At 31.7% G+C, this 135,186-nt stretch overlaps 4 protein-coding genes across 14 annotated transcripts in view; 1 reads left to right on the top strand and 3 right to left on the bottom strand.

The window, feature by feature from the left end:
* Positions 1-20,701: 20,701 nt before the first annotated feature.
* On the bottom strand, positions 20,702-24,657 carry LOC148612736 (uncharacterized). Of its 2 annotated transcripts, XM_088594419.1 has the most exons (3): positions 24,525-24,634; positions 23,187-23,289; positions 20,702-22,526 (listed from the first exon to the last, which is right to left on the bottom strand). In XM_088594419.1, the coding sequence occupies exon 3, from the start codon at positions 22,507-22,509 to the stop codon at positions 20,836-20,838; it is 1,674 nt and encodes a 557-aa protein (XP_088450545.1). In that variant the 5' UTR covers positions 22,510-22,526; positions 23,187-23,289; positions 24,525-24,634; the 3' UTR covers positions 20,702-20,835. The 2 variants fall into 2 exon arrangements, with proteins under 2 accessions (XP_088450545.1, XP_088450546.1); XM_088594420.1 differs by lacking the exon at positions 23,187-23,289 and having other exon boundaries at positions 24,525-24,657.
* On the bottom strand, positions 24,007-28,134 carry LOC148612735 (uncharacterized). The gene is made up of 2 exons (XM_088594417.1): positions 27,981-28,134; positions 24,007-27,732 (listed from the first exon to the last, which is right to left on the bottom strand). The coding sequence occupies exon 2, from the start codon at positions 27,709-27,711 to the stop codon at positions 26,038-26,040; it is 1,674 nt and encodes a 557-aa protein (XP_088450543.1). The 5' UTR covers positions 27,712-27,732; positions 27,981-28,134; the 3' UTR covers positions 24,007-26,037.
* An 8,452-nt stretch (positions 28,135-36,586) lies between these two features.
* On the bottom strand, positions 36,587-119,873 carry LOC148612734 (uncharacterized). 9 transcript variants are annotated; one of them, XM_088594411.1, is made up of 45 exons: positions 119,738-119,873; positions 106,935-107,005; positions 106,354-106,421; positions 104,542-104,646; positions 103,789-103,865; positions 102,636-102,759; positions 100,556-100,681; positions 99,728-99,759; positions 98,980-99,115; positions 97,278-97,349; positions 96,200-96,295; positions 95,506-95,547; positions 92,530-92,649; positions 91,383-91,475; positions 81,970-82,062; positions 79,223-79,327; positions 71,882-71,941; positions 70,042-70,167; positions 69,587-69,664; positions 64,250-64,387; positions 63,229-63,312; positions 62,521-62,616; positions 61,928-62,020; positions 60,447-60,638; positions 59,614-59,709; positions 58,991-59,135; positions 58,517-58,677; positions 58,048-58,158; positions 57,769-57,863; positions 55,900-56,033; positions 54,306-55,615; positions 53,278-53,746; positions 52,789-52,876; positions 51,384-52,414; positions 50,209-50,959; positions 49,327-49,536; positions 48,396-48,502; positions 47,749-47,943; positions 47,118-47,267; positions 45,846-46,019; positions 45,004-45,182; positions 43,307-43,453; positions 42,176-42,314; positions 41,737-41,794; positions 36,587-40,402 (listed from the first exon to the last, which is right to left on the bottom strand). In XM_088594411.1, exons 1-45 carry the CDS (start codon positions 119,788-119,790, stop codon positions 40,375-40,377), a joined length of 8,058 nt encoding a protein of 2,685 aa, XP_088450537.1. In that variant the 5' UTR covers positions 119,791-119,873; the 3' UTR covers positions 36,587-40,374. The 9 variants fall into 9 exon arrangements, with proteins under 9 accessions (XP_088450537.1, XP_088450534.1, XP_088450535.1 ...); XM_088594408.1 differs by lacking the exon at positions 41,737-41,794; XM_088594409.1 differs by lacking the exons at positions 41,737-41,794; positions 119,738-119,873 and adding an exon at positions 112,580-112,697.
* Positions 119,874-124,611: 4,738 nt separating this feature from the next.
* Positions 124,612-135,186, top strand: part of LOC148612733 (pre-mRNA-splicing factor 38B-like) — a 10,678-nt gene continuing 103 nt past the window's right edge. Inside the window, exons 1-7 of one of the 2 annotated variants that reach the window (XM_088594406.1) lie at positions 124,612-124,740; positions 126,162-126,338; positions 126,825-126,893; positions 127,853-128,004; positions 128,859-128,919; positions 131,100-131,362; positions 132,649-135,186. The exon at positions 132,649-135,186 is cut by the window's right edge and continues 103 nt beyond it. In XM_088594406.1, the coding sequence (XP_088450532.1) occupies positions 126,183-126,338; positions 126,825-126,893; positions 127,853-128,004; positions 128,859-128,919; positions 131,100-131,362; positions 132,649-133,045 (1,098 nt within the window). In that variant the 5' untranslated portion in view covers positions 124,612-124,740; positions 126,162-126,182 and the 3' untranslated portion in view covers positions 133,046-135,186. The remainder of the gene's footprint in view (positions 124,741-126,161; positions 126,339-126,824; positions 126,894-127,852; positions 128,005-128,858; positions 128,920-131,099; positions 131,363-132,648) is intronic. The other variant, XM_088594407.1, reaches the window with a different exon arrangement.

Below are 135,186 nucleotides of genomic sequence, written 5' to 3'. Positions count from 1 at the left end.
CGATGGGTTTTCTGGAAAAGTAGAGGACGCTAAGGACCTTTTTTTGAAAAAAAATGCTTTAAAGTGTCTTGGATATATTTGTGAAATTCTTTTTTTTGTCGTTTTTTGTTTCTAGTTTTGTCGATATTAACATATTTTGTTATATAAAATTGCTAAATACCAAACATTTGTAATAATACTGAAATATATGTGATTGATAGTTAATCACATGGTATTTTTTCATATCGGCCTGCTACCAGACTCCAACATAACACCCATCGACTACGTCTTTTCGCGGTCGCGATATGGAAGTCTTGGGCTGAAACCGAGGGTGATATAGAAAATGCAATGTAACAACCCACGATAACTTTGGTACATTCTTCTAGATATTTACATCTAGGAAAGTAAAATCAAGTAAAACAGACAGCCTCTAATGATACACTCGCATACTATTATCGTTGAAAGGTAAAGCACGCATACTTTAATGCATTAATGTAGCTTGATGAAAGGGTCTGGCTCCTTCTGTAAGAAGTTGATCAAAGCAACCGACTTCGAATATTTTTATAAAAACTCGAGTCAAAATTCATATGATGCTACATTTATTAAAATACGACATGTCTTGTTTTTAGTTCCCCCGCATCGTGCAGATCAATTAGAAGTTGAGTATAAACCGATTGTTTTTTTTATTATTTCATTGTGTATGTAATATTCAAATCAGACAGGAACTATACCCGGCGTCACATAAATAAGATACTGTTAAAATTTCAATAAAAATATTTTCTACGACTTTATTGACACCCAACGTCGTTTAAATTGCCGTAAATGACTTGCTCATTTGTTAAGCCAAACGGTTTCTATCTAAACATTGAATCGTTAAATTCCGTTGAGATTTGAATTCTCGGTCCCAATATTTACATTGTCAAAAGTCGGCCATGTTTACAGTGATCGGGTTGCTAGGAGGTGTTGTTTACATTTAAATGGTTTGTCCAAAAACCGAAGAAGCCAGAATGCATTTCGGTGCTAATTCGGATATTCTACGCGAACATCGTACAACACCGAGAAGTTGATTAAGCAGACGATTGTCACCGGAGTTCGACGGGAACTTACGACCTTCGTTTGTAAACAAATCGTCCCGTAGAAACCAACATGGCGGATATTAGGATTTTTCCGTAAGGATTTGTTACGCACGATTTCAGCCAATAAACGAATCGTTGGAACTATCACATCATGCATATATGCGAACTATCTTCAGATTAAATAAAAGAGAGACAACTCTAGCGGTAAGTCCCGACAGTTTAAAAAATAGAGCTTCAAATCGAAAATGTGCTGTATGTGACGTCGAGTATACGTCTCTTCGATGTCGAATGCTGCTAAAAAAAATACAAACAAATTAAAAACAAAACAAAGAGCAAAACAAAACAAAAGATAACATCATCAATTCATTAAAGTTTATAACAATTACACCGACTTATCTGAAAGTAAAAATATCATGTGTGTAATTTAAGTGTCATTTTCGCAAATAATATACACATAAAAGAAAGATGTCCTTTTTTATATTATTTTATATTATTCATTTCAGCAGTAACAATAACAGATATTGATGACCAAAAAACATCAAATGTATTTGTTGAAACTAAGCCTTACTCGGAAGCAAAAAAACATTAAATTACAGCAGAGTTGTGATATTGAAAGGAGGTTATGGGACTGGAAAAACATTTCTTGGGACCCAACTTTTAACACATTTTTCAAATGGTGGTGACCATAAGCCTAAGACCCCGATTTCACTAAAATCCGCTAGTGAATGGGGGATGGTTGTCAAGCCGGTAGACGACTTAATAGTTCTTGTTGATGATTTATTCGGAACTGCAGTCATTGACAAACAAAAAAATAAAGAAATGGGAAAGTTTTTTTGATGATATGCACAATGCATGTAGTGATATTTCCAAAGAAGGTACAGTTTATTTAATTATCACTGTTAGAGATACGATATTCAGTAGCTTGGCAGTACAAGCAACTATGGCTAAATTCAAGTTATTCGATGAGTTTGAAAAGAAAACCATCAATATCGCGAAACTTGGATACTCAGAAAAGAAACAAATACTGAAATCTCATATGATGTCTGCTGATACATTGTCAGAAGATGCATTAGATTGTATATGCAAAAGAACATTTGCCTTTCCTCTTTGCTGTGAAGAATTTGCTAAGAATTCTAAATAGGCACGTCTGGGAAAAGACTTTTTTCATCATTCCAACGATGTGCTACTTAAGGATATGAAATATTTGATGGAGAGAGACAAATATTTGTCTTTCCTTTTAGTCTTGATATTATTTTCGAACTCACAAATGCTCCGTATAGATTTTATTTTACAAAAGACGATCATGAAGAACGAAATATTTTAAAGAGTATCGCGCAAATAAGTGGCTTGAAGGAGAATATTGATCATTACTCCTTGATTCTTTTAGATTCCATAAATGAGGTTAAGAATATCTATATTGTTTACACAGATTCGTCATATATATTTATTGATGACATACTGAAGGAGCTGTTGGTAACGATATTTGGTGCAAAGGATCTTAATTTTCTAATTTCTTGCGTTGATTTAGGGATCATCAAACAAATATTTGACTCTTGAAAATATCACACAAAGTTATAAACTATTCGTTAATGTTGACAACTATGGCTTACTGGTAAACAAGTGTATAAAAGAAATAAAATCTGGAAACATCAAAGAGTTTGCTCAAAGTCCATTCCTTTCATGCAATGGATTCGCAAATATACTTGTAAAAACTCTTAGAAAAATGAATTGTGCCGCATCTTTACTAATTGAAAAGTGTCACCCAGGAACGGTCTTGTACCACTGCCTCAAAATATCTGATCCACCCATCCCTTTTATAGAAACAGTCGCCAAAGAAATTGTCAAAGAGAAACACACATCACACGTAGAACTTTATCTTGCGCGTTGTTGTGAATTTAAACACACACAGGCCTTCAGGCCACTCCACAAATCCATTAAACCTGTGAGTAAAAAACTACTGTTTCTAGCTAGAAATGAAGGAGCTGCTGATATTCTTCAATACCTACTGAAGAACAAAATTGGTCAGAAAAGCGTATTCGCTCCACTGAAATTTCGAAATTTCATACTCAACTGTAAAAGTCCTATTGCAAAACTGGCATTCCATGTTCGTGCCATATTATTCTTCTAGAAATGAAATCTGAAATTTCATTTTAAGTTCTTACGGACTAGTGATAATACTTTAGTTACGAACAATTCATAGTTTTTGTTCGTAAAACAATCACTTTTATTTCCACTATGTGCAAATAAATCGTTTACTGAAATTTAAGTAAAACCACCAAAATAGTCGTCTTGTTTCCTTTTATCAGCTGGAAAAATATGGTAGGAATGTAGATATATTATTCTATCATTGGCCTGGGTGAAATCCTTTGTTTTCATTTTTTTCAATATCACATATACATCAAGTATAAGGATGTTTTATTTATTTTAAAGTATTTGGAGTAATTAATCGTTTTTTTTTGTTTGTTTTTTGTTTTTGTTTAATTTATTTGATTACCATTTTTTCAAGCATTTTCCCTGAGGTTGAAAAGATATATCGTTAATATGGTTATTACACCATAGTGCTCACATTTCAAATTGTAATTTGAATGTAACTGGATAACTTCAAAAATTCTAGATACGTACGTATATTACATGATTAACGTTTTTTTTTTTGTTTTTTTTTTCATGCAATTTCCTATGCACGCACGGTTATTCATACGATTCTAAAAAGCAAAATCTTTGGCTTCTCGTGGACGTACAATATTCATGATTGGCCTACATTTTTATTTTGTAACTAATCGTATGTCTTTAAAATCACAGCAGGATTCAAAGTCGCCATCTTTAAGAAAACATGATATGCGGATTGTATTTCTTCATACTCACTACCCCATTAAAATGATAATTAATGATAATTTCAGTCGTTAGCATTTAGAAACGTAAAATTAAATACAAGGGGACGTAGACGCATAGCTATCAGACCCCTTTTTCTCTTACATTTCTTATAAATCTATATGTTGAATAGTTCCATGACAGGGAAGTATTATCAAGTATGAATGATATCAAACGGAATAAATTCGAAAAAATTATAAAAGATTAAATATGCTTTGGTTACTATTCTTGATAAACTTCAGGCATTACAAAATTAAAAAAAAATAGTCAAAAGTCCAACGAATAAAAGTCCTTATAACAACCGACAATATCATGGAATAAACCGGAATGCAGGTAATAACCTCAATGATCCTAGCTTTGAACAGACTAACTGGCCAAACCATTATAGCGCAAAAACATCCCACATTTATAAAAGTTAATTGCAATTTAAAAAAGCAGCACAATATTGCCACTAAGCAAATTAGGTAAAATCAGAAGCTATATAGTCAATATTATTAGTTACGTTGTCATTAATTGACCATGAACGAAATGTACTCCGGTCGGTGGGTTTTATTTCCGGTCACTAAATGACTAAAGAATTTACCCAATGTATGACCTATGCATGCTTACCGTAAAAAAGTAAAAAAAATGGTCATAAGTTATGGAATAAATCCTCTTTTAAATCTCACATGCTCTTGAGGCAGCAAACCGATTTCTTTTGAGTTGAAACCGGGAAGAACGATAGCTCAAGCATTGACCATGTATTGCTAAAACATGGGGATTAAAATACTTTGCATTTTATTAAATTAGAATTTTAGCACCATATATAGTGGCCTAGTTTCAAAATTGAAAAAAAAAACTGATTTTATGGAATTTTAATTGTTTGTATGACATTATTTGTCTTCGTGAAACAAAACATTAAAATTATGTTTATTTGGTGGTTTATATGTTTTGTGAAAATGAATGTTCTGTTACTGATGCAGATTTACAAATCGGCCTACTTGGTGACGTCAATGCTAATATCAGATTTTTAAATAAATATGTTGCCATTGATTATATTGTACTCGATTTTTTGCAATTTGAATATATCAGACGAATGTGGTTTATCTATTAAAAGAAAATCACAGGATGAGTGTAAAATTAGCGTATGTGGAAACAATTTGGAATAGCTTTATAGAAGCTTATCACTTTTCTTTGTGAATGAGAGCGCACGTAGTGATAAAATAATAAGTCCTTTTTCATCATGTTATTGATTATGCAATTGCGTCCTTACTTTATTAACAGCATGCACTGACTTTAATGTGTTGATATTTTATTCCTAGTTACGTTCACAAGCCTATATGTTTGCAATTATGAACAAATTTAAGAAGTGTTAATAATTTAAATATATATATATATTACAAATAACTGAACATGTAATCACTTGTGAGGGTGAAATTATTGTATTGTAAAACAAAGATGAGTCGTGACCATGTACCAGCGGTTACGGAAAATTGTGATCATAACAGCATTGATGAACTCTAAAATTAACTTGATGATGTTGATCCAAAGAACACAAATATCGTAATTATCAATAATACTGTAGGTTATTGTATCAGTAGTATAAATAAATGACATGCTGATATTTTTGTTAAAATGTGTGTTAACATTAAAAAATGCAAATTTTAAACGTCAGATTTAAGTTATAATTTTTTTTTAAATAATTGTAATGAAGAGTGCTATTCTATGAATATTCGTAAAAACGTACTTCTATAAAGTTCTTTCAATAATCAAATATAATGATTTCATATATGAAAAATATTAAAAAAAACATTTGTTAGAATCAAAAGACATGTATTAACAACCCATGTGGTCTGCTAAATAAAGGTTGTAATACAGATAAACATACTACTCAGAAGGATATTCTTGGTACTTTTATAATCACTTAAAGGATATAAATACTGTTGAAAATGTAGAAACTGATGTTGATATGATGTTTCTGCAAAAGTTACTGAGAACGATACTGTTATTAATACAATGTTATTGTATTATTATACAATGTGAACAGTATATAATTAATGTCATTAAATCATTGAAATATAACGGAACTTCCAATACCACATGTTTGTTTGATTATTTTATTACCCATAGAACAAAAATCGACATGTTTGCTATATGGCAATTACTACAAAGTATTAAGTAGCACTCCAGATAAAAATCATGCAAAATGTGATTCATGGGTAAAAAGCCTACTTATTTTTATTTTTGAAATTTTGTTTGAATTTCCGTAGTAAACAGAAATTCACATTCAGTTTTTCATATATCCTGTGTTCTTAGGAGATAAAAATTATATAGAATGCACTGCAGATTCTAAAATTAGGGAAGATAAATCTGTAAATGCCACTCAAATACAATAGAATCTATTGTATTTTCAATGTTGATTATTTCCTAAGAGCAGGCTGATTTGAATGAATAATTATAAATTTCAAAATATAGACCCATAAAACAACTTAATTACAACAATAAAAATATGTAGCCTTTTTTGGGGTGTATCACATTTTGAATGATTCTTACCAAGACTGCTACTTGAAAATTACAATTCAAAATATACAACTGTTGTATTCAAATTACATTATTCAACTTACTAATTACTAAAATTATATCTTAAAACATCTATCGACGCTGGATTTTGGCTTTCTTTTTCTTATTGCATATACGAAAGTTTTCTTTTTACACCTACCTATTTATTTGGTTATATTTCTGATGATAGGAGTTTACTTTCAAAGCAAGAGTGCATCATATCGAATTTGCAATATTTAAATAAGGGGAAAGCAAAACAAACAAAAACAAAAAAAACTTTATGTTAGAAAACCGATGGTCACATTTAACTACGGTGAGTCTCATTATACATTGATAATTTATCCCAATCAAAAACATTGATAGACGTCTTAACTTAACTCTCTTACTCTTGTTTGTTAGTTAGTTAGTTTGTTTTATTTTTGTGTTTTTTGTTTTGTTACAAACAAAACATTTAAGTAGAATTACTTAAATCTCATTTCTGATTTCATTATACAAATACGAATGTTATATTGTCACAAGCTTGATACTTTTTTTATCTCAAGAAGAGATTTTCCGATATTTAATTGAATATACATCTTACTCGATACTTTTACAATAAAATGCACATCTATAAATGGTATAATTTCTTTAAGAAGATTGGTAGCTATTATGAAAATCATTCCTAACCTGTGCGTACTGCCCAGCCAGTATTATAAATCGTGTGACCAAGATAACATTTCATGAAAAAGATTATCTTTACTCAATTGAAAAAAATTCTAAAAATTCAATTTTGAATTATGCTTTCATCATTGTTATCGATGTCGAAGCTAATCTCAAACCAAGAAGTCCGAATTATCTTAACAGAAACTTCATATATCATATATTATTTTATGAATTTGCCGTAGCACAAAAGGCGAAACCCCTTGAATACTGAGGTATCATTCCTTGAATTAAACAAAGGGCTTAAATAATGCCACCTCTTTGCCCTTATTGCTAGTTCAGTTTCCTATTTTGAAATATTTTTGCATGAATGAGATCTTCTCGTAAAAACTTAATTTTGATTTCTGAACTTCTTTGGGGTTACTAATTTGTTTTGTACTTTGTGTCCATTAAAATGATAAAATGGCGATTTAACCAAGCCAATAATGTGCAAATGCCTATATAATGTTTTTTAAATTGCTATCCCGAGGGTCTGAATTCGGTCTGCTAGAAGATTAGATATGCCAAAAGGGGAACCATACCCTCATTGCACTCAAAAGTAAAAATCCTGGTTACAAATAAATCGAGAACGAGAATTACAAGTCCAATTACAAACACTGGTGATTTTCTATGTCCGTCTTAATTATTATTTTCAATTTAGTCAATACCCTTTGTATAAGCTCTGACTTCACTTTTGATTTCTGTTTCTCGATAGCCAACCTGACATGACATCTACATTAAAAACAGTGCAGTCAGAATACGACCAGTGTTAGTAAGTGGTTTGAGATAACCCCCGTGCGTGCATCACCTCTCATCAACCAAAATATATTTTCCAGGTACCTTTATACATCCCATTTACGAATCTATTTGTCGCTAAAAAACAAACTAACTGAAGCATTTTGTATTTTTTTGGCTACTTTTTATACTTCGTTGCGGCAAAAATCCATTTTTTACGTTTTATTTTTATTTTTCTAACTTTTTTCTACAAAACGAATCAAACTAATATATATGCATTATCATGGATCCCAATGTCTCAGGTTTACAATGGAACATAGAAAGATGCGGTAACGCTTACGGTTGAGGGGTTAAATAAAAGAAAATTATTCCTTCCCCACAAAAAAAAAAAAAAACATCGCTTAAATTTACATAGTGTTCCATGTCAAAACCCTAAGAGTATATATGCTTCAGTCAAAATAGCTTATTTGGTATTTTCGTTGTACTTTTACCACAGTTAATACTTCTGGGGTTCTTTTGGTGAATTGGCGATTTTCTTAGTCAGTATTTTTCAAAAAATGTAAAACATGAAATTTTCGATTTCACATAAATCTGACTCTACAAGCTATAGCTCAAGTAAAACGTCTGAAATTTGGTTTCATTCGATAGATAACTTAATTCTATACACAAATCACGAAAAATAATTTTCAAGAAACAATTTCAAAAAATGTAAAAAAAATATTACTCCTTCCTAAAGAAAACTGGTCTTAGTATTAAACAGAATTCTCATTCACAGCACACATATACCATAAAACTCATATAATGCTTCACCCCCAGCATTGAAAACCAAAGACAGATTTGTATTTGGTTTGCTACTTCCGAATGTACCAAAATGATGCATAATAAGAATTTTCTATTTTGTATTAAATATAAATTTATTTAACCGTGTAGAAATAGCTTAGCGTCATAATTTTATCATTGTAGTTTTCGGTTATTCGATAGAAATCTTTACGCTGTAGATAACCACCTCATAAAGAATGGAACATATTTAGTCATGTGATGAGAGTTACAACCCCTCTAGTAGCTTTCATTTTCGTACATAGAAGCTTAAGTTACACATATATTTGCTTGAAACTCCGTTTGGTCGACTGTTACATGCTCCGCCTGAAGACATGTGGTTAGTTTCACTAAGTGTACAAGTAGTTTAATGTTAAGACATCATAGTAGAAAATAGTATTGTGATGTTATTATTTACGATCAATTAACAATCATGACGTTTTTTTTCTAAAAATCGACCACTGATTCTTGCCTATCAAAACAATATGAAAACAACACAAGAAATGTGTCATTGTGTTTATCTTAATTTTCTTGATTTGGATGATGATATATTTTAATGGTGAATAATTTTAGTAATTAAGTTTGGCTTAGCGGTTATGCTTTATAAAAATAAATTGTTAGCCGGGATTTCAGATTACTGTTGTTTGAAAATAATTAATCGAATATAATCAACTAGCAGAATGAATTCAGACCCTCACGGATTCAGTGACCAAAGGTTAAATTCATACTTGGCCGTTATGAAGACTAAGTATTCTGCGCTTATTGGAATACTAGAATATAAAAGAAGTATACATAATTCATACTATTTCAAGAAATATATCTAGCTAACGAACTTACTAGTTCTGTATGTTTGTTTTATTTCATAGCAGTTTCATTAAAGAGTAGTGACGTGAACCAAGATTCTAATTGAAGTTACATGTTGAAGTCACACATAACTTACTGTAGCGAATGCAAACAAACAAAATATTCAATATCACACCATCAAACTCAATTCAAAAGAGATATTTACATACCACAAACTGAAACCGCACGAAACCTAATAAATACCGGAGCAACTATGACTCTACTAATAAAAGAGACCAAGCGATTTCGTGGGGTAAAGATCTTTTCTTTTCTTGATCCCGGGAGGAGTTATTTCTATAACATTATTATATGAAAATGTCTAGTATCAATATTCATTTTTCCATCATTTTTCTGATTAATTGGTTTGATTTACATCGGTTTCAGTTTGTGTGGAATATTCGAAAAAAAGAGTGACAAAATATCAAAGAATGGAAAAACAGAGGGAGCTTAGACATCGTTCATTTGTAGTGCGAGTAAGTGAAACACTATTCTGTTGTGGTGTATCTATTACCGTGTTTTTATGTTTCGTTGTTTTTGTTTTTGTTTTTGTTTTCGTTTGTTTGTTTATTTATTTATTTATTTTTTTGTTTGTCGATGTTTTGTCAAATGACGTTTGTGAAGTGGAATACAATTACACCTATATACTGTTTTTAATTTGTATTAGATTAAATAAAGACAGAACACTACTGAAAATAAAACATATCCTTTTTCAAGAATGTTGCACATGTAAACTGATTTTTTAGTGATAACTTTATTTTCTTGAAGAAAAAAGTTTTTGTGATATTCTAAACAGATTATATTTGGGGTTAGCGTTACCCTATCCTCTAACAGAATCACAAAATGTTTATGAAATGGTTTGCAAACAAACATACAGCAATTTTTATAAGGAAAAGTCTTGAGTGAAAAGAGTATATCAGTACAATATAAAAAAACAACAAATCTCTAATTAAGTATGCTTAAAAACTAATTTAAAGACATCTAATATTATAATATATTATAACAACAAGTGAAAATTTGTCTATATTTTTTGTCAAATTATCAAAGGTGGCACCAAACGGAAAAAAAATAGAACTTCGTATTTAACATCTAATTCGTCATAAATATTTTCGGCATTGTATTTCAGAACTTTCACGATATCGTCACTAAAGTCTACCCAGATATTGTGCGATTTATCCATGCTGCAACATACTACATTTCTTCTCTCCTTTTTTTTTTTATCAAAGACGACTAACCAGGGTTTTTTTTATTCTGGGTGTATTGCATCTATTTTTTCCGTCTGTTTACGATAATTTTTTTCAAATAGTACAGATGCATCCTTCTCTGAGTCTGTGAGGGCATCGGTCAATTCCTTTTCTAAATCATCGAAAACCGAATTTATCATTTCCCTATTTGACTGAATTTCTTTTATTACCTTTTGCATGGAGTGTTGAAAAGCATCAGTACTCGGTTCAGCCGTTTTAACCGCCGTTTGCATTTCTGGAATTTTTTTGCCTGTGCTTTAGACATTAAATCGTTAAGTTCATCTCGCAATATTGCACCATACTCTTTAATCTTGATATTTTGTGAGATTTGTGGGCACAAGTGATGCAGTCATCGCAAATAAGGATCTGACAATCTTCTCAATAAAACCGATACTCTTCCGAAGGATGTTGTTCACATTTCGACTCTATGTTTGACGACATAGTAGTTCTTTTTAGACCTAAAATTGAATTGAACTAAAGTTCTGGCGTATTTATCAATCTCATGTACAAATTAAGGGTTTCATAATGAGGAAAAGTTGAACATCGCAAAATATCAACTCAAGTTCATTAATTTCAACATCTGAACAAACGAGTCTTGAAGAGTTTGTTAAGACGTAGAAATTAAAAAAAGGCGAGTTTATATATTTAATTTTCACGAAATATAAAACCTCTTACTGTATGATTTCTTCGAAATATTTTAGCCGCTTCACATTTGGCATCTGTCATGGCGGAAATTCCAGCCATTGCACCTCAATGAAGTCACCAATAGTATCGGACAAAAAAACGCAAGAAACGTTACGACACCACTTAAGGCCAATCAGGTTTTTTTTTTATAGAAAGTAAAACACAATCACACAACAACCAATCGCAACATTTTTTCTTCATAGTTTATATTATATTATTTATAGTGAAATATTGCAAATATCTAGCTGTCTAACAAGTAGATAAAATGATTAAACCATAGAGAATACATGGTACAAATCTAAAAAGCATGTCATTAGCATTATTGTGTGAGGTTTTTCATATTGGCTTTGTTATTTGTCCGAGGCTAGACTTATTGGATTGAGGCGTAGTCGTATTAGATGGCTTAATCCCGTGTTGGCGCGTATTTTTATTATGTATTGTATTGACAGTTATTAATCATAGGGTAATGTTCGGACACTAGTCAATAAATCTAATTTTTTACTGAAGATTGTTAAAAACGGTTTTAGTTATTTTTTTTTCAGTGATTAATTACGTTCAATCGAAAAAAAAAAACTTGAATGTACTGATAATATTTTTAGAGTAGTTTTTGTTAAGTTTTTATTTTGATAAAAATATAAATAATTAGTTTAAATATATTCGCCTTTAAAAAAAATGTAAATGACATTGTTTTTTAATCGTCACTTCATTCAACCAGGTCAGTTTTTTTATCGTCACGAAACGACAAAGTATGACCCATGACGTATATCTCAGATCACTTTAAATTTATGTAAGCAATGAAATGTTGACGAAAAAAGCGTGCAGGCTAGCATTTATATAAATGACAAGAATGTCGAACAGCACAAAAGCAATTTATTACATGGCAGCTAAGAGAATAAAATACAATCTCACAAAATGTGAAAAATAAATCCCCTGTCGTTAAACTGCTTTCAAATGTATAAGTACTTATGAGAACAAGGCATAATTAATAATTTTGTTTACATACAATTTAAACACCCACCAATCTGACATGACCTCCATAGAACAAACTATCATAATCTTACCTAGAATAAAAGATATTGGAACTTTGAAAAAATAATGATGATAATAATAGTATTCTTAATATATATCGACTACTGCTTGATTCGTACAAGAACTGGCACTTAACTGCACTTTAGCAATACATGCATATACAAAATATACTTAATAGTACATGTTTATAATGCGTGTCGTAAAGATTAGTCAATAAAGCATAAAGAAAAACAAAGCAACCGACGTTTTTGGTAAATGGCGGTCCTATCATTTTACTCAGTTGAGTGCTAGTAAAAATGTATGGGGTCACGTTTTATTTTTGTTCATGGAAAAGGGGTTTACTTTTTTGAATAAGAAAAGGGGGTCATTTTTGCATATATGTAGGAAATAGCCGATAAATCATAGATTCCTAGTTCAGTAGTCAACTGCAAGATTTTTATTATCATCGAGCGATAATTTTGTTCTCATGAGTAAGTAACATTAATGAAAATCAATGAATGAAGGATAGAAATAAACATAGTCCATTAAAACAGCAAGACAACTTGATGTTAATTGATATATCATTATACATAAATATGCCGTATTAGTTTAAAATTAAGGTGATTGATATATATTTTTATCATCTAATGAGGGCAAAAGTTGTACAGGAGTATATGTCGTAAAACTTATGCAAATTTTCCAGATGAGACACCAGATGATAATTATCAGACAATGTCAATAGTAAAGTGATTCATTGTAAAAAAAAAAGTCAAGTCCGGGGTAGACAAATATTGAAAGGAAACTATGACTCGTTGAATAAATCAGTTTTCATGGTGCAGATGGATACACCATAACGATCCACGCTCGTGCACCGTAGAAATGAATGAAAGCAAATGTATTGTACTATGTTAACTATTGGAAAAAATATAGAAATTCGAGGACAAACAATATTCAAAAACTGAAAAAAAAAACACTAGAAGAAATGTAACACAACATGAAGGTGTAGTATGAACACTAATATTAAAACATGCTGGAGCTACGGATCTCCAAAACTAGGTTTTTAATTAAAGGTATACAAAACTAGAATGAAACTAAGGGTATTCAAACCAATGATTGAACAAAGGATGTCTTTAAATGGGATAGAACATAGAGTTTACAAGAGAAGAGGTAGGATTCAACGAACGGTCTAAAAAAAAGGTTTGAACTGGGAATGAACTCAGGGTCTTCAAAACCAGGATTAAACTTGATATGAACAATTGGTCTCCAAAGCCAGAATTGAACAACGAATAAACTATGGATCTGCAAAACCAGGATTGAACTGAGGATCTTCAAAACGGGTTAAACTGGGATTGAACTAAAGGTCTCAAAAACTATTATTAAACTAGGAATGAACTAAGAGTCTTCAAAACCAGGATTAAATTAGAAATGAACTAAGGGTATCCAAAACCAGGATGGAACGAAAAATAAACTATGTATCTGCAAGACCAGGATTGAACCTAGGATCTCCAAAAGGGGATTTAACAAGGATTAAACGAAGTGTTTCCAAAACTAAGATTAACATAGGAATGAACTAAGGGTCTTCAAAATGAGGATTGAACTAGAAATGATCTAGGGGTCTCCAAAACCAGGGTTGAACTAGGTCTGAACTAAGGGTATCCAAAACCTGGATTGAACCAGAAATAAACTATGGATATGCAAAACCAGGATTGAACTAGGAATAAACTATGGATATGCAAAACCAGGGTTGAACTGAGGATCTTCAAAACAAGGTTGAACAAGGATTGAACTAAGTGTTTCCAAAACCAGGATTAAACTAGGAATGAACTAAGAGTCTTCAAACCATGATTGGACTAGGAATGAACAAAGGGTCTCCAAAACCAGCATAGATATACGTATAAATTAAGGGTATCTAAAACCAGGATTAAACTAAGGGTCTCATGCACAATATGGTTTTGACCATAAAGCGTTTTAACTTATGGAAATCAAAATTTTGTTTACGTCGGTTAACTGTTAACCATTTACATCCGTAAACAAAGTCGGTGTAAAAGCCTTAATTGTCTGCAAAGAGATCCATTGCTAGTACATATCTCAGGTATTAAAGAAAACAAAATAAATGTTCATTTCACAAAGTACTAGGAAACACTGAAAAAAATTGAGTAGTGTGAAAATCCCGAAACAAGAAAAAAAATACGCACAATTTATTTGTAATCTCTAGTAGTACTGAAGAATGAATATTGTAAATCATAAACAAACGTGTAAGCACCAAAAAGATAGTTGATATAAATATACGATGGGAATTGATAGAAATGAAATACAAATTTTCAAAATCAATTTTGATGAATGTTAAACCACGAATATTACGTGGAATGTGCAATATGAAATGAAAGCATGTAAAATTACACTTCCGACAAAGAAGTAATAAATTTGAGTGATTAAAGTTTTCTGTAAGTGGGATCGTTATAATATTAATGAACAGAATTGGGAATTCGAGATATTAGCTCAACATACAAAAACTTATATTTTATTTCCGCATGTTTGTCACAATTTCATGGATATCCTATTCTTCGTTTATAGCCATGGACTCTTTTTTATTTTCTTTTGTTTGTTAACTTGCAATGCACTCTTTCTATATTCATGTAAACAAAGATCTAGTCCATTATCTATGTTTAATGAAACAGCAGCTTTAATACTATTTTAAAGGTATACTAAAAAAATAAATTTTAATAGTTTATAAACAATCATGCATTTTGTTTACGTAGGTATCAGTTAAATGGACATTTTATAACGTAAGATCAGATGTGATATCAATTTGTCGACCATTTGAATACATTTGATCATAAGCCGTCCGTTTGATTTTTGTTGGATAACCTCCGTTACATAACTCACTGGCGAAAAAGTATGACTGATTACATTATGCCCGATTGATGTGCAAAGAACTATCAATTATTCAGAAACCGGTGTCACATAATTTATGTTCCAGTCCATTTTTCAGTTCCCCTGGCACATTACAGTATAATTTACTTTCACATTTACTTCCTTTCCTACAGAAAAAAAGGTTCTTCAATTATATCGTGATCATCAGGGTTCAACAGGCGTAAGATCGGGAAACATTGGAATGGAAAGGGTGGGACGAAAACTTGATTCGGTTACTAAAAATGTATTTGAATGATACAAGTATTATAGAAGCATTGCGGATATTTCATGGTTTATATACGTATTCATACATAGTTATTAGTGTTATTTTAGCCATTAAATCCGATATTCTTTCTGGCATTGTCAAAGAAATTGACACAAAAATATTGAATTGTTGGGTGCAGGGACATGTTGATGGCAGAATAATTTGTTTTTAAAAACACTGACACATTTGGTTATTTTTTAACATTTAGATGTTTTTATTACGAAACATTACGAAACTTGTGAATGCAACTAAAAAAACACGTGATTTTTGTCTTTATATAACTTGGAAATAAGTAACCACACGGGCACGCGGATACAAGTGAATTTGTCAAACATGTGTGTATTGCTTTTTAGTTGAATCTTTTCATTATGCAAACTATAAAATTCCCATTTGTGGCAGTACGCTGTGGATTTAGATTATATTGGTTTTTTTTTATAACTTTGTGGGCAGAGATGGATATCAACTCATTGTTCCATGTGTATTAAAAAAGTTTCAAAATAATGTGTTGGTTTTAAAAGTGAATGTTTTTTTTTTCATTCTTTTTCAAAGATGGCTTTTTTTTACTTTTAAAGTATAAATAAATGTCAGAATGTGACGACTCTATTTGCAACATTGCTCCATTGGATCAAATTGATACATGAAAGATAACATGAGCATAAAAGGGTCTGAAAAATTCTCAACAATATTAGAACTTTGATCGTTCCCTCCGTATGTTAACTAGATATTTTATGCCTATGTCAGTATACCATGTACACGTTTAATATTTTAGCGTGACTTTAGATATCGTAACCAGAAACGTATATATGTTCGCGCGTAACAAATGCTTCATTGCTGCGAATAAGTGAAAATGCGGAGATGATCTCATCCAACAAAATATTCGAGAAGCGCTTTTCTCCTAAAAGATGATTATATTAAATAGCAGAAAAATTATGTCATCATAAGGTTAAAGGACACTTTTGCTTGTTTGCTTTCCCAACAAAAGCAATATCTTAATACTAAGGTAAGAAGTTAATTTATTTTTTATCGTTAGCATCCTCCATTGTTTTAGTCTGTTATTAAGCATTGTGTCCATTCCCATATACTATAAAATGTAAAAAACCAGGGGAAAAAGAGCGCCGGGTAAAAAAGTCATAATGACTTGCGACTCTCCATATGAGCGGATCTGGTGATGATGACGACCACCTTGATATTGTTTGTGCAAGTCGTTGAATTCAATTTAAACAATATGGATTTTTGTTGCAATTTCTGGTTAAATATATGAGTTGAGAGACAAATGTTTGACAAATGGGAAAACAAAGTCGACTCTTTTTTTTTTAGTTCGATTGAAAGCGTTTCTTTTTGTCAATTGTGAGATGGAGATAAGGATATGTGGCCTTAAATTCTAATCTCATGCTAAATGAGAAATAAATAGTTAACAAATCCAGGATTATTTAGTCTACATGAACATTACGTCAACTGAAAATAAAGAACTATACCTACAATATAATTTTCTGAAACTTTGATATCTTTTTGTTTAATTATCTTAGGTCTAATAGAACGTTAGTAAGACGATTCATTTCTTTAAATAAGGTTGGTGTTCATTTTAAATGTTGCGACTCGAACCATCTATGAATCAGAGACCAGAAAAAGGCCACTTTGATTTCTTTTAAATCTTGTCGTGCGTCAAAATCGCCATCAAATCAATCAAATGTTCAAGTTGTATCAAGTTTAGTATGACTATACTTGCCCATACTGTTCAGGGTTCAATCTCTGCGATCGTTTTAAGCTGCGGCATGCAAAAATTGTATTTGAATTGACAAACTATGCATACTGCTTCTTTGTTTTATCTTATATAAGATGGAAACAGAAGATTGCTTTTTTGCCCGTTCAGAAGAAATAAAGCACAGACTATGCCTTTATGTTGGTTAGAGCTTTACCCACTAGGTAAAAGTAAATGAATGAAAGTCAGCCAAATTCTTGAGAAAGAACATTGCTAAGAATATCGGTATTTGTATTTAGTATGTATCTGTTTTTTTTCAGCATTTTTTTGATAAGTAGACGTTTGAATGCTAAAGTCAAAATCCGTAATCAAAATCAATCAGAATCCTTTTAGAAAGGTACACTTTTAAAACCAGCATTTTCCTTTTTCAATGTATTTGATTTATATAAAATAATGAAAGTAAATTTAAAGTTAGAAACACAACCAATTATTCTCCAAATTTTGAAGCACATTTCTGATCACGACTCTGTTATTGAAAACCTCTGTCTTGGGAACGCATGACTTCAATTTCTTAACTTAAGTAATGAAACACTGAATTTTAAAGGGTAATAACACAATTACTGAACTGAATAACTCTAGAAAAATGTCAAATGGAGAATGCCAATTTGTAGTACAAAACTTGAGATCATTCACTTTACCTCAAGTTAGTATCCAGGAATCAAAGAAAGGCTTCTTTCTGGCGACTTTACGGCCTTTTATTCACACATTGGCTCAAGTGACAACTCCTCAAATCAATCACAGAATTATGTTTATAGTATGGCACGTAGTAAAATTTATTCACAGTAAAGTGATTGTCATGGCATCAGGAACATTCTTGTTCAAGTCACTTTTTCGTCCTACTGTCTCCAAACTCTTTTAACCTAAACACCAATGATAAATATCCGTCTATCCTTTTTGTATAGCAAACTGAGAAATAATATCAAAACCAATATCTAAATATTGTTACTAGAGTTATATTGTAAAATTATATGCAATTTCTGTTTTCCAATTTTTTGTCTCCTGACTGACAATGCTAATCAGACTAATATTTTTTTTTTGCACGCAAAAAAAATGTCCACAAACAACAAAGCGCCTGCCAACAGCACGTAACCATTTTACGACCAGAAACATTGCAATCGTGTAAAAATCATGTACAAATGTTTGGATTGATAATATCTTTACGCAAAATTTTAAAATGATGTATGAACGCCAACAAGTTACCATTATACCAGCTAAAACATAGCTTGAAATACTCAAAATATACTTTATGATAGGTAAAATAATTTAATACTTATCTTCCCTTATGATGATTTAGGATACAAATGTTCTGTTTAGTACAAGATCCTAGTGCATATCAAAAGAATTTAATCGAGGGACAAAGACCAGACATGGAAAAGAAAATAACTAAAAAAAAAAACAATACATACAAAGTTACAAAAGAAAATGAGCAACTCCGACTCCACTAACAATAGTCTAGTTGCACCGGTATAGTAAGTGTTCTCTGTTTTTCTAAAAACTCCACCCGAATTGTTCATAAAAAGTGAAGTATAGGATATACGAAAGAGGAATGAAAAACTTTGACACGTTGGACAAGCAGTTAACATGGTGCAGATGGATACACCGTAACGATCCACGTGTCTATGTTGAAAACAGTAAAACTTTTGTAGTTGTGACTTCAATCTTGTAGCAACATAACTCTGTTCCAAACGCTTACCCTAACAATGCACCTGGTTCTTGCTCCAGTGTTTAGTGGAGTCCGAGTTGCTCATTTGCTTTTGTTACTTTGTATGTATGATTTTAGTTACTTTATGTTCTTTGTTGTGTATGTCTGTTTCCCATGTGTGGTCTTTGTCTCTGGATTACATTCTTTTGATTACCACTATAACATTGGTTCCTTTGATCACTCTCTCACATCAGGACCATTGCTCTACCAGCTATTAAGGTCATGTATGATTTCTTTAGGACATGACTTGAAAATGGATCGGATTAGTGTTCGTTTACTTTGTTGTTACCCTTATTGGGATGTTATTATTTACAGTCACGAATTGTGTGTCCTTAATCGATCACTGATTTCTGTATACCAAAACGAGACGAAAACAAAACAAGAAATGTTTCATTTTGTTCATCTAAATTTTTGTGATTGGGATGATATTTTTAATTGTGATCAATCTCAGTAATTTAGCTGAGCTTAACCGTCATAGTTTATGGAAAGTAAAGTGTCAGCAGGGATTCCAGATTACTGTTCATGTTCAATCATGTTAAAACAATTAGTTAATCAGACTGAATTTAGACCCTAAGGGATTCAGTGAATAAAGGTTAAATTCATTTTCGGCCATTATGAAGACTTAGTTTTCTATGCTTATTGGAATATATAAAAGTAATAACAAAACAACCGGTTTGATTTTCTCCGGCTTCATCTTGTTTGTAATATTTGAAATAAAGAGTGACAAGCTATCAAAGAACGTAACAACGGACGGAGTTTCGAAATTTTTCATATATATCTATTTATATTAGAAGTGCAAGTGGAAGAAACATGGTTTAGTTATGGTGTATATGTACAACCGAGTTTTAATGTTTTGGGTTTTTTTTTGGTTATTTTTAGGGTTTTTGATAGATACACCGTAACGATCCACGTGTCTATGTTGAAAACAGTAAAACTTTTGTAGCAACATAACTCTGTTCCAAACGCCTACCCTACCGGTGCACCTGGTCGTATGCTCCCAGTTTTTAGTGGAGTCCGAGTTGCTCATGTGCTTTTGTTACTTTGTATGTATGATTTTAGTTACTTTGTGTTCTTTGTTGTGTATGTCTGTTTTCCATGTATGGTCTCTGTCCCTGGATTGCATTCGTTTGATTGCCGCTATAACCCTGGTTCTGTTGATTACTCTTTCACATGAAATATGTAAGAAAACTCGAAATGTAAAATGGCAGGAAAAACTCCTGTAGAAATTTAATCATCCCCGCTGGTGAAAAAAGTAACGTGCATTTGTAATCTCTAGCTTCGAATGAAAGAAGTAGTTCTGCTTATTCTTCCAAAGAATAAAATGGAATATGGCTTTCTAATGAAAATGAAATGGAGGTTGATATCATACATTAATTACTCAAAACCTATTGAAAATGAAAACTGGCCGTTTTCATATATACCAAGTACGATGTGCTATCTTCTAGAAAAAACGGATTTTAATATGTAGGAATATGGCGTACGGAAGTACAAATTTTAAACTGCACAAATGTTTATGGAAGCAAAGAATATTTTGTCTACAATCTAAATCCAGCTTTTCAGTTATCACTTTTTCTATTAGTTAAAAACAATACAATATTTAAAAACAAATCTCTAATTAAATATGCTTATAAACTAATTTAAATACATCTAATATTATAACATATAATAACAGCAATTAAAAATTTGTCTATTATTTGTCAATTATTAAAGGTGGCACCAAACGGAAACAATCAAAACTTCGTATCATTACCTTTAGTGTTGTCTTTAACATCTAATTCGTCGTAAATATTTTCGGCATTGTATTTCAGAACTTTCACTATATCGTCACTAAAGCCTACCCAAATATTGTATGATTTGTCCATGCTGCAACATACTGGCTTACGGTCGACTGGTATTTCTGAAAGACATGTACCGCCGTCCATGTTGATCAATTTCATTTTAAAAGATGTTTGGTCCATGACAATAATAGTTTTATCTTTCATGAAGCCAAAGCCAACATATTTTTGCGTTATATTGTCATCTGCCTCTTTTGGGTACTTAAATTTCTTTTCTCCATTTTTATCAAAGACGACTATCCAGGAATTATTTGATTCTGGACGACATAAAATGCACACGTTTGACTCTTGATCATCATTTATTTGGATAGGATTATCAATGTCTGTCAATGGTATATCCTGGCATGAAGATTTCCCACCTGTATATCGCCGAAGGACAAACTGCGATGCCGTCTCTATACAGGCCACATGTTCAGTTTGACTGACGACAGACCTACAAATGCACGCCAGATTTTCATTTCCAGAACAAACTTTGAAGCTGCCAACCAATTTTTTATTTTTTGTTCCAATTTCCAGTTTTGTTAGATTTGTTTGTCCTTTCCGACCGAGAAGTAGCTTGTCATTTTTAGCGAGACATGTTGTGACGACAGTATTTGTTAAAGGCAACATTTGTGTTTGACGTGGATCCTCTTCGCCACTACAGTCTATATCCACAATTTGCCCCCCTATTATCCACGCTTGGCGGTCCCTGGCTTTAGGAACTATGTGCCATATCGGAATTGTGCTTTTAAACATGGAAATGATACTAAATGGGGAGCTTCCCTTCTCATAAATGTCAGAGGAATTTTCAGGTGAGATGTACCCTTCCAAATCATTATTTGATACATCCTCCGTCTTTTGTTGACTGGTTTCAATGTGTGTCTCGGTTGGGACAACTAGTTGTGTTTTTGGTCGAGATGGAATCACAGGAGGTACGTCTACGATGGAATAGTCGTCAGACTGGACAAATCCGATGACATCCTGAAGTTTTTCCTTTCTTGAAAATTCCAGATTAAAAATGTGATATAGCTTTGGAGGTGATGGGACGGAATCGGTGAAGGGATCTCTTTCTAACATCCTCTTGAATGCTATATTGTATTTCGCTACCTCATCGTCGGAGATATTTGTCTCCCTTGATTTAACATCTGCTATTGCTTTCTGTATCGAATCTATCTTTTCTGTCTGATTTTTAACAAATTTTTCAAATAGTACAGATGCATCCTTTTCCGATTCTGTTAGGGCATCAGTCAGTTCCTTTTCTAGTTCGTCGAAAACCAAATTTATCATTTCCCTCTTTGACTGAACTTTTTTTATTTCCTCCTGCACGGACTGTCGAAAAGCATCAGTACTCTGTTTAGCCTTTTCAACTGCCGTTTGCATTTCTGGAATTTTTTCTGCCTGTGCTTTAGCCGTTAAATCGTTAAGTTCATTTCGTGTTCTGGCTCCATATTCTTTTATTTTGATATTTTTGTGAGTTTTGTGGGCACTAGTTATGCAGTCATCACATATAAGGATCTGACAATCTTCACAATAAAACCGATACTCTTCTGATCGATGTTGGTCGCATTTCGATTCTACGTTCGATGACATGTTAGTTCTTCTTGTATCTAAATTCAATTGAACCGAAGCAAATTATTCAAAGTAAAAGACAATGTAGTCTCCATATTTTAAGTAGAAATAACAGTATAAAATTTTGTTAGAAAATAAATTCTGATATTTCTGTTACGCTCGTGTACAATTACATGGTACCAAGCGTAAATTATAAATTAGGTTTTTTTAATATTGACTTAACAATACTTTTTTGATTCGGTAATAATAACATTTTTGAATGTTTAAATCACCATTTCAGACTGATTTTTGTTAAGTTTTCATTTTGATTTACAAATAAGAAATAATTGTAAGTAGATATACCATGAAGAAATATCAAATAGTTTTCCAGAGATATAAATTTTATCTTACTTTTTCACTGAAATTCAGCCAGGTAAATTTTGTTGTTGATACAAGAAAAAACAAAAAAAGAAAATCGGGTCCTTGACTTAAATTTTAGAACACTTGATAGTCTAATAAGGAATAAAATTCGTACGAAAAAAGCCTTTATGCTATCATTCATATGAATGACAGGAATGTATAACACATCCAAAAGGGATTTATTGCATCGCAGATAAGAAATTTAAATCTCTTTGGGAAAAATACCCTTGTCGCTAAACTGATATCGAAAGTAAAAATGTTTGTAAGAATCAGGCATAATTTATAAATATGTAACATACCATTTAAATACCTATCAATCTGACATATTTTCTATAGATCAAAACAAATGTTTGCAAAAAATACATTTTGCATTTTGAGAAAGTTTCCGTCCCTGAATCGTTTCTGAAAAAAAATATAATAGTAATGATAGGTATAGTAAATATAATAATAGCAACAATAATAAATAGTAATAAATCTAATCTTTGTATGTTTCCATCACTGCCTGATTTTTGCAAGAACAGGTACTTAAATGTCCCTTAGCACTACATGCATATTTTAATAACTAAATAGTCATATGTGCATGTTTATGAGGCGTATTATAAGAATTAGTAAACAGAATGATTTTTTACATAATAAAATATTAAGTAATACAAAATACAAAGCAACTGAATTCGACATATTTGGCGAATGGCCTTAATAAAAACTGGGAGCATGGACAATGTATACTGGATGAGATGGCCTTTTTTATCTTGAACACCCTTTAAGTTGCTCTTTAAATGTCACTTACAGAGTAAATGCAAGAGGAAAACAATGACGCACTTAACTAATCGGTTATTATGCTGCTCATGGATATACCATAATACATGACCATGACGTATTAGTTTTCCATAAAAAGGAGGTTATCGATACTTTTCTTATTTATCTTAAAGGGAGCAAACGTTGTACAGGATTTTCAATATCTGGTTAAAAGAATATACATTTTCAAGATGAGAAACCCATCTCAGATATAAAATGATGAGTCCACAATAACTCTGCAAATATCAGTCCATATGAAATTCAGGACAAAGTCAATGGTTAATTGAGTCATGGTGTAAAAAACCGACACCAAACAAACGATGCTTTTTAATTCTACATATGCTTTATTTTACATAACACTATTTTTTTTCTTTATTCAGGTGTGTAATAAAATAAATGCAAATTATTTAGGTTTTAGAATGATTTAATCAGCTCCTGATATTTACAAAGAGTGTTACTCAGATAGTGCAATGGTGTACGTATCTGGCTGTGAAAAGTAGTGATAAAAGTCATTTTATGTTTCTTTGTATTCTGCCAATATACCGGTAAACTATTTTCTAAGCACGTGTCAAAATATAGACTTACGTTTTTCTTTCTTTCTTTTTTTTGTTTTTTTGTTTTTGTTTTTGCTTTATCTTTTTGTTTGAATTGATTAAATCGACAGACATTCCATTGACACTCCGTAAATTATATTATATTCCCGATCTTTTGTTGCAAAAAAATATAAGTAAGAGTAATCTACACAATATACAATAAAGCATTAAAGCAAAACCCAAAATAGAAAATGTATTTTACGTTTTTAAACCCATTCAAAACCTCTTCATAATGAATTCAATTCTTACCTTCAAAAGCTGTTTATACTTAACAGGAAGTTCTCCTTTTGAAATATTTCACGTATGGTAAGCAAATAAAATAATTTATGTGTAGTTTATATGTAGTAGAAGCGCACTGTATACATATAAACCGTTATCATTCGATATATATTTAAATACAATGACATTTCATAATTCGAAAAATACTTGTAAGACATTTAAAGTCCTCCAAACGCTTTGTTAAAGTTCGTGCACAATAGACATGAATGGAAGCAAATATATTATACAATGTTCACTATTGCAACAACAAAAATCATGGATAGATTTGTTTTCGATAAGGGCATTTAAATTTAAACATTCTTGAGAAAAAGGTGGGTAAAGAAAGTGCAACAAAAAAATTGCGAAAACGGACGGTAAGAATTCATTTTACAATAGAGCTCTTGACTCCGTACAAATGTATGTTACTAAGTATTGTTTCCACTGAAAGGTACAAAATATTGAATGCTTTGTTCTTTGGAAAAAAAACGAAATAAATTTTGATTACTCATGATTCACAAGATAATCAGCAATGAGGTACTAGGTAATCATTTTTGTCTTAAAGACAATATAGGGTTATAGAATTATCGAATGAATGGAAAGTCGTGGACAAAAAAATCAGAAACATTATAAAAAAGGCAACCGGGAGAAAAATAATAAAAATTCAACACAAAGCAGTATAAAACTCCAGTTAGACCAAGATTAAACTAGGGGTCTGTTAGAATTACCATTGAATTAAGAGTCTTTAAAACAAAGGTTGAATCAGGATTGAACAAAGGGTCTCCAAAACCAGGATTGAACTAATTGTATGTATCCAAATGCATGATTGAACTGAAGGTATACTTAAGAACCAGTTCATATAAAATTCAAACCCTGCCCATATTAAAGTAATTCATGATGAAGAAAACCCCACTGAACAAAAATTCTTTTCCAATCTAAATTTGATATATTTTCACATAACAATTGTCCTTTCTACATTCAGATCTGTACTTGTAAGAAATTCATACATATATTTCCAACTACGATATCAAATAAAATCAAGAACTCTTGCAGAGTGTTAATTTCAAATAGAAATCGTTTGTCAAATTAGAATCTCATACTTAAGTTAGAGACTACGGGATCATTTCTTTGTCAAATTAGCTAAAGTTTTGACATGTAGACAAAGTCATTGTAAATGCCAAAATTTTCAGCAAAACACATGAATTGTGCGTTAATAACTCAGTAATTAATGGCAACAATACATAAATGTCTTTTTCACTTAAAACTGTAAATATTGGATAGAAATGTGCAATATTAAAATACCGAAACAAAAAACATACGTGTTTTAATCTCGAGTAGTACTGAAGAAGGGATATTATTAAGCATTAACAAACGTGTAAGCATTAGAAAGACAGTTGTTATGAATTAATGTTGTGAAATGCATGTTTTTTTGTATTGGTAGTGCTTTTGAAAAATAAATATAAATATACAAATCAAGGCACCTTCTTTTTTTCAGACGAAGTTCGATTTAAAGATTTGTATCGTCATTCAAAACTTCGTAGACATTGTCTGTATTGCATTTAAATAATTTTACTTCATTGTTTTCGAATGCAACCCATGTATTGTATAATTTGTCTATGTTACTACACAATGGTTTGCTCTCTAGAGGATATTCTACAACACAGTTTCCATCGAAGTTGATCTGTTTTATGCTTGGATTTTTTTGATCGACAAGGAGTAAACTACCGTCTTTCTTGAAACCAGCGCCAACGTATGTTTGTATATTTCCTTCCCCTTGTTCTTCGGGCGGAAATCTCAGTATCTTCTTCCCATCTTTGTCAAGAACAACAACCCATGAACTCTTTTCTCGTGGTTGGCATAAAATGCATACACTTTTGAATGAGTTTTCTGCAATTTGTACCGGATTATCGATTTCAGTAAGACCTATATCTTTGTTCAAAGCCTTTCCATTTGAATATCGACGTAGGACAAATTGTGTTTTGGTTTCTATGCAAGCTATATGGTCCGTAGTATTGACTGTCGATCTACATATACAAGCAATTTTTTCTTTCCCAGAGCAAACTTTGAAGCCGCGTACCAATTTACTAGAACCCAATCCGACATCAAGCTTCCAAAGATGTTGAACATTTTGAAGTCCAATTAGAAGTTTATCGTTCTTTGCGAGGCAAGCTGTCACGACAGCAGTTGTTAAAGGTTGTATTTGTTTCTGAACTGATTCAGTTTTACTACAGTCTACATCAGTAATGTGTGAACCTAAAACCCAGCCTTGTCGTACAGTTGCTTTTGGTACAATGAACGATAAAGCACTCTCAGTCTGAAATTTTGTTATTGTGGTAAACGCTGCGTCCAAATCCTCGTAGCTTTCAGCTGACTTTTCTGGTGTAAGGTAATCATATTTATCATTTGGTGGTGCTATTTCCGTTTTTGGTCCACACGGAATTTCAGGTGTTTCTGTGTTTGGATATAAATGAGAATACAGCCGACGAGGAACAACAGGTGGTAATTCCGACGTTAACTCTTCAAGAGTAGAATAGTCATCTGATTCCAAAATTCCAATGATTTGTTGCAACTTTTCCTCTTTTGAAAATTCTGCATTAAATATATATTTTAATTTTGGAGGAGTCGGGATGAAATCTTTGAAGGGATCTTTCTTCAAAAGCTTTTCGAAAGTAATTTGATATTTTGCTGCTTCGTCGTTGGTTATGTTTGTCTCTTTTGATTTAAGTTCCTCTATCATTTTCTTGATTTTGTTGGCCTTTTCTTCCTGTCTCTTGATAAAGAGATCAAAAATTTGTGTTGCATCTATTTCTGATTGCTTGAAACTATCAACTAATTCCTTTTCTAGTTTATCAAATATTGAGTTTATTTTTTCCTTCTGTATTCGAATTTTATCGATTCCCTCTTGCACAGACTTACAAAACGCATCTTTTCCATTTACAGCTTTCTCTACAGAATCTTGTATTTCTGGAAGTCTTGTAGTTTCTGCTTTGGTTGGCATTTTTTGAAGTTCTTCTCTTATTTTAGCCCCAAATTCCTTGATTTTTATGTTTTTGTGGTTCTTATGGGCACCTGTAATACAGTCGTCGCATATCAAAATTTCGCAATCTTCACAATAAAATCGAAATTCCTCGGATGGATGTTGCTTGCATTTTGACTCGACATACGATGACATCGCGGACATTCTCTTACAATCCTTGGTTTTCTGTAAATGTTCAGAACATAAGGATCATAATAATCAAATGCAATGAAACTTGGCATTACATTTACATAAGCGTCATGCTGTGGACGATATTCAAATAAATACTGAAGATATACAAATACTTATATCTAAAGTATTGATTTAAAAATATATTTGTTAACATTATGTGATTTAGGTTTTTTGAAATAATGTGTTTTGGAATTATAAAACAAGAGAACATAAAAAAAATTCTCAAATTCTGTCCATCTTACCTTATTGCTATTTTTCAGCAGCTCAAACAAGGAAGTCTCCCTTCTAGAAACGGATAAATTTTTCTACGTAATATTGATATTAGTCCATATCGTGAATTGTAATTCAAAAGCAAATTTTTCGTATTTAATACATTTAAATGCTAAGTACAGTATTGAAATTTGACACAACAGGTAAGGTGTTGTATAATTTATCCATGTTATTCATATATTATTTACGTAAGAAATTGTATGCAAAAAAAACGGCCTATTCATCCTAAGTACGTCTTATTGATAAGTTTGTATGAGCTATATTGTATCTAGTTCTTTGAAATTGCCGAAAAGCTTTTTTTTATAAACACAAAGATGATACACAAAAACGAAGTGTGTTGCAACACGATTTTAACTACAGAGATATTATGGTCGTCATTATGATCCTGTGTCATCTTGTGGGTCGTTATGGTATATCCATCTCCACCACGAGACCGATTAGTTTACCGTGTCATAGCTTTCTTTTTATCTCTCGTCTACTCAGGAAATCACATTACATATGAGGAACGGAAGTTTCTAGAAAAGCAGACATCACTTACCTTAATTTAATAGCCCCTTCAATGCTTTTGTTTTTATTTTTGTTAACGCAGTCCAGGTTGATTATTTACCTCTTTGTGTGTGTAATTTTGATTAATTCATGTTCTTTGTTCTTTTGTAGCTGTTTTTGTTATTCCGTCGTTATTCTTGGAAATACGTTATTTTGATTTCCGCTCGGAACTTGGTTCAATTATTACATTCTCGCAATTACTAATTTTAATTACAAAGAAAAAACATTTTTTTATCGACGTTGCTATTCGTTTTTCGTCTTTTTCTTTAGATTAGATCGATTTCCTTCTTTTATGAAGAATTTCACTTCATGTATTTTAGAACCTTTTACAGCTTGGTTTACGGTATGGGTTTTGACCATCATTGAAGACCGTAACGTGACCTATAGAAGTTTATTCGTTCATTGCTTGGCCTTTGCTTTGATGACCTTGTCAGTAGCAATTCTGCCACATCCTCTTTATATTTTATATATGTTTAAATATGATAAACTACATAATAAAGAATATATACACTTAATATAAAGTTGTTTCTCGGGCGTGGAAACAATTTATTCGTTGCAAACAATATAACAAGAATTTAACCATAGAGTACAATATTGACAGGATATCTGAATTTTGGTAAACTTCGAGCGATCTTTTTGTCCTTTTAATACAATGATCATCAGAAGTATTTATGTTTCTTTTTATAAATTGATTCAAATCTTCAAATTCACGATAAAACCGTTTGGCTAATGAGAACCTATATCGCCTCTTTTACTTTTCGGCCTCTTTGTTTTCCCTTACACCTAATGTGCTTTCAAATCCAACCCCTCTTGCTGTAACCTGATAACCCCGGGATGCATCTACCAATTGACCAATCAGATGAATGCATGTACATGATCACGCATATATCATGCATGCACAAGAGATAAATCGATCTTACACTAATGACCCAAAGAAACCCGATACAATCATTAATAAATTGACCAATTTATTATGTAATGTAATTTTACGGACAAAAATTCTTTTATTTTCCTATAAATGTTCTTTTTGTTATTAAATTTGGATGTTGATAAATACCCTGAAAGATATGCATTTTAACTTTTTTTATATGTTTAGCAAGCGTGAGAGCTGCCATTTTGATTGAATATATCAAAGCGTGGAGATTCGGGAGCCATTTGCTGGATAATTCTTATAACCTTGAATCGATGAACATTCTTTTGACGTGACAAAATAAAAATTGATAAAAACAAAAATAAATTCAAGGGTTTCAAATCGATTACATCACAGTTACGCCCTTTTCGGAATAAATACATATTCATTGAACTAATTAAAACATTCAGCGAAAAATAAAAAAAAAAAAACAGGTACAAATTTAAATGTGCAAAAAGTTATTGTGAATCAAGAAAGTGTTCAATTGGTAATTGTTGTAAAGTATAAGCTATGACATTTTTGCATTGGTATTATTTGTTAACGTTTAAATTTTCTATTTACATAAATTAACTTACTTAGCTTAGTTCTTCTCCGGACTCATTCTTACGTAATCATATTCATGAATGTAAGTTATTACATATTTAAACATGTTCAATGAAGATTGAATATAGCAAAGCAGCTTAGCAACCACAATTAACCACAATTAACAATCATAATTTGATATAGTGTCGGTCAGTTTCATTTTCTTTAAGTAAAAAACTAAATTCTTATTGTAGACGGGGGGAAATAATACATGAAATCCAATTCATATGCATAAGCATTAGTAAAAAAATGTAATGAGTACCAGGAAAGCTTACACTCATAGAGTATCTATTTATAATGCACGGTCTTTATGAAAGACTATTTGGGTAATCTTTATATAGGGCATTTTCAGTCCTGCTTGATATACTATCATGTCAAACAGCTTTTTTTATGCAGAAGGTTAAACATACTATCAGTACTAGTGAAAAAAAAACATATATTAATCTTTTATAGAAAATTTGTTTAAACCAATTAGTACCTTTTGGGGTTTTAAAGAATCGGTTTTCTTTCTGATTGTGAATAAAATCCAATGAATGTTATTTGTAAAAAATGTATTGTTCTTAATTTAACATACGTAAGAACTCCTACCCCTGACCGATTGTAGCTTAAACAACACAAATACATAATATTTGTGATTGAATTCAGTATGTAAAAAAACAAACACTAAGCATATACTAATGAAAAAATGGCTAAGTTCAACATGCTAAAAATAAAAGGGGGGGTGGGCTCCAAATTTCTCCATAATAACAGGTGCACATCTGTAATACGTATGTAATCACTATGCAAAGTTTTAATGATATTGGTTTCGTACGTTTTGGGTTACATATATGACACAAAGTAGATACTGTTCACAAAATAAAGTGACAAAATTGGCTAATATGCTAGAAATATATATATATATATAGGAAAAATAAACCAAACTTGATAATACGAGGTGTATATCTTCAATACGTATAAGATCACTGTGCAGAGTTTGAAAAATATCAGCTAATCGCAGCAAATACATTGATGAAATTTAAGTTATAGATTGGTGTTGTTACTGTGTAAACATTTTGAATAGGAACATATTTTATCATAATGTTTATATATATATATAAATCTATCATCTATCAATCTTTATAACTTTGAATTAGTTAAATAAATAAGTTTATGTAAAGTCGGCATGAATTACATAATAATAAACCTTAGCTCTATTGGGCTTTTGTTTGTTGTTTAATACTGAGATGAATTGAATTTATTCAAATTTTTTTTTCAGGAACACGCATTTTGTCTGACCCCGAATAATATAATAATTGATAAAAATTCGCAGTGTTACAAATTTGAAAATACTTTTTAACACTAGGTATTGCATTTAGCAAAACCTATTGGAGATGGATTTGGCCTCTTATTTCTATTGTTTTGGTCTCACTCTGAATACTTTTATTACAATTAATTTTTGGATTAAGAACTTCCTGTGTATTTAATTGTAATGTTCCTGATGAGGTTATTTTTTGGAACACATGTACAGCATATTAAAATTTACAATGCAGTAGAACTCGCTCGAACTCGGATGGCTTGAACACCCGGGATTTCTCGAACACAATTCAAAGCGCCAAAATTTTCTCCTATATAATCAATATAAATAACCTTGGATTTCTCGAACTTCGATTTTTCGAACACTCGAACTGACTAGTCGGTCTGTTTGGTAATAAATCTTAGAGAATAACTCCCACTAACTCGAATTCGTCAGCATTTTTGTCGGCTCGCGTAATAAAAGGTGTGAAAACTGAAACCCTATCATTAATCAGTGTCTAGTATCCTTAATCTCAAGTTCTTTGGTGTAGATTCGATGTATCAAATCCCCGAAATGAGGATTGTTTAAAGGCTAGAAACCACTAATTTCACTTCCCATAGGCTTCTATGCAAATTTCACAATATTCAATGGCTTCTCTGGACTTTACCTTAACTTTAACCTGCAGAGGACTATATATCAGCATGATTCGACATATGTCAGCTCACAATCCTCAGAATGGCATGTGGGGTTAGCAGACTTGCAGCGCAGTACTGATCACCAGAAGTGAAGTGTCTATAAATAGCATGGGAAATCCCAGTGTTTTCACAAGATAGGGGTATATTTAGAAATCATTATGGAGATTAGGCTTCACATCACAAGAAGCAAATTCACCTATAAAATGTACAGAAATGTTTTTCCTTTCAAAAACTGTCTAAATTTTTTAAATAAGATGAGAACTTTTTTCACAGCACTATGAGGAACAGGGGTAATTTCTGCGTAGGACTATTTTTGCTTACGTTCCAAATGCTCATTGGTTGAATTGGTGGTCTGTAACCTAAAGTTAATACGTCATCTGTTTAGCGGAACTGAGGTTAAGGGTATAGTTAAACGATAATCTGTCTTTCGGATCAGATCAGCTATAAAGTCAGCCTTTTAAAAGTAAAGGAAAAGGTTAACAAGTAAAGGAGTACGTACAATTTATTCCCATTGGAATGCCGACTGTTTGTTGAAAATGCGTCCACCACATTTGAAGTAAGAAATTTATATCGATGAACTCGGACCGGCAACGAAAAAAAATCCGGAAATATACGAACTTCAATTTCTCGAACTCCCGATAAGTCCCTTAGAGTTCGAGCTACCGAGGTTTATATTGTTCTTATATATGATTTGTAATTTTGTATTCAAATAGATACATAACTTAAGAAAAATCACAAACATGTTATACATGTAAAATCTCATGAAAATAAATCTTTTACCTAATTTCTTATTTATTTAACCTGAGTGAGTGTATTTTATCTGTGTTATCAATGTTTGAAGTAGGGTTGACTCCGTCCACCTTGCTAATAGTGTTTCTACTTTTTGTGATATGTAACTCAAAACGTATATAACCAGTATTACTCAAACGTACTCAAACTTTACTTGGTTTTGATAAATACATTTATCCTGCAGGTAAGCCTTCTACTATACAAATGAAGGGTGTCGAATAACGCACTGCATAATAACGTCTCCTGGTTACCTTTTTTCAGTTATGAGCAATGTTAACGACATGTAAGAGGTAAAAGTTTAAAGGTGCACGCGCCGACAGCTGAGCTAAAAAATTAACTATTTGGGCAATTTCGCGTATTTCATTTAGAAAATGATGATGCAGGATAAAAACAATACATGGGCATTGCTGAAATAATCGATGTATATATTTGTACTCGCTCCGAAACAATCAGATTAGCTCCAGGAATCCTCACGATCTAACTGTTCCTAATCCTTGTCAAATAATTAAATTGGTAATTCCGACTATAAACATATATATATATAGAAGATGTAGACCTTTTGTAGATTTAAAAATAAAGTGAGGAAAAAAATGGAATTATATTTAACAAAATAATTTCATGGTTGCGGTTGCGAATTCACTATATCTGTTAGCCTATTTTCAGATTTTCTTAGAGGCAGATTTAATGTGGCGACCTTTTTGAAGAAAAAAAAAAAGAATAATTACAAACACATAAAATCTATGATAATCTCGTTAATCTACTAAAGGTTAATATTGAACAAATGGATGAATTATTTGTTGATTGTTTCTCAATGATTATGTTGTATTTATATCGATTCAATAATATATAAAGCCATTTAGGACACAATTTGTGCAATAATTCTGCTAAGAGGGAGATATTTGGGGAAGAAATTTGTGAAAGAGTAAGATTTGTGTATCCCAGGTGAGAGGTTGGTAAAAAAGAGGGAGATATGATATAAGAACTACTGTAATTGGAATTTGGGCACTCACGGAGCATTCTTTTCGGTCGTTTGACAAAATCATACAGGTCTATATATATGTGACAGAGAGGTTTTAGAGCATAGTTCACTTTTGGGACTGTAATCGTTTCTTTATCTGGTAGGTATTCTACTTTACTTGAGGTGTGTGAATGACGTATGCAGTGCATGCTATTGTTTTCTTTCCTCTATAGGTGAGTATATCCCTTGGTTTGTATGTTACGTTAGGAGAGAGATAGTTTTTGATTCTGTGGATATATGATAGTAAACATCTGTAGTTTGTATGTAGAATGATATGTTTTAGAGTAGTTCTGATAGTGTCCTTGACCTTTACAGTTATGGGTCTATTTATATGTTAAAAGCACATAATCATAGTCAATTGCATTTATATTCTAATTTGCATACTCAATATGTAATTCATATTGTCGAGTTATATTTTATCCATATACGACATTTATAAATAATAATTATGGGATCATATTTGTCTGTATCCCTTTTATTATAGTTATTACATGATTTTCATGTTATGTTATGTTGCTACAAGACTGAAATCATCACTACAGAAGTTTTATGGTCGTCATCATGAACTCGTGGATCGTTATGGTGTATCCATCTGCACCATGAATACTGATTTATTTAACGTGTCATAGTTTTCCTTTCCTCGTTTGTCTACCCCGGATTTAACTTTTTATGAGCAACTCGGTGGGTGGGTGTTTCTAGAAAAGCAGAGGACGTTTACTCTACCGGTGCACCTGGTCCATGCTCCCAGTTTTTAGTGGAGTCCGAGTTGCTCATTTGCTTTTGTTATTTTGTATGTATGATTTTAGTTACTTTATGTTCTTTGTTGTGTATGTCTGTTTTCCATGTCTTGTCTTTGTCCCTGGATTACATTCTTTGGATTACCGCTATAACCTTGGTTCCCTTGATTACTCCTTCAGAGTACCTTTATACCAGTCTGGTCTGATGGAATGAGTGGATGTTTTCTGTAAACCTAATTCCACAAATTGGTAAGAATAGTATAGAATATGCATTACTTATAGTGTTATTTATTATCTATGGAAATTAATGGATGTAATTATTCATACTGATTGAATATTGGGTGAGCACAATTAAAAGTTACATACTGTATCTTGTTTATTTGATCTTGTGCACTGTCTATTCTGACTAGTGTTTATTCCATTACTTGTATTAAATGTATTTTAAATATGACTATGAATTCTGCGATATTTATGATATGCTGTATTTTGTAGGGTTTATTTGTAAGAACCTGAATAAATTATGAAACCAAATGGTATTAGTTCTATCAATCTACCCCTGAGCTAGACGGTTGCATATAGACAATAACGGTGCATTGACTTGAAATAAAAACAATATACGGATGAGGCTTAGAAACAGTGTAAAGCGCGAAGCTCGCCGCCCATTTTTGTCCCCGATTCGTGTGAATTCATATATCGCTTTTATTTCTAGTCATTTTACTGTAATTGTCTTTATACTGATCTCTTAATATTTTTTGTAATAAAGTTGTATTTTTATACGACGTGTTATGTACATTTCTTCCCTACTTATAGCACCGATATTGACGTTTCAATAAACAGGTACTTCATGCAAAGGAAACTATTTCGCTGTTGTTTTTCGGGCCTACCCTGAGGTGTTAGGGTTTCCTCTTCGTTCATGAAAGACCCATGGGTGGCCTTGAGTTGACAATCTTCATCCCAGTGGGTATTGTTGTCTCTTTAACATATTTATCATATCCAATACCGTTATTTTGGAAAGAGAACATTGAATGGAAAATGTTTTACAGAATGTAAATGGAGTTTTTCTAATATTAAAATAATAAAAAAGATTTGGGTGACCCCCCCCCCAATTTTTTTTCTGGAAATATTAATGAATGTCGGTTAATTGTTCTTCATATAAATTCCAATTACCTTAGTCAAAGCTCAATTATCTCGAAATCAAGTTTGGTGACTTTTTTTATTTTGAAGTATGTTTATTCAAGGTCCTCTTTGAGAAAAACAAGGAAAATGTACTTGATATCTTAGGTATGTTCTACCTTAAATAACATCAGTTTACAAAGAATTATTAGCGAAGAAGTGTATATTCTTGTCGACAGCATTACGTTCAATACTATTTTTCCTTAATGATTTAAAACACCCTGTGCAATATCTGCCTCAGAAATCTAACTGCGACCAGTTTACAGAACGAAATACTTCAAGGGCCAATCACCTAAACTTGCACAGTACTAATTGTTGTTTTGTTTAAATTCGAATGTACTTTCCAATATAAGGGCTAAGAAAATCGAGTGTTACAAGTTTATGGACCTGCAAAGGCTAAAGATATTTAGATGTTTTAATAGGATATGAGCAAGGAATTATTTTTGTATGTTGTGTATCGGATTGTTCAATCAAGAGCCAAAATCTCTTACTTTCTATTATACTTTGATTCGAATCATTTATAGGGTAATAATAGTAAACTTAACCAATATTTAAAATTTCTTCGAGTTGCCTCATGGAAACATTACTTCTAACGAAATCTGGAGTACATTTTGTATAGAAGCAAAACCCTTTAACATCATGTCAGCAGCACCAGGTCTGTCTGGAATATTTCTGTATGATCTAACAAACAAGCTCCTTTTATTTGATCATTACTTTTTTTATCAGACGATACACTACTAGTTATTTTTTGTCTTTAAACTTAGGTCTATTTATTTTGTACAATTTTGATAAACCAGTGTCCAACATTCTTATTATGAAGCCTTTATTGTGGTTAAGTAATAAAAGCTTTTCATATATGCATAATGTTTTTATTATTTGCATCTTGTGCAAATATTTTGACAAGTTATGACATTAGCAATATGAAATAAATATTAGAAATGAAAAATATGATACAAAAGCACATGTAACATACAAAATCATCAAGATAAATAAGTATGAGAACTACCCTAAGAGCACAGTTTTAAGCACATAATAATAGCACAATAATACAATATAATACTTGCCATGTTGTCATAACACTGTGTGCTTAAAAAAAAGCATATACAGAAAAAACATATGAAAAAATGTGTGCCCAGGAAACATAAGAGTATGAATAATAATTAATTCTGTGGGAAAAACCGGTATTTACCAATACTTAAACTAACTAGAACCCTGTATTGGGTAGACATAACGTGAGTCCATAAATAGCAACAACTAATAGATTAATTACTTTGGACCAATCATCATCAAATAAAGACCTCAAATGGTCCAGACAATACAGACATGTACAAAATAATATTCTAAACATCAGAACTGTACAACTCAATACTACATCAAATCATATATCATGTAACAACTAAAATCAATAAAGCAAAAAAATCACGAACTGAAAGACTGTTACAACAAATAATGCTAACTGTACAAAAGAGAACTTAAAATAAATACAGTGTGACAGTTTGAGATATTATGATTAGTGTAAAGTACAGTGGAAAATGTGAAGGGGGTTCAGGCAAACATACAAAAATATGTATGTAGAATGACTATAATAAAAGCTATCAAGAATTCAACAAAGCACAAAATTATTTGAATTATGCAATATGTTGTATCAAAATTTTGAATACTGGTCCCATTTTGATTTGAAAACATTTACAAACAGCTGCAGAATGATAAAATAGGATTTGGCACACCTATTCATTTTTTTTTCAAATGTTGATGATGAAGCTATTAAAATGAAAATGTACTAAAAAATGGTTAATTGATTATGCAGTTGGCACAAATTTATTTGCATTATAAAAAAACAGCTATTAATACTGCTTAAATTTTGAGAACTTAAACTGAAATGTAAATGTTTCTGTACTGTTGCAAATACAATAACAGCTTCACAATGGTAAATTGAATGCTGAAATTTGAATGTTCATATTTTTTCTTTATTCCCATATACAAATCCTTGGAGGAGTGGGGGTGTCGTGGGGCTCCTCTTATCCAATGCAAAAATAAAAAGATAATAGTGTATTATGTGTGAATTGGCACATTAAAATGTTTTTATCAAGGACTTTTTGGGGCCCCCTGGTGCCCCCTTTTAGGTAATTCTCTAGATCTGCCACTTATTTCCCTTCTGATGGTTCAGACATATTTCTTCTTTTACACATAAATGATATCGAAACAACAAAATACATCAAGACCTAGCTGATACTGTTGACACACAATATAAGATCGTTAGAGATGGGGAGTTTTAAATTTTAAATGAAAAATCTGTAAGCAATGCCTCACTAGTGGTACCCCTACTGAATCATGATATAAGGGAATGTCCTTGGTAAACAGGAAGTTGTTGTCATTTTTTCCCCTTCCATATGGCATATCTATAGGAAAATGTGCTCAAATTTCAAGTTGCTGTAATGAGTGGTAGCTGAGAAAACTGTGTCAAAACTGAATTGTAATGGACACACAAAAACAAGGACAAAGGTGAAACAGTACACTTCCTCTACTTCTGAGCAGGGGGATAACTAGAACACACACTTTTAGAATGCTTATCTATATGGAAAAGCAACAAGAAAAAAAAAAGTTTTTTAATATAACAGAGTTATAATGATCTATGGTATTAAATGAGCTATATTGTGAAGAATTTGCAGGTAGATACCTTGAAATGTGTAGATACAAAAATAAGATACAGAATAACACAATTTTTCAACATAACTTAAAAAATTACTGTTATTCTATATCTAGTATAATCAGAGTGAGCCAGATATGATATGATATGATGTTCTGTCCTGACTTTCAAAACAGATGTTGATCTTCTTATAGGTAACTACATAGTCAATTTTATGATACATTGTCATATTTTGTTTCATGGAAGTAGCCTGAGAATAAAAATATAAGGCTGTGGGAACTAGAAAAGGATCAAGTAGACAATAGACAAAATATTGAACACAAGTAACTATAACCTGAAGAGAAATACATCAGTAAAAGGTGTTAACAGTATCAGAGGTTTTTATCACAAAAATAGCAAGTCTGTCCAAAGCAGTGATAACAAAAAAATACATCACAGCTGAATACAAATCTGAACTACTTTTGTGAAATCCACCTACAAGGTATACAAAAACAAAAGAAGAAATATAAACAAGGGAAATAACTCAAGAAAACAAACAAGTTACAAGAATATTAGAAAAAACAAGTTTAACTTTAGAAAGTTGAAACTATTGACATTTAAGCAAAGAAACCAAAAAAAAAAATTAATAAAAATGCTTTCTGCATTTATTTACCTTATTAATTAACCTTAATTCAGATATTACAAAATAGCAATATCACTATATTATTACTATACATCACCCATTAAAATGGTGGTGCATGTATATAAACAGAGGTATGCAATTTAACGATATAAAAGCTCTGAAAGCATTATGAATATATTTCGAGCTTTCTGAAATTCGTTGAGCATTTCATTAACTAATGAAATTACATGTATAACAGTAACCATGGCTCAACAGACTTTTTGACATTTGCACCATTTTTACTTAAATATTCATTCTTTCACTTGTGCCAATTTTATTATTTTTTATGAGCCTCAATTTATACATAAAACTGGATATTACACATATTATTATGTAGTTCAAAAATAAGCACAAGTGAAGAAGGAATTTGGCCTAAGTGAAAGGAAAATCGGTGAGAAAAAAATTGGTGCAAATGCAAAATGCTGGGCTTAACAAGAATTGTGGGAAGACTTCAATGATTGATACCATTTTTGTCATGGCTCAGCTATTAACAAAACAAATATTTACAAAAATATCGCAATGCAATGCAATGTCTGTAACAACTTTGGCACAATATATAAACATGTGTTGATATCAAAATCTTAAACAAAATATAAAATGCTTTGATTTGAATTTTTAACATTTGTTGTGACACAGTAAGCATTTGATCTGATTAAATGAAGAACATGAATGTATCATTAAAAATGAAAATAGCACTCAATGAAACCTTCTACAATGTCATTTACTGCCAGATTCTCTCTGAAAAACAGTGAACTTGTAAAATATTCTTAATTTTGAACATAAATTCTTAAACATTTCAACAATTTAGATTAAAAAAAACACGATTTCTCAGGTCTACTTAAGTAAAAACTGGGAATACTAGTTGTCAATTCTTTGTATGTTATCATAGAACACATAGCATTTACAACTATGTCATGACATTCTTGTATTACTATATATCAATGCATGTATATTTCAAGTCTCCATTTTCATTGCCACATTTGTCAATGTCAATTTCACTGAAATCTACAACACTCACATGTTCTTTGGATGATTGACATCAGTTAATAATATGAACACTCTAAGTTTTGATTGGTTGCAAAATGTTTGAATATTTATGTAATGATGCCAACTAATCACATAGTTGGTAATATAGTGACTTATTGTTCACTAAAAATCATATAAATGAACACATGTCATTGCATAACCAAATCAAATATAGTTCAAACAAACATTCTGATTGGCTATGAGTAATTATGACTGTCGATACTTGACTCAATATCTTCTGCTTCAAAATGAACATTCTCCTTGTTCTGTTGTGCAATTTGTGGATTTTTCTCAAAATTTGTCCTGGCCTTAGCCATCACTTTTGTTGTCCTTTTCACTAAAAGAAAACAAAAAAAAACCATAAATATTTTACTATCAACACCGAGAATAACCATCAATAAAATCAATACAAGTCTGTTAATGTCGATAGGTCAAAGTTCATTTTTAACATGCTTCTTGAATAACATAACAAATACCATTGATATTCAATGTAACATTGAACTATATTAGCTTTTCGATATAAAAAAATGGATATAATAAAAACCATGTCCACACACTTTTGTAGTCAATAATACAAGTTTCTTTTATTATAAGCACACAAGTTAAATAATCAATACTAATATAATAATAGCAATTTGTTTTGCACAAAATGATCAACTTAATATTGAAAACATTTTTCGCATTCATATTATTGCCAGTAAATTGAGAAGAACTTTTTTTTTCATGACAGTGTTTTTAATCCTTAATGTCAAAAATTATAATTTCTTAAGAACTAAATTTAAGTTTGTAGCTGAGATCAAAATGTAAACTAAAGTTTACAACATTTTGTAACTAAAAAAAATTGAAGTGATATTGATGGCTGCTAGAACGGTTGGTATATAAAAGCTAAAAGGTTAGGTACTAAACATAACTAAAATATTTTCATATGGTTTGTAAAAAGCAAATTATCACAGCAAAAGTTAGAAAGACTCCATGACTTACTTTGTGACAAACTGTAAGAAAGAGGAGTGTTTTGTTAAAACTGACATGTAAAAATTGTGCACTTAAAGATGGTTCTTTTGGTCATAGTATTTTTAAAATCAATTTAAAAAAAAAAATAATCAACTCAATGTTGAGACCCTCTATTTAAAAGCACTTATGCAATCTCTGTTGGTCTTTTAATAAAAAAAAATGGGAGCTGAAAACATAACTGCCTCTGAAAATGTCTGGTGTCACATAATTTTCCTATACACAGTCCCACCCAGGGTTAAATTCAGCTTTTTTCTTAGTGAGGCATCTATCCCAGAACATCAATATTGCATAAATTATGATATAGCTATTCCATTCTAATTTTCAACATCAATTTATTTATGCAAGGATACCATCATCTACAACTTTCCTCTAAAGAAATGCATTGACAAATAATTCTCTGTGAACAGTTATAATTAGGATCACACACTTGAAAGGAATAAGGGAAATTTAATATTTCAAATAAATTACTGATTCTGTTCTAGGTAAAAGCAGAAGTTTGATACAGAGATTATGTAATAAGAAAAAAGGGGGTGCCTTTCTTATAAAACACAAGAGTGATAGATCAGTAAGTAGCTCAGAGAATGAAAAGAAATTTCCTGTTATATTTGACAAAGATGAAGGCAGAGTGACATTTCTAATCAGTTCTTAGGTTCAACCAACCATGCAAATATATAGTGGTACTGCCCATTCGAAACTAAAGTAGAGACTATTTTATCATCTGAAATACAAAGTTCATAGTACATGCAACAATTCTGAATACATTTTTTTTAAAAATGGAAGTTTCAGCTTTAAAACACACTTTCAAAGAAATAAGCCTGAAAATATATATTTCAAGCAGTTGCTGTTTGTGTAATATAAGAATGAATAGATACATGTACATGTATTTCGTAATAAATAGATCATAATCTATCCATCTATAAAGTAAATATTAAAAGTAAGACCAAGATAACTTTCTTCTTCGCTCTATTGATAATATTGACAAGTCATTTTGAAAACAATCTGAAGCCTGAACAACCTACTGGTCCTTTTGTTCGACATATTGATCACATTATTTGAATACCTCAACCTGATCAAAGAAGCCATTCAGCAGTAAACTTACATTGTTTGTAAATAATATCCTCCATAGTCTGTTTCTGTCTGTTTGATGCGTGAAGTCTCTCCTCAGCATCGTGAACAAGCTTAGACATCAGTTCATACTTAGTCCTTGTAGCATACAGCTCATTTCTTAAGGCTTCATTCTGTAAAGAGAGACAATCAAAATAAATTTGGGGAAAAATAGCAAATAAAATACAATGCTATCATTGTATCTGTAGTAACATTAAAATTCATATACAATGATTATAGAATTTGTTTATCATCATATATACATTCATTACGGTGTATCCATCTGCCCCATGAAAACTGATTTGTTTAACATGTCATAGTTTTCCTTTCCTGTTTCGTCTACCCCAGACTTGACTTTTTACGAACAACTCGGCCGGTGTTTCTAGAAAAGCAGAGGACGCTTACCCTACTGGTGCACCTGGTCCATGCTCCAGTTTTTAGTGGAACCCAAGTTGCTCATTTACTTTTGTTACTTTGTATGTATTATTTTAATTACTTTATATTCTTTGTTGTGTATGTCTGTTTTCCATGACTGATCTTTGTCACTGGATTACATTCTTTTAATTTCCGCTAGAACCTTGGTTCCCTTGATTACTTTCAATTCAGATCTTCAACAAGAAAGACTTCATCAACAAGTATGGCTTTCCTGACTTGTGCCTTCAAACAATGTGGAGTTTCAGACCAGGAAAAATTCAAATAAAAAGGCTCATAAATATAAAGCAATTAAGTACAGCACTGCCTTAAAACAAGGCAGAAGCTTATGGTTACGGATTCACGCATTTCTAAATCCCAGCATAATTTTTGATTGGAAATCCTTCCGTAGGCCTCATAGAAACCTTATACAACAATAAGAGTGCAAATGAAAGTTGCCCACTGAAGATATATTAACACTTAAAATTTAGTTATGTTCTTCTACAGAAAAGTATGGGAAAATTTCCAGCAAAATGTTTGCACAATAACCATTCAAAAAATATTTCAAGATAAATAGCAGATCCAAGGAAATGAACATTGAAAGAGCTGTTTACAAATGTGTCTGAACAGTTTAATTGATATGTTGAGATATGATGAATCACCCCCTGCCTGATTTTTAGACAGAACCATGTCCTTTTTATGTTTCTACACTTACATCAGCCATAAGTTTCTGTCCTGAGGTGTCACCCTTAGGTAATGTAGTGGTCCAGAAACATGTAATTAGAGACTTCTCTTCATTCAAACAGATTTTCAGGTTTTCAACACTGAGGGAAAGCTCTTTCAAGGTACTGTACTCAACACTCTGTAAAAAAAACGTTTTAAAAAAATTGAAAAACAATGACGACAGTACAAGTTTAATTATGAAGAAAAGTAAAAAGCTTTAAAAAAAGTTGGTCACCACAGACTAAAATTCTTTTTTTTAGGAGCATAAATTTAGTAAGCACTATTTGTTTTCTTACATAAAAATCTTAATAGGTTATTTTACTTTAACAAGACGAGTGTAATATCAGAATGTTTTTTCAACAAATGTTGATTATGTTAAATAAAACCAACTCATAAATGAATCATTGCTCAAGAAAGGGCATTTTCATTCTAGTAAATATCATGCTAGCAGGATACAGACCCACAGGACATGAAGGTTTCATCATTAACCATCACATGCTTGTTTCCAACACCAGTAAATAGTTTCCCAATACAACGAAGTATGCTCACATGCAATATACTAATAAGCATACTTAATTGTAGCCTGCACAAACATTTTTAAAATAGAATTATAAAGGGTTGATACAAAGCTATGTATTTATCTTCAGAGCATGCTTATTTAACTGGTCTTGAATATCAAATCATTTATCTTACTACAAAAATTGTACCGATGGTCTTCAAGTGACTTATCTTTTATCAAAATGTACAAATTCCCAAAAATTAATGAATAGCAGTTTTTGAACACTTGTGAATAATTTTTGTTTGATATAATGCACCCTTGACTTACAGGCAGTTAAATGAGGTTCTTTACAAATGATAAATCTAAATAATGCACTTACAATTGATGGCAGTATGTTTTTTTTGTATGATAACAGTCTCATTTTCTATTTTGACACTTAAAAAAAAAACAATAATAAAGAGAGAAGAAAGCTTTCTACCATGAAGACAAAAATTGTTTTAAAATCCCTTAACCTTGTATATGTTCATGGATAGCTGAATACCATAGCTAATTAATAAAATGACAGGGGTACAGAAAACAGTTTACTTCTCTTGAAGACCATGAAGTACAAATAAAGGACGTTTTGATACATGTACATGCAGATATGAAGTTTTAAAACTACCTTAATGATCTGAAATTTGTAATTAATAATTTAATATAATTTTCTGATATTCATTTGTAGAAGCAATGATTATTTACACCATTATGGAAGTACAAAGAAAACATTGTATACGTAACTACTACTACACTTTTTTAATGTAAAATCAGTATAACATTCCTATTTTTTTAAAATCATTTTTCATACTTTTATGGTATAAACATAAATTTTTCAAATTCTGATAATAAAAGTCTTTTTTTTTATTCTTAAACAAACTTGTTTAAAAATTTTATTCAACTATTTTTCTTTAAATTTAGATAAAATATTACAGCGTGTAAAAAAATTAACTACAGATAATATAGTTTGTCTTTCTTTAATATGAGAACCATCACCCGATGAACTGCCTCAGAAAGACAAATTAACAATCAACAAAGCAATTTTATTTAATTAACCAATTAATTACCTAATGAAAATTAATTCAATCAAGAGAACACCAACTCTATTCCATGAAGTTAACCATTTTACTTGCTGTAATTTAAAAATTATCACTTACTTCTGTAACAGGGGCAGACTTGAACATTTTAAGTCGTTCCAGTATTCTGGCCTCTACACCATTCAGGACTATCAAACTTTCATAATTCTCCTTCTTCAACTTCTCATAATCATCAAGTTTACCAACGGCAAATAGATTTCTAAGATCTGAATCTACTGTTGTTTGTTGGAAGGTAAAGTCTGTGCATATGAAAAAGTAATTAATAAATAAGACAGTGAATCCTGTCTAAATCAAACCATTATATATAAATCTGAGGTAATGTTCAGTGCATCTTTGGTTTTCACAAAATTCAAAATACTTTTAAATTAACAAAAAGGAACACTGGAAGATGTTTTGTTTAATTAAGGAATTATAAGTATTTTTGGAATCCTTATCAACACTTAGCAAAAAAAATATTTGCAATATATATGATTGGTACTTTTGTATTCATCAGCAAAAGCCAATAGACTGCAACTGATACAATATGAAATGAATACCACAAATCAAATGATCAACCTGATGTACCAGAAAGTAAATATGAATGAATGGGTGTGATAATTTCCTTGATATTAGCAATACAGCCTGAGCAAGATTTTGAATTGGCAAATCAGAATCAACAAGAAAACAAACAAAATAAGATTTTAGCTTCAGAATTCATTGGAGATTTGAAACAATGCCACTTTAAAAATGATAAATGATCTACAATGAACATATTCAACACTTGTTTTTAACATTTACAGTCTTAAATCTTTTTTATATACTTTGTAGTAGCATTAACATTAATGATCCAGGGATGAGGCTCTTTCAATTAAATACGCATTTTGGAGAAACTTGTTTCTATTTCTGCATGCCTAGTACATTACCTGCTAATTTACTGGGTGGGTCATCAACATAATATGATAAATTGCCTGCAGACTTCTTGTCAAGTGGAAGTGAATTATGTAAAGGACCAGCAGGCAGGGAATGAGCTGTGAGTTCATGTTTCCTGTCCATGGAAAGGGAACCAGGCCATGTGTGGATGTCAAGGCTGTGTGCTGCTGTTGGTTAAATCACACAATTTGCATGTTAAAATAAATAGAGCATGTTCAATATTATCACATCTTAGGCCATTCAAAGTTTATTTCAAGGTTCTCAGGCCTCCGTTGTCTCTTTTCAGGTGCCTCATTACTGATGTTTATTGCCATTATCACTGGATATTAATTTCTTAAGTAGTCAGAATGTATTCAAAAGTAATCATGATTATAGGGAATTTTAAAATAAACTTAATTAAATTAAATTACATGTAATCAGACTTTGGGATGATTAATGATCACAGAGTACTTGACAAAATGTAATCGAACACATAATGATTAATAATTACAATTACAATTACCCAATCTCTGTTGTCATATCAATGAAAATAAAACAAAAAAGGCAACCATTATAATTGTTTGGGTCAAACAATTTGAAAAGAATCCTCATCACTCTTTCTGGGCAATAAAAATGCAAAAAGAAATAGATTCAGCCCTTATTAATTTTCATGTAAAATGGCCTGAGAATCAAAAATTTAACTTTGAATGGATTAAAATGCTTGCATTTACAAGAGCTGCTGATTCAGAAGGGCTATTCTATAAATGATGAAAAATAGCTTACAAAATGTCTGCAATGTGATATTGAACATGCATCTTTTATTAGTCGAAAATGAAGCATGGTTGAACTTAAGTGAAGTGTATTTACATCAATCAATAAATAATCTTAGAAACTCAAACATCTTTACAAACACATACATGGAAATATTTCAGTGGTAGATTACATTTGTTCTTTCAGGCATTTACCAGTTAAGTTCAACAACTAGCTGTCAAATTATCTACACATCACACCGTATGAATTATATATTTATTAATTATGACTGATGATGTATCTAATTATATATAAATTTTAAAGTTGTTAATAACCCATAAATGATATTAATGTAAATTCAACTACAAGTAATTTTAATGAAATACTGCTGCATTAAGTTTAGACCTGACTTATGATATTATAATATACAAAATGTGGTTTAGAATAAATTCTACAAGTTATGGTATCAAACATAATGTTAAGAGACATGATGATTCTATTGATACCGTAAATTCATAAGGAGACCTTTGACCTACCAAGTTGGTCATCACTAATGCTGGAGTTCTGAGAATGACTGGCTAAACTACTGAGCTGACTACTCTGAGAATGTTCAAGGTTAAGGGTCGGTAGGCGGGGCTTCTCAGGACTGGGCTGTCCATCTGTAGCATCTGTACCAGTTGTCGTCCCTGTAATAAAGATGCACAATGACATCTATACTATAAAAATATAAAAAAAATTCTTAACAAATTTTCCATCTAATTCAGAGCCACAACTCACCTAAATATTTTCTCCAAAATACTTCCTTTGTCAAAAAGAAGCAAAACACTGAAGTTCATAATATGACTTGACTATTCCTAAGACATCCTACCCTAAAAATCCAGTTTGGTATGAAGACAAAACCATATACAACCCAGGATTCTAGTATTCCCATTTCCTGTCACCCACATTACTGATAGTTTGGTGAGAGAAAGTTAATTGGCAAGTAGACAACTTACAAAACAAAACGTAAAGTTTAGAAAGAAGACATTGATTGTAGGAAAGTTTTATCTATCCCGATCTAGCACCCTAAAACACTTTACCCACAGTGGGATCAAACTTCATCAATCCATAGTAGATTAAACTTCCATTTTTGAAATATGGACACAAATCTAGATCTTGTTGACTCACCAGATCTGGCAGGACTTTGACTTTTGGCATTAGGTGGATGAGACCTCGGACTATGTTGGTGTAATAGATGTTCCTCGAGCTTCTGCCTCAGTGCATTATTAGTTTCTATACACCTCTCTAACTGTACTCTGAGATGGCGTATCTCTGTCAGCAGATCTCTAATGTCAAATCCACCTTTGGTATCATAATCCCCCTCTGTAATATAAAAAAGATAGTCTGGTTACTAAGGTTTTAAATGGACAACAAGAAATAGGATATAAAAATACATGTAACTAGCAATTAAGGAGGTAGACCTAGGGTGAGGAACATAACTCTTGAAATCAGTGATATGTTTGCATCATTCAATTTCAGAGGTTTAGACAGGTTTTTGGATTACTCAGGGTCTGGTTTAGACAGGTTTAAGTGTACATAATAAATTACTGCCCATTTATATTTTTCCCTTTATTGTTGTTGCTTCTGATTTTGTTTCCCTTTAAAAAAAAACAAAAACAACAATTTTTTTGAGATTACGAATAATAGGATAATTAATTGGAAAGAGTGAATAACAAATTAATTATCTTTGTAATTTATTTCGCTGTGTGAACTATCAAATTTTTTACACTGGTAACATTCAGTAAATCACTGCTATCTATATTAATAAAGTTTACCTTGCTTCTGTATCTTCTCATACACACTGAGCTCTAACTTGAGTGTCTGATTAAGATCCTTATTTTCTTGTATCTGTTCTTGCAAGGTCTTTACTTCAGTGTTCAGTCTGTTAAAAAGTGATTAATTTATTATGGTTAAATTTCATATGGCAGATATTTTATGCATTTCATGAAGAGAACAATTGACTGATCAAACATAACCTGCTTTGTACTAGTCCAACACCATAAGCAGGATTTTTATTGTGCTATCTCACAGAAGCAACAGCTTGCAGGTAGGCATGCCACCCAGTCAGACACATTCTGACTCCAAGCGAGCCAGTCATCACTCTATCCCCTTAAGGAGGTAGACCTAGGGTAAGGGACACAACTCTTACAAATCATTGAACATTTGTATTCAGCACTTTACATCAATCATAAGTAAGCATCAAAGTAACTTGGACTGATTTCAATCTGTTTCAAATGAAAGCTTGATAGGCTTTGGCGAAATTGAATATGATACAAACATATCACTGATTTCAAGAGTTATGTCCCATATCCTAGGTCTACCTAATTAAATACTGTGTACTAGGTGGAGAAACAGAGACAACCAATGTAAGTCAGTGACTCTGTCCAGAAATGAACCCACAACTATTCACACCTTGAGACCACCAAGGTGGTTCACTTGTTTAAGAGAAGTCCATCAAAATATCAATACATAGATGTACACATGTGCATAATTGAAATGTGATGATTAGAGAAATAAATGTAGGGCATTGCATTGTTTCAAGTACCTAAAATTTGAACTTTATTTCCCTCTAATTGATGTATTTATTTTCAGTAAGAATTTTTTTAATCTGATATTTGAGTAGAACTACAAAGATCAGTGAATTGGCTTTAATTTTTCTCAGTATATCTACTGTCACCTAAGTAGGAGATAAACTTATTGCATTACCTCCTAATCTCCTTTGCAGCTTTCCTGAGATTCAATTCTTGCTTCTTCATCTTATCAGATTCTGTTTTCCTCTCTTCTTCTAATATTTTAACTTTATCTTCCCTATGCTGAATGTTTTCTTCCCGTCTGTGATAAGATTTTTCAATTGTGTTCTTTTCTTCCTGAACAGATTTAATGGATTTTTCAAGTCTCTCAATCTTTTCTTGCTTCCTAAAATGGAAAAGACTTTTGTTACATACAGTTTTTATTCTGTACTAAATTTACATTACAACTGAAATTTAAATGAAAAAAATAAATTGAGTTTATAAAACAAAAACAAAAAAAAACAAAAAAATAGGAATGTCTATGGTTTTATGATTTTAATACTGTATGACCAATTTTCCCAAGTTTCAAATTTTTTCTAAATTTGTGAGATTCAGGTAATGGTGAAAATCAAAGGTCCCCACATAAAGTAAGTCCAGATATTTAACAGTTATCTACTATAGACCTTATCAATAGACATGAATAAACAAACTGTCAAATTTAAAACTACTATTCACAGATGTTATAGTGAAATCTGGCACCTTCAAAAATAACCCATTATACAGTAATTTATGTTACACTGACACTTTAAAAAAAAAAAAAAAAAAAAAAAAAAAATCCATTTCAACGTCTCACTACAATCAATGCTTTGATTCTATTTAATCTATAGCACACATTTAGACATAAACTAATTACAGGATTTTTTTTTAATCAGTTCCAGTTTTGCCAAGTACATGTAAACAATAAAACGGCTGACATTTATTTGATCTATACTTGTATTCAAAAAAAAAAATCAAATGATAATCAAAATCTGAGAAAAATGGTATGAATTTTATACAAGTAGGATGTAGAAAACGCTACCTTTGAACAGTGGATTCCATCTGTATGATTCGATCATCTTTATTCCTTATGGTTTGTACATGGCGTTGAACATGTTCGTCTTGCTGCTGTATCACATCATACTGCTCTTTCAGTTTTTGTTCTTGTTGATGGAGGGTCTGCTGTTGAAGGTCCAATTTCCTCTTCATCTGAGTCAGGGTTTTATCTAACTCCTCAATGCGTTTTTGCTGTACAATCAATGTTTTCTGATGCTCAGCAGATTTCTCATCTTTTTCACGGATCACTACAACTTTTTCTTCGATGATATTTTCTTTCTCTCTGATCACAGTAGTCTTTTCTTTTATTGTTCTGTCTTTTTCAAGAATTTGTTTCTCTAATGTCTGAACTAACATTTTGTGGTCTTTAGCTTGATCCTCAAGAACTGAGTCAAACTGTGACAGTCTCTGTGTTAAGTCATTGATCAGATCCTCCTTTTCACAATTACATTTACGCAACTGTTGAATATCACTTTCGTGTTTTGATACTGTGCTCTTGAATTGTGAAATCATTTCCTCCCTCTCGTTCAACAATATTCTCACTTTTTCAACCATATTTCCAGAATCTTCTGCAGTTTTCTCTGTTCTGTTTTTATTATCCCGTTCAGCACGCAGACGGACACTATTAATTAGATCGTCCTTGTCGGCAAGTTCTTGTTCTAGTCTCTGAATAGTTAGCTGTAACTCACGTACAACAGACTGGTGTTGACTATAAAGGTATACGTCAGATGTAAAACCTGCGAAAGAATACAAAAAAAACAGTCAATCTAGAAATAACAAATTCATAATTGAAATAAATATTGCTATGTAGATTCTAGACCTCCTGAAGATTTTATTTTGTCTTCATGGTCCCTTTTAGCACTGATCTTTCCTGTACCTTCATTGTTGAGAATTAATTTAATTTCAATGAGGTTCTTAAAAAAATGGATACACTGACCTTAAAACCAATACCAAATCTACAAAGACAAAGAATTGAAAAGTAAAAATGGCAAACAACCTAAATATTTTAAGAACTAAGAGTATGGATACACCCTTAGTGTTAGTGTCTTGCCATCTGTAGTTTTAAAGATAGAGACCTCTTTGCTTTTCTCTCAAACAAAATACAAAATACAATTGATATCAGCAAATTAAGAGTCTGTGCAAGGCAATATCAATACCAACCTGAAGAAGCCTCGTCTTTATTCATATCTCTCTCCAGGGCCTCTCGAAGCCTATCGCTATCATGTAGGGACTTCTCTAATTTGGTACGTAATGCTCTGATTTCCTGCAGATGTTCTAATAATAAATCTTTATCAATGTCACCAGATGACTTTGTTGGTGATTTACGAGGTGATATCTGGGTTCCCATAGAAGTACACATTTTTTCATACAAATGAATTTCATCTTTAAGAGTTCTATTCAAGTCCTCCAGAGCATTAAGACGAGTGGTCAAAATGCTGACATTATTCACAGGACTCTCACTACGAGTAGTTTCAGAGAATGTAACTCTCCTTGAGTTATCCTTATCGCCATGAGAACTGTCTAAATGGAGACTAGGGAATGAAACATCGTTAGTATCATGCAAATAAGTAGGGGTGTGTGTGGCATCGTAGTAGTCATGGCGATGCTCCATCATTCTGTCTTCAGAACCCAGAATTGTACTTGTACATGTGAAATCTGTGACTCCATTTGGAATATTTTTAGAGAATGATCTCGACATGCTGTCTTGTGTACCAGCTGACCTGACACTTGTGTCCATAGTTACAGCAGTAAAATTAACGTCATCAATAAAGGGAGCATGACTACCATTTGATGTGCCTGTTTCATGACGTAATCTCTCTGTTGATTTCTCTGTGTGATCAAAATTTGACATTTCACTTAATCTTCTTGCATCTGAAACAGTTGATGTTGGTGACCTGATGGTGGAAGTTGGTGAACGTATTGGTGATACACCACCTCTGTTTGATGAGATGGTAGAAGTTGGTGATTTGATTGGTGAAACACCATGTGATGGTGATCTCAAGGTAGATGGTGATTTCCTATAAACATCTGACACTCTGGAATCATTGCCAGCTTGTTCCTGTAGAAGTTGGACTTGGTTTTGAGTGATGGCCAAATCTTGATTCAGTTGAGTAATCTTTGAATTCTTTTTCATCAATTGATCAGTAAGTCTTTCAACTTCACGGTTCTTGCGTCTCAATTCTTCGGTAAGACTGAAATGAAAAATTTGAAGGTTCACAGCTACCATGGATATGTAAGAGTGGAATAACAATATATCTCCACAAGAAATGCTACATACAATAAAGAATTTTTGTTCCCAGTCATTCAAAATCCAATAATCCTGCTCATGATGTGTAAACAACAAGTCCTTGTATCTTATCATCTGTTCCTGTATTGAAATTTTTAGGGGGGGGGGGGGTTATTGAATCATAACATAAAGCTTTATACAAACCAGTTATTTCCCCTGAAAATGCAAACTATAATCAGGGAATTTTTTAACTTTTCTTTAAAAAATGCCTATGCACATTAGAATAGCTGAAACAACTGGCCTACAAAATTTCACATTTAGTAACTGAATTTCTCTTACCTCTGAATATTCTGCCTCATGCTATCATTTTCACCAAACAATGAGCTATCCTCTGCCACTGATATAGAACCATCTGTGAAGTCTTGTTCTGAAATAGTTATTTTCTTGTATATCAAAGAGTTTTTCCAGATATTTAACAGGGTTATGTAAAGTGAAAAAAAAATATCAATAAAGATATCTAGACAAAATGAATGCCCCTGCATAAAAAAAAAACAATTGTCACTATAAAGTGCCAAAGTTCCCTAGGCACAGCTGTATGATCATTCATTCAATCAAATTATGCATTATAAAAAAAGAAAAATTAAGATAGTCCTAACAGAATCCTGTTTACTTACAAAATTTGAAAAAGTTTGGCCAAATAAAATAATTATTTAGACACCATTTTAAAACAGTTCATGGTTAAAAATGAAACAGGATAGTGTTTAAATACTCAGTTTAAACTTATGTGCATTGAATTCCTTCATAACTTCAGTACCATAAAATATTTACCTTGTAAAGTAGTCGACATTGATTGAATCATGTGACGGGATTTATCCACTTTCTGCTTGATTCCTCTCATGTTGCCATGACTACCATCCTCTTCAAGGTACATTAACTCATTTAAAAAGTCACTCAGCTCATTAAGCCAGCCCTCTAACTGAACACATGAATTTTGAGTATCTGCAAGTTTTTTGCGTAAGAATGAAATTTCAATCTTTTGAGATTCAAACAATCGTTTTGCAGGTGATCCCTGAGATTCATTGATTTTGTCTTTTTCAAGTTCCTGATAACGTTTCAACTCTATTTTAAGATCAGAAACATTGTTCTCCAATGCTGAAATTTTCTGACGCAAGTGTAAATTGTTCTCCTCAGCAGCGGAAAGTTTACACTGTAAATCCCGCAATGATTGACGTGGAATAAGAGTATCATCCATGTCATGAAGGGTTTGTGTTGACATTCCTGCCATTGATGTGTCTCTCTGTCAACAATAAATGAAAATAATCCTAACTATTGTCATACTTTAAAAAGATTTTGTAAAAAATCTTGGTAAATTTGTGTAATGTTTTTTTTTTTTTACACAATTTTCAAAATCCAGCTAGTTGCTGTTATCATGATATGATTTTACAAAGCCAATAAAAGAGCCAAAAATGGTGAAATTTGAAGTAGTCATTAACAATGGACAATTAACAAAAACAAAAGAACAGTAAAATCTGGATTTGAAAAAAGCAGAATTCCACAGAAAAGTGAGAAAAAAAAACATACATGAGTGGTCACAAAAATAAAAACTTCTTTTATAGAATTGTTTGCAGTTTTTCAAAAACTCAAAATCACAAAAATTAAAATTCCATGTAGGTCAGTTGTTACAATAATATGTTTTGTCATCAATTAGCAATATGAAATCAATCACAAATGTCCATACTAGTGATTTGCTTTAAAGAATTTTGTTTAACTCTTTCTTTGCTAAAGCAAAATCTGTTTCTATGTAATTCATTAGATTTTTAACATTGAATAAGAACTCTGTCTTAAAAGTTGCTTACCTGACACATCTGTGATCTAACTATTGTTTTATATTTGTCCATCACTACCTTCATCTGTCTGACCTGCTCTTTCAACTCAGCAACATTTTCTGTACGTCCAAATGATTTATACTTGTCATTTGATTCGGGCGATAAAGACTCAGACTGTGACTCAACTAATAGTTCAGGAATGTTATCATATGAGAGGGTCCTAGCACTTTTGTTTAGGCCTCTTCCTCCAAGTGCTGTCACAATGTTAGACTCACTATTTGATCTGCTACCGAGAGGGCTACGCGCCACTAACCCATTTTCCTCCAGAATATTTCTGTAATGTTTGATTTTCCTACTCTGAAGTCTGACAGTTCCTTCTGTGGCCTCAAGTTTGGAATCTAAGGCCTGAATCCGGCTGTATGCATCACATAACTGACTCTTCAAAACATCAGGACTATCTCGATCTGAAGAATTTGATTTCATTGGTGCAGACTTCTGTATCTGAGGAATCTTTGAAGCTCGTTTTTGACACTGAGGTTTACTGTCAACCTGACCTGGAGTTACAATAGCATCACTCCAAGGTGCTGTCTGACATGAGACACTCATTCGTTCATAAACTACATTTACATTGTCTAACTGTGTCTTCAAATTTCTGATTTCATTTGCCATTTGAACAATAAGCTCTGGGTTAAATCCCTCTGAACTACCACTCTGTGAGTTTAGAGCTATCTGTTTCTTCAGCAACATGTTCAGTTCTTCAAGATTACCCAACTGCACTTTAAGTTTGAGATTTTCATTCTGTAAGTCTGTTAAATTTGGCAAATCTTTCATATCTGTGCTATCAATAGCAAATCCAATACGTGACTTCAATTTTCTTACTTCTTCATTCTTAATGCTGACTTCCTTATTCAGTCTTTCAATCTCTAAATGCATCACTGGCAACTTATTGACATCGTTTTCATTACGACCAGGTATCTGCCTACTGTCATTAACTTTCCTTCGCAATTCACTGTTTTCACATTCAGCTTTATCAAATTGGTGCTTAAGTTGTCGTATAAACTTTCTCAACATAGGAGCCGACATTTCTGAAAGACTTTGTCGATTCAGTGGAACTTCAGAATCTGATGATGTTGAAGGTGACCAAGTCTTCAGAAGCTGAGGTTTCTTCTGATGAGTAACAGGCCATGAATATGAGTTTTGAGTATATTCAATTTCCTGTCCCCTAGGTGTAGAGTCACTAGAACGTCTAGAATCAGAGTTTCCAGCAGTATCACTGCCTGAGGACAGATCACTCAGTCTCCTCGACATGTCAATGCCATCTCTTGATACATCCTTCGAACCTTGAAAAAAAAAATCTTTACTTATTTACCACAACATTCTAAATTATTAGTGTTTCATCATATTATCTCAATGTTTAGTATGTAATATCTCAAACTCCATTGGTCATAATTATCAATGGCTGCATAACATATTTTTTATGCCTGTTTATCATCTACCAAAACTATTGTTTATGCCTTGTTTATTTCCACATGAAAGACATCATTTCAAAACAGCCAAAAACAAAACAAAAAACACAAAATACCAAGTGGTATCACAGATTTGAATCAATGTACATATTCCACACCTTTTTGAGGTGACCTGCTCCTCGTTTGTTCTAACTCCAGCTGGAGGTTATGGTTCCTCCTAATACCAGCCTCAAGCTCTTTCTTCAAGGTCTGAATGGCACTTAGTTCTGTCTCCAAACTGTGAGACCTATCACTGAAATCATAAAAAGAACATTTTTGTTACAACCATTATTAGAATTATATGTATTCTGATGATATTTCCCATTTGTTGAAATCCTCATAAATAATGCACATGAATTCTACAACTATGTTGTATATTGTGCAAATTTGACTATTATATTATAGTAAAGTTCAAATAATGAATTGAGCAAATGTAAAATGTCCTCACAAAATGCTATTCGTCCAAATATGTTCAGCATCTGATAATGTCAAAAATTAACAATTTAAAGCATGTATTTGACAAATTTGGGATTGGAGTATTTTCCTCAAATATCCATATGCTTATTTCAATTAGACACAATCTAGGTCAAGTTTGAATGGCTTGTTTTTCTTTAATCAGTAATTTGAGGATTAATATCGGGGTACAGAGAAGAAAAATCATTTTCATATTTATTTTCTGTAAACAAACAAGATTTAATTGCCACCAAACCATGTCCAAATATAGGTCTCATCAACTTTTAAGCCTAACAAGTATGTTCAACTGTGACTGAATTGAAATTTAGGGCTATTCCATTTACATTAACCCAGAGGGGGTAGAATGCCACTTTAAATTTAATATGTAAATGAGGGGGGAGGCTTTACTGCTGTTGTTACATCAATTATAAAGACTATAAAGACATAAACAAAATTTTCCAGTTGGGAGGGGTCTGGACCTTCCATCCCCTCCAAGTAAATTTCAATGGAATTACTCTGTTCACAGGCAGGCAAGATTTAACTAAGCCAACAAAAAAAAAAAACAAAAAAAAAAAATTATAAAAATCAGATGATTTAAATCAGAAAATCATGTCTGCATGAGGGGAAAATTTTTTATCAATGAATTATTCCTTGGACTACAATACATAATGTTATATGAAAATAATAATTTTGTCAATACTGGTTTCCTAATCCATATTTTCCAGTTCAATACTTATAAATAAAATGCCTCTCAAAATAAAAATATAAGACTTAAAATAACATCTACACTTTAGCAAGTAATTCAAATTAATTAATTTTAAATAAGTACCAAAATAGACTCTTCACACATTTTGAAAAGTTTTGGAAATTAAATTTACTTGCATTACTAAATAATAACAAGTTTACATGAGACATTTCATCAACTTCTCCTTCGAGTGTGTAAAAATGTAAACAATTTTCCCCAAGAATTAACACAAGAGTACAACTTTGTTTATATAACAAACAGATTTAAAATTAAGTAAAATAAATACTAACACTTTCACAAAAGGCAACATGTCAGATTGTTTTTCTTAAAGATTACTAAACATATGGGTGATTAAATTTGTTCATTTCACTACCATTTATAAATACTCATTTTTTCTTTGAATAACTTATGAGTGAAACATGTACATAGCATGAAGATTTGATCACAAATGCAATCAAAATTGACAACCTTTAAGTATTTAATGGGTTTATTCTATAATTTTGAAGAGTCCAACCACTTGAAAAGACATGGTTAATTGCAATCTCACACCCATTGAACTAACAAACCAAATGAATTTTAATAAAAACCAATAAAGTCTAAAATACAGACCAAAGTATTCACTGTGCTAATAAACAATAAAAAGATATGGGCCAGCATGTTCTATATTTACCCTGTGTCAAAAAAACCCCCAAAAAAACAAATATGTAAGACAAAATCTTATATCCGTGTCAAAACATCAAATATATACGTTTGTATATGTAAGATACCATATATCATAAGCCATACTCACAACAAAGATTTTTCCTTTAGGTCTGACAGTATTTGTTTTTCAGCCTCCTGAATTCTGTGAAGTTCATCTAACTCTTTCTGAATGAAATCTTGGTGCTGGAAAATCATGAATCACTCTTAAATAATTATAGCCACACAAACCCACACATTAAAAGTAAAAGAAAATAAACAGATCCAAATTAAAAACTGTTTTCTAACTTGTATATATAGCAAGATTAAAAGACTTCAGGTTTATATTTAGTGAAAGCTTAATCAAATTAACTATATTGAGATAAAGTACCTTATCAGAATTGCCCTCGGGCTGATCCCTCATGTAATACACCTGTTTTTCTGATGTATGGACTTCCTTTAGGTTTCTCTGAACTCCCTCTAACTGCTTCCTCAATGAACCCTGAAAATAACAATCAGTCAAAAATTGAATAAAGGGAAAAGTAACATCAAAATACTGAAAATACAGTAAAATTACAAATACATAATATCAAGGTACAAATGAGGATAAATCTGTGGACAAAACAATTGAATGTAAACGTGTTAAAAAAAAAAAAAAAAGAAAAAAAAAAGAAAAAAAAAGGCAGTTTTGAAATCCAGAATTGAAATCATGTCTTCTTTATCAGATAATTATTCCCATTTTCAAAAAAATCATTTAATTTTTTAAGAAGAAATTAAATTCAATTTAACATTTTAAAGCTTCAGAAATAATTATATGAAACAGAAAAATCTGCCATGATGTTGGAAAGCTAAAAACTTACTATTTGTTCCCTGAGATCATCTTCTGTGACCTTGGCAGCTCGCAAAGCTTCTGTTTTAACAGCCAGCTGAAGCTTCAACTCTTCTAAAGCAGCATGTGTCCCAGATTTAGGACTCCTAGAACCATCAGATTCAAAACGTAACTTCAAATCATCTACCTCATCTAAAATGAAAACATCAGAGGATAACAAGTAATTAACATATAATTGATTTAAAAAAATACATCAAAATAAAAATGTATCAAATTAAAATTTCATTTTCAACATCATTTAATCTTTCATGGTGTACAAATGTATCCTATTTCTTTTGCATGTAAGAAAGCACAAAAAAGAAATAACTCAGAAAATGTCCACACACATATTACATGTTTTATCTTTAGTTCCTTTTAAATTAAATATAGCAACAAAAAAAGAATATTAAACAACGATGGTAACTTTTAATCATGATGGTGATAACAATCATGATTATATTTGTACCTTGTTTCTTGGCTAGTTGATTGGTAAGATCATCCAGTTCATCCCTCATTCTGTTATTATCTGACAAAGTACTCCTGGATGCTGCATGAACCTGTTGTAGTCTCTGAATTAATTTATCTTTCTCCTGTCCACTTTCTACCAAAGTCTAAAATGTTAAACAAAGAGTTGTGAATAAACAAAGCTGATCATCAATACTATATAAACAGGCGAGGGGCTGTTCCAGCTAAACATATGAAGGAAGATGGGTAGGCACTTTTTATTCTTAATATATGACAAAATATAAAATTTAATACAAAAAATCAACAGAACTTCTATAGGTAGCTCCCTGGGTAAAAAAGTGCCTTCCTCAGGTACCTCATATTTTTTTAATGGAACAGCCCTTAGTATTTCTCAAAATTTATTTTATTCAGAACATAAGTGCATCACTGATCTAAAAGCCCTGTAATTTTGTTATTATTTGATAAAGGTAAGTATTCATATACATGTTCATGCACAGCCTTGCCAAAATATCTTCTAAAAGCAATTTAGTTGAAGAAAATCAGACAACATAAGTTACTCAATTTTACTCTGATACAACCTCCAATAACTCAAAGTAAACACAGTCAAAGGGAGACAACCATTACCTCAATTGTTTTATCTTTATCACTGAGAGCAGCAGCCAGTTTATCTATAGCCTGTCTGTGGTCCTGTTGTATATCAACTAACTGGTTCTCTGAACTCTATAGAAAAAAACAAAAATTAAAAAAATAAAAAAAATATAAATACTGTTCGACAGGTTTAAATTTAGCAATTTTGAGGCACAACCACTTCTAATTTTTGCGGGTGCTTAGTGGTGGACTAAGTACTTAAGCTCGGAGTAAATATTTCAAGGACTTTGCTTTAGTGTTTTTATGCAAACTGATAAAATACGCCAAGTTTAGCATCCTACGAAAATTACCCGCTACAAAGTAAATTCATGGGTATTAGAACATACAAGATTAACAGCTGTATCTTTTCAAGATCATATCTATACAGTAATGGCTAAATGTACATATTTTTAGACTTAATATGTAAATGTGTTGAATTAGCTCCCTTGAAGTATATCTGGTGTCCAGGGTGGACATTTTCATGAGTTCAATAACTGTCTTTTTTAAAATATGCCAAATCATGTGCAAACTATCTGTAATATATAGTAAGCATATTGTCTATATTGTTTTCATTCATTGCTGTAAACTTTTGGCCTTTAAACATAGCTCTTTCTTATATTAAACTCACATTCTAATTAAGAGCTTTATACAGCTTTTTTTTTAACAAAGCCACATAGTGTCAAATTTGAGATCACACCATCCATAAGGTCCCCATACAAATACGACAAATTTGGACAGATGAACAGACAAGATGATTCTAATATATCACCCCTTGTTGAAAGGAAGTATAAAACTTGTTGAGTGGAAGTATAAAACCCTTATTAACCAACCTTTGATTGTAACTGATTCCTGTTCAGTTCAGCATGTAGTTGTTGAACCTCTTTCTGTAAGTCAGCTACCTCCTTGTTTGATCGGTCCATCAATTCTCTCATGTCCACATCTTTGCTTTTCAGTTTCTTCATCAAATTATTTATAGCTTCAGCATTGGCTGCTGTTACCTTAGATTGCTCTTCCATCAAATCCTAAAATTTTAATTATTTTACAAAAATCATCTATCTGCAATCAAATCTTAAAATTTCATTCATTTCCATGTTTCTTGAATGAGTAAATCTGTACTATATTGGAAAAGAAATATCCTTAAAAATAAGAAATACTTCAAGTACATTATTCAATCTTGCATTCAAGTACTAGTGGCATTGATATACTAAGAAAAAACTTTTTATTTTTTTACATAAACCATGAAATAAAATTCCCGACGTAATACATAGTTTCCATTTATTTGTTCCAAGGGAAAAGTCAAACCACAAATTTAAGAATCCACGAATCCATGAATAAAAGTACTTTCATTGTATGTAAACTTACATCCATACCTACAGGGGCAATACATATTGGGTTGAAAAGCCTGAAAACTTGTCTAACTGTGAAAAAATAATATACGTATATGTATTCACATTGTAGACAAAAAGATCTTTCCTTTTGTTTTTATAAGGTAAGTCTTCTTCAACTGACATGTTACTATGTAAAATTAAATTGTATCTCTGATGTCAAGGTCAATTTTAGACAATTCTAGGGCCATTCACATCAAATTGATAAGACCAACCTGTGAATTAAAGTCTGTTTCTGCCTACAAAAATGTATGCCTCCCCAAGTCCTAAGTTTAAAGGGGTATAACTCCCACAAAATTCAGTGGGTTATAAAATTCCTGATACATTGAAATATGTAAAACTACAAATCATGTCATAAACTACCTACAAAGTTTCATAAAATGTAGAGCAGCAGTTTCAAAGAGTGGTACAGTGTGACAGTCATGACAAACTGATGGACAGGGCAATACAATGTCTCCCTACAAAAAAGGGGGAGACATTATTCATGTGTACAGGATCCTATCGACAGTGTTTGATTTATTATGATTTAGGGTCCTTTGACAGATATTTCATGCATATAACGACAAGAATGACTGATCAATCAAACAGACCCTGCTTTGTACTTGTCTGACATGGTTAGCCAATCAATCAGACCCTGCTTTGTACTAGACTGACACAAGAGCCGGATCTTCATTGTGATAGCTCACAGAAAACAGCCTGCAGAAAGGCTGGCCACCCCATTGAGACACAATATTCTGACCTCAAACCAATCAGTTGTTACTCTATCCCCTGAAATACTGCATGCTTGGCAGAGAAGCAGTGACTACCAAATTCAAGGACTTAGGTGTAACTTAGCTAGGGGAGGGGTTCAAACCCATAACCTTGTGAAATTAAGGAGAGCACGCTACCTTGCCACCACTGAAGCAGTCATCAATTATCAAACTAACCTGTAACAGGTCATCTTTTTCTTTCAGTTGTTTCCTTAACCTATTCAGATCATCACATCCAATACTGTTGTTCAACTGAGAAGCCTGCATAGACTGAAATAGTATTTCAATTCTTAAATACACTAATTTACATACATCATGTACATACAACTGTTTTCTTCAGCGGTCTTAGTAAGAATCATGCAAAATCTGAAAAATGTGATATGCTCCAAAAAAGGCTACATATTTTTATTTTTGTAATTGAGTTGTTTTTGGTTCTGTACTATGAAATGTATAATTATTCATTCCAATCTGCCTGCTCTTAGGATATAATAAACATTGAAAATCTAACAGAGTCTATTGTATTTGAGTGTCATTTACAGAGTTACCTCCCCTAATTTTGAAATCTATAGTGCATTTTATATAATTTTTATCTCTTAAGAACATGGGTTATATGAAAAACTGAATGATAGTTTCTGTTTATTATGGCAATTCAAACAAAATATCAAAAATAAAGTCTGTAGGCTTTTTACCCATGAATCACATTTTGCATGATTCTTACCTGGAGTGCTACTTAAGGTTTTTTTTATCTTGGCTAATATTAAACACCATACCTCCATAGCTGTTTCCTTCTCAGACAAATTGTTTTGAAGACGCTTGATAATATTGTCTTTATCACCAAGAACTCTAGCATGGTTATCTAATGCATCCTGCAGACAAAATAATATAAATTTACATCTAGCCATGAACAAAGTGACCACAAAATTTTAATATTCCATTGTGATTTTTTCCGTTTTATTTTTTTCTCTCTCTCAATTTCCTGGTGGGGGAAATCAAGAGAAATCAGGTTTATATATAGTTCAAATTACTAAAAATGTGAGTTGTCAACTTTTACTGTCATGTCACATTTTCTAACAAATTAAACTAGTCCTGATTCTTAAGGAGATAGATCTAGGGTAAGGGACATAACTCTTGAAATCAGTGACATATTTGTATCATATTCAATTTCACCAAACCCTACTAGGCTTTCATTTGAAAAAGAAATAAAACAATCCAATTTACTTTGATGCTTACATGAGTTAGATGTAAAATGCTGAATATAAACGTTCCTATGATTTGTAAGAGTTGTGTCCCTTACCTTAGGTATACCTCCTTAATAAACAGTAGTGAATATAAAGTTGCCTGTGTTTTTGTGATAGGTATGCTGCCACTTGTACATGAAGCTGATATCTAACATCAATCAACAATGTAAGATAAAGCCACATACATTGTTCCTTTTCAATAATGAATTGGAAAAAAATCTTGTAAAATGGAGAACTAACCTCAAATTGTCTCTGAGATGATTTCAGTGAGCTGACAAGCTGTTGCATATTCATGTCTTTATCAGAGCATTCCTTTTCTAAACCCTTTAATGAAAAATAGCAATTCAACATACATGTATTGCACAAGGAGACGTAAAATTCTTGATTTCAGGAATAACAGTTCTTAAATTTCAGAGAAAAGATGAATGCATAACAATTAAGAAACAAATTTGAACGAACTTTGTTTTGAAAAAAAAAAAAAAATGTTAACATTATCAATTACCAAGTACCAAACTTAGGAAGACAGATTGAGGAAATATTTTTTTCACATTCAAATTCCTCACCTGGTCACATGACTGTATAATAAATTTACCAAATCAATGACCTACACATGTAGTTAAAATATTCGCATTTGAGCAAAACTTTTTGTCACATAACTGTTTTGACTGGAAACCAGAAAGAACAATAACGTCAGCATTGACTGGGTATTTGCTAAAACAGGGACTGGGTATAAAACATCAACCCTGTGTAAGAAATACTTGGTCTTCATGTGGTACTGATACGGTACAGGGACTGGGTATAAAACATCAACCCTGTGTAAGAAATACTTGATCTTCATGTAGTACTGATACGGTACAGGGACTGGGTATAAAACATCAACCCTGTGTAAGAAATACTTGATCTTCATGTAGTACTGATACGGTACAGGGACTGGGTATAAAACATCAACCCTGTGTAAGAAATACTTGATCTTCATGTGGTACTGATACGGTACAGGGACTGGGTATAAAACATCAACCCTGTGTAAGAAATACTTGGTCTTCATGTGGTACTGATACGGTACAGGGACTGGGTATAAAACATCAACCCTGTGTAAGAAATACTTGGTCTTCATGTAGTACTGATACGGTACAGGGATTGGCTGATTTTTTCAGAGGTGGGGTAAATTCTTTTTACTAATTAAGCAGTGAAAAAGCAACTAATAAAATTCTAATATGGTTCAGGAAAATTCTCCACAGTAATTCTGTATTACTATACATACATCAATAGTCTCCTCAGAGTTCAGTAATGTCTGGTTAGCCTTGTCTAAGTCTCTCTCCTTCTCCCTTATCAATTGCTTCAGTTTCCTTATCTCTGCATCTTTTTCATCAAGAATTCTGTATTTCTCTTCTGTAGCTTCCTGCAGATAAAGTTACAGGTAGAATTATATTGAAATAATTTTTTTTTTTAAACTTATATCGGGGATTTCTGTAGTTTGATATTTAGCTCTTTTAACATAACAGGGGTGCATCCCACAATTCTGATACAAAAGGGGGTTCCAGGCTGTTATTTGCTTGTTCTCATCAAAATTTTGTATGAGATTAACAATTTTATTTTTTTTCTGTTCGAGTTCTTTTATTTTGTTAAGCATTTTTTTACAGCAAAGCAAAATAAAATGTTCTTAAACACTTCAAATTACGATGATTTTATTGAACCAGAAAAGTTACTGCATATTTTGAAATTATTCCAACTTTTAATTACTGTGAAAAATACAACCGACCTAATGTGCTAAAATAAAATCTCGCATTACAAAATTACATTAAAATGACAAATCATACAAATTAATGCATGCAGTAATTTCTGATTAAACAGTATCCAATTATTAATAAAATTTATTTAAACTAAGCATTGATGTCGTACTTTCAGACAATGAACAAATCCTTCAGTATAATAGAACTACAGTATCTACAGATCAAAACTTTTTTTATAGCTGCACAAATTTAATGATTACCATTGACCAATTAAAAAAAGTTGTCCAATCCTTAACTTAAAAGGACATGATATATTAGTAACAGTATTTACTGCACATATAGACCCTTTTTGTGCTAACTGTGGAATAGTCGATGAGAATGGGTAAAGCATGTTCAATATATTCTTCCGTAAGGTAAATTTTTTTGGTTCTACCCAAGCCCTATCTTACGGAGTGTATATTGAGCATGCTCATTAACTTACCACAAAAGGTCTAGTGTATCAAATAAAAGGTAGAATTTGTAAGTGGATGTCAGTTAATACTGTCAGATCTTAGACTTGGCATCAAAAATGTTTTTTACCGACACTATAGGTCTAAAAGGCCCCAGTATACGATCTGGCTTAGTATATGTTAATTTGGTTTATTGAACTTATCATGTTGGCCTCCATGTAAGTATAACATTACCATTAGGCCAAAAAAAAAAATATGTTGGTTTCCTGTTACCCTACTTACCCTAAACATTTTATGGCCAATTTGGTTCAAGTACTGTTTAAAGTCTAGATTGTTTCCCCATTAACTCAATGTCAAATGTTTTTGAAAAAACAAAATAAATTTCCTACCCACCCTCCTTTTTTTTCCTTGCTGGTATTAGGAAACAAGATTATTATTAGTTTTGGCCTTAGAGTTATGCATAAAGGGTTATAACCTTCAATTACTTTAAATTGGATACCCCATAAGCCCGTCAACGACTTTAATAGCATATTACGAGTATTAAGATATTACTTTATTTCTTTTGTCTGCAAGTGCAATATGCAACATGAAAGGGATAACAAATCTATTTAAAATCCTTATTTGTATATTTATATAACTCAACACAGTTTTTTCCTGGAGTAAATATAAATATTTGATTTTTAAATTAAAAATAGAAGAATTGGCAATGAATATGGCCCTGAACAAGATTAAAATGAAGCTTTACCAAACTGCTTCAATATGTGGTATCCAAAGCAAGAACAATAATGCTAATACTATGTCTTCAAATATCCATCTAGTACAAAATCTCACAATTCCTACAGAACAGCTTTGTCCTTGAAATTGAGTCAATAGAAAAGTCTGCCTCAAAATTCCAGTTTGAAGAAATTATTTTGGATTTAAATAAATCATTACCTAATTGCTTCATCATGTTTCCAAAACAAAAATAACAATAATAATACTGTAAAGGTAGTAATTTTCGCTATTTTCGTGGTGGACAGAAAACTGTGTAAAATAGTACACACGAAAGTGATTATTAACACTATACAACCCTTATCATTTTTTTTAAAACCGCAAAAATTGATACCTGCGAATATGTTCACGTGACAGAATAGGCGAAAATTAGCAATCGCAAAAATTAATACATTTACAGTACTTTGCCTTGATAATATGCAAGTAGTCCATAATATCAAAATTCCTACAAAACAGACTTTACCTAGAACTTCATATCTAACAAACCTCATGGTTCTGTGTTATGTAGTACATGTATCTATGTAATAAAATGTAGGATGGTTTTTGGATACAGGTTCCTATGCATAAAATGTGGGATGGTTTTTGGATACAGGTTCCTATGCATAAAATGAGGAATGGTTTTTGGATACAAGTTCCTATGCAATTAACAGGGAATTCACAGTTCAATTTTGTTTGTGATGTGGTTCCATGAAAACACAATCAAATTTGAAATTCACAGATAAAGATATTTTGGTACTAAGAAATATTTGAATATTTTTCAATTACAATGACTGCTCTGTTCTTCATTGAGAATTGCAACCAGCAATTACTTTATATTTTGAATTCAATATTTATTCAAAACCATTTACATGTAATATATTTACCTTTTAGAAAAAGATACAGATTGAAAATTTGTACAGACTAACAAGCAATTTACAAAAAAACATACTCCTGATAATCAGGCATGACTTTATGAAGCCAACAATAAAGCAGAAAATTTATGAATTTGGAAAAATAATATAAGGTAAAATAAGATACAGAATGGTAAAACCTGTTATGAATAACAAAATTCTGTAGAATGCGGAAGAAAGTCATGTTCGTATAATTAATTTATAACTGGCATCAGTTTGGAACAGACATATCATCATTCATAAATCATGTCTGCTAATGAGTGCAGAAGTTTATGAATATATCTATTTACATGTATATATTTTGTGGATTAGTATGATGAACATCTGAGGTTTACATGTATGACATTTTCACCCCAGTGGGGTTGTTGTCTCTTTGGCATATTCACCCAAACTATTTTCATTATATTTAAGTTGTGACTTTGAGTTTTACTCTCATCTTCAAGAAGACGAACTAAACAGGATATGATTACAATAAGACAAACTAAACAGGATTTGATAACAAGAAGACAAACTAATCAGAATGTGATAAGCTTCCTTTTAATATAACACTGTGAAAATATTTAAGAGGACATTTTTCTCCTTATTGATGGATAAACTCTATTCTTAACCCTAATTTCCTGACTTCCTACTTACGCTTACTTCTTTTCCTCACTTTAAATACTCTTCTTTACATCAATAATTGATCAACCACCTTTATTTTTTAAGTATGTTCTAATTTCATATAAAGAATCATTCAATAAGGTCATTATTATAATTCAAGCCACACACAAATTCTTCTCTGGTATATATAATCTGTAAGTGTAAGTGTTTGTAAGAATGTTAGAAAAAAGAGGCTTTTTACAGAGTTATCTGCCCCTGAAATGTTCATTTTCTGTGCATTTCAAAGAAATTGTAACTCAATGGTCCAGCATGATATGGAAAATCTTATCTGTTTTCCTTGATTCTGATGGTGCAAATAGTCAAATTACACTATCAAAATGATGGGTTTTTCATACCATATTTCACCTACTGCCTGATTCTTACAGGGGCTGACACTTAATACAAGTATATGGAGAGTACAATTTGTCTGAACCAAACACCTTCTGGTTTTCAAAAAAATTGGTTTGGTTAAGATAGTCATTTGGTTAATCAAGGTTAAAAAACATCTTTCTTATTTAATTGGACTGTGAAAAGTATCTGGTTTAGAAAGGGTTCCAGATTATTAAAGATTCTGTTGAAATAGATATCACTATATAATTCTTTCAACCATAGGTTCCAAACTGTCTGTTTCATTCATGGTGACCTTAATAATTCTTACTACCCAGTTTTATGCCCCACTTGTACACATTAAGGACAAAAGCTTTGACGTCAGAGCTCATAATCTTACCACTACAGGATTTAAGTGAAACTTTACTTATTTAAACAACAAAAAATAAACAATAAACATGGATACAGTCAGTTAAATAAACTTTGACCTTAACTTTTTGAACTTTCAGTTTACTTTCCTGTTTTTAGAGTCACAGGAGCAACTATTTCCCTGCACCTGTGTATAATGTTGTTTTGGGGCAGTCTGCCAATTGGGCGAGGGTTTCCTCATTGGTCACTGAAGACCAATGGGTAACCTTGAGTTGACAATTTTCATCACGGTGGGGATGTTGTCTTTTTTACATACTAACCATATCCATTCTAATTATATGTCTATAGATAACAAAGCAGAAGAAATTGATTATATTTTATGCAAAATTATTTACAGTGAAAGCTGTCTTAACCATACTTTTCCTATCTCAACAAAACATTTTAGGTAGTTTTATGTCAAATACATTCTGAAACTAGGTAGACATGAAAGCTGCCTTAATCAAACTGCCCATGCTACTTGATAATCAATGTTTTTGCTGCAGTTAATGAAAATAATCTGTTAATTTCTGTATTTGTGACTTTTAACACAGTAATAATGGGGAGATCCATAATCCTGTGAGTGTAATTGATGGAGGAGGTTAAGCATGCCATAAAATATGGCTTAACCTACCATGTCAAGTTATTCTGGCTTAACCTACAATTTCACTTATTCTGGCTATTTCCATCAGGAATTATTACAGATTAACAAGGTACTTGAAAAAAAAAAACAAATATGAGGGCAAACGTGTCATTAACTAAGTATGATATTGAACTTGACCTGTAAGAGATTAGTAAACCAGTTTAAAAAAAGACTGTAACCGACGTCAATCAAATAATCAAATTATAAAATCAACATTTTTTCTTAATCCCCATTAAAAACTATGGTCAACTTAATAATACATATTAAACTTTGTTTAAACTTTTAATCATTCTAATTGGTTAAATCAAGCCCCACCCACCTGTCAATCAAAAAGATCAAAAACGGCATTGTGAGAAAGTGTTTTTAATAGGATTACATTTATTAATCTGAAATAATGCTTTTGTTTAATATGTCTACATCTTTATCTTGGCTTTTTGAAAGTGTTATAAAAACTAGACACAGGTCATTTGTCATCATAGTTATGGAATTAATAAGGAAATTACACAGTTGGCACCCCCTAAATGTACAAACGGCCTGAGTCAAGCCAATACTAGACCCGCTTGGTGCTGCAGGAAACTTGGTTGAAATAACAGAAAACAAAAAGATTTGTTTAACAAATTGTATCAAATCATTTCTGAATTACTTCTCATTCTTCAAATTCTTAAAAGTAGAAGAAATAAGAGAAAAAAAAAGGAAAGTACTCAGAGCAAAGAAAATGAATGGCATTCACAGTTGAAACTTTACCTCCAAAGCCTTGTTTTTATCCCTCAGTTTATCTTGCAATTCTTTCATCCATGTATCCATGCTTTTCTTTTCTTCTTCCTGATTGTAGAATGAACAAAATTTCTGCATAAATTTTTTTTACAAAAAACAGTACATATTTTAGAGATGTGGATGGAAGGATTGGTGGATGAATTAATTTAGAGGGCCACATATTAACAAGACAGGCATAAAAATAACCAGCTCAAAAGAAGCCGAAATGACACATTATTAAAACGTATTGCTACTTAGAATCTTTAAAAGTGGTAATTCCTTAAAGATCTTGTCATCAGTCTAACATATTTTGAGAGGAATATTCTAGAATTAACATTATTATTTCAGTGTTTTAATATGCAGTCTGTAGTAAAGATGAAACCCCTGAGTGACTTAAAAAAAGATTAGTTCAGTACATTAAACAGCTCTACTACAAGTCTACATACCTTGGAAGGTCTAAATATGTCTACACAATACTGGATCTGTTTGTCTTTATCTTGAAGACTTTCTGTCAAACTCTTGACGATGTGATCCTTTCCTTCAAGCTGTTTCTGGGCATCTTCATACAAAGCCTGTATAATTAAAAGAAGTACTGATAATATTTAGAAAAAAAAAACATTCCAGAATCCATTATGTCCCTTTAATTTGACCTAACATGTCCATACAAAAATTACAGGACCCATAAGCATGATTCAACAACAGGTAGTACAAAAAAAAAAAATCACATGAAATGCATCTGAAATAAAACATCACATAAAACTGACATGAACTGGTGATAAAATTTTCTGATTAAAAAAGCCATTTCATGTGCTTTTCATGGATTAATTTCACATAAAATTCATGTGAAGGCTCAATTCTAGTAATTTTTCACATGAACTTTGTCACAGACTTCATCTGTTCAAATCAGGTCAAAGTCCTGAGAAAATACTTTGCATATGTAGGGGCCTCATAACTACTAGTAAATGCATGAAAGCACAGATTTTCTCTGAAATTAAAAAATCTTTAGCTCCAAGTCCCTTTTTAATTTCTCACTGATAGTATCAATGCTACTATAATATGAAGATAGACACTAACCAGAATTGAGTAAACAGATTTTGTGACATCAGTTCATACGAAAATCATAGCTTAAATTCATAGCTTACATATCAATTTAACTTTATACAGTTTTCGCAAAAATCTCATGTTAAATTCACATGAAACTTATTTGACATGCCTTCCGTGTGAATTATTTCGTGTTTACAAGGATATTCAAAACTGCTGTTATCAAAAAAAAAAAAAAAAAAACCTAAAAAGAAAACAATGTACAATATGAAAATAAAAAAAAAACAAAAAAAAAACAAACCTTTCTCCATGATACTAATTATAAAACAGAACAGAGATAGAAAATCCACAAATGTTGAAATTTAATGCTGAATCACATGTTAACTGAGTTCTACAGGCCTTTCAACAAGAGGAACAAAATGCTGATGTGTTTTGAATATGACATTGTTTTAAAATGTACTTTAATAAGGCCAAGCCAACTTAAAGCATTTTGTTTCTATTATCAAAATAATTCTATCAAATAATACATTGTAATTCAAAAAATTTAAATTTCTGAATAGGATTCATTAAGCAAAGAATTCATACAAGGGTCTTTCTTGGTCAAACAAGAAACATCATTTAATTTTGACAATAATTAAATGGCTTGAAGATAATAACCCAATAGTATCAAGTTGTCAATTCAAGGGTGACTTGCATAAAAGCATCTGAATTTGATCTTGAGTTAAACCTACGGCCTACTTATAATACTATCAATATGATCTGCTATATGTGTAAAGTTGGAACAGAACCCATGCACTCCGCCATTTAATGTGTTAATGAAGTATTCTTCCAAATCATTCTATTGAAAGAAATTGTTTTTTTCTTTTTCCTCCCTTCCACTTCATCTATGCCATATACATGCATTTGATGAATTATCATTGCTTAATAAATTCTCTGTTTTTTTAATGCTTTATTTCCCATTTGTTAGTCAAACTTTCTCTGTCAAAAAATTTAATTTGCTTAATACCACAGTTAGTCTTAATGCTCCCTTGATCCTGACCTTTTCTTAAATTTATGTATGTCCTTGACCATGACCTTGACACTGCTATTTCTAGGTCATAGCATTTCAATAAAATTTTATCAAAATCCAAAAAGCAGACAGGCAAAATAGAATGGAAGAATGCAGCAATTGTTACAGAGGCCTTGACAGACATTTGAGAGGCAGAATATTACTCCGTCCTTATTCTAAAAAAAAAAATTACTTACTTTAAAATGTCTACCAGTACTATCTATGCCAGTCTCTTTCTTCAACTGTTTCTGTAAACCCTTTAAAATGATCAAATACAAATAAAAGTAAGAGATTTCAAATATCTGTATATCTGTACACACTGGCTGATGTTTCACTTCTTCCATCATGGAGTAAAAAAAACACCCAAAAAAAAGAATCCACTATTGAAATTCTGAAATTATTGCAAACATTTGTGATAGGGTTGTTTTGGCAATAATTATAATTTGCATTTGGATTTGATAATGATACTGCAGAATAAGCCCAGATATTGCAAAATCAAATTTTGGTGTAAAATTACAAAATCACAATAGTAAATGCAAGCAATAATTCAGAACATGTAAAATGAAACCTGACAAAGCAGAAACTCCAAGTACTACAGGAATTGTTCAATTTTAGCATGTCCTTCAATTTACAAAAATTTAAACCAGTAAACCTGACATTACGGGTATACTAAGGATATATATGGTTAAGGTGGTTTTCCAGTTTAATCTGGGTTAGGTTCAAACAGGTTTAAATTGTTTAAGTTTTCAGGATGACAGTTTTAGGATGAATAAAGTCATCTCTTGTAATGCAACAACAAAAGCCTGCAAGTTTTTAAGTACCATTCTGTATAAAAATCAGGCACATCATAACTCATAATTATATTCAATATGTCCAGGAAACAACTGAGAAGCATCTAAATTTATCCTGAAGCATCTGTGACATAGATATTTTTTTACTGCATATATAGGGAATAAATGAGGAGAAAAATTTTCAATAGTGCATTTCAACTAAATCTGACCTGCATATATCTTAAAAAGGCAAACTTAACAACTGTGAAACTGCTTTTATTCATGGTTTAGAGAAAAATTATCCATTCATAGATCCTTGAATTCATGGATTTGACAACTATATCATTCAAGCCAATAGGAAATTTTCTTTGAGTTGGGAACCAAATTTCATGGTTTACCAAACCCATGAAAACCACAGAAACTGATATCCCATGAACAATTATACTTTCACACTAACATTTTATGGTAATTTCTGGAGGTAGTGAGGTACAAATACTTGGATAATGCAATAAATATCTGCATTTTTTTTTCATCTGCCATAGTTCAACAAAACAGGCCATATGATTGACTAGTGGTTATTCATTTATATTACCATTTGTTTACACCTAAACTTTCACCATATACAAAAATAAACTAAAGCCCCATTAAAATTATGCAGCAATCAAACTTATAAACACTCCTAGACCCTAAAGATTAAAATCTTAATACCCTTTTTGATTTATTACTTTGGAGCATTTTTTTGGACAGTCCTTTCTCCACTACCATTACATAATTATAATGCAGTTAAGCCCCTAATAAGGTTATGACATAAGTTCAGGATGTCAAGAACTGTACTGGAATTAATTCATACAAGGATATATACTTGTTTACCTATATGAACCCATTTTACTAGGAGCATAAGTACTATGTACTAAAAATAGGAGTACAATGTACTAGAAATAGTACAATGAACTAAAAACAGGAGTACAATTTACTAGAAAAAGGAGTACAATGTACTTGAAACAGGAGTACAGTGCACTAGAAAAATTAGTATAATATACAAACGATAGTAGTAAAATATACTAAAAACAGGATAATAATGTACAAGAACAAGAGTACAACACACTAGAAGCAGGACTACACTAGAGTAAAAATGGGAACAAAATATACAAGAAACAGGAGTTAAATGTACTTGAAACTGGAGCACAATGTACTAGAAACTAAAGCACAATGTACTAGAAGGAGTACATGTACTATGTACTAAAATAGGAGTGCAATGAACAAGAAACAGTAGCACAATGTACTAGAAACTAGAGTGCACTGTGCAAGAAGCAGACATACATGTACTATGTACTAGAAACAGGAGCACAATGTACTAGAATTAGGAGTGTAATGTACTAGAAGTGGGAGTACATATCGCATGTACTGGGAAACAAGTAATATGGGTATGCTGTACTGCATATAGAGAATCTTAAAATGGGAAACACTGTACTGCATATAGAGAAGCCTAGATATGGGTACTCTGCACTGCAAATAAAGAAGCCTAGATATGAGCACACTGTACTTCATATACAGAATCCTAAATATGGGTACACTGTACTGCATATAGAGAAGCCTAAATATGGGAATACTGTACTACATATAGAGAAGCCAAAATATGGGTACACTGTACTGCACATAGAAAAGCCTACATATTGGTAAACTGTACTGCATATAAAGAAGCCTAAATATGATAATACTGTACTGCATATAGAGAAGCCAAACTATTGGTACACTATACTGCATATAGAAAAGCCAAAATATGGGTACACTATACTGCAAATAGAAAAGCCTAAATATGAGTACACTGTACTGCATATAGAGAAGCCTAAATATGGGTACACTGTACTGCATATAAAGAAGCCTAAATATGGGTACACTGTACTGCATATAGAAAAGCCTAAATATGGGTACACTGTACTGCATATAGAGAAGCCTAAATATGGGTACACTGTACTGCATATAAAGAAGCCAAAATATGGGTACACTGTACTATATATAGAAAAGCCTAAATATGAGTACACTGTACTGCATATCAAGAAGCCTTAATATGGGAACACTCTACTGAATAATAGAGAAGCCTGAAGATGGGAATACTGTACTGCATATACAGAAGCCTAAATATGAGTATACTGTACTGCATATAAAGAAGCCTAGATATGGATACACCACACTTGCACACTTAAGTTATTTTTTAAAAAAATCAGTACCAGACTAACTATTAGTTCCAATTCCAAATAACCCTGGGCATGACTTAGAAAAAATTCTGCATTTAAATTACCCATTGTTATGGATCATTGAACAAGTTTTCAGGTTAATTCCAACTTAATTCCTACCATTACTTATCATTTAATCATTGGCCATATACTGAGGAAGTTTGTCAATGGCCAGTATAAAACGTGTTTGCTTTTACACGTGTCACTAAAAACGTTTACTTTGATACATGTGACAAAAACTGGAACGTTTGCAATCAGTCATAACATGTTTACTTGAACAGGTGTCAATCAAAACATCAGCATTTCTCAATTAAAAGATGACTAAATGATGAAATATAGTGAAACTTTTGCAAATAGCCAGAATTTGACTTTGACGTTCCTTTGTTTGGGTTGACAACCTTTCTTTTTCATCACGTGCTAGCTTACTCACCCCTAACGAAAACTGGACAACAACCTATTGGACAGCAACCAAAATTGCTTAAGTGTAAGTCCCTTTAAGAATCAGGCAGTCGGTGAAACATGGTATAAAACTAGAAAACCTGTTTATCACAGGAGCCCCTGCCTCATTTGTTAGTGGTGATTTTTTTTCTTTTTTAGTAAATCAAATGTGTCTGTAAGACACTAATGATGCCCCCGCTCACTAGATTTGCCAAATTGGGAACATGTTTATTTTTATATGAAGACATGGTTTGCAGTTTCAGAAATCCTTTTAAGACTTGTGTTACTCAATGTCTGGGGATCAATTTGGGGATCAGAAATTCCTAAATATATGCATATCTACATATTGTATCCTGGCCACATAGTATCATGAAATTCTGTTTGGTAGTGTCAGACTAGTTGCAATGAGAAAAAGAGGACTGATGGATGTATCAGTGGACACATAAAAAATGTTAGTACCCCCCCAAAAAAAAACAACAAATCCCTAGTTTTGTTGCTTGGGATACATTTCTGACGATAATAACGAAGTTTAACTATCACCAAATTCCGTAATATTTCATGAAAATCAAGATCCTATGACCTTGTACACCATCATTATGTGTAGAAATATCCTGCAAAAAATATTTCAGATGAAGAGACAGACATACAAGCCATATATAGCCCTATTTCTGATGAAAATGACTAAGTCTAACTTTCGTAATATTTCACGAAAAATCAAGATCCTATGACTTTGCACACCATCATTATGTGTAGAAACATCCTACAAAAAATATTTTAGATGCAGTTCAAAAACTACAGAAAGAGATAGTCATACATGCCATATAGCCCTATTTTTAACGAAAATAAGTAAGTCTAATTTTCACCAATTTCCGTAATATTTCACGAAAATTAAAATCCTTTGATCCTTCACCCATTCACCATGTGTAGAAATAACCTGTAAAATATTTTAGATGCGGTTCAAAAACTGTAGAGGAGATAGCTGGACAAGCCATGATCCATATATTTCTGAGTAAAATGACAGTGTAACTATCACCAATTTCTGTAATATTTCATGAAAATTAAAATCCTTTGACCCTGCACACCTTCATCATGTGTAGAAATATCCTGTAAAATATTTTAGTTCAAAAACTGTACAAGGAGAAAGCCCGACAAGCCATGATCTTGTGTAATCCAGACAGATGGATGGACGGATGGACGAACGGATGGACAAGGGTAAATTAATATGCCCAACAACAGTTTGTGGCGGGGGCATAAAAAAAACATCATTTTGATAGTGTAATTTGACTATTTGCACCATCAGAATCAAGGAAAACTGAGATGATTTTCCATATCATGCTGGACCATTGAGTTAGAACTTTATTGAAATGCACTGAAAATGAACATGTCAAGGACAGATAACTCTGTCGAAAACCTCATTTTTCTTAAACTCTATTGAAAATTTCTGAGCAAAGCCAGTTATGCAGAGATCAAATAATGGTCTTTTCAAATAGAGAAAACATCCGTGAGTGATATTTTATAGTCAGATAAGTGGGGTTTTGACATGCATGGTTTTAATTTCTTTTCCCATTTTGCCTGATTCTTACAAACACTTACACTTAAAATGTATGCCCTATCTATATAAAGCCATAAATCAAATTCGATATCAATCAATATTGTGAGAGACAAGAAATTTTCTCTATCATTCCATATAGTGAAATACGGCTTAGTCCCATAAAACAGAAGTTGATATCATAAAGCTACCAATAATGCTTGCAACATATTCCCATCTATTTAAAGAGTAATCAAGGAAACCAAGATTATAGCGGTAATCGAAAGAATGCAATCCAGGGACAAAGACCAGACATGGAAAACAGACATACACAATAAAGAACATAAAGTAACTAAAATAATACATACAAAGAAACAAAAGCAAATGAGCAATTCGGACTCCACTAAAAACTGGGAGCATGGACCAGGTGCACTGGTAAAGTAAGCGTCCTCTGCTTTTCTAGAAAGCCACACATCAAATTTGAAATCCATTTGGAGCTGAGATAATTGCAACAGACATACAGAATGACAAAGAGACAAAGTGATTCCAGTATATCACCCACTTTTTGAGTGAAGGTATAATTAGTTCCAAAAGAAGACAATTTAAAAGTAACTTAGTAAAGTAATGCTACTTAAGTACCACTCCAGCTAAGAATCATGCAATATATAATTCATGGTTGGAAAACCTACATATTTTTATTTTTGATATTTTGTTTAAAATGTTATAGGAAACAGAAATTAATATGTGGCTTTTCATATAACCCTTGTTTGAAGGAGATAAAAATTATATAGAATGTACTGTAGAATTCAACATTAGGGGATATAACTTGGTAAATGACACTAAAATACAATAGAAACTATTGGTTTTTTCGAAGTGGATTATCTCTTAAGGATAAACAGATTGGAATGAATAATTATGCATTTCATCATATAGACCCATAAAGCAACTTAATAACAAAAATGTGTAGCCTTTTTAGGGTTGTAACACATTTTGCACAATTTGCATGATTCTCAGCTGGAGTGCTACTTAAAAGCCCAAAATGCTTCCTGACAACATGTCTAAACAGTTTAAAAACTCAAAGTTTCTCAATTTCAAGAAAATGATACAAAATATTAAATACCATCAGCAGTAATATGAAAAAGCACAAACTTATTAATTCAAATTAATTAAACTATTCAATCTTTATTCAAGGTCCATACTGTAAAAAAAAAAAAAGGAAAGATATGAAACTATTACATGTTACTAACCTGCAAATCTTGTAAAATAAAACCCAGATATTTTACATTGTCTTAATTTTTTCACAAAATACATGTAATATAGCTGCAATCAGTAACCCAAACAATACATGTATGATGCATGTTTAAGTTCATGACTTGAAAGTTTTAAACCAGATTTCGGACAAGTTGTGATAAAACCTTTGACTCTTTGTAAGCGAAAAGTTAATTTATTTTGCATTAAAGAAATTTAACATCCAGCACCTTGTTACTTACTTCAAAATCAGATTATTAATATGAGTTAAAAATAATCCTCCAGACATACAAAAACAAGTATCCCAGAATAATGACTTTCATAATTCTTCCCCAAGTCAGCAAAAATTGACCATCACAATTTTTTTTTTCTCATTCATAGTTTATTTGGATGGAAAAAAGTTCTATATGACAGGTTATTTTTGACCATTTTTGTTTCTTAGTTTGGTAGATGCTTAATGATGCACAAAGTACTTAAGTCAAGAGTTAATATTTAAGTACCATTCTGTGTAAGAATCAGGCAATGAGTGGCACATCATTTTTCTCAATTTGGTCCTTTTTTTTTGCCTCAAATATATTCAGATGCATCTAGAAAAAAACTGAAAAGCTATTTTAATTCATCCTGAAGCATTGGTGGCATAGTTATTTTGTTACTGCTTATATAAGAAAAATGTTTGGGAAAATTTTCCTGCCATTTTTCCCTAGTGCATTTAAAATATCTATATAACTATCAACATCTTAAAAAGGCAAACTTTACAAACACTCTGACATTAATTTCTTGAGGTTATAAGTTATAAATACTTAGATAATGCAAGATAATCTCTGTGTATTTTTACTTCATGTGCCACACCTTATACACATTTTGCCTGATTTTTACAGAGAGAAGTACTTAAAAAAAATTATTTTTGGAGTTTTTAGATAGACCATTAAAATCTGCCAAAATCAGCACCTGCATAAATTTCCCCCTACGTGATATGATAAGCAACAGTTTGACAATGACCCATTTTCCTGCAAAGTTTCATCAAATTCTGATTTGAGAAAAGTAGCAGTTACAATGTATATAGGGGAGGGACTGACATTGTGATTCCTATAAACCCTCTTGAACTTTGAACAAAAGTGGATCTACATGTAGAATTGTAGACATTAGAAGGTATTCAATAAAACAATTTATAGCTAAATATCAAAAGAGAAACAACATAACTACACATCCCATTTAAATTTCTCTAATGAAAGCAAACATGAATAAATTTGAACTTATATTTATTCAGAATCAACCTAAGCTTAAATCTCATACTTAAAAAAATTATGTAAATGTACTTACATCAACAGCATCTTCGCTTTGTCGGAGTGCATTTTCTGCTTTGGTCAGAAGATCTCTGAAACCTTCAAGCTCTCCCTCTTTCTTTCCTAATGTTCTCATTAATTTCTGTGAAGATAAATTGTTAGAGTTATTTCCATTTAACTGACGTTTCTCACCAACATCTATACAATACTGGTCATGAAAGTGACTGTTTTCACGGAAAGTGCTTGTCCATATGCTACAGTCGTAGCCAGCATTGAAATTGAAACTACTGGAAAAGTCAGCCCTTTCCAGCAACAGATTGGTGCCATCGGTAATGTCATAATGCAAGTTTCGTAAAGTTAACTCCTCTTCAGCTAAGGAACTGTTCCAAAAAGATTCCATGAATTTACCAAAATAATGGAAATTTTATGCCAAAAAAAAAAATAAAAATAAATGTTTTTTCTTCTCTTCTTGCTATTTATTTGTTAAAAAACACAAAAGCAGGAAGGTAAGCCCATTGGCTAATTTCTAAAATGCCAAAAAAAGTGAGAGCTTCCCTATTTCTATACCAGTGGCCTGCACTCTCATGGTTTCTCTAATCACAATTCTTCACTAAACATTTATTTAAATAGACAGCCATCCTCGAATCTAACCAATAAAAATAGCCACAACTGCGACTTGAAATTCATCTTGATCCGTCATAAGAGTCCTTGAAACATTAATCTCAAATTTATCAGACCCTTAATTGCAATTTGTACCCTATATTTGGATTTTTAAATGTATAATTAAATCAAAGGGTTTTAACAAATCCTTCTTTGCTTTAGAATGGATTATTATTAAGAGGGTTACATTTTTTTTATTATTATTTGATAATTTCTTCCATAAACCAGCATTATAGGCCATAAAAATATTTTAAATCTACTTTTCAACCTTTCAAACTATGTTTTTTACTGTCATGATAACCAACTCATTGTTTTACAGTCAGTTCACTATACCTAGAAACTGGCAAACAGTATGAAACTAACAGTACAAGATAATTATACAGTGAAATCTTTATTAACTGTATCCCTTTCGGAATTCAAAATTTGTTGGTTTATGCAGGTGTGCAGGTTACCGTGGTTCAAAATACATTAAAATGATGTAAAGGGAGTTGAAAAAGTACCTGATTTAGACAGGTTATGGATTATTCAGGGTTAGGTTTCAACAGTTTTTTTTTTTTATTATTCATTTTTGATTTTGACAGGTTATTGGATTATTCAGTGTTCATTTTAGACAGGTTTTTTGATTATTTCAGGGTAAGGTTTAAACAGGTTTCACTGTGCATAAATTTTAACACAATTAAAACTTTAATGAGAAGATATAGACAAAGAATTTTATCCAGACTAATGAAAATTTAAGGAAATGAAATTTTTAATATTGAACTTAATTTTTAAAAAATCTTTCTAAACAAGACAAGTAATTTCATTTTGGTCAGACTAATACCAAGTATACTGTATACTTTATTACAGACTAATACCAAGTATACTGCATATTACAATGCTAATTATTTTGTACCAGGCATCGAGTCTGGCAAAATCCAAAACAGAATTAAAAATCTCTATATATTGTCTTCATTTGGCCTAAACAATATAATTATATACAATTATTGCCACTTCAACACCTCTGTGGAGGTATATCTTCACGGATGAGAATGAAAAACAAACACAAGATAATCCAGTAATTACAGAGGGATTACTGATTTCAATAGACAGTTAAAACAATGTAATCCACAGAGATTAAATAGGATTAGACTATCTTTGTGGTACTACTAAGTAAATTTGTCAAACTTTGTAGGTAATCAAAGATTTCTTTTACTGAATGTAAATAAAGAGAAAATCTTCTCACTTTCAAACACAGTGCTTTCCAAAAATATTGAGACAATTTATCAACCATGTTTTGTAAATTTCGATTCTTATTTGAATTTCATGTTCTTGACACCTGTGTGTGTTATTGTTTTAATAAGGTCACCTTCCTTGCTTTTTCATTAGTTTCTTAAAGTTGTCCATTTTTCAGGTACATACAAGAAATCTTCAACTATTTTTCATGTGATCAGTGCTTATAGAAAAAGAAAATATGCAGTCTTTGCCATGAAAGTTTCTGACAACAAGCCCAAGCTAAAAAAAAATAAAAAATAAAAAAAATAATAAATAAATGAACTTATACAGCAATCATTGACATGTTAGCCAAATTTTGCAAGCCCACCAGCATTTTTTTTTACCAGCCATGGCTGTCGGTCTGGTGTCAATTTCGAAGACTGAATATGAACTGATTTCTCAGTGGCTATATTCCCAACCAAAGCATGTATGACATTTCATAGAGAGCTGTTAATAATTTAATTCAATGCATTTTATCATTTAGATTCAAATATTAAAGGGTGCTTCAATCAAATTATAAACTCTCAATATAATGAAACCTATGCAAAATTCATGATATAAAAACACAAAAAACTTCTACTTTTCTTTGTTCAATGCTAATTTTGTCTTCACACTATATCAACAGAAATTCTGGCAGAATACATGAAAAGTCATGCCAACAATTTTCATCCAAGTATATACTACCCAAAGTTATTGTTCTTAAAAAAAAAAACCCTAACAAACAAACAAACAGAAAACATCTTGCTCACAAAAGAAAAAAAACTGCTAAAGGCAAATGTAGTAAAATCCCATTAAAAGTATTCATGGGAAATAACTCATGCTAACATAAAACATGAAATTGGGAAAGTTTACAAATGAAAGATAACTACATACCTCTAGTTCAGCCTCTTGTTGCTGGAAATGAGCCTGTGCTGAGAGAGCTTTCTCTTCTAGATAATTTACTTCCTCATGCTTTTGTTCTAGAGCCTACAGACACACAAACAAACAACACACACACATAAGGACAGGGTAAATATACTTCAAGGTGTCAAGATATTCATAGTATATAATTAAATGTTCAATTTACAAAATAAAATAAGTAAAAGCACCATTTGGTTTAGATTGGTGAACACTTCCATAGCAGTCTTTGTAAGAATCATGCATATTCTGTAATATGTGATACACCCTCCAAAAAGGCTACACATTTACAAAGTTGTTTTATTGATCTATGTGATGAAATGCATAATCATTCATTCCAATCTGTATGTTCTTGGGATATGTTTCATATCAAGAACTCAATAGTTTCTATGATATTTCCGTGTAATTTACAGGGTAATCTCCCTTAATTTTAAATTCTATAATACATTTTATATAATTTTTACTTATAAGATCAAGAGTTTTACATTAATTACTATAATATTTAAATATATCAAAAATCCAAATATGTAGGCTTTCCAAACATGTATAAAATTTTGCATGATTCTTAGTTAGAGTGCTAATTGTGTAATTTTTTTTGTACCCAAAATTATGACAGAGCTTCTAGTGCAAGCTAACTAAATTCAATTTTTGAAAGTGCATTCTGAAGAGAAAACTGACATGTGCTGAATTATGTCACATTATTAAAGTTTCAGCTTTAAAATTTCAGTAAAAAGGCTTAAAATTGTGTTAATAAAACCCCATGAATTTGGTTATCTAAGATATACATGTATTTACACTGAGAGATTTTCACACTGAAAACATTAAAATTGTGCCCAATATCCAAATTGTCATTTCAAATAAATAAATTACTGTCAATATTCCCTAAAGGTAATGAGTTTGTTAAGGAAGTAGACCTAGGGCAAGGGATGCAACTCTTAAAAATCATTATAACGTTTGTATTCAGCATTTTACATCAATCTCATGTAAGCATCAAAGTAACTTTGACTAATTTCATTCTGTTTGAAATGAAAGCTTGATAGGCTTTGTTGAAATTGAGTATGATACAAACATATCAATGATTTCAAGAGTAATGTCCCTTACCCTAGGTCTACCTCCTTAAATATTAGAAAATAAGACACCAATTTATATTTTAATTTATGTTTATATCTATATACCTGATGTTTTTTTCCCTGAACAATTTACCCACATACTTTTTCTAGGGCCTTTTTCATTTGTTACATTCAAAATTTTTTTAGTACAAGTAGTAAAATATTGAAAGAAAATATATTACCTTACCCACCTACCAAAATTCATAAAAAGTTTAGTCATAGAAGACGAACTTTAATATACTCCAAGTTGGCCATGGTAGTCATAAACGCTTACGTAGTACTCCAGATAAGAATCACGCAAAATGTGTTATATGGTTGGAAAGCTACCTATTTTAATACTTGATATTTTGTTTAAAATGTTATAGTAAACAGAAAGTAGCATGTGGCTTTACATATAACCCTTGTTCTTACGAGATAAAAAATTATTTAGAATGTACTGTACAATTCAAAATTAAGAGAGATAACTCTGTAAATGACACTAAAATGTAATAGACATTTTTGGATTTTCAATGTGATTTTTTTAAAAACTTAGAGCTGACAGACTGGAACAAGTAATTTAACATTTCATCATATAGACCTATAAAGCAACTTAATAACAAAAATAAAAATGAGTAGCCTTTTTTGGGGTGCATCACATATTACAGAATTTGCATGATTCTTACAAAGACTACTAATTAATTGTATGCAAACTAATATGGTACCTTTGTTCTTACAGAAAGACCTACCATTTGAACTTGAATAGCAACATATTTTTCCTTTCAAAGTAACCTCTGAATTCTTATTACATTAAGCCGTAATTGCTAATCTACATTAGTTAATAATTTAACATTATAAGGTCCCTTCAAATAAAGTGTCCACATAGTAAAAATGGTGATTGCAGTACAGCACAATCTCTATAAAAAATTTTGCCATGAATTTCAATTTACTTCCAAAATATAATGATGAAATTATGAAATATGGTTATATACAATTGCCTTTTGATTTATATATCCTATTTATCATATAGATTTACTCCATAATTTATTGCTACTTTCAACATTAATTAATTTCCAATTTTGTGATTGGTGGATTGAAATTTGTATTTTGATATTTAAGTGGGAGACAGTTCATGATTGAAATTATCACTTTTATTTCATGATGTGAATTATCAAAATTAACTGTTAAACTGGGAACATTGGATAAATCACTGCTCCATGTGAATGAATGAAAGTATAGAGGTATAAGAAATCTTCCATCAGCACATTAAAAAGCGTTTGGATTCTTCCTCTTTGCGTATTCAATTCATTTTAGCAATATTCTTCATAAGACCAAAAAAATATTAAATCTGTTTAATGCTACCCTTACTATCATATTTTTTTTTACCTACCCTTATCATTTCATGGCCATTTTGGCTCAAGCACTGTGTTTCCTAATTTACATTAAAAGTTTTTTGTAAAATAAATAAATTTCCTAACAACCTACCCCAATTTTCCTTGCTGGTAGCAGGAAACAAGACTATTATTGTGTTGGCCTTATAAAGAATATTGCTAAAATGAATTCAATACACAAGAAAAACAATCCCCATACACTTAAATGTGCAATTGAAAGATTTCCTTTACTTCCACTCTTTCATTTATTTCTAATTTTATTTTTTGCCTAAGTTTTTTTTTTCTTTTTAAACCTTTCTATGGGAATGAATTTTTAGTGCTACTGACCTTATAATGTGCCTTATAATGACAAACAGAATTATACCTCCAACTAGTAGTTAGTGCACTAGAAGATTATGAAATTGAAATTTAATTTTACAAATTACACTGTCTTTTGACAATAATTTATAGACAAACATTTGTTTATCTACTTGAAGTATATGTACTCTCCCTTCTTTCAAATGTTTAAATAAATCCTCATGCATTTACACAAATTAAAACTCATCAAAATGAAAACAATGTTTTACAAAGATATTAGTAGCATAATAAATACAAACAAAACAATAATGTCAAAAGCCTTCTATCAACAGACTTAAATGCTTCCCCAAACAGACTCAAATATTCATTCAAACATACTTAAAAGTTTCTATACACCTACTATAGAATTTGTAAACAGAAATTCATTATGAGCATTTGGATTTTAGAGTACATGAAAGCAAAGGAATATGTCCATTTGCGTCTGATTTTAGTTAATTACACAAATTTCCACCCACTCCTGAATCTATATTCTGAAAGATAGTAGCCAATAAAATATCCAAGCATATCCCTGTGTAACAAAAATCAAACACTAGAATGCCAAAAATGAATATTACACTTTCAGATAATGGCTACATCAAACTTGGAGCACTGTTTCACCAGCTAAATGGGAAAGAAAAAATCAAATACTTGAATCTGTAATTCAAATATGCATAAGACACCAGAAATAGCTATGATTTCAAAAACAGGTACATTTATTGATTCTGTCAGTCACCATGGTAAAAATGAGATTGGTACACTGCCAGAGTTATTGTTCTTGAATTGGTTGCTTTATGTAAGAGATGCATGTTTTTGTTTTCTCCAAAGTACAGATCTGTATGCAGAAAAAGCATTGTTGGTTCATTGTTTTTTTTCTTTTACGACATGAGTCACCTCTAATATTGGCACAGTGTCTGCATTTTAAAAGGATTGGTACTTAATAGAAAAACTGCAATGACAGTATGCACCATATACAGACAGTTCAATTGGATTCATAAAACCCTGCATGACAAAAACAAAAAACATCTAGTTTCTTGACTGGCTGGTGACTGACCAATGACAATGCAGTTTTGATAAAATGGGGATTACCCCAGTATATGAAACATGATAGGATTAAATAGTATTAAAAGCACAAATTGGCCTCAATTGAAGTCAGTCAAGGAGTCATTTTTAAAAGACAGACTACTGAGAACAATGCAAACAATATATGCATAAACTATATGTTGAAATCTTATATTTCCAATATGGGATTAAGAAGATTCTTAGTAATTCTCTCTACCACTTGTTTACAACAGGGACATTGTAGCACTCCAATCCCTCTGTTTAAAGATGTTCACTGGTCATGATTAGCCATATTTGTTTAATTTTTGGACTCCTCTGATTTTATCCATTTCATAGCATCATTTTTTTTGTGCCCAGAGACCTCCTCCCCCCCCCCCCCAATTTTTATTTTTATTGTTTCATTAAACACACCTTAAAATGTTGTTTGAGAAGTTTTTATAAAATCCTTGTTACTTCTTTAAGGTTTGTTTTATGGATAAAACCTACTAAAACAAAAAGTATGCAAAATCTAGAGAAATCCTTTTCCCGCCAAAATTTAAAATGCTTATATCTCAGAAACAAGCACACTAACTCGGGGGTTTTCCTGGCCTTAGACCATTATGGGTCTTTTTATATAGGAGTCTATGAAAAAAGATGGCCCCTTGCAAAATTTCAATGGGCTAGAAATCTCTTAGTAATGTCATAAGGGACAAATAAACAGTTTATTATGGTACCTTATCTAGGGGCCTAGCCAGTTTAATTCTACCTCATCATATTTTCCTGAAAAATTGAAATGGTCCATCCCAGGATAATTCCTGCTGACACACCATTTAATTTTACTCATACTGGTCTAAGCTATTCTAGATCTTAAAAAAAATTCACAACCTTTTGAAATCCTTTTTTATTCTTAAACAGAGAAGCTAATATCCTTGACACATAGATGTATTTAGTCCTAAGAAATCTGGTAACAGGTTGACTTTCAAGTAAATTAATCAACAGACAGTGGGTAGATAAATTATTTCTGGATCATTTTTTAATGGTGAGAAACCCCCAGCTTTGCAAATTCTTTAGTTTCCCTTTACCTATGTGTGAAAAAAACCTGAACAGTCCAGGAAAGTATAAATACAACATTCAACCTTGATACAGCTCAAAATATTGATTGTGATAACATGTCTGACACAAGATTAGTTTCTGATCAGAAGAAATTAAGTACTTCTCTGTCTAACAATCAGACAAAATGTGTATAATTCCAAATCTGTCAGGGCTATAATCCCCAAAAATTCATAGAAACCTTCCTTTAATGTTTTGTTTTTCTTTCAACAAAAAGAAGATTTCCATTCATGTGTACACTGAAAACCTCAAAACCCATCAGTTCAAGAATCCACAAACTTGTGTATCTTTCCTTATCCACAATAATTGGTATCCATGAATTTAAGTACTTTCACAGTACATGTTAAACCCTTAATTGGATTCTCTCCCCTTGCGGAGACTGAGCATTAATCATCATTCACATTTACAAATGATATGTAACTATGTACCTTTGCAAGTATAATATGAGGCATAACCAGCCTATAAAATTTCATTGAAATGTGTGGAGGGGTTTAGGAGAAATTGTGCTCAATATATTTGAGGACAGACAAACAGAGCAACAGGATTCCTGCAGAAGGGGGGTTATATAGTAAAGCATGTATGATAGACCAACACAGCACAAGGATGTTTGCAGAAGGGGGTATAATTCAAAGCATGTATGATGGACAGACCAACAGAGGAACAGAATGTTTGCAGAAGGGGGGGGGGGTATAAAGCAAAGCATGAATGATAGACAGACCAACACAGCAACAGGATGTTTGCAGAAGGGGGTATAAAGCAAAGCATGTATGATGGACAGACCAACAGAGGAACAGGATGTTTGCAGAAGGGGGGGTATAAACCAAAGCATGAATGATGGACAGACCAACAGAGCAACAGGATTCCTGCAGAAGGGGGGGTTATATAGTAAAGCATGTATGATAGACAGACCAACACAGCACAAGGATGTTTGCAGAAGGGGGGTATAATTCAAAGCATGTATGATGGACAGACCAACACAGCACCAAGATGTTTGCAGAGGGGGGGGATAAAGCAAAGCATGTATGATGGACAGACCAACACAGCAACAGGATGTTTGCAGAAGGGGGTATAAAGCAAAGCATGTATGATGGACAGACCAACAGAACAATAGGATGTTTGCAGAAGGGGGTATAAAGCAAAGCATGTATGATAGACAGACCCACACAGCAACAGGATGTTTGCAGAAGGGGGGTATAAAGCAAAGCATGTATGATGGACAGACCAACACAGCAACAGGATGTTTGCAGAAGGGGGTATAAAGCAAAGCATGAATGATAGACGGACCAACAGAGCAACAGGATGTTTGCAGAAGGGGGTATAAAGCAAAGCATGTATGATGGACAGACCAACAGAATAACAGGATGTTTGCAGAAGGGGGTATAAAGCAAAGCATGTATGATGGACAGACCAACAGAGCATGATCTGATACAACTTTAAGGAAATATCATTAAGGATATTAGCTGCTCTGTTAAATAATAACAAGGCTTTCAAAGGGTTGTGAAATAAGAAAAGAAAAATGGGGGTCACTTAGCAAAAAACTATGAATACTATGAAATTGATAAAAACAAAGGACTCCAAAAATCTGACAAAAATGGCCAAACATGAACAGTGAACATCCTTAAGGGACTAATTAGCAATGGCACCTATCAGGACAGATCCTACAATATTTTTCATACTGAAAAATGAGAGCTGAACATATTGGATGTGTTGTTGTGCTATGTTTAATCTTGTTCTGTCACGTTGATACCACCATTAATCAAAATGTACATGTATGTCCAATCTAAATATCAGCCCAAAAATATCGTAGTGTCAGCAGTGGGATAATTCAAATACATCAAAATCTCCCAAATAATGACCAGAATGTGAACAAATAAAATAAAGACAATCTACGTTCACAATGTAGCCAACCCAAAAAAATATATACTACATAAAAACTGCAGGTAAGGAAAAGAAAAGGTTCCCAGGAGCCTGAATCACTCACCTGGTTGAATTTTGCCTTTCAAGGGCAATAAATTTAACAAGAATTTGTTCAACAATTCTAACTCAAGAAAACTTTGGTAGGAGTCTTATATGGATCATTTTAGCAATTGAAAGTTTCTTTCTACCAATCAAAGTTTTCAAAATATTGGCTTAACTCTTTATAAGGAGCTGTCTGACAACTTTTATCCATGAAGATTTTTGTAGTCCTAATAATAAGGAACATTTCAGCTATAGAAAGACTTTGGCAAAACCTAACAGTTTTGGAGATGTATGCGAAAAACTACTCTCCGACACCTATGTTCTATTTTTAGTAACAGAGGCCATGTTTTTCACCAATTCAAATATCCCCACATCATTTCTATGCAGAATACCTCGAAGATCATTCATACCAAGTTTGGTTCAAATTGGTCTAGTAGTATCAGAGGAGAAGATTTTTGAAAGAAATAACATTAAAAATAGCAAAAAAATGTTGAAAAAGGACAATAACTCCAACATGGCTTAATGGATGGAAACAAAAATTGGACCACAGAAAGATCTTATCATGCTGAACACTTTTACCCAAGTCAGAATTTGGCTAAACCTAACAGTTTTGGATATATATGCAAAAAACTACTGCCTGACCACTATGTTCTATTTTTTAGTAATGGCCGTCATGTTTTTCAACAAATCAAAAATCCCCACACTAGTTCTATGCAGGACACCCTAAGGAACATTCATACCAAGTTTGGTTCCCATTGGTTAAGAAGTGTCAGAGTTTTGAAAAATTGTTAACAACGGACGACAATAATGGACGCCAAGTGATGGCAATAGTTCACCTAACCAAAGGCAAAGAGAGCTAACAAGACATCACACACACACATACATACAAACAAAAAAACTAAACCACTATCAATATCAACTCCCTCAAAAAACTGAGAATGACATCAGGTGCTCCGTAAGAGTAAGCACGTCCTGCTCCGCCAGTGGCATCCGACACATCGCAAGTGAGTATAAATTAAACAACGCCACATATTCAATATGAAATCATACCCTCTCTTGGCAGTCAAGATAGGTGTAATAAAATTCTGACAGATGGCATAATGGATAGATGGACTGATGGACAGACAAGAGAAAATTTAACCTGATTCAGGTCTACAGGTGAAAAATTAAATTAAAGGAGCATAAACTTTTGCCTTTAAATTGACAATAATTAGCATTTTTAAGATATCTTTTCAAAGCACCATGTTCAATATGGAACTGTTCTATATTTTGATTTAATCATTTTATTCCTGATTAAAAGTGTCAAAAATAGCCAATGGAACAATGAAACTATCTATAACTATACCATGATTACAATGGATTATAATTAAGAAAGATTACTTTGACATAATCAAATAGTAAATACTAAAGCAGTATATAGATAAATATTTTTAAAAATTTTTTCATAAAACACTTACATAGTCATTGTTCTTGTTTTCAGTACAACTGGATCAAAAACATTTCTAGATACTTTTGTGTATGGATTTTTATTGCATACAGTAAGTTTACAGGACCCTTTCCTAAAACATATCAGAATCAAATTCCCAAATTTTTTATTTTACCTCCCTAATTTTGACTCCCAAATGGCAAAATTTGTCAGTAATATTTTCCAAAAATGCCTAAATAAGGCATTTCCTAAAATATCCAGATAACCCCTGATGATATAATCTTGAACATATAAAACTGTCATGTTCTCTAGATCGGAATATAAAAGACACTTGAACAGTTTAAGAAAATCTTCATTTCAGACAGCATTCTGACAACTTCAATTATATGTTCATTGTTTCAAAGCAACAAACTACAGGAGTTCTAAGCTTTAAATGTTTGAAAAGGAATATATTCTTTTCTCATGTCTACTGGATTTCTGCCTTTATAAGGGAAAACACTGTTGTAAAACAAATTTCTTAAGAAAACTGAGGTATGTCACTAATGATGTATTATTGTTTTACCCATTAAGGTACATGTACATCTTTGAGTAAATTTTGAAAAATATTCATGCAATTAAAAGGATTTTTTTTTATTTTAGGTTTACCTTATGCAATTTTGTACATGGACAAGATGAAAAATGTTTTTGTTCTTTGAGTTTCTATGCATTTATCAGGTATATGATTAAGTGGAATCCACTAAATTAAACAAATCTAAAAGATTTTTGCCCACAAAACCGCTAACTATTCATGTAAGGTCATGGTTTAAAAAAAAACAACTCCAACTTTACTTTGTATCTAGTTTTATGAAAATTCAATTTAACTGTCTGACAAACAATTGGCAAACATCTGAAAGTCCCATGACTATGCACACTTAGCTTACACAAAATGATTAGTAAATAACACAAAAGTGACAAAAACAAACCTAATACAAATGTAGAACTCAAATTAAATGGTTGTAAACCAATCAAGACCATGCAGCTAAGAAAGGTGAATACTACATATACCTTGCTTTTTTCCAACTTCATGTCTTGGTATTCTTTTTGTAGAGTCTTCAATTCATTCTCTCTGTCTTCTAATTTCTTCGATAGATCTTCAATCTATGATACAAAAAAAGGTCATTTCCATTAAAAATAACATGTTGGCATAAATCATCTAATACAAATCAAACTACTTTGGAACTAAACTAATAGCTTATTACGGACATAATGATATTGTGAAGAGGATATTTAAGTGTAGCTCTGCCCTAAAACCAGGCAGAAGCTTATAATTTAATAAATTATGCATTTCTTAATTCTAAATATTTTTTATTGGAAATCCTTAAGTAATCCAACAGAAACTGTATTTAAAAAAATGCAAATGGAAGTAGCTGGGTGGAGATATTAACACTTAAAATTTGGTTACTCTCAACTACAGAAAAGTACGAGAAAATTTAACACTATAACCAGTCAAAAAGCATTTCATGACATATAGCAGATCCAAGTTTAAGAAGATAGGAAGAGTTGTTTTAGGATGTAACAAATGTATTTGAACAATTTCATTGAATATTCTGAGATTTGAAGAATTACTCCCTGCCTGGTTTTAAGAAAGAACAATACTTTATTGCCTGCATGCTAAATTTTGCAGTAAAATGATTAAGATGAGCCTTGTAAATATATCAAAAAGCTCTGTGCATGATACTTCATAAGAGAAGTTGAAACATCTTTTTTGACCAGTGGTCACTCAATCTCCATTACATGTACGTCAGTGGATGATTTCATATAGTCACATGGAATTTATACAACAATAAGTAAATATACCACCATAATTAACTATGAATGGAAACAGCAAACAAGAAAATTGAAAAACCAAATATGTTTACACCAAACAAAACCAGGTCCAAAATAAAAAAATCCAGTAGTCAATTTCACAAAGAAATTATCCTAAGTCATAAGAATTCATTTAAAAAAACATCATGTGAAACTGAGCACAAGATAAATAACCTCAGTAATAACAATTCAGTCAAAACAGTAAAAGTTTTTAAACAGGCATTTTGCATGATTCTTACAAAGACTACTACTTAAACAGGCAGCTACATAGAAACAAATAAGCTAAAAATTTATTCTGCTTGTGACACATTAACTATAAGTTCTAAAAAATAAAATATCTACAAACCTCTTTAGTTTTCTCCAAAATCAGTGACCTCATACCAATAATTCCTTTATCTCTGGTCTGTATTTTTTGCTGTTTTTCATCCAAGGCACTTTCTAATTCCTTCAACTTTTCTTCCAGATCCTGTATATGTCAAAAAAATAAATCACTGAATAAATCGAAAATATGAATACATTTTTAAGTATAAATGCAGAGTTTGATCAAAAACCAAACAGAGAATGTTCCACTAATAAAAATCTACCATCTTTTGCTTTCAGAATTTTTTTGTTAAAGAAAAGAAAATTATCATAAAAATTTCAAGTTGAAAATTTCCTCAATTCCTGAGTTTTTCTACAAATCTTTAATTCTATGTGATCTAGTTCGTGGAAATTTGAGTTGAGGAAAAGTTGAAGGAAAACCTCGATTAGAGATTTTTTTACATAAGTAGGCATGGTTCAGCAAATATTTTTCCCCTTGGTCTCATTCATTCATGATATACTCTCTATAAAATACACTGTAAAATTACTCAAAAGGACATAATAAGCCACTAAAATTTAGATTATCTCCCATTTCCAGGCAGGGTAAATCAAATATTTGAAAACAAATCTGATTAATTTGTAATCACAATAATTTAAACTTGTCCTATAAAACTTTTACTCTTGCTGAAGGGAGGTGTCCACGAAGTCAAAATTACATGAATACAATAACCTTTAATAATTTTCTCTGTCAAAAAACCACTTGGCATAAAAAGGGTGTGAATTTTACTCAATGTTGCATACTGATCATACAATATACAGTTACAATATTGAAATATCAAAACCAAATAATATGGTGGAATTCTGATTTGGTCTTCCACACCCCTTCCCTATGTGATTTAAAGAGTACTACATTGACTTCTATAGTATGAATGAGTCAGAAATATTTTCCCAAGTGATGTGAATTATAGATAACTTAAATAAGCCATGCAACTTTGTAAGGCATTTTTTCAAGTGCTCCACACTGCTTCACATTGTATCAAAATTGCACACTTAAAAAAGGTTATCCTTTAATACTGTATAAACAAATGTGTCCTGCATTTTGTAGTGACTTCAGGATCAATATGCACTTGCAAAATGAAAAATAGCACTTTTTTTAAAATTCAAAATTTTTTTATGGCTGTCAAAAAACTTCAAAAATATATATTATCCAAAAACAAAGATACAAATATTTGGAAGTACAGTATTTAAGGGGTATATATCACAGCCAATTGTGCCACACATGTGAATTAAATGAAGTGCAACATATGATTATCATATGAATCAACCATGATATGATTAACATATGCTTCAGTTTACATATGATTAACATATGCTTCAGATAACACATGATAAGCATATGTTTCAGTTTACATATGATTAACTTATGCTTCAGTAATATGGCAAGCCAATATTTACATATAAGAACCATATGACAAACATACATAATTGACTACCATATGTTGTCATAATTATTATCATATGTGGCACATTTGTGTGTATATAATATGTAAACATGAGCATCTCACCGACTGGTAGGTAATGAGGAATATCTATAGAATGAAGGATGAACAATGTGACAAATGTGAATCAATGATAAGTCTGACACACAGTTTCTGAAATAGATATGATTGAAAAAAAAATACGGTAAAGATTGAATGGATTTATCAACAGCACATGCCTGACTAAAATTTAGTACTTCTGTACAAACATCATGAATGTATTTGGTATAATTGATGAATGAAGTTGATAATGATGACAATTACTCATGATTTGACCTTTAGGCATGACAGTCATATTATGTTTTATGAAACATTTTTTTTCCTTACACCTAAGTTCACATTCTGACAATTTGAAAGAAATAAGCAGCTAGCAATTTACTGCTGACAGATCTTTTTAGGCCAAAACAGCCCAAGTCAAGTTTTAAGGTTTCCAAGCGAACAAGAAATACAGTGACCAAGGAACACAATGAAAGTCTACTTCTGTTTGACAATAAGACCATACCTGTAAGTCTTTGGAATAGTTTCCCATTGACAATGTCTCATTTGGGAGATTTTTATGTAAAAGCAAATTTTTTATGTAAATCTCAATTATTAAGTATTTCTCACTAAAGAAAAAAAAATAATTTTTAACTAAAAACCCTCACAAATCTTTAATACATTTTTTATTTGGCTGATTCCAAATTTTCCATTGATTTTGTTGGAGTCTCCCTTAATGCTGGAAGGTTAACGGGTATGCCTCCCTTCCATTTTATCAAACTGGAAGCAGGATACAAGACTAATTTTATTGGCCTAATAGTTTTTGCGAGTATAGGTATGTGCTCAAGAATTTAGTTAATGGTTTTGAATTTTACAAAATTTGGACAGTATGCATCTACCATCGTGAATTAGAATCAGACAACATGTACCACGAGTCTAAAGGTCAAAAGCTAGAACACAGGATAGGTTCAGCATTTACAGACAGAAATTGGTCAAGAGTTCATGTGAAGTAGAAACTAATACATGTACAGGGGTTTCATTAACTTTTTTGCAATGCAGGTACCTTTGCTTTTGTAGGAGATACTTTTTATCATTTTCTTTTATAAAAATGTATCAAATTTTAAAATTCAGGAGGTACCTTTCAGTAGCCTAGGAGGGTAAAAGTACCTGGTACTGCCTCTTAATGAAAGGCCTGCATGTACTATGAGATTATTAAGAATTCAGTCAAAAAGCACTCCCTGCAAAATTAAAGGTTACAATAAAAACATTTTTTTTTAATCCAACCTATTTTCACGATGACGTAACCTTAACCAAAGTATAAATATCTGAACTCTTTAAAAAATTCTTTACTATCACTGCATGTACACCAAATCATAGTATGTACACCATTACGTCAGTTAATAGACTGACATTATTTTTAATAACATTTGTAACATAGCCAAAAAGTACATTCACAAGTGAACTGGATTGGTACATTTGTATTATACTTTTTGCACACTCTAATTTACCTTTTTGTCTTGTGCTGCTGTTTTCATCAAGTCTTCTAGTTTCTGGGGGAAAAAAATAAAAATCTGACTGTCAAACTTAACAGATAACCACATAATAGTCTGCTTTCTTCACAAGAGTTCAATGTTATTTAACAGAACAGTGAATGGTTTAATATTTACACAGGCAAATATTTTTCAAATGAAATTCACATTAATCAAGCTTCACCTGAAATTCACACAACACAGATTTCATGTAAACAATTCACATGAATTTCATGCAAACACAAAGATTATTTACTCAATTCAGGTGAAAATCATATGAAATTCATATGAAAAACATGTGAAATAATTTTGCCTGTATACCATTCTAACGAAATCAATGTAATTAGTTGAGCCAGCTAGGCAAAGGCAAAAAAAACAATCAAGTGAAGACGACTAACAGTAACACATTTAACATTTTATGTAATGGGTATACAGTTCTGAATATCTTGAACCCTTAGACACTATAATCTTGAAGTTCCAAGGATAAGCTGTAATCTCATTCTCTATTAAACTCAAATATATTATTTAGGATTTTGAGTGTCTTGAGATGTCCACTACGAAAATGAAAAGAGCAAAAAAAAAAAAAAAATTCTGACAGGAGAAAGAAAAGCGAATGAACATAATTAAAAAAAATAACAACTTTGTATTCACTTTCACTTTCAATCATCATTACCCCAATCATTCTGTCTTTATTTGTCAATTCCTGTTTACATCTATCAACTTCAGACTTCAGTTTCTTCATATTTTCTGTTTGATCGTCAACTACATCCTGGAAACACAATAAACCAGTAATATTAGATTTCAGTAAAATAGAAATCAAAGATTGGCAAGAATTTCCTATTTTGCAGTCTTCCTTTAATAAATTTATATTGGCAATACATCTAAAAAGGTTATTCTTTCATGAATACAGTTTTAAATTTAAAGTAAAGCTTATTAAAATGTTGTGTACTTGGAAGTTTTTAACTTACTTTTTGAAAATATTGTTGAAGTTCTACTATATTTTACTCTGGTTAAAAAAGTTATTCACATACGACCTTGTTTTTTACTTATTTCAAAAGTATGTGTAACATTAATTATATACACTGAGCCTCATAAAAATGGATATAACTGTTTTTTAGGACCTGCCGGTAACAAATAAACAGTAAAACATTTTTGACTCCCTGATAATTTATAATGAAAATTGTTAACAACCAGAAATGTGTGTAATTGATTAATGTGTGTGTATGTGTGCATGAATTATTTCTGAGCAACAAAATAATATGTATGGACGTATTTTAAAAAAGTTCATGGAAAAATGTTAAACAGAGAAATCAGTCGAAACCTAACCCTTAAGGCTTTAAAACTGGTTTGATTTGACAATCTAGAAGCAAGCAAAAAATCTAGTGTTTTTTATCTTGTTTGTTGTTGTTTGGTTTGCCAAAGTTCAAAATACATTTAGACCTGGTTTAGACAGGTTTTCAGATTATTCAGGGTTTGGTTTCAACATGTTTCACAGTATTATAGGAAAGCATATATAGAACTATAGACATAAAATCCACCATCACCATCATAGAGTTTCATGAAGAAAAACTTAATTAGAACTATAGACATTAGAGGTGTTGCTATGGAAATCTATTGTGTATTCATTCAAGTGTGTCGATAAATATCTACAATCTACCACCAAAACTGCACATCTATGCACAGGAGAATTGCAAATTGATTGCAATTCAATTAAAGGGAGGTAACCAACACCATCACCACAAATATCAGACCTGCAAGTGATTATTGACCAAAATAGATTCCCCATCAACAAATGTCTTTTCATGTACCACTGATGCCAATTGCTGTCAAACAAAAAAATCATTAATACATGGCCTTGTAAAGAGTAAAAATATATTATTATTTTATTAGGAACTTTGTTGTTTTTCCATTGTTCTTGCTGCCCAATATTTTCTATCTCAGGCTACCGCTGTGATTTTAAAACAATATTATACAATATTGTATAAAAATCACTAATTTCTATTAGATGAGCATTATATCTTATTTTGGTCTTTTCCCTCTTGAAAACAGGGTTTGACACTAACATCATTTGTTTGGTGGTCAACAGAACTACTTCAGAGGTTAAATAGGTAGTCCGCAGATGATAATGACGATTCTGTTCTTAGATCTTATGAAAAATAAGGTTAAATTTAGATAACTTATAGGACTACCATGAACATTTTTTAAGTAGTCCTCTCCAAAATTATGGTGGCAGAGGACTACTGGACTACTGTTAGTGTCAATCCCTGCCAAATGTTGAAATATTTGTAAACTACATTCCAGCTTGATATTCACTATATATGAGGTACCTGAGTTTCTAAAAGGTTATGCACATGTGCATGAAGTGTTATGTATTAAAAAAGGTATTCAATATAATATAACACATATTGCCTGCAGTTGAGGGTGATACACCAAAGTAACACACGAGGTAGATATGTCACCCAAGACAGTGGAGGGTAATATCTTTTCTGAGTGTGTTACTCAGCGAATCAATATTATTTCAAATTGATTGTGCCAATACCGATGAACAGAACAACCCAGATACAAAGGTCTCGCCAGAACATCACATCTCATCATATCGGGCTCATTTTGATATTTTCTGTCTCAACTTCAAAATTTGCTGATATTCAAGATACAAGTACATTTACATATTTAAATCTAAAGACACAGATCATGCCACAACATATAGTTTATTACACTAATGTAAAGAAGTTTGTGAAAGTAAATAAAATAGAACAAGTATCACTATAATATTCAAGCAAGATTCATAACAAAGAGAAAAGAATTTCCTGATTAATAATAAATGATAGAATAAAGTGTGATGCTGTCACAACATACTTTAAATGAACATTACTACACAATGCAAACATAGACTGTTTCATTCTGCATGCATCATTTTATAAGAAGTGGATTAAAATCATCTTTTTGGTTATGGTTTCAGTTTTGATGTCATGACATAATGAGGCCAACTAAAAATGATTTCTTGCTTCTTGAGCCTTCCCTTTCAATATATCCATTAAAAGTGGCTCTTGCCCCTTTTTACTGCTATATTGAGCAAATAAAAACATGCAACATTTCCCTCATCATTTGTTAGTGGCTATAGGTTATGTAAAAGAAAACAGATCACTAATAAGGGGAAATAAAAAATAAAAAAAAACAAGCAACATGTAGCGTCAGGGGACCAAAAAATCTTCACTCCATCATTGATAGTCAAGAAAAATGTCTTGGGAACCAAAGTGTTATCTTTACCCCACTTCTAACAAACATTTTGGTCTTCAAAAAGAGCTAACTATTCAAAAAATCTAAAGATCAAAGTTATGTCACAAAAGTTAAAGTATATAACAGTGGTAAAATTTGCTTAATACGTTTTTCTAAAGACATGAGAGTCTTACTTTCACTGTCATCTGTATAGAACTATTACAGGCTATACTATACCTCAATATCTCGTTCTTTTCTTGTAACTTCTTTCTCCATTCTTTCAATCTTATCATCCAATTCATCTTTGGCTTGTTGTAGTCTGTCCATACTCTCAGCTTGTAACTGTTTATCTTTCCTCAATTCAACAATAGAACTACAATGAAAAAAAGAAGAAAAAAAATTACTACAGAGTATCAGTTTCTGTTACATTTGTTTGTCTCATATTAAACAAACATAAAATCTTTTAATTTTGATCAATCAATCCACTGTAAAGTGGGTAACTTTCGTAGGGTGCTAATTTGGCCATATTTCAGCAATAAAAAAACAATCGCCAAAATAAATCCTGCAAAATATTTATCCTGAGCTTAAGTTTAGAATAATATATTGTACATACTGTTTTCTATAGACTATATGTACGCTATCAGACAGCAAAAACTTAAATAAGTTAAATGAGTTATAAACCATCATAGATAATACATATGATACATGTACATGAGTGTATTTTTGTCGGTGCGAGTCACTAATGACCAATGGTAAGGGACGCAACCCTTAGAAATCATTGGAACGTTTGTATTCAGCATTTTACATCAAACTGAAGTAAGCATCAAAGTAACTTGGACTGATTTTATTCTGTTTCAAATGAAAGCTTGAAAGGCTTTGGTGAAATTAAAACATGATACAAACATATCCCTGATTTCAAGATTTACCATAGGTCTACCTCCTTAATTCCAAGTTTGAATTTCATGTGATATCTATAGACTTTTACCTTTCCTTTGCTGCCAATGCATCCCTAAGATCCTGAAAACAATAATAATGTCTATAAATGTTGATTCAGTAAAATGATCAGTGAAACATAAGATTTAGGTAGTGAAAATAAAACGTAAAGGCATCAATACCTGCACTTGCTAATTTCACATGGAATATATTAATGATAAATACAGAAAATCTTCAGAAAGCTTAAATGTTTTTTGTTTTTTGTTTTATGAAAACTGGAAACTTCACATGAATGACAATAGGATAACTAACTGGAAAGAGTAAATAACAGAAGTATGATCATAAGTGCTGAAGAATGCCTTAATTTAATGAGTGTTTAGCGCATGAGTTAAATCTTCAACCCTGACAAGTTATTGTACTTTGGATATTACAAATAACCAATTTATTATCCTATTTATACTACAGATTTTCTTAATAATCTATTGCTATTTTCAACAATAAAATGTCACATAACAGATCACTGAATTGATATTTGTGTTGTGACATTTTGGCACGAGAAAGTCCAAGAGTGTGTGAATTTCTGAAATTTATTACACAGGGAACATTCTGAAAATAAATCAAATAAATTTTCACACAAGAAACCATTTTTATGGACTTAAAATAAAAAATAGATTCTTACAGCTTACCAATGCTCTAACTATCGACAAAAGGTGTCAATTATGACCTTTCTTGAAGGCCAACAACATTTTAGACAAAAGTTTTCCTCAATGAATATGTTTATTTTGATACCAGTTTTTTTCCAGTAGGACTCCATAATTATGACAAAATTCCAGATTTCCCAATTAGGAAATAACATCTATTGCATTCAACCCATACATACTTGTGTTTGTATCTGTGCTTTGTGACTTTGCTCAGCAAACTGGTTTTGTGACTTTGCCAATTGTTCTGACAATTCTTCAACCTCTCTGGCAGCACCATCTAATGCCTTCTTAGCATGGTCCAGTTCCTATAAATAGAACCTTGATATTTGTAAAATTTGACACATACAGTGCATGTGGTGCAAACTATCCAAATGACAAATTTATAAAAATCAGAAACCATTGTCCAAACCAGACTCAATAAAAATGACTGACACAGGAGGGTTTTAGGGATGCGTTAGCAAGGGCTGCTCTGGCTCCCAAAATTCTGTCACCAGAAAAATCACCAGATATTTTTTGTCGCATATTTTCAGAAATTTGAGCCACAGGGTGCCAAAAAAACCCCACTTTTTTTAAAAATATTATAACAATATTAAGTCCACTGATGAATTATCAAAAAAACCTCTCCATTCATGACATACATGTACACAAGATTCACTCTTGATGCATGTTCAAAGCAGGTTTTTAGCTCTAGTCTGTCACTTTCATATGCATAAAATAATAAAGTACTACTCCAGAAACAGGTATTTTACTTCTATCATGGACTTTATATTACTATTCTCATTTAGTCCCTGATTTTAAAACATTTTTGTTCACCTTTGTCCTTAATGATCCAATTTATCTTACAATATAATTTGATTTTTTTTAAATATTTTTAACAAACTTTTTTTTCAAGTGATAAAATTTCTAGCAAACTACATTTTGTACCATGGCCATTGTGTTCCTGTTTAATTATCTTGATATCTGAACAGCATTTCTTTAATTAGATTTTGGGAATCCCCATTCTATTTGTTTACCGATTTTCCCGCCAAAAAAGTCACATGCAAAAGTGTAAACAAATGTCATCCATTTTCTTATATCAATTCTTTCATTTCGAAGTGTTTTGAGACACTTCCTGATGGGATAATCATTTTTAGATTTAATTTATTCTGTTATTAGGTAAGTCTGTTTCCGAATGTACTACATGGTTAAACAGGGCTGTGAAGCCTGTATGTAGCCACGTGCACATGGCCTTTATTGTGTTTACCTTTGACCAGATGATAAGAGTTTTGATTGGCTCAATAATATGTTTGATTGACACCTTCCATGAGGATATTGTAGGTCACGGTCGCCTGGTTTAACTACTTTTAATTGCCTTCAGTCGTAAATTGGTCATTATCAATTAACTCTGACCAGATGATAGACTTCCTGTCAATTTTTATATACAAAACCTAGGCGCCAAGAAAATTGCCACCTGGCTATTTTTGTCGCCAGATAAAATAAAAAATCACAAATTGCGACATTGGCGAAGCCCAGCGTGACCCCTGCGTTAGTGCCTGAGAACCTACAATAACTTTTTCATAACTTAAGGAAGGAGACCTAGGGTAAGGGAAATAACTCTTGAAATCAGTGATATGTCTGTATTATATTCAATTTCACCAAAGCCTATCAAGCTTTCATTTGAAACAGAATGAAATTAGTCCAAGTTACTTTGATGCTTACATGAGATTGATGTAAAATGTGGAATACAAATGTTGCAATGATTTGTAAGAGTTGTGTCCCTTACCCTAGGTCTACCTCCTTAACAAATGTAATTTTACCATGTGATTATGATGTATATAATGTTGTTTGTGGGTTTACTTGTTGAATTCAAAATTAAATCATAAAGAATGATTGGAATATTTTGGACTCCTTGTAATAATTTCAGTGCACACCTGAAAGCAACTTTTGCAAAATCACCTGTCTCAGAGAAGATACTATGCTAGCTGGCCTGTAGCTAAAATTTTTTATGGCAGTTCAGAGGGAGTATAATTTGGAAAGTTTTTCCCAGACTATTGATAGTATTTTACCAATTTTTAACTCGTTTTGGTCACGCTTTAACTTTTTCTTCTAGGGCAGTTGTCATAATGATCCAAACCCCCTACCTATAGGTATTTGATGACAGATGGACCCATACCATTTATATATGCCCTCCAACCCCTTGTAGCAATGGGATAACAAAAATGTCTCATTCATTTGTTTTTCAAATGTTCTCCCATGTTTGTCTACTACCACATTCATTACCTGCTGTTTACTGTTAAGTGTTTCAGCTAAGTCTTTTAACTTTTTCTGGAACTCGTCTTCTACTTTCTCTCTGATGGTACCAAGCTCAGTCTCATGTTGTTTTGACATAGTTTCCATAGCGTTTCTGAAATTCAAGTCAAATTCGGGGCTCTCAATATGTGCCGGCAACCACCGTTTACTTTGACATTGGTGCCGGCTATTTTGTTGGTCAAAAAAAAAAAAATTAAATTAAAAAAAAAATATGTTCGATTATTTTACGTTTCATACATGAATAATTGCATCAGAAACCTTCGATTGTGGTGTTTATTTTAATACAGATTAGTTTCCTTGATAACTTAATTTTTGTTTTTTGCCATGATCGGCAGTACAAATAAACAAACTTTAATCGTGATTAATTTGGCGCTTTTGTAATGGACATGATCTATTTTTTGTTCAAACGCAATACTGATTCTGTATCACGGATTCTGTATGTGGGAAGTTATAGAATCAATTCAGTGCTTGGTTCGGGCCTGAGGGCCCTCAATGGTGCCACCTACTTCTAAACTTATTGAGAACCCTGAAAGTGCAGTAAAAAAAACACCCCCTTGGAGACAGAAGCCACATTCGTTAACAGCATTTGGTCCTCAGAAGGATTGTAAGGGGACTAACATTATTTTTAAGAGTAGAAGGTACCAGACTTTTTCTATGGGTCAACTGGAAGAAAACCAGATGACATAAACAAAGTGTAATAAATACAGTTGAAAGTCCAAGATAAATGGAATGTCAAAGGTCATAGGTCAAAAATTGAGGATCCCAGACCTTTGACTGCCTCTAATTTGAACCCTACATTGATTTGTTGTATAAAAATCATTGAGTAAAGCAAGTTTGAGGTAACAGTACAAAAAAGACAGAAAGGTAGAGCGAACAGGTTGAAAAACATAAAGATAGTACAAGCTCACATACATTTACTGTAAGTGAGCTAAAAAAATAATCCAGACAATGTGAATCATGGTTTCGGCCATTTAATTGTCATTTTATCACATCATGTTTTCACACATTCAAAAACTGATGCGACAAATCTCGTCTAAATTGATTCCAATAAAAGAATTTACAGAGCTCTCTTCAACCCTAAAAATCTTAAGCCTTAATAAATATATCAATAAAATGAACTTACGAAGCTTTCTTTAAAAGTTCCTGTTTATCTGTTAATTCATTTTTCACACTTTCTAATTCAACTTTTAACTCTATATTCTGTGAAGAAAACAAAACATGATGTATGATTAACAAATAAATAAAGATTATACTCATGTACAAGAGTCTTTTTTTACTTATTTTATTCATTTTGTCTGAAACCTCTCCAAAACAAACAGTAGGTGGGTGTATAACTATAAAGAGTCAGTTTATTGTACAATGTATAACACACATGTATACAACCAAAATTAATTTAAATCAAGTTTGTTTTCATATTTTTATGAGCAAAATTAAGTGAAAAGTATACATAATTTTAGCAGACTTATTAACAGCAATTCAAAATTTCCATGTTATCTTTCGGACACTGACATGACTGTTTCTCAAATTTGAATAGTTGTCAATAACCCAGTCATTTATGAAAAGATTGTTATAACTGACAGCTAGACAGGGTCCAAAAGTTCATACAGGTGTTCTATGGTAAAAAAGTAGGGCACACTGATATAATGTAGGATAAATTTCTACCTAAAAAGCTATTTAAATCACTCAGGAGCCTAGCTATTTAAATCACTCAGGAGCCTAGCTATTTAAATCACTCAGGAGCCTAGCTATTTAAATCACTCAGGAGCCTAGCTATTTAAATCACTCAGGAGCCTAGCTATATTTGTGTTGAAATCCTTGTCACTGTATTTCAAATTGCTATAAAAAATTCCAGGCAGATTGGGATCTTATTACTTACTGTCTTGAACACGTCACTGTCTCCAAACTTCTGTTGCATTCTCTCCTCAAGGAAATATATCCTCAACTTCAGACTGAAATTTTCTTTCTTCAGTTCTGTTAATTGCTAGTAAATGGAAAAGAGGTATTTTGATACAATTTTCTTAAATACTGGGAAAGTATAATTCATGGATTAGGGAAAAAACACAAGTTCGTGGATTTTTAAATTTGTGGTTTTGAGGTTTTCAGTATACACATGAATGGAAATCTTTTTGTTGGGAATCAAATTTCATGGTTTGGCCTTCCCATGAAAACCGCGAAAAATTTGTACCCCACAAACAATAGTATTTTCACAGTATGATAATTGTTCCACCTGTGAATTTTATATTTAAACTAGTCAAAAATGGAACAAAAACAGAAATGGCTGAATTTCATTTAACAAGATGTCTGTCAGGCCTGAAATCAGAGCCCACAATATGGGACCTGTACTTGATGCTCGATACCAAATATCAAGAGGCTGTGATTAGTAGTTGCTGGTTAAAGTGTTCAGAAAATGATTTCCCAACCCGACTAACATTCGCCATACTATAACATGATTTCCACTATGTGAAATTTGACCAATACTAGTCTCATGTCCTTGTGAGGCAATGAATCACTGAGAGTGAGGCAGAACATAACCAAAATGAAATAACTGTTTCAATATGTACACCACTGCCAAATCATGCTAAAAATTACAATAAATTTCAGAAAACAGATATCCTTCATCAGAACAATCATTGAAATTTTAAAATTGGTGCTTAAAGATGTAAAAAAATTCCTTCACTGCACTGGGAGAAAAAGTTTTGAGCAAATTTTCAAAGGCAAATAACCAGTACTGGGTATATTTTCTGCATATTTAGTCCGTAAATTAAATATTTATATCAAGAACCTTACACTTATAACCTTAGATAAGCTGTGTTTGAAAACCTACATGTACTAATATAATGATATCTAAAGGTGAGACCAATTAACAAGATTTTTTGCGACACTTCTCACACATTTTAACATAAAACTTGTGATTAGCATTTTCATCATCTAACAAGCCTGGCACCTACATTATGTACAGAAGTCTCATGACATGAAATATGGATGATAACTAATAAAATAAATACTCAGATAAAAGTAAAATTCAAAAAACAGCTTGAAGAAGCCTACTAAGTGAATGAATCAGTCTGGAATTTGCCCAATCCACTTCAAAAATCATAGTTAAATAGTTGAATTTAACCATTTTGATTTTTTAACTCATCTGTTTGTGTCAAAATTCTATAAGTTACTGTCTATTTTCGCTGGTGATATCTTACAAGTAGGATGTACTAAACTTTTAAGTGCTACCAGGACCTAGTGGACTACATTGTGAAATGCCACATTTGTGACAAATAATTCAAGAATAATTTCTAATTTCTGCTTCTGAGGTTACTTTTAGTGGAATGGAAATGGCAAAGGAATTCCAATAGAACAAAACCCTGCAAAAACCAATTACCAATGATTTCAATTGAATTTAAAGTAGCAGTAAAAAGAAAAAAAAGTAGCAGGTAGACTGATGAAAATTTTGCAAAAGTTCACCCATATTTAAAAATAGAGTAGCTGTAAAAAGATGAGTTAGAAGCAGTCCAATTTTACCAGTAGATGGCATCTATTGACATCCCTGATTACCAGTCAATATAAACTAGTCATGTCCTTAAGATATGACCATTTGTTTTTAAAATAATGCAGTCTGAACCTGTGTAATCCAAAACACCTGTCAAATCTGAACACTATCATGATACTATGGAGATTTGGTTAAGACAGGTATTACCTGATCATATTCCTTCATGGTTCTGCCTCTGACAGGGGACATCCTCCCACTGTTGGTCTTGGCAACCACTGAAATCAGAAACAATCAATGTATAAACCACATGTATACATGTACATGTATCTTAAAAATTTTCAAATAGTCATAGCTCATGTGGTTAACAACCTCCTGTGAATACATTTTCAGATTTTTTTTACAACTGCATTAATGTGTTGTTCCAGAGTACACTGTATCAATCCTCTGGATTTCTTTTTGTAAGTTTTGCCAGAATTTTAAACCTTAAAAAAATCCTAATACATCAGCACTTTAAAAGAGACACATCTTTTATTTCTAAGAGGTGTATAGATTTCATGTAAAAAGCACAATTTTCAGAAGTCATGCCCTGAAAACTGTTTTTGACAGGCAGAAAACTGCATTCTATAGCCCCTACTTTCAATCAAATATATTCAGACCACTCTGTAGGAAGTCTCATTATTGCAGTTTATTTGGATTTAAGTTTTTTTCAGAACATACATGTAATGTACTGAATAACATTTTATCCCTACCAAGTACCATGAAATATGTTCATGCACTATTGTACTTACTGGGTACTGAGCCGTCTGGGTACTCCATGTGGTTCCCAAATGTTACGTCATGTAAAACATTGGCATTGGTGCTGAAAAAGAGACAATAAATATGTACTTAAATGTACATGTACGTTAAAAAAAGTAGGATGGAAAATTACAAATTCACACCATCAAGAAAGTTTCTTTAAACAAATTGTTGAATTTCTTCAAAGCATAAGTTACATGTACATGTAAAAATAAATACAATACAATGTATTGACAGACAGACAGACAGAACTGCTGCAGTACATGTATATCTTAAGTTTGGTATTTCTAAAGTAACAAATTCAAAGTTAAGACAACATTACAAGCATTCTCTTTGAACTTAATCTTTCACTCATTTTATCTTCATCAAACTTTGTTGTACAATAGAGATCTACTACATGTAATCCCATTTAAGAACCAGCAGCCATATTTAAAGCCCAATATGGTCTCAATTTTCAACCAAATTAATAGACCATTCAAACCAATTTTCATCAGTAATTACTGAAACTTTAGACACCCTTTGTAAATAATTGACTACAATTTTCTTCACCTAGAAAGATATTTATATGGAAATGAATGTCTATAAAGGCTTGTATTTCAGACTAACATCAGTCTTGAAGTATCTAATCAATAAACAGAATTATTTTGGTCAAAATGTCAGATCAATGGTACCATATTTCTAAAGTGCTTTACCATTTAACAAGATATATATGGTACAGTTACTGAGGTTAAGGCTGATGTTTAGCTATTGCAATCATACTAAAAGTAACATTAAATTGGGACAACAAGATCAAATTTTTAATCTACACTTTCTTTCACATAAGATAATATACAAGTAAATTAGTATGAACTTTTGTTTTTTTCAATAATTTATGATTTGTTATGGCTGAAGTACGTGTATATACAAATGATTTCGCTCATTTAGATTTTATGAAAAACAACAAAGTGCAAAAACATGGAAATTGTCTTATATTTCCAGAACAAAGTACATTATGTACAAAAAAACCCTGCTATTTCAAGAAATGAGTGCAAAAAGAATAAAATTGACAAGCAAAATTTATTTTGGCAAAATAAAAACAAAAAACAAAAGAAAGTAATATGACAGTGACTTACTCAAAAGCATAAAAAAATTGTAAACACAGGTTAGAATGATTTAAATGGACCTTTTCTTTATTTCATACTATGGAATTCGTTCTATTGTTAATACAATTATGAACTACATGTAAAAATCAATTTTGACAATTCAATACAGAATAACTCTATACAGCAGGCTTCAGTGTTTTTTTGACAATTCATTCATGGCAAGACCTTATTTTTTCCTCTGATCTACATGTTTGAAATCTTTAAAATGCAGCTTTGAAAAGTAAAATTAATCAGATTACCCCCATCAGATACTACAAGACCATCTGCCCTAACAATCTCATGTAACAATATGTATGTCTTATTGATTAAACAGAGACAACACTCAGTCAGGAACTAGTGTAGAGATAGCAGATGGCATCAATTGCAAAAAACATTAAACTTAATGAGTCAAAGTGCTAATTACATTTTTTTTTGTATCTCATGAGATTTCACTTTGTTTCATTGTAGGAAAGCACCTCTTAGAAAAAAGGGGTTGTACATTTTATTTATGAACTGTAATTACAGCTCCTATACACAAGGTATACAAAAAGAGGGAGGGAGGAAATTGACGGGTTTTTTTTCTCTGACACATTCATGTCAAAAGTCATTTCAATTCATTTTTTGCAATCTTCGAAACATTATTACATGGTTTTCAACTTGCAATAAAATGTTTTCTTTCCAAATATTATTCCTGGACTTATTACTTTCAAAAAAACAAAAATATTCAGGTCTACATCTACATAAATGTACATGTATAATGTACGAGCTGAGACAACCTGTGATACAATGCATAAAGAAGAAACGTTTTTAGAGTACATGTATATATGCATGTGTATTTTTCACCATTATTTGTACCCATCTTGTTTTAGTCGTAGTTACTGCAATAAAAGTTTTAAACTTCATAATTATTATCTATTTTGACAGCTTAACATTGCTTCAATGTGTCTAATAATTCTAAATTCCAGTAATTTATTTTAGACCTATTATAAAAAAAAACTCTGAAGAAAACAATAATTACAAATTTAATCCTAATTTACATTCTTAAAGTAACACATTTTTGACCCAAGTTTAAATATCAGATAAAAATTTATATAATCATGACACAAGATCTTCCTACCTTATTTCAAATTGTCAGTCATAATGTGAAAATCCAAAATGACAAAATTTTGGACCGTTTACAAACAACGGCCTGCAGCCCTCAGTCCATGAACAAAGTACCACTGATCCGTAAAATGTGTGGCAGTATGGTGATCAATTAGATGAGAATCAGATATAATTATTGGGTATTGATCGTGACTTAATCGGGTGTATAAAGGCATACCCTATCCTATTACCAATACACATGACCGAAACAATACCCATAGATAAATAGTTTAAATCTAATAGTCCCAATACACCACACTTTCACTTAAACAGAATTTCATACAATGAAATCTGTCTAAACTGAACCCTGAGTAATCTGAAAGCCTGTCTAAACACACACTTATGAAAGTCCTTTTATACAAATTCAAATGTATTTTGATCTTTGGTAAACCATACACCTGTCTAAAGTGGACAAATTTTTAAGTCCAAAAGGGGTTCTGTTTAGACAGGTTGCACTGTGATTACAATTAATATAGGACAGTATGTTTTGTGTAAAGTTTTAATTAGTGAAATAAGAATTTAAGAAAACCTGAATGTTAAATGATTTCATATAAATTGTGCAAATTAAACATTGAACTTAAAAAGGCAAATTGTCTACAATTATGCTGTATGTATCACAATGAACTGCATGTACAAATTTAAGTGGTTATGAAATACAGCAATAAAATAATGGTGATATTTGATACCCTGATGTTATTCCAAAGTAAACACACGAGACATATTTTTGCTATTTAAAAGGTAGTCCCAATAATTATTATAACCAATGAAACAATATACAATCCTTTGCAGGGTACCAAAACTGAGGAATTTATGGCTAAAATTATAAAATTCATGTGTTCACATTGCCTTTGATGTTAAATTTGACCTGTACAAGTAAACAAAATCCACCGACTCATTACTCTATTTAAAAGTACAAGGTATCTTCACAGTGAACTCTAAGGATACAAAACCATAATGTTTTCTCCAGCCATATAAAAAAAAATAAAACTGCAGCTATTTTTTTTTATCTCAGCTTACATGCATGAACATGTATGCATTTGAATGAAATAGCCATGAACAAGCACAGACACCTCTACATCATCTTTTCCTGTTAGACTTACCGTCTATACATGGTTCATCCAAGAAATTTCACCGACTGATCCAAAAGAGAACTTCCAACATTCAAACTGAAATCATCTTAGTACATGATCATATCTAATCATCTACCAGATACATTGTATATTGGAATCAGTCAATAGACAGTCACAAGTTCACCAACTGCATCAAAAAGTTTTGATTACATGTATGAACAATTATTAATCTTTGTCCTGTTGGGTAATATCGACCAGGAAACATGTATTTATATGAATGAAAGTACGTCATTTGCTTGTTCATCATTGTAACATGCATTTACATTCATTTTAAAGTTACAACAAATCTGATGTTGAAATAATCCAGTACATGTATATTTCTGTATTCCACATGAAAAAGTAAGTATTCTCCAAAATGACATTAAAACATAATTCTATTTTTAAACATGGAGCAAATATCAGTATTTCATAATAAAAAGATATAATGCTCCAAAATGGCAATTTTTCCTATCTAATTTTATTTTACAGAGTACTCCATTAGTTTTGATATGAGTTGCTTTATTGTCTTGAATCCCATGAGGTTAAGAACAATGTATTAAAAGAACCAATGCTGCATTATTTCACATGTTGCCAAATGAACTACATTTGCAATATTCACAAAAACCAATACATGTTTCATGTACATGCCAATGCAGTTCACGACAAATGTAAAATCTGTGAGGTGATGTCTGTACTAACACAGAAATGGCAAATAAGGCATCAACTTGAACAAATACATGTATGTCTATGCTTCAAAGCTCCTTATATTGTACAGTGTAGATATTCTCCAATATACCATATTTTTTATGGCTATGTAATGTAGGTTTAATAATCCAATTTTGACAGAATATTCACAACCATTCAAAGTTGAGATAACAGAGAAATGTACATCATAACATCTGTACAGTGTATCTGTATTAATTTATTCCAATTACAGTATATATGTACTGTACATTTCTGTAAGTTAATCCATACTGTACTCCTTTCAAGATCATGTACATGTCACTTAACTGGTACCCCCTCCTCCACATCCAACTGAACTGACCACATTCTAAGTAATCAGTTAATTGTTCCAATTAGGCACAGACTAATTGGACACTACACAAGGGAGATAAATCAGGGTATATAGACAGCTGTCAGTTATGAAATGTACATGGCATCCAAGTTGGTGTAAGAATCAATCAATAAATCAGAGATAAACAGTAATACTACCCTCTACTGATGTGATATTATTTTAAGGGGGTCAGCATTATTGTGTAAATTATATCAAGGTTTAAGCTCTTTATGGCTTTATTGTTTACATGTCATATCTATTTAATTCTGTATATTAAAGGCACGTGAAATATTACTCACATGAAATATTACTTTACTTGAAACTGTCATATACAAGTATATGCACATAGTTTTATCATCCTTTTAGAGTAAAGTAAAGTAGACTCTCCCAATTTTATTTCAAATACAAAAAATTTCATGCAGTTTACATCATGATACATGTACAATATGAACATTTACATTGTTACACATTTTGTTTAAAGTACACTTCAAATATGTGTGCATGATGTAAATTTGTAAGTCAGCTAAACTACAAAATAAGGTGAAAAATAAAATACTATTTTACTTTTTCAATTATGATGGTCAAATTTAATAAATTCATGTTACATATATATATCTACACCTAATAAAATCTTCTAAAGGAAAAAAATTAAACCTAAAAGAAGAAATATTTTACTGACTTCTAAGTTTTACACTCTTGAAGAAACCCTTACATGCACAGTGTAGTCCTTCAAAATAAAAAAAGACTACTTCAAGAGAATTCTACGTGAAGTTAGAACTTAATTTTTTACCTCAATTCATACACTCATAATACTGAAGAAGATACAATTCATTCATAAAGTACATGCATATGATTAAATTCATTAATAAACATGTCCTCTACTCATATGAGGAGTGCTAAATATACACCTAAAAATTATGTACATGTAATACAAAACATACATGTGTACATGTATATTTCTTGAATCATACATGTATATTAGTGTAAATGCATACATGTACATGTACAGTTACTATTAGTATTTTTTTGTTTTTGTTTTTAAAGAGTAATTTCAATTTACATAATACATGTACATGCAGTTATGTGTATTTTATATACATGTACATTTGTATATAATACACTTACAGTTCAAGCACTTCAGATTCTCTTCAAAAAGATAACATGCAAAGATCATCACTACCAAATAAAAATAGAGGTAAAATCATATTTACTTTTGTTTTGGCCAAGTCAATGACTTCCAATAATCCATTTTAATTATTTAAGTGTTAAATCACAATCACAACATCCTTTCATTGTCTGAATTATCACAGGAAGTTGTATATTGATGCTGATGAGGGGTGTTAGGGGAGCATCTCAGAACACTTAGTTAATCAATAACACCATTTCCAAACCAAGAATTTCTTGTTTACATTTAGATCTTTTTCTCACTGTTTCTGTTGTATTTATAGATAGAGAAATGGGATTTACAATCAAAGACTGCTCAGGGCTTCTAAAATAAATATATTTATTCTGATAATACTGTAAATTTTCTTGAGTTTAGACACATTCTTATGATTCAGCACATGTACAAATACTATGGTACGGATAACTCAATTTTGCTTATCAAAACTTAGAGAGCAACATAATTTGTGATACGCAATGGCTTGTTAAACAATTTTATACTGATGTACAAAAACATGTACATTTTAACACAACTGTATCAAAATGTACATAATGTTGAGATCCATGATTTAAACAATACATTACAGGAATCAGAAGTGAACTGCATTGGTGTAAATTTGTCTAATGACGTGTACATGTAATGAATGTTATTGTAGGCTTATTTTCAAGAATATGCACATAGTGCATTTACTTTTCTGAGTTATATACCGGTACCATGCATGTATATGTTTGTATATACATGTACAATGTACATATCTTACTCTGATACATGTACATTTGTACAAACCAGCAGTGTTCTCCCACAGGCCAATATACATTGTACTGTAGAGCTTTAAATGCATTGCTGTAATTTTTATCACTGTGCTATCAGAAACAAATTTTAATTTAAATGGACTATAGACAATTTTAGGGGAAAAAAAACCTGAAGAGCTACAAAATATACATGCTATATGTATGCCAGTAAGCACTTTACACGTTATTTCAAATTTATTGGGAAAATACTGATACAAGTGAATTGACTATTTTTACTGGTTGTTATGGCTACATGTAAATTTAAGAAATAATATACACATCTGTGTATCAGCTTATCAAAATTCAATAAAATCCAACATAAGGGTTCAGAGGGAATTGGCTTACATGTATATTGTATTATTGTAGTAAATGTATATGTACATGTATATAAACAGACTTTCAGAGTTATTTCCATATGAACTTCAAAACATGTTGTCAATGTAAACAATATGAGTAACAGTAACTGATTTCTCAAATAACAAAAAAGTCAAATTTAATACAGATACATTTGAGTGACTTAATGTATGCATGCTTTAACATTAGAGTTCTCATAATCTGAAGATGATGAGTCCTGGACTCAGCACTTTAGAAAATGTTGAGTCCTAAAAATATTTTGTGAGTTCAATGAAAAATGTGATTAGTCCTGGATTGATGATATTTGTTCTGAAGATGACAATGTCAGAAACCATTTAACCAATCGAATTGAATGGTTTTGTGAAAAATAAACCTTCAAACCCAGACATTACATATACAAACAAGAGGCTACCAGGAGCCTGAATTGCTCACCGGGTTAAAGTCTGTCTTTCAAGGGTAATAAATTTAACAAAGAGAAGTCCAACAATTTGGACTCAAAAAGACTTCGGTAGGACTTATCATAAGGATCATTTCAGCAAATGAAAGTTTCTTTCTATCTATTATAGGTTTGAAGATATTGGCTGAAAACTAAAAAAAAAAAAAAAATTCATCTTTCAAGGGCAATAACTCTTACAAGGAGTCGCCTGACAACTTTGATCCCCAAAGACTTTTGAAGGCCTTATAATAAGGATAATGTCAGCAATTGAAAGAGTTTGGCTAAACCTAACCGTTTTGAGATATATGCGAAAAACTACTGTCTGACCCCTATATTCTATTTTTTAGTAATGGCTGCCATCCTTTTCGACGAATCAAAAATCCCCACATCAATTCTATGCAGGATACCCCAAAAAACATTCATACGAAATTTGGTTTCAATTGGTCAAGTAGTGTCAGAGGAGAAGATTTTTGAAAGAAATAACATTAAAAAATAGCAAAAATTGTTGAAAAAGGGCAATAACTCCAACATGGCTTAACGGATTAAAACCAAAACTCAATCAGAAATAGATCTCATCATGCTAAACACTTTTACCCTACATCAGAATTTAGCTAAACCTAAAGGTTTTGGAGATATATGTGAAAAACTACTGTCTGACCCCTATGTTCTATTTTTGTAGTAACGGCAGCCATGTTTTTCGAAGAATCAAAAATCCCCAAATCAGTTCTATGCAGGATACCCCAAGGAACATTTATACCAAGTTTGGTTCTAATCAGTCAAGTAGTTTCAGAAGAGAATAGTTTTGTACAATTGTTAACGACAACGACGGACGCCAAGTGATGGCAATAGCTCACTTGGTCTTTGGCCAGGTGATCTAAAAAGAGGGCTCACAAACTTCAATCTATTATACACTCCCAAAGGGAGTGTTTATGGTTGTATTATCAACTTGGTTCTGTATACTTATGGCATGAAAAAGCATCAATATCCGGTTTGTACCTGCATTTTCAGGAGTTGAAAAACAGCATAATGGCAGCTTCATTTGCGTATACTTGTATATGTGTGATTGAGAGCCAAACCAGTCTCTGAAAATATTTGCTAGTTTCGATAATTAAATACAAATCGAATCATAGATTTTCCAAGATAGGATTGGCCTTATAGTCTGCAATATGGCGCCCAGATGTTTACGAAAATTACGTTATCAATATTACCCACAATTCTCGGGTCATAAAAATTACGAAACGAAAATGAATCAAAACAAAACAAAAATAATCGATAAAAGAAAGAATCGAAACGGATCAATTCGATAAAATTAATCTAATCGCTATAAAAACATAATCTAACAATACAAAATTGAACAGAATGAAGCAAAACTAAATGCAAAAAAAATAGAAAGCTTTTTAGACGTTTCGCAAGTATAAGAACCATAATGTTAACCAGTGCCGGACAATTCGACCCAAAGACATTTCGGAACATGACAACCAATAATTCATTATGAATGCCGGACATTTCGCCCAATAGACATATTAGATCATGGCAATCAGTATAATGCTTTAGGACAAATATATATCATTACAAAATTTGCCATACTTAAAGGTTATAAGTATAAAATATCAAATCAGAGCTGACAAAAATTATCAAAGTTGTTTTTAATTAATTTTTCTTTAGGAGAGTTAAAAGGTTTCACCTTCATCATATTAGTGCATGCACATATCGTAGAACTGGAAGAAGGTACTATAATGCTATAGCGATTATCTCATTCATACATTACTACAGTTAAACTCATGCAATTCAGGAACTGAATTTCATAATTTTTTCCACTAGCTAAATTTAGCAAGTACTGAAGTTTACATTCGCTACATTTAAGTTTTCTGGGTTATTCCTGGACTTTATATAAATATACAATGTAGAATTCCACTGGCAAATTTTAGCAAGTGCAAATAATTTCTACTAGCAAAACTGAATTTCAACTTGCATTTATCAAGTATTTCCCCTGAAATTCAAACACTGCAATTTGCAAAATATGTACCAAAAATGTCAATTCATACATTGTCTGGCATAAAAAAACCCATGGGGATTTTCAAAAGTTGGCAGGTATGTTAGTATTATAAATATAGGTACATGGAACTAAATACACATTGTGTATTGAGTTACTATCAGGAAGCCAGCAATGAGAATAAGTTGGTTTTCAAATAAAAAAAAAAGATGCTGAGTTTACTCAATTAAATATGGATGATAAGAATAATTGCAGTGAGATATGGTTTCATATGATTGTACATACATGTACATGTATGTAGTACTATGTACACACTAAAATAATGAATGTAGCATTCGAACTTGTTTTAAACCAGGAAAAGGGTGGGACCCACCAAGTTCATCAGGCACTCACCTTTCCAAAAAGTGACGAGTCCCAGGACTCACCATGTAAAAATCCTAGTTAGAACCCTGCAAATTCTTTCAACCAATGTTTTTGCCATTTAAGTTTCTTTTTATTTCAGTTGAGTTAGCAGGACTTGTGGTTGACTTGGAAGTATCATTTGTATCTACATCTAAACAAGGACCTTTACTAGGTTCTAACTGATCAACTACATTTTTATACATGTAGTTTCATTACTGATATTTTAATTGCAAAATAATCCAGGGTTCACCACAGGCTATTCAAGGGTGAGGCTGCCATACCCTTGAATGTTCGGATCCACCCTTATGTTAAAAAAATAGATAATAAAATCATAGTTATAACCAAATACAAGTAATCGACATGTGAGAAAAGAAAAATTTTTCTTTTGCAGCACAATAAAAATCATATTTAGAGTAAGTCATATTTATCGTGACTGAAAACAAGTAATTTACTCACCATCGTTTCAACCTACGATGATTTAACAAAGTATCCATTTATAGAAAACGTGTTGACTTAACAATGTCAAAGCAATCACCAATTAGGCCTATTTTGTGCTGAACAAAAAGCTAAACACAGGTGAAGATTCTATGAAAACGTGTCAAAAAATGCCATTCATATTTGGAATTGCCCCATACCCGTCATTTTTCCCAATATTTGTTGTGATTTGTGCAGACTAGCGCAGGAATTTTTAGTGTTGACAATGAGTCAACACATGAAACAAACTTTTACAGAATATGATTTAAGGGACGACCGTTCGATTTGCTCACAATATAAAAAAATATTGGATCCAAAATTTAACGCTGCTACAGATTGTAAATGAATCCAAAGGCAATACTATCTGATTTTGAATGCCATAGAATTAAATCGAATGATTTTATGTCAATGCTAATACATTTTTACATCACCAGTGAACTTCTAAGACAATAAACAGATGCTGTCACAAACATGCACTCATCTTATAGGGTTTATATGTAAATGTACATGTATCTTTTAACAGTAACCCTTTGACTTCAAGTCCAGTCCCCCAAGATAAAATATAAAGACTTAATATTTAATTATTTGTGAGGATAAAGTACATACAAAATGTATATGTAGGTTATTGAATTTGTTTGTATAATCCCTTCTGGCTCCAGGAATTAGATGCTGGCAATACGATTTTGTTTTGACCACCACCAACACCAGATAAGGCCTAAGGCAATGCATTTATGAATCAACTTTAAGTATTATCTGCATAACACATTGTTTTGTTTTTGTATCAAACTGAAGCTCCATTGGCAGACTATTCACATAATAAAACAGATAACTTACATGTAGTACTTGGATATACATTGTATTCAGGAATTACACAAATCTGAATTTGTAAAGTAATAATTAAAAATAAAATAGATACATGTATGTTGTAAAAGTGTCCATGTGAATGGCTTGCTGATGGACTTATCAGCAATATCTGTTCCCTTATAATTATAACATTCTTGCTTGTATTTGCAACCTTGAAATTGGAGAGGATAGGTATAGGCATAGCCTTCTTTCCAATCCAATTTATTTAGTCAGAGACCTGTAGTTAAAGAGATAAGAAACATGTTAATAAGCTAGTTTATCGATAAAAGTATCATGCAGTGGAGAAGAAGATTCTCTGACCTTTCCATTTATTTATCAAACTACTTTTTTTCCTCTTTTGATGAAATGATCAGAAATAAAGTCAATTATCTTTAAAAACAAAAAAAAACTGTGATAGATGTAGGTTAATGTGAAAATAATTTAATTTTGAATTATTTTCCTTAATTTGTGTTCAATACTTTTTGTTTTTGTTTGTTTTGGTAAAAATGTGGTATGAACATGAAGCTAAGATATTGTAAAATAGGAGAGTTTGCCAATCTCATTAGTGATGTCATATTCACTAATTTGCATATCATTAAGCGTCAAATTGGTTGGCAAATAAACAACTAAATAGACAATTGACAATTTCATGGTTAGAATCCCAATTTTCAAAACTTTATAACTTTGTTATTTTATATCCAATTTTGGTTCTGAAAAATGTTTCATTTAGAAAAAATAATTCATATTATGTATATTAATTTGTAACTGTTTTACTTGAAAAAATAAATTTGTAGTGATATTTATATATAAACCTCTATTTTTGTATAAAACTATAATTAAAATCTTATGTACATATAGTCTGATTACTGAACATTTATTTAAAAATTCCATGGATAAAAAAGAATTTTATTTGCAATGTTGGGAACCAAAAATATTTTTCAATTATTTTCAAAAATGAAAAAGTTATGATGATTTAAAAGTTGATACCCTATACCACTCAATGGATTTTATGCCAACCAAAACCAAAACAGGTACATGTGTAAGTGATGACATCATGAAAAACTCTCCTATTGGAAACTGAAGGTTTAATTTTGATATTCGCAATGCCTTTTTTAGTTATGATCATTTAAAGTCAAAATGCCATTGTTGATTAAATAAGTATGAAATCTTGCTCCCCTCCGCATAAATCTCTAAGTCTTGACGACTTTATTACAGATATATGTTTTAGATCAATGAAATATTTGAAATGAAAGGCCTAAGGGATAGCGCTGGTCAGAGAGTTCAGGTTGTAGATAACAGTTTTTTGAAGATAGAAGTAGAAATGAAAATTGAAGTGTAATAGCTCAATTATTCAGCAAAAACTGATTAAAAAAGCCAAAATACACTACTGTCAATCAAAATTTCAATTTTTCCACTCTTCACAGTGGAGTCACTCATGTCCTCCACTGTGACTCCATCAAAGTAAAAACCAGGATAAAATTGCCTAATTTCCATAGTTTTCAATAATTTGTTCTGTCCATTAAAGAAATGTTATTAAACTACATAAAAACCATTAAATGTATCTTGGCATAAAGACAGGAGAAGTTAATTACAGACAATTTTTGAAATGGTGACTCCACTGTGGAGAGTGGAGAAATCAAAATTAGTGTTGACAGTAGTGTACATCGTCATAGCTGCTGGCGAGAACTACTCCTTGACCAGTAGAGTTTGTGGTTTGTGACTTGCTGCGAGAACTACTCCTTGACCAGATGAGTTCGTGGTTTGATACTTGCATTTATGGTATCTATTCAAAGGGGCCTGTGTACTGTAATCAAGAGTACTCGCAATCGCACTGTCACAGTAGTCAGTACCCGTGTTATTTACTTTTTCAAGAGAAGGTGTAAGTCATTAATGATGACAACGACAGATTCTTACCTTCCCTCTAAATCTACGGGTAGTGTCTTGTCGTATGCGCACGTTAAATCCATCGCAGCACGAGCAGATAAACATTGGCATATTTTCCCTGTCGTCTACTGTTCAAATTTGTAAATTTCCGCCATATTGACACAAATTTAAGGACATGCGCACTTGAATGATTAAAAGACAGAAATTTTATATGTAGTTTCTAATTAATTTCTACAACCCGAATGATCCAGACGCTCCCCTGTGATCACTCGGTACAGATATTGACAAAAAAACATTTTATCTAAATATACCAGAATTCGCATAAGTAATTGTAATTTTAAACGTGACGCTACTTTAATCTGTCATGCATTTGAACAAAAGATATATATGTCAGTTATGCCATGTCTGAAGAAGATCAGTTTAATCTTATATTGACTAGCCATTATTTTGACATTTGTAAAAAGTTAAATTGATATTTCTCAAATCTTGTGTTACAAGCAAAATGTATATTTGGTCAAAGAAAGCAAAACAAGCTGAGATCATATTTCATATAAATTGGTTGGTCAAAGATAGATTACTCTATTCCTCGGCATATCACATAGGTATTCATGAATATTTCAGTACTGATTTCATGTCATATTTTATGTGCTTGTTTCGTGTATTATTTGTTTGTCAGTTGATGAAAGATCAATGTTTGCCCTTAATTTAAATAAATCTTATTTACTTATTTACTTACATAAAATGTTTTTCCCTGGCAGATTATCAAGAAACCTCTATATTAATACCTTAATCACGATACCCTCAAATAAGTCGTTAAAAACTGACCGATCAGGTAACAAAAATAACTGGGAATGTCTTGAAAAAAAATCCAGAAAATTACCGGGTAACCTGTCCCCGATTCTCGAACAAAGATACTTTTTGTAACCGAAGGGTATTAACACCCCCCTCCTTTTCCACTCCCACCGATGGACCTACCAAAACTGTTCAGACTTGCATGGTTAGCATTTTACCATTCTAGTTTTACTCCCAGTCTATATCAAAAGAGATTAATTGTATTTTGACATAACCTGATTTCCCCAATATTCTTCGGATAATGAGAACTTCTGATTAGAAATGTGCATTTGTTTGTTTTCCCATGCATATGCTTCTGAAGATCTCTCCGTTACATGCCTAATTTCCTTATCCGAGAGGAAAACAAGGGTTATGATACGGTACATTTCGATACGATACAAAACAGTATGCTATCCTATATATATTTTTCAATTTAGAATAAGAAAATATTCAGCAGATTTATATAAAAATTTTGATTTTTTCTTTAAGCCAGGCTTCAATCTTTGAATCTATTACTTTGATCTTCACAAAGGTTAATGGATTTTCCTCGCAACTAAGGCATATCCTAATTTACTTTTTGCATAGTATTTGAAAAAAAGTTGAAGTTTGACCTATATAAATCGTATCGTATCGAAACCTCAGTCAAATGTATCATATCGTATCGTGACCAAAAAAATATCGTGCATGATTCATCTATATCACGATGAACTTTGTCACCGTACCCGCACTATTTCATTTCCTTTCATTTTTATGACAACGGGTTGGAAATTCGGCTTTAAACTCTATTTTTCTTGATATATTAATCTTGATCGCTGATCTGTTGATCTTAAACTTTCTAATTATACCTTCAGTACCTTGGGTTTTGGCTATTTAATGAATTACCCAAATACACTAAAAATAAAGTTACCAATGATTAAACAAAGAATATCAGATCAATATTTACAAGAACAAAATTCATATATCAGTAATTCTTCAAAATTATCTTTTTATAGAAAACTTTATCGGTCTGGAACTAGACCAAATTATATAGATGATTTGTCTAAACAGGCCGAGAGATCCATGATATCCAAATTAAGAATTAGCTCTCATCTTCTTATGATAATATCTCAAAAGACAATAGAATATGCTCCGTATGCCATATTAACATTGAAGACGATGAACATTTCTTATTTGAGTGTGACCTATACAACACACTAAGAGATGAACTAAAACTGAAAATTTCTTCTTTATATAAAAAACTTTGATACGTTTAATATTATAAAAAAAACTAAGTATATTGTTTAACAGTAAAAATCCTAAATTACTGAGGTTGTCTTCCAATTTTATATCAGATTGCATGGAAAAAAGAAAAAGTCTTATCAATAGACATATAAATTGTATTTTCATAACCCTTTATAACTTCAATTCAGTAAGCTACATTTGTAGCTACTATACATTATATATAACACATGTTCAAAATGTTCAATTCATGTAATTTCAAGTTTGGCCAAAACCACTTCCTGTTTTAAATGCTAGGGCTAACAATTATCATTATCATATTGATTTTCCTACTATACATCAGAATAAAAAAGAACGAATATGATGAATGCAACAAATGCATCAGTGTATAACCTTAATACAAAATAGTAATCACTCTAAGAGATCACAAAATTTAAGGTCTTCGCTAACAGTTTTGATAATAATCTCCCTGGAAATTTTACAACGTAATATTAGATTATTTAATATTTTTTCAACGAGAGGGAGTTTCTCATGCTTATCTCGTCGAGCGCCTTTCCCGCGAGGCGAGATGAACATGAGAAACTCCCGCGAGTTGAAAAAAATATTCGATATAATCTGTTTATCGCTGTTTTTTTTTTTTAATTGTAAGGTATTAGTTTTCTTTTATTTTCAATAGTCCTGACCTGAATATGTAAGTTTTATAAGCGCTCCGAAATTTCCTTACGGGACTATTTTTCGGCGACTTGCTAAGTGACGTCATGTGCGTTGTGCAGCTGTGATACACATTTTTTGAGAAAAAAAAAATGATTGACTGTGACGGACGCGTTTAAAATTTGTGGAATAATTTGGGGATTTATTCATTCTTGTCGGGTAAGTTACTGTATTTAATCCTTTTCCATTGTAGACTAGAAAATATTGCCACAAATTAGCCATTATTTCATACGCAGTAAACAAACAGACGGTTATTTGGGTCGTCAAATATTCCTACGCCGTTGCTTGTATGTCACGCGGGGACATAGAAACTAGCGATAGTTTTCATTCTCAATCGACTGGCATGAGTTTGAAAATTGTCGTATGGCAAGATCAAAGGGATTTTAAACAAAATAGCGATAAACAGTTTTTGTCGTCATCACGTCGGATAAGTTAAGAACTGGTGCGAATACTTCGAACGCAGCAAGCTCCACGCATGCAGCGGCAGACGTTCGTTTTCTCTCGTACTAACTATAGATATATGCTGAGAACGGGGAAAATGAGCGACTGATTCGTGATACTTATTCAGAAAATAGCATTTAAAAACTTTTTTTTAAATTGTAACATAATAACTTGGACTTAAAAAAGTTAAAGGTTTTCAGCTTTAATCATTGAATCAATAACATTTAGCAGAATTTTAGAAAACTATTGTAATGCACATTTAGAAACACTGTTTAGAATATATAAGTTACTTTGAAATAGGCACTAGCAATGCCATGCATGTATTTTCTTACCGATTCGTCCATTTTGGTATATAACATTTTGATCACATTTTCCATGGCCTTAAAGTCTTGATTTTTTTTGTGGTGAATCCATGAAATTCTATCATACAAAATTAGGGAAAATCTGATGAGGTTTGAAAAAGTGATATGTAGAAAACTGTTTTCTTGTTACTTATATACATGTATAGTTTTACAAGTTTCACGATATCTTTACAGCTTTCTGTGTGTTATTTTCATATTTTATGAATATCAATGTTAATAACATAATGACTAGTGGAATAAAGTAACTTAAATTTGCTCTTTTATTATGAAAGAAAAGTTCTGTTTCAAAAGTAATTTAAACACGAGTTCATCAAACTACTTCTGCGCGACGTCTTATTGATTTGACCGACTGCTCAGCGAAAGAGTAATCAAGGGAACCAAGGTTACCAAAAGAATTCAATTAAGAATTTAAAAGAAACAGACATACACAACAAAGAACATAAAGTAACTAAAATCATACATACAAAGTAACAAAAGTAAATGAGCAACTCGGACTCCACTAAAAACTGGGAGCATGGACCAGGTGCACCGGTAGGGTAAGCGTCCTCTGCTTTTCTAGAAACACCCGCCGAGTTGCTCATAAAAAGTCAAGTCCGGGGTAGACAGACGAGGAAAGGAAAACTATGACCCGTTGAATAAAGGCTAAAAACCACTAATTCCACTTCCCATAGGCTTCTATGCTAATTTCACAATATTCAATGGCTCCTCTGGACTTTACCTTAACTTTAACCTGCAGAGGACTATATATCAGCATGATTCTACATATGTCAGCTCACAATCCTCAGAATGGCATGTGGGGTTAGCAGACTTGCAGTGCAGTACTGGTCACCGGAAGTGAAGTGTCTGTAAATAGCATGGGAAATCCCAGTGTTTTCACAAGATAGGGGTATATTTAGAAATCATTATGGAGATTAGGCTTCACATCACAAGAAGCAAAATGCACCTATAAAATGTACAGAAATGTTTTTCCTTTCAGAAACTGTTTAAATTTTTTTAATGAGAAGAGAACTTTTTTCACAGCACTATGAGGAACAGGGGTAATTTCTGCGTAGGACTATTTTTGCGTTCCAAATGCTCATTGGTTGAATTGGTGGTCTGTAACCTAAATCAGTTCCCATGGTGCTGATGGACACACCATAACGATCCACGAGCTCATGATGACGACCATAAAACTTCTGTAGTGATGACTTCAATCATAACCCTGTTCCAGAAGCCTATTTGTTAGAGTTCTAGCGTGATACAAAAAGTCTGCGTAATTTCAGCAAGCTCTGGCATAACGTATGAGTTGTGATATGAACACTCCATACGCAGGAGAAAATGTGTCCTTTATTCTTTTCATTTCACTACTTCCTGTTTATCATACGAAGTGATAACGAACATTCAAATCCCCGAAGTTGACCCTGAAACCAATACTCCTATGACATTTTATCATTGTATTCTTAACAAAAAGGTTTAGTCTTAGATTCATCGGTAGGTCGCCAATGTTTTGCAATCGGTTTTTGTTCTATTATTGTTCTAGATATGAAAAACACTGACGCTTTGAGTTTTGCAGTGCTTTACCACGCGGGAAATGCGTTTGATTTTCATACAGTTTAACCTTCGGGACTTAACCATGTCGTCTAATTTTCATTGAATTCGAGGATAAAACCAACACGAGCATGGTTGAATTTTTCTTGTCGACATTAATTTATCACGAATACTGACGGTATTTACCATTACAATGGATTTCAAGACTCAAATAATGAAATGGCAAATTTACATTGCTCTATGAAAGTGTTTTACATTTACCTTGAGTTATGGATCCTCTTTATACATCATGGTCTTTGATCCATTGGTTCAGTGGATCTCATATCTGCTTCACTGGGTTATTCTTTCAATTATTATTAAGAAAATTTTTAAAACTTTTCACAGTACTGGCTTCTAAAACTTTGGCAGGCTATTCCAATTGTCCACTACCCTATGCAACAAGCTATTTTTCCTCATACTCATGTATTCCACAAAATTCAGTAACATGTATGTTATAAGTGAAGCTGCATATACTCTCTTGCAATTATCCCTCTCTGTTCTGATCGTCCATACTTCTAAATCTAGGTAATAAGTTGAATAGTTTCATACAATTCCTGACATATATTTCTACAGAGTAATACTACAGTAGCTACATGTAAGGATATGTGTATCACAATATGCTATTCATCGATCATCAACGTCTTTTATTTTTTTTTAGTTTTACTTGCATTGTACTTGGACAATGCTTAAAATCATATATAAATTAAAATGTTCATTCTATAATGTATGTATCATTTAAAAATTCTTGGTAGTAAGCTCTATATAAATGAAGAATTTTTCAGGAACGGAAATGAATGTGAAAGTTACTTGTCGCCATGATTGTAAACTAGTTTGCAATTGGCGCTACCACTAGTAATCTTTTATCAGAAACCTACTATCATCAGGATCCTGTTCTTTCTTAGGATTCGGAAATTGTGCATCGTTGATGCCAATATCTTTTACAGCTGGTTTTGATGAATATGTTCTGTATAATTTATTTCTTCAAAATGTTTATCAACAAAAACTGTTATGGCATTTGCAAAAGAACTTCCCTTGCAGTATGTGACAGTGTAATAGTTGACCCTAACTTCTAGCCAAAAATCGGGCTAATTGATTTTTAAGTCTAGTAGCTTATCTGGCTTCTTGCCTCCAAAAGTTCATTTTGACTCCTGTAAATAATTACATGATAGTCTTGAATTAATTAATCCTGAATATATTAGAAAAATTACTAAAACAAGTAGGTAAAGAAGTTTACTGACTGACAAACACTACTATGATTTTGACTCTCTATCTGAAGATGGTCTACAGTCATGAAATTTAATGTAAACTTCATTACTGTTTTTCAGATGACAGAATAAGGTTTTAAAATGGCACCTAACAACCCATTACCAGTATGGGGAAATGAGAAGACTATGAATTTAAATCCGCTCATTCTGACAAATATTCAGTCCTCACCATATTTCAAAGTTAATCTGTATGAACTGAAGACGTATCATGAAGTCATAGATGAAATTTACTACAGGGTAAGTACATTGTACTTGTATAATTTTTAAAATGCTTAAAACTGTAAAAAAGGAAATGCTTTTCTTTACCAGTATCCTTAAGGATAAAGATAAGGATGGAAGCTGTTTAAATTTCCTTGCACATTTAAAGGAAGATTCAAATGTGCTGTTGCTTGAAAGAGAATTTCAAAATCATGTAAAATGTGACTTTATCTTGTGAGCATAAAAATGCTGTTTGAAATGGCCGTAGTTCCATATTATCTCATTATTTATTTTGGTGTTAAGTCATCTTTTCTCATTTTTTGCCAACTAAATTTCAGACAATAAGCCCCTATCCTTAATCTGAAAAGAATTTTATATCAGATACATTGGCTTGGAAGCAAAATTTCTGCAAGAGAGTCTCTATTTTTACCAGCATTGATTGATGGGCTGGTCCCAATATCGAAGACTGATTAAAGACTTGAATTCTTATTCATTACAAATTTATTTGTTCTCTTTTTTTTTCAGGTTGACCATTTAGAGCCATGGGAGAAAGGGAGTAGGAAGACAGCTGGACAGACAGGCATGTGTGGCGGGGTACGTTTCCAATGAGGTATACAACAGTAAGCTGTATTGTAGTCAGTGTTTATATTTGTATGTTTTTCATACAGTGTACATGTACTTTGACAAGAAATTACATGCTCCAATAAAAATGTCAAAATAGCATGTACAGAACTTGATATGGTAAAGAAAGTTTCATTCTGCTTTTGCAGAATATGTTTTTTTTTGTTTATGTTTTGCGTAAGATTTCAAGAATTTTTATGTTCTGTCACTAAATGCAAATGAAAATGTGCCTAGGGAAAATGAACAATTGATAATTATAAATCCCATGTGGAAAGGGATTTTATAAGATTAAGAAGCTGTAATTGAAAAGCTGAATGAGACTTTCTATGTCTAAGGGTAAGAAAAAAATTAAGAACCAATGACATAGCTCTATCCTTTTTTATACACCTGTTTTCTGATAGATTTATTATGGTATACCCCTGTCTGTCTACCCACATATTGTAAGATAAACATAAAAAAGCTTTGCACATTGTTCCAAAAACTTGTTCAGTTACTAGCCCAAACCTTCAATTTTCTTGATTTTAAATATACATTGAATCAAGCTTTAAACCATTTCTTCTAGCCCTAATAAATTTTTGATAGTTTTGGGCATAAGGCATTGTGGTTGGGAAGGAAATTTTTAAGAAAGGGCTATTTTCAGTTTTTTTTTTTCAGTTAAGGGACCATTTGTTGACAAACCATATCCGTTTCTATACTGTCAGAAGTTGCAAATGGCCCATGGCCCTATGCCTTTCCAAACACTGAAGGCTAGTGGCTTAAGGGACAGACTGCTATGAATGATTGGATAATAGATGGAAGACCTCTACCTATCATTCGTTATGTGATTTTATTTCAGAGTTATGGGACTTTGAATGGATAAGATTATTGACCCTTTACTGTTGTGCAGTAGTTTATTTGATAACTCATACAATGCTGTGAAATTTTTTTTGTAGGTACGAGGTGTTGGGGCAGGTGGAATTGTATCCAGTGCTTACTGTTTGTTGTACAAATTGTTTACTTTGAGGTTGACAAGAAAACAAGTCAATGGACTTGTCACACACTCAGATTCGCCATATATTAGAGGGCTTGGATTTATGTACATCAGGTAGGTTTGAAAAACAGTTGACTTATTCAATATGATATTATCAAGTAAGAATGGTCCCTTTGAATTCCATTTTTCTATTTGATGTTTTAATGAATTAATAAGTTGTGGTGTATTTATATGAGATGTATGTAAGATTTATAAAGAAAAACTCACTGAATCCAATGAAACGAGCCAAACCAGAAAACTGAATAAATTTCCTTCCAAGTAATCAAAGTTTTATAGAATTTCCACTGAACTGTATCAAGATATACCAGACACTGTGGTAGAGCTATTTGCTAAGGGCTATTCCAGAAATAAATGAACGTTGAGGGGGGAGAGGCACTAAAATTTGACCCCACCATGCATACAATTTTAATTGATTACTTTCTAGAATATTTGTTCCCATTGATTACTCATTCATTTAAAGGCTTACTGAAATATCAACCACCCATCAAATATTTATAGAGGTCCCCCCCACCATCTTACATAGTAACTCCAATCAAAATCTTTGAAATTGATGACATCACTAACAGTTAAGAATTTTCTCAGACTTAAATAACTTTTCAAGTTTTGTGGCTTTGGGACCAGATCAGTTATGTAGGGTTAAAACCTAGCAGACTTGCAGTGTTCTAGGATTCTTATTTCCCATTACCCGGGGCAAGTGAAATTTGGGTCAGGGAAAGTTAGGTACTTAATTACACTTTCCTGTGGCAAGTTGAAAAATTTGTATGCTGTGAGGATTTGTTTTGTTCAGAAAGCAGTCATTGACTGTGGGAAAGTTGATTTTATATGGATTTTTCCCGAGGAAACCTCAATTTCTGAAAAATCCTAGAACACTGACTTGTTATGATATATCACGATAACATCCTTTTCAGATACACTCAGGACCCCAAAGAATTATGGGATTGGTTTGAACCATACCTTGATGATGAGGAGGTAAGAATCTGACCAGAAAAAAATACATACACAGAGTTTTATTGCAGTTCATTAATTAGGTGTTGATCTTTTTTATTATTTGTTTTGATTAAACTTAAAGGAACATTTCAACTACAGGCTTTCACAACTTCCTGAGTTAAAAAAAAAATAATAGTATTGTTTCCTGCTACTAGCAAGAAATAGGGTAGGCAGGTAGGGAATATATTTTATTTTTGAAAAACACTTAACATTGAGTTAATGGGGAAACAATCTAGACTTTAATGGCACTTGAGCCAAAATGGTCATTAATTGATTATGGTAGGCAAGGTAGCAGGAAACATACATATAATTTTTTTTGGCCTGATATAATTTTCAGCTAAAGTTATTTGTTGTTTTCCTTACATATGTGATCTGTTGATGTAATAATTTTTAATAAGATAATTCATTTGTGTATCTTTGCAAGAAATTAATGATTGACTTTCTTTCTCCATTTGGGAATGGACTCTCTTTATTTTTGAAGAACTGCAATAATACTCACATTACATTCCACTATAACTTTTGGATTGCTGTGCAGTTCATATTGTGGTGAGTATATCGTAAATTTAAGTTGTTTTTTTACACTTACATTTTGGGGGGTATTGGTTTTTTTTCTGTTATGTATTGAGGGTTTTATTTGAAAATAAATAGTAATTGCAATTCAATTCAGTCCTATTTTGTATTGTGTTACATATAATTATGAACTTCAACTGTTATGAGTTACATAAAATCAAAATCTCAGGATTTTTTTTTCACTATTAATAAAGCCTTTTTCTATTGAATGTAAGCAAATTTGAAATAACGAAAATTTTAGAACTTGACATACATTTTTACAAAAAAATCAATATCTTAAAGAGACATTCGTTTTTGTCATCAGTTTTGTTCTTTATTTAATTTCTTAAGAAATGTTGTTTTTTTTTTTAATGACTGGACTTCTTTCTTTTGTAGAGTGTAAATTAAGATGTATTTCAGGGGCCTTGCTCTAGTTGCCGACAGTGGTCTGTCCAAGAAACAGAGAGGCTGACGGACCTCTAATTGAGGTTATAATAAGACCCCAAATACAGTTTATCTTATTATATATCTTATACTGCACACTTTTGATAAATTACTTTTCATATTTAAAATCATGTTATATCAGAGATTTTTGTTTGCAGTTCTAGTACTTGTAATCTTCTAGACCAAACAATTGTATAGCAGTAAGACGAATAGGACAAAATCACTCTTGCTAAAAACTTAATTGTGAAAGAGGCTCTTAATTTGTGAACCAAAATACACTAATATTTAAATATGTAAAAATAGGAGATATGGTATGATTGCCAGTGAGACATCATCCACCAAGTAACCAACAATTAAGACTAGCTTCTACACAGGCATATGTGCCACACATGAGAATCATATGGTTTGCATCATTTGATTATCATAAATCGAGCACCATATGATAATCATATGTTTCGGTATACATATGATTATTGCATGATTATCGTATGATAATCATATGTTTATCACAAACATATGATTGTCATATTTTTTTTATGCAAAAATTACCATATGAGAATCATATGAATCAAGCACCATATGGTTATCATATGTGGCACTTTTGGTTGTGTACAGGCTACCACATGGTCTTCAATGATGGGCAAAACCCATACCATAATGCAAGCTGTAAAAGGCCACAAAACAAATTAAGTGAAACTAGTAATAAAAGACGAAAATCAAGGTAATCTATATAAAAACACAGAACAAATAACAGTGAACATAAAAAATAGACAACCACTGGACTACAATATTCCTGGCTTTGGAAACACACATTAAGTATGAGGCTGGGTTTAACATGTTAATGACCGCTCAACCATCACCTGGGACAGTGGTTGGAAACTACAACAATAAAACAAACTACATAAGTCTGACTAATTTTGATTTAACTTCTGAAATTGATATAGAATACAACCACAATGTGTCGCACATCCTACAGTTTTGTTTTATCTGTTTTTACAGTGAACTACACTGAATAAAAGGCCTTTATTCTATGTAAAGAAGATAAATTTAGGATGGATTTTACCAAATACAAAGAGTTTGAGTATATTTTACCACAGGTAGCTAGAGCAAAACCCAGGTGCTATTTTAAGTTAATTTAATTTTTGACCTTTTGAACTTTTTTTTTACAGGAAATTGACGTAAAAGCTGGTGGGGGTCATAAAATGACCATAGGTCAAATGGCGCGACAGTGGCTTGTCAAGCTGGAATGGTATAGCACATTATTTCCCAGAATTCCAGTTCCTGTACAGAAGATGTTAATGGAAAAACTGAAAGAACATCCGTCAAAACAAGAAGAAGAGGAAACAAATGCCAGAAGAGGGTCACCCAAACATATACCTGATGGTGAACTCTCCTTTGGGGAAGCTGAAAAGCAATCACATAGGCGTCCAAGGTAAAATAATACAGATGTACCACATTGTGATAATCAATTTTAGACTGAATTGACATCAACTTCCTGTCTGACAATGTTGTTTATATTTTGACCATTTGCTGGGGAGTACGGTAATCCTTTAAATTTCTAGTAATTGCTGAAAATATGCTGCATTTAGGAACTAAAGGTGTATGTTCTGAAAATATCAAAATAGGCCCCAAAAAATATAGTGCTTTAAATAAATTTGAAAATGGCATAATTCACTAGCTGAATATGTACCTTCAGTAAAAGCAAAGTTTCATTGCTGTTCACGCATGTGTTACAATAAAATTGTAGATGGAAAATACAAGCAATATTAGAAAATTTAACAGAATTGTGTTGAAATAGTTTATTTCATGAAACATCTTTATATAGAAAATATAGAGTGCATTTGTCAAACTCTTTGATGTTCATACAAAAACAGCCTTCTGTACCATCACAACTTCTGACAATAAAATTTCATAGCTTGCCCTCTACATTTTTGGATTAAAAAAACAAGTAAAAGTAACAAAGTCCTTTTTTGTCAAGCCCTCTTTATTATTAAATGCTTTTGCAGCTGAAAATGATTATTTTAAAATTTATTTTGATTGTTACAATTTTCTTCCTTGAAAAATATTTTTAAGAATGTAAAATTACGAAATATGAGTTACAACCAAAACCTGAAATGTCCAATTTTCCCAACTTTTGATTTTGTTTATAAGGTATGTCAATTTAAACATGCTTCAAAATTAAAATTATCCAATTTATATAGCTACTGATCTTTACATCATGTATTAGTCTGGGTATAAGTTTCTTTTCTTCACATCTATGTTGGAAATACTGCATCAAGGTAAATAAATTGACCGATCAAGTATAAAATACCAATCTTTTATCTTACAAAATTTTACTGCAATCTAAATGTAAAAAAACTTTTTTTTGGACTTCAAAATTGCATGGACTACAATACATGAATGAGTATTTTTATACACCAAAGTACAGTATATTAGTATTCATATAGTATTTTAGCTTTAAAATAGACAAATAGAAAGTTTCAAATAGTAAGTTTACACTTCAGCCAAAATAGTAGGTCTGAAACAAGTGTTAGTGAATTTATCCCTTTGTAAATTTCAAATTCATTTTTTTGTAGTTGTACAACTTTATATTTTGTTTATATGCATGTCACTGACATAAGAAATTGCACTCACCTTTGGTAATTGAATGTCATGAGAAATTATGCTTTGTTTCAAATTGAATGCAAGCTCTAATTATAATGTTTGCTATCTTTTCAGCAGCCCACCTCCTCCAAGAAGAGGATCTCCACCAGTTAAACGTCCAAGGTCTAGGTCACGATCACCTAGAAGACGGTCACCTAGAAGAAGTCCTCCAAGACGTCCTAGATCACCACCTTACCGTCGCCATTCACCACACAGAATATATCGTCCAAGATCTCCACCAAGAAGACCTCATGTTGAAGATTTCGCCAGGGAATTGGAGAGAGAAAAAGCTAGGCAGAGAAGAGAAAAAGAAAGAGATTCAAGAAGATCAAGATCACGGTCACCTAGACGACGCTCAAGGTCCAGATCTCCAAAGAGAAGGTCAAGGTCACGGAGTAGAGACAAACGACGAAGGTCACATTCAAGGTCAAAGGATAGGAAACACAAAAGTTCTCGTGATAGACATAGGTGATTTTAAAAGGAAGACTCTCAGAAAATGTGTGAAAACTTACGGATATTTGTACTGCTCATAAAATCATGGTTTCATTTTTATAGATAACATAAGATGGCAATATGAGGGAGTTAATGCTCTAGTATAGTGAAACACATTTTCATTTACCATTACATATTTTTCAAACAAATCAGATATTTTTTCAAAAGGGTAAAGTAATTCTGAAAAGGATGTAAAGTTATTAAGATGTGACAGGATTTGAATTTTTCATTTTTTTAAATGCATTTGTAGAACGTAAGTTTTTGCCAATTTTGCAAAAACTAAATTGGCATGTAGCTCTAAAATCTTGTGACAGGATTGTGTGTCTACTGGTAATCCAAACATTTAAAATTCTCATTGTTTAAATACTTTTATAGAACTTAAGTTTTTGCCAATATTGCAAAAAATAAATTGCTATGTAGCTCTGAAATCATGACATCTGTATATATTTTTTTGTTCTGCACTTTTACTTTAAAATAGTCTTCAAATATGATTTATGGAAATCAGTTTGGAAAATGGAAAAGTAAGAAATACAATTTGTAAGTAATGTTATACCTGTTCGGAGTAAACTCTCAAAACACCAGAAACCAGTCTAAACCAGCTATATTATGAATTCTCAACTCATAATGAGTTTCCCTGTTTATTTGTAGCTATTTTCTATATCAAGAGATTTGATACTATTTTAAGGTTGACTGTTACTGTAAATGTATTAACTTTCAAAGATTGTGTCAAATAAGTATTTTTGCAGGTATCTATTTTTGATGTTTCTAAAAAGTGATAAGTGTTAAATAGTATTGAAAATCAATATCGGGGTACTATTGTTTATGCTTCTCTGTCCACCCGGAAAATGAGGCAAATTAGTACACCAGGAGAATTTATACATGTACAGTATGCATTTCTGACTATGGGAAAGTAGTTGCTTTGTTTAAACATCACTATCATTGGATTAAAATTTCATTCTATGTTATTTTTCAATTCCTTGAAAGCTACATTTTCTTCACAAGTATAATTCCATATAAGAATCATGTAACAGGAGATTCAAATAAGATATCTGCAAGAAGGTTTTGAATCACCTGTGCATGATTTTTAAATAAGTTATAGTTAACTATCTTAATGGCATTATCATTTGTTCTCAGGTACATCTGTAATTCCAAAGAGTTCATTAAATTAAGAACTGTGTAACTTGGATTTAAGAAAACTATTGAATGCATTTTTTCTTAACTTAAAACAGCTGTTATTGTTGTAAATTAATCTGAAGGATTTTGGAAGAATCAAATATTGAAAATATAAATATCAGTTTGCATGTTAGTATTTATTATTTTTATACAGTTAGTAACCTATTAAATGTTAGTCGAACTGTTTCTGTAGAACAAAATGTTCAAATCAAGTTGGGAACGCAATTTTCAGGAGTCTTATATATTTCATTTCAAATCTTTTTTGTTGGCATTTAAACTGGTTTTTAAAATTATCAGTTACCATATGCCTTTGAAGATCTTGTTAAGACCATCTGAATTTATATCACATGAACTTCAGCAAATTATTATATTCCATTTTTCATAATTCTTATAATGACAGGTTTTGTCTAACTACTAATTCCTGTTACTTTCTTGTTCTGAATTAAATAATATCAGTAGAATCTTACATACATGATACATAAATGAACCACTTTGATAATTTATAACTTATTTAGGTTAATTAGTAAGTTCGTATTTTTTACCATTTTGTTACATATGTTGGCATAGCAATAGCCTTGATTTTTATTGTTTTTAATGGTTTTATTTCATCATCATGAAAATTGATCTTTTTTACCTGAACAATCAATATGTTTGCTGAATCAATAATTCAGTCCATGTCAATAAAAGTTAAACTTATAAATGATTATTTTATGCCTGACCAATAGTTATTATGATACTGACAATATGTAGAATCATGTTTTACAGGAAGTAGTCTTCAGTTTGGAGACATGATTCATAAGCGATAAAGTTTGGTTCTAAGTGACATGTAGATTCTCCTTCAGTAGTAAGTGGTTTGATATATTACTCCTGTCATATCAAGACATTCTAAAGAATAGAGGGGATAAGTAGTTTAAGTCATGATTGAACAAAAGCAAAGTTGTCTTCTCC

The sequence above is a fragment of the Perna viridis genome, chromosome 7 (genome assembly GCF_037379345.1).
Source record: "Perna viridis isolate PV_CMFRI_1.1 ecotype Kerala chromosome 7, ASM3737934v1, whole genome shotgun sequence".
NCBI classification, from domain to species: Eukaryota; Metazoa; Mollusca; class Bivalvia; order Mytilida; family Mytilidae; genus Perna; species Perna viridis.
Note: the sequence above shows the minus strand (reverse complement) of the source record. Positions and strands in the feature narration are given on the sequence as shown.

Bases quoted from the DNA above. Each gene is read 5' to 3' on its own strand.
- LOC148612734 (XM_088594408.1), bottom strand. From the start codon at position 119,790: ATGGATTTAACGTGCGCATACGACAAGACACTACCCGTAGATTTAGAG. The intron at 70,168-71,881 runs GTAAGTAATTTT...TTAATTATACAG, and splicing joins GTACTGGTAGACATTTTAAA to GCTTTGTATGAAGATGCCCA. The intron at 59,710-60,446 runs GTTGGTTAATAA...TTTTTTCTATAG, and splicing joins GGAATCAGTTACAATCAAAG to AGTTCAGAGAACCAGTTAGT.
- LOC148612735 (XM_088594417.1), bottom strand. From the start codon at position 27,711: ATGTCCGCGATGTCATCGTATGTCGAGTCAAAATGCAAGCAACATCCA.
- LOC148612736 (XM_088594420.1), bottom strand. From the start codon at position 22,509: ATGTCATCGAACGTAGAATCGAAATGCGACCAACATCGATCAGAAGAG.